Source organism: Balaenoptera acutorostrata, chromosome 2 (genome assembly GCF_949987535.1).
Source record: "Balaenoptera acutorostrata chromosome 2, mBalAcu1.1, whole genome shotgun sequence".
Classification (NCBI taxonomy): Eukaryota; Metazoa; Chordata; class Mammalia; order Artiodactyla; family Balaenopteridae; genus Balaenoptera; species Balaenoptera acutorostrata.
Window position 1 is genome coordinate 104,049,097 of NC_080065.1, and position 144,179 is coordinate 104,193,275.

At 39.5% G+C, this 144,179-nt stretch overlaps 1 protein-coding gene and 4 pseudogenes across 1 annotated transcript; 1 reads left to right on the plus strand and 4 right to left on the minus strand.

The window, feature by feature from the left end:
- Positions 1-12,494: 12,494 nt before the first annotated feature.
- On the minus strand, positions 12,495-16,913 carry LOC130707063 (protein FAM170A-like; annotated as a pseudogene).
- A 523-nt stretch (positions 16,914-17,436) lies between these two features.
- On the minus strand, positions 17,437-81,311 carry LOC130707054 (peroxisomal multifunctional enzyme type 2-like). Its single transcript, XM_057539724.1, has 19 exons — positions 81,203-81,311; positions 79,211-79,270; positions 77,910-77,931; positions 77,763-77,809; positions 76,162-76,246; positions 74,884-75,071; positions 68,350-68,441; positions 65,712-65,736; positions 63,997-64,125; positions 60,666-60,769; positions 58,987-59,223; positions 56,435-56,486; positions 50,238-50,309; positions 46,234-46,337; positions 41,860-41,925; positions 33,787-33,856; positions 32,979-33,085; positions 30,693-30,779; positions 17,437-18,003 (listed from the first exon to the last, which is right to left on the minus strand). Exons 1-19 carry the CDS (start codon positions 81,285-81,287, stop codon positions 17,977-17,979), a joined length of 1,659 nt encoding a protein of 552 aa, XP_057395707.1. The 5' UTR covers positions 81,288-81,311; the 3' UTR covers positions 17,437-17,976.
- Positions 81,312-91,014: 9,703 nt separating this feature from the next.
- On the plus strand, positions 91,015-91,343 carry LOC130707056 (transcription and mRNA export factor ENY2-like; annotated as a pseudogene).
- A 35,598-nt stretch (positions 91,344-126,941) lies between these two features.
- Positions 126,942-127,380, minus strand: LOC130707148 (60S ribosomal protein L32-like; annotated as a pseudogene).
- A 10,930-nt stretch (positions 127,381-138,310) lies between these two features.
- LOC130707061 (protein FAM170A-like) overlaps positions 138,311-144,179 on the minus strand; it is a 6,557-nt pseudogene continuing 688 nt past the window's right edge.

The window sequence follows — 144,179 nt, forward strand, 5'->3', positions numbered from 1 at the left end:
GTGGGGATTTCTGGGTAATAGAAATGTTCTTCATCAGACTGCTGGTTAATAGGTGTGTTTCCTTTGTGAGAAAATTCTAGCACTGTAGCCTTATGATTTTTCTATATGTATGTTATACTTCAATAAGTTTACTGAGAAGAGGAGGAGGAGGGGGAAGTAGAGGAGGAGGAGGAGAGAATGGAATAAAATAAAGGACAGAAGGAAATGAATGAAAATTTAAAACAAATAAGGAAACACAATATTAAGAGCTTGAAAAGATGTTCAACGTCATTAGTTAAAATCACAATGAGCTATCACTACATACCTATTAGAACAACTACAATTAAAAATAGTGATTATGACAAATGCTGACAAGGATGTGGAGAAACTTGATCTCTCATACATTGCCAGTGTGAATGTAAAACGGCATAACCACTCTGGAAAATGTTTTTTGCAGTATTTAGGATATGATTCAACAATCACAAGCTAGGGCATTTATCTCAGAGAAACAAAAACTCATTGCACACAAAAACATGTGTACAAATATTCATAGAAACTCTATTTATAGGAAAATATTGGAAACAACTCAAATGTCAATCAATGGGTGAATGGTTGAATAAACTCTAATACATCCATATAATGGAATACTACTCAGTAATAAAAAGGAATGAATTACTGATACATGCAGCATGCCCATGGATCTCAAGGGCGTTATGCTTAGTGAAAAAGAAGTCAATCTCAAATAGCTACATACTGTGTGATTCTGTTTACAAAACATTCTCAAAGATATAAAACTGTAGAGGTGGAGAACAGATGATTGGTTACTAGGGATGGGAGGGGAATGGAGTGGGAATGGGTGTGAGTACAGAGAGTCAGGTAGCATGAGAGAGTTCTTTTGTAGTGATGAGACAGTTCTGTATCTTGATCATGGTGGTGGTAACACGAATCTATACATGGGATAAAATTACATAGAACTCACAATCCTGCAGCCTGTGTAACTAAAACCACATTCACAGAAAGATAGATGAGATGAAAAGGCAGAGGGCTATGTACGAGATGAAGGAACAAGATAAAACCCCAGAAAAACAACTAAATGAAGTGGAGATAGGCAACAATCAAGAAAAAGAATTCAGAAAAATGATAGTGAAGATGATCCAGGACCTCGGAAAAAGAATGGAGGCAAAGATCGAGAAGATGCAAGAAATGTTTAACAAAGACCTAGAAGAATTAAAGAACAAACAAACAGAGATGAACAATACAATAACTGAAATGAAAACTACACTAGAAGGAATCAATAGCAGAATAACTGAGGCAGAAGAACGGATAAGTGACCTGGAAGACAGAATGGTGGAATTCACTGCTGCGGAACAGAATAAAGAAAAAAGAAGGAAAAGAAATGAAGACAGCCTAAGAGACCTCTGGGACAACATTAAACGCAACAACATTCGCATTATAGGGGTCCCAGAAGGAGAAGAGAGAGAGAAAGGACCAGAGAAAATATTTGAAGAGATTATAGTCGAAAACTTCCCTAACATGGGAAAGGAAATAGCCACCCAAGTCCAGGAAGCACAGCGAGTCCCATACAGGATAAACCCAAGGAGAAACACGCCGAGACACATAGTAATCAACTTGGCAAAAATGAAAGACAAAGAAAAATTATTGAAAGCAGCAAGGGAAAAATGACAAATAACATACAAGGGAACTCCCATAAGGTTAACAGCTGATTTCTCAGCAGAAACTCTACAAGCCAGAAGGGAGTGGCATGATATACTTAAAGTGATGAAAGGGAAGAACCTACAACCAAGATTACGCTACCCGACAAGGATCTCATTCAGATTTGATGGAGAAATCAAAAGCTTTACAGACAAGCAACAGCTAAGAGAATTCAGCACCACCAAACCAGCTCTACAACAAATGCTAAAGGAACTGCTCTAAGTGGGAAACACAAGAGAAGAAAAGGACCTACAAAAACAAACCCAAAACAATTAAGAAAATGGTCATAGGAACATACATATCGATAATTACCTTAAACGTGAATGGATTAAATGCTCCAACCAAAAGACACAGGCTGGCTGAATGGATACAAAAACAAGACCCATCTATATGCTGTCTACAAGAGACCCACTTCACACCTAGGGACACATACAGACTGAAAGTGAGGGGATGGAAAAAGATATTCCATGCAAATGGAAATCAAAAGAAAGCTGCAGTAGCTATACTCATATCAGATAAAATAGACTTTAAAATAAAGAAGGTTACAAGAGACAAGGAAGGACACTACATAATGATCAAGGGATCGATCCAAGAAGAAGATATAACAATTATAAATATATATGCACCCAACATAGGAGCACCTCAATACATAAGGCAACTGCTAACAGCTATAAAAGAGGAAATCGACAGTAACACAATAAGAGTGGGGGACTTTAACACCTCACTTACACCAATGGACAGATCATCCATAATGAAAATAAATAAGGAAACAGAAGCTTTAAATGACACAATAGACTAGATAGATTTCATTGATATTTATAGGACATTCCACCCAAAAACAGCAGATGACACTTTCTTCTCAAGTGCGCACGGAACATTCTCCAGGATAGATCACATCTTGGGTCACAAATCAAGCCTCAGTAAATTTAAGAAAATTGAAATCATATCAAGCATCTTTTCTGACCACAACGCTATGAGATTAGAAATGAATTACAGGGAAAAAACCGTAAAAAACACAAACACATGGAGGCTAAACAATACGTTACTAAATAAAAAAGAGATCACTGAAGAAATCAAAGAGGAAATCAAAAAATACCTAGAGACAAATGACAATAAAAACACGACGATCCAAAACCTATGGGATGCAGCAAAGGCAGTTTTAAGAGAGAAGTTTACAGCTATACAAGCCTACATCAAGAAACAAGAAAAATCTCAAGTAAACAATCTAACCTTACACCTAAAGAAACTAGAGAAAGAAGAACAAACAAAACCCAAAGTTAGCAGAAAGAAAGAAATCATAAAGATCAGAGCAGAAATAAATGAAATAGAAACAAAGAAAACAATACCAAAGATCAATAAAACTAAAAGCTGGTTCTTTGAGAAGATAAACAACATTGATAAGCCATTAGCCAGACTCATCAAGAAAAAGAGGGAGAGGACTCAAATCAATAAAATTAGAAATGAAAAAGGAGAAGTTACAACAGACACCACAGAAATACAAAGCATCCTAAGAGACTACTACAAGCAACTCTATGCCAATCAAATGGACAACCTGGAAGAAATGGACAAATTCCTAGAAAGCTATAACCTTCCAAGACTGAACCAGGAAGAAACAGAAAATATGAACAGACCAATCACAAGTAATGAAACTGAAACTGTGATTAAAAATCTTCCAACAAACAAAAGTCCAGGACCAGATGGCTTCACAGGTGAATTCTATCAGACATTTAGAGAAGAGCTAACACCCATCCTTCTCAAACTCTTCCAAAAATTTGCAGAGGAAGGAACACTCCCAAACTCATTCTATGAGGCCACCATCACCCTGATACCAAAACCAGACAAAGATACTACAAAAAAAGAAAATGACAGACCAATATCACTGATGAATATAGATGCAAAAATCCTCAACAAAATACTAGCAAACAGAATCCAACAACACATTAAAAGGATCATACACCACGATCAAGTGGGATTTCTCCCAGGGATGCAGGGATTCTTCAATATATGCAAATCAATCAATGTGACACACCATAGTAACAAATTAAAGAATAAAAACCATATGATCATCTCAATAGATGCAGAAAAAGCTTTGACAAAATTGAACACCCATTTATGAAAAAACTCTCCAGAAAGTGGGCATAGAGGGAACCTACCTCAACATAATAAAGGCCATATACGACAAACCCACGGCAAACATCATTCTCCACGGTGAAAAACTGGAAGCGTTTCCTCTAAGATCAGGAACGAGACGAGGATGTCCACTCTCACCACTATTATTCAACATAGTTTTGGAAGCCCTAGCCACGGCAATCAGAGAAGAAAAAGAAATAAAGGAATACAAATTGGAAAAGAAGAAGTAAAACTGTCACTGTTTGCAGATGACATGATATTATATATGGGGAATCCTAAAGATGCCACCAGAAAACTACGAGAGCTAATCAATGAATTTGGTAAAGTTGCAGGATACAAAATTAATGCACAGAAATCTCTTGCATTCCTATACACTAATGATGAAAAATCTGAAAAAGAAATTATGGAAACACTCCCATTTACCATTGCAACCAAAAGAATAAAATACCTAGGAATAAACCTACCTAGGGAGACAAAAGACCTGTATGCAGAAAAGTATAAGACACTGATGAAAGAAATTAAAGATGATACCAACAGGTGGAGGGATATACCATGTTCTTGGATTGGAAGAATCAATATTGTGAAAATGACTATACTGCCCAAAGCAATCTACAGATTCAATGCAATCCCTATCAAATTACCAATGGCATTTTCTATGGAACTAGAAAAAATCATCTGAAAATTTGTATGGAGACACAAAAGACCCCAAATAGCCAAAGCAGTCTTGAGGGAAAAAAACAGAGCTGTAGGAATCAGACTCCCTGACTTCAGACTATACTACAAAGCTACAGTAATCAAGACAATATGGTACTGGCACAAAAACAGGAACACAGATCAATGGAACAAGATAGAAAGCCCAGAGATAAACCCACGCACCTATGGTCAACTAATCTATAACAAACGAGGCAAAGATATACAATGGAGAAAAGACAGTCTCTTCAATAAGTGGTGCTGGGAAAACTGGACAGCTACATGTAAAAGAATGAAATTACAACACTCCCTAACACCATACACAAAAATGAACTCAAAATGGATTTGAGACCTAAATGTAAGACCGCACACTATAAAACTCTTAGAGGAAAACATAGGAAGAACACTCTTTGACATAAATCACAGCAAGATCTTTTTTGATCCACCTCCTAGAGTAATGGAAATACAAACAAAAATAAACAAATGGGACCTAACGAAACTTCAAAGCTTTTGCACAGCAAAGGAAACCATAAAGAAGACGAAAAGACAACCCTCAGAATGGGAGAAAATATTTGCAAACGAATCAACGGACAAAGGATTAATCTCCAAAATATATAAACAGCCCATGCAGCTCAATATTAAAGAAACAAACAACCCAATCCAAAAATGGGCAGAAGACCTAAATAGACATTTCTCCAAAGAACACATACAGATGGCCAAGAAGCACATGAAAAGATGCTCAACATCACTAATTATTAGAGAAATGCAAATCAAAACTACAGTGAGGTATCACCTCACACCAGTTAGAATGGGCATCATCAGAAAATCTACAAACAACAAACGCTGCAGAGGGTGTGGAGAAAAGGGAACCCTCTTGCACTGTTGGTGGGAATGTAAATTGATACAGCCACTATGGAGAACAATATGGAGGTTCCTTAAAAAACTAAAAATAGAATTACCATATGACCCGGCAATCCCACTACTGGGCATATACCCAGAGAAAAAAAAGACGAATGCACCCCAATGGTCATTGCAGCACTATTTACAATAGCCAGGTCTTGGAAGCAACCCAGATGCCCATCGACAGATGAATGGATAAAGAAGATGTGGCACATATATACAATGGAATATTACTCAGCCATAAACAGAAATGAAATGGAGGTATTTGTAATGAGGTGGATGGAATTAGAGTCTGTCATACAGAGTGAAGTAAGTCAGAAAGAGAAAAACAAATACAGTATGCTAACACATATATACGGAATCTAAGGGGAAAAAAAAAGGCCATGAAGAAGCTAGTGGCAAGACGGGAATAAAGACACAGACCTACTAGAGAATGGACTTGAGGATATGGGGAGCGGGTGGGGTGAGATGTGACAGGGTGCGGGAGTGTCATGGACATATATACACTACCAAATGTAAAATAGATAGCTACTGGGAAGCAGCCGCATAGCACAGGGAGATCAGCTCGGTGCTTTGTGACCACCTAGAGGGGTGGGATGGGGAGGGTGGGAGGGAGGGAGATGCAAGAGGGAAGAGATATGGGAACATATGGTATATGTGTAACTGATTCACTTTGTTATAAAGCAGAAGCTAACACACCATTCTAAGGCAATGATACTTAAATAAAGATTTTTTTAAAAAAAACAAAACAAAACAAAACAAGAAGACGCATGCACCCCAATGTTCATTGCAGCACTATTTACAATAGCCAGGTCATGGAAGCGACCCAGATGCCCATCGACGGACGAATGCATAAAGAAGATGTGGTACATATATACAATGGAATATTACTAACCCATAAAAAGGAACGAAATTGAGTCATTTGTTGAGACGTGGAGGGATCTAGAGACTGTCATACAGAGTGAAGTAAGTCAGAAAGAGAAAAACAAATATCGTATATTAACGCATGTATGTGGAACCTAGAAAAATGGTACAGATGAGCCGGTTTGCAGGGCAGAAGTTGAGACACAGATGTAGAGAACAGACATATGGACACCAAGGGGGGAAAACTGTGGTGGGGTGAGGATGGTGGTGTGCTGAATTGGGCGATTGGGATTGACATGTATACACTGATTTGTATAAAATTGATGACTAATAAGAACCTGCAGTATAAAATACAAACAAAACAACTAATACTAAACTTTCATTGGGTTAACTGTATGGAAGTATGTTAATATAAATGTTTCAGACATTACATGAAATTTCTAAAAATCTTGTATGTTCTGGTATAATGTCATAATTCATAATTCTAGTTATTACTTTAAAACTTATATCTCAGAAAAAACTAAATTTCCTTATCAATTGCACTATTATGAAGTTTCATCAAATCTTTAACCATGGTCCTTTTGAAGTCTTTTGTCAGTTACAGACACTTCTGGGTGTACTCTGATGCTTTTGCAAATATGTTCCTATAAAAGGGTTTCATCTCCAAGGAATTCATAGAAAAGACTCTGACAAGTACAGGTTTCTGATAACTGACTGTACTGCTGAACTGAATGAATAAGCATTTTCAGAACTCTAATGAAAAACTGATGAACTCATAAAAGTGTTAACAAAAGATCAAGATGAAAAAGAAAATTAATTACATGGGACTGAGTGAACTGATGAGGATGATTATAATTTTGGTGATTTTCTGCTTCAAATTAAAAAACAAAAATCCCACAAGGACTCAGAGGCAAAGAATATAGAAATCAATTTTCACTGCAAAGTAAAGGAGCTGTTACAGTGGAGGATTACTGGACTGAATGTCAATATTATGACATAGTATGAGTGTGTTTCGTGTTTGGTAATTGCAATCATTGTTGCTTTTGTTGTGGTCATCCATTTACAATGCTTGGTGTCAGTCTATTTATCTCTTGTCAAAATAAAATACAGTGTGCCTGTGTGAAAAAAAAAAAAAAAAAGAAAGGCAAACTCATAGAAACCGAGAGTAGAAAAGTGGTTGCCAGTGGCTGGTGGTGGGGGAAATAGGGAGAGGTTGGTAAAAGTAAAAGGGTATAAATTTTCAGCTATGAGATGAATAAGGCCTGAGGATCTGATGTAAAACGTGGTGACTCTAGTTAATAGCACTGTATAGTGTAATTGAAATTTGCTGAGAGTAGAGCTTAAATGTTCTCCCACACACAGAAAAGGTAAATACGTGAGGTGATGGATATGGTAATTAACTCACTGGGGGAGTCATTCCACAATGTATATGTATATCAAATCAGCACGTATGCTTTAAGTATCTTACGATTTTATTTGTCAACTAGACCTCCGTAAGGCTGAGGTGGAAAAGAAGAACAGACACACGGGAGGAAGCCACAGGTGAGTGGGGGAGGAGCCTTCCAGGCAGAGTCCAAAGGTGCTCTAGGTAGAGGCCTAGAGGGTTTTGAGATAAGACGTGAGAGATAACGAAGGCATCAGCCATGCAAAGAGCCAGGGCAGAGGGCCCTGGGCAGAGGGAACAGCGTGAGGTGTGTTCAAGGAACAGAGAAGGTCCAACCAGGAGAGCAGCGTGGGCAGCTCTTGGTGGGGATCCTCCTCTGCCCTCTCCCCTTGGGCGGAAAGACTCGCTCCCTCTCCAGAGTGTCCTCACTGACGGAGCTCCAGCCACATTAAATAACAGTTAGTCTAGTAAGAAAGACAGTAGTTTAATATCCCCAGCAACCGCTCAGTGCCTGGAGCTTAGTAGGTGTCTGTAAGATGAGTGTTTGTTGACTGACTGACTGATGGACTGACTGGTAGATGGCAGGATACTTCTATCTGACTACAGACAGCCTACGAGGAATAATGTCTGGCTCTAGCTTTACTCTCTGCTCTTGATATTTTCCCTTGTGAGAGCCTATTCCCCTGAGGCAGAAAGCAGCCAAGACACCAGCATATTCCTCCCTTTGAGCGTCCTGCCCGTGGCTGGAGGAAAGGCAGCAGGTGTACGCACTCCTGTGTGGAGTTTCTCTCCTGCCCAAGCGGCAGTCATGACCCCACCTCAGTCCTGCCCTTGTTCCAGGGTTTTCTGCCTTTTCCGGTCCTACCAGCCCTCAAACCGCCAGCTCCTGCCCCTTCCCTGCCTCTTACTGGTGACCAGCTTTTACTGCACAGAGGAGGCAGAAGCCACTGGAGGGAAGCCCACAGCTCCTCTCCCACCCCCTCCTCTGCGCTCTGCCTCAGTCCCCTCTCCCTCTGGTACCGGAGAGGGACCTCCGGCCCGGGTCCCCATCTCCTCTCTCAGTGCTTAACACACCAGCAACTCTCCCCTCTACACTACAACCTTCCACCGCCACACAAACATGGTCTTATTTCTTCTCTTTAAAAGACAACGACCCTCTCCTAGCCCACTTCCCTCCCAGCTGTTGCCCCATTTCTCCTCCCCTTTGCAGCCCCGTCCTCGAAAAGCTGCGTGTAATTCTGTGAGGGAACGAAACCGCCCGCCTCGGCCCGGCACGACGATGACCACTTGCCTGAGGCGTCTCACAACAGGAGGTCCCGACACGGAACACGGTGCTGCCGAGGAAAACTAACCAGCAGGACTCGGGAGGGGCCAGAAGACGGCGGAGACGACCAACCTCGCAGAGCCCTTCGCACTGGAATCCATCTTGGCTGAGAGATGCGCGCGCCACCCGGAAGGACCCTGAGGCCGACTACAGGCCAAGCGAGGTGATGGGCCGGAGGCAACCCGGAAACTAACCCCGTTACCGTGAAGCCCGAGACTGCGAGGCACGTGGCAGAGCAGTCCGCCTGGGTTCCCTAACCCTGCTGCTCTCCGCCCGGGCGCTCCTTCCCAATAAAGCCTCTTGCTGTGTCAGCAATTAAAAAAAAAAAAAAAAAGTCACAAGACCTATATAAATTATTTAGAGTTAAGCATATGTAAAAGTAAATATAACAAACTGAGTATGACCAATTAAACTCTGCCCAACCCAAGGATTAAAAAAAGACTGTTCTTACTTTATGAGAACAGACCCTCTTCTTAAGTAGCAGATCAGAAAGTGAGAGTGAATCAAAGAAACACAGCATTTGAAAAGTCAGCTAGTCCAAGCCTCTTGATCACGCATACAGAAGCTGAAGCCCACATAGGTTGAGTTACTTGGTAAAGGGCCCAATGTCCTGACTCAAGGACTAGCATTTTTCACTAATTCATAAGACACAATCAAACTCAGTACCTTGGAAAGAGATGGGAAAAAATGAAGAAATCAATCATAGAGTTACTCATCTTTAAGTAGAGAAATAGCCATGACAAAATTACAGGTATTGAGGGAAAATTGAAGTGCAGAGTTTAAAATGTCAATAATCCACAGGGAAACGGGAGACTATTTAAAATATTAATAGTAAATCTCTATCTAAAAGACATTAAAAGATCTCCAATCAAAATATTAATTTTAGAATAGATATGGTATGATACAATTTATAAATCAAAAATACTTAGAAGAAACACAATCTGGTTAACAGGTAAAGTCACAAGGCAATTGCAGGAGAAAAAGAGTATCTTTCTCGAAATGTCCATCAATAGGGGAATAATTATATTATGATTTGTCACTAGAAGTAAATAAATAACATTGGCCTAAAAAATGGGATAGACCTACAGCAAAGATTTATACTAAATCTCTATATTAAAGACATCAAAATATCTCCAATCAAAATGTTAATTTTAGAATAGATATGGTATGATATAATTTATAAATAAAAAATCTCTGTAAAGCTATAAATCACATATAAAGCACCTACATATGTAAATTCATGGACCAAAAGTCTTGAAATCAGACAGCTAGTGATCAATAATCTCTACAAAAGGAAATAGTCTTGACAGTGGGGTTGGGGGGTGATGAAGGGAGAATTTTATTGTACTTTTATACATTGTACTCTTTAACATAATTGTTTTTTTAATTAATTTATTGATTTTTGGCTGCTTTGGGTCTTTGTTGCTGCTAGCGGGCATTCTCTAGTTGCAGTGAGCGGGGGCTACTCTTCACTGTGGTGCACGGGCTTCCCATTGCAGTGGCTTCTCTTGTTGCAGAGCACAAGCTCTAGGCATGCAGGCTTCAGTAGTTGTGGCACGGGGGCTCAGTAGTTTTGGCATGGGGGTTCTAGAGCGCAGGCTCAGTAGCTGTGGTGCACGGGCTTAGTTGCTCTGCGGCATGTGGGATCTTCCCAGACCAGGGCTCGAACCCATGTCCCCTGCATTTGCAGGCAGATTCTTAACCACTGCGCCACCAGGGAAGCCCAATAATTCAGTTTTTTTATAAAGAGAATATTCCTAATATTATTCCTAATTTTTAAAAATATATAGTTGGATAACACTATGAAAAATTAACGGATATATTTTTTATTATTTCTCTTTGCTCCCTGGATTTTTTTCCCCCATCCAGTCAGCTAGGCACTCTGAGTTCACTGCATTAGGAAGGTAAAGACTCAGCAGAAATGAGGGAGAAAAAAAGAAACTTCTCAGCTTTGGAATGTTAAAAACGGAGGCCACAGTAGAACAGGTGAGAATTCTGTGAACAAAATATAAATCTCATCTCAAATGTAAAAAGTATTCTCTGCACTAGGAGGCAGGAGAGGGAGGGAGGGAAGGACTGAAGGAGGGAGATCAGTGTGGCCAGGGACATGGAAACTGTGCTTGAGGACGACATGCCCAGGAAGAGAATCAGAATCTGGAGGAGATCCAGCCTGCACGTGAGCATTGCCTCCAGCCAGCACCCCCATCTCAGACCTCGGGCAATTCACAGAGTGAGTGGGAGTAAGTCAGGAGGGCCACGCACATAGTCTGTGTGGCAAGGGTTGTGGCCATTCCCTATTTGTGAGAAGTCCCCAGCAATTTCCAGGCCTCCTTCTGGAAAATGCTGGTGGACGTCCCTAGTGCTTATGTGAAAGCTTGTTCACGAACCCTGAAAGATACAGATGTAGATGACTGATAGATAGATGCATAGAGAGATAAATGTAATTAAATGAAACATCCAGGAAAGGTTTGGAAAATGCCCTTTATTGCCTATGATATTTAGACTGTCATATGATGTTAGACTGAGTGCTGGGCCCTTCATCCTCCTTCAGACCACTGGCACTCTGTCTGCTACTACTATCCCGAGGGTCCTTTCTTCTCCCTGGAAGGGATAAAACAAATGAGGCAGAACAGGAAGAGACAAGAAGCACTATAAGCTCTGCTGGTCGGGGTTACCCTCCAGCGTTGCCTTAAAGCTCAGAGCCACACACACCACAGTGAGCTTGGCTCCAGATCAACTACCGCACAACGAAGCTTCTGGAACATTACCATATCTCGGGGGACCTCATTTCCACCTGACTCCCTTTCACATTTCCCTTTGTCCCAGAAAGCTAGGTACACTGGTCAGGGTGAGATCTCAGCTCAGGCCACAGGCTCTCAGACCTCAAACTTCTGGTCCTGCGAGGCCCCCTGTCCTCTCTTCAGACCACCCCTGGCTCTCTCTGCCGAGAAGGAGCTGCTGGCAGTACGTCCTCTTAGAGCTGAGGTCCATCATGCAGACCCTGAGAAAACTCCTAGTCAAAACGCTCCACATTCTTGTTTAAGTCAACAGAGGTCAATTCCTTTGGAAGTGCTGGGTGTGTCCCAAGTTGATGCAACTGCAGAGCCATTAGATAAACCAGCACATCTCTGCGGCCCCTTCCCTTACACTCCTCGGGGCCCTCGTGACTTAGGCTCAGAAGACTGTGCCAGCCTCAAGCCTTACCTCTTCCAACAGAAGGCCACACCGTCTTCTAGGATCTTGTCCCATGAATCTCAGTTGCTGTGTGGAAATCAAAAGAGAGAAAAACACTTCTTAGCTAAAGAGAATTTCCTGTGGAAGCTGAAAAGCTCAGGATCAATTCCCACTTACAGTCATGACTTTATTATTACATGACTGGGCCAGAAGCACGGGAGCCGGTTATCTCCCCTTCAGTTCCCCCTGAGGTGCTAAAGCCCCCAACTCTCCCTTATGGAAGCATGAGTCTGGGGTGGAGAGATGGGACTGGCTCGGAGAAGGTACAGCTCCCTCCGCAGCCCCAGCCCCTGCTCACTTCCTCTCCTTCGGAGAATGTAACACGCAGCCTGGACATTGGCTCCACGGTCTCCTCGGGCTGAGGTCTTCCCCCGTGGGCTGCTCCTCCTCATTCTCCTTTGCTCCTTGCTTCTCCTCCTCCTCTCCTCCTCCTCCACCTCCTCCTCGGTGGTGCTCTCGGATTCCACATCGCCCATCATCTGGGCCATGGTGAGATGGAAGACATGGCAGCTGAAGCCCTCCTGGACACCGTACCGCACGTGCTGCCGGAGGATCTCCAAGGTGGGGAACACCCGGCAGCAGGCCATGCACCTGAAGCCGGCCTCCATGGTCACCAGCCAGTCCGGTGTCTTGGCCCTGGGTCTCTCCTGGACTGCAGCTGACCCTGATGGGCTGTATGGCTCTGCCCTTTCCTCACACTCTTTCTCCGCCCCAGTGGGCTCACTGTCAGACAGGCGGTTTCTGGTGGACACAGCAGAGCGGGGAGAACCTACCCGCACATCCTCAGGAAGGGTCACTTCTTCTATCCTCAGCCGCTTTTCTAGCAACCCCAAGGGTTTCTCTGTCTCCCAGGAGACAGCTACACCCTTGATCGTTTTCACCCGCATGTAGTATATTTTCATGCCTCTTTCCTCTTTGTTTGTATACAGAGAGGTCTTACTGAATGAAGGGGATGAGAAGGCGACACACTGTGGTGGGGGAGCGGTCTCCCCTTCTTCCTGAACCCGGGCTAGGGCTGCTCTAGGCCGGGGAGTGTCTCGATGTAATCTCCAGATTCCTGGGAAAGGAAATTAAAAACATAATAACATGCTCGGGCCATGCTGGAAGCTGAGGGAGCAGGTGTGGTAGATGAGAGAGGGACATTTGCATGACGTAGCTGTGTCATGAGCTTGGTGTCTGTTGGCCGTAGGATGGAGTGGTGTATCTGGTGTCATCTGTGGGCTTTTCATCTGCGTGTGGGGGGATACTGGAGCGGTGGCTATATACAGGGGTGTGGAGTATGGTGGTGAGGGCTGTGGTATGTGAGGGATGTGGGAGGATGCGTGTACTACGAGGAGTGTGAGTTTGGGAATATCGGTGGTGCATTACTTGTGGAATGGGGGTGTAGGAGAGGAGCACTGTGGATCACGTGCTTGGGGTTTACGTGTGCACTGAGAATGGCTGTGCCTGGAGAGCGGATGTATGTGTGAGCTGGGTGGACCTCAGCTGGATGGTCCTGCTCTCAGGCTGGAGGTCTATGATGAAGAACTCTGTCCTTCTCAGGAAGCAAAGGCAAAGGCAAACCCTACATTTTCCTCTGAAGATGCTTAATCTGGTCCCTCTGCCCTCCACCTCAAGCCCAGACCTTTCCGGCCCCTGCTCCTTAACTTCCCCACCATGGTGGTACCAGGATTCACACGCCCCCAGACTCAGCTGAGATCCACGCCCTCGTACAGCTCAGCCATCCTGCTCAGGCTCCTCCACAGAGCCCTCAGCCCCTCTGTTGACCCTGGGTTTCCTCTCAGCCTCCCTGGGATCTGTGTGCCTCCTGCCTCCCAGCCAAGCAGCCCCTCACCTGAGGAGCCCCGCGCCCTTACCACCACGGATGAGCTTGCGTGGAGAAGAAGCACAGAAGTATTCAGAGGCAGAGGGGACCTCCCCTGCCCCTGGGCTGCAGCCTTGGGCCACCACAGGAGATCCAAGCTGAGGGGGATCCTCTTGTGACTTCGAGATTCCTGAGGGAGGAATGAAAGGCTCAGGGTGGGTTCCTCAATCCTCTGGCCACAAATATTTACTGACGGTCTGACATGTGTCAGGTGCAGTGAATACACACAGTTGAGAGTGTGGTTCCCAGTGGATACTCCAGTATTTAATTAAAATCAATACTTATTCTGTCAGTGTCTTGTGGGTAATGTGGGCCTAGGTGGTGACTGTGAGTATGTGTGAAGAGTGAGTGATGTCTATCACTTAAGTCTGTGGTAAGTGTGGGGTTGGCGTGGGGAGCACAGTGCAGATGGGTGTATCTGTATCTGTGGCCTCTGTGTGCATGATTTCTGTTCACAAGTCAGGAATTCTGGGACATGTAACTTTTCCTCATCACACGGTGTGGCTTGTATTTATGGTGTGTGTTCATTCATTCATTCACCAAGGTTCAGTAAGCAGCTACTCCTATGTATCCGGCACTCTTCCATTGTTCTAGTCTCTGGTAAGGCTGCACATTCTAGTAGAGGAAGACAAACACTAAACAACAATACAATAAATACATAACACATCAGCTGGCGGTAAGTATATAAGGGTTGCCAGACTTAGCAAACAAAAATACAGGGCACCCGGTTAAATTTCAATTTCAGATAAACCCAGAATAATTTTGTAGTGTAAGTATTCCCATGCAGTATTTGGTCTTACTTATTTTTCGTGTAAGTATGGCCCATACAATATTTGGGACATACTCATACTGAAAAATTACTTGTTGTTTATCTGGAATTCAAATTTAACTGGACAGCCCGTATTTTATCTGGCAACCCTGACATGGGTTAGTGAGACTGTGCTTTACTGTGGTTTGTACAAAGCGGGTCTGGCATCACTAAAGAATGTGTTAGAAGTGTGGTGTGTATGACATGTGACTGGTTCTTACAGAGGTATTTAGAGATAGCTGAAGTTAGCTGTGTTTGCGAGAGTTGAGGAGATACATATATATATAGTGTGTGTGTCATATATATATAGTGTGTGTGTCTATATACATATCTCATCTCCAGCGTTTGGTGTTGGAGGAGAGGATTGTGACACAGGTGGGTTGTATGAGAACGTAGTTCAGGAGTGATGCGTGTATATACCTACATGTGCTGTGTGTGGTTTAATAAGGAAGTTATATGTGGGGTGTGTGATATATTTGCTGTATCAGAGTGTACATGGGTGTATGAGTTACTGCCTCATAAAACACCCCTAACAAGAATTCTGTACACACTCTTACATACACCGAGTGTCACCCAGGTCCAGGCAGGGTGACAAGAACTTTACCATGCAGACTTTATATCTGATGAGCACTCTACCCCCATTCATCCCGCTCTTCTCTCCACTACCACACACACACACACACACTCACACTCACACACACACACACTGGAATATAGAGAAAAATATTCTGAATGGTGAGACAGGGGCAGTCATTGCCTTCCCCAGCCTGTCCCAGCCACTGCCTGAAAATCTGCCTGCTGTCTAGACCTCCACTCCCAGGGCCCATCCTAGTCTCCAGGACCCTAGGCCTGGTAGGAGCTACTGGGCTCTAATCTGGGGCAGAGGCCTCCAGCTGGAAGTCTGGGGTAGGCTCCACTCTGCCCCCACTTCCTCACGTGACCACCCCTCTCCCAGGGCAAGCTACTCGCCTACGTTTAAGGTTTAAGGCACGCAGGCACCAGGTGGCCCGTGGCTCTCAGAGCTCCCCGCAGGACCCTGAGGACATCTCTCACCCCCGCCCATGCGGGCTCAGTCTCTGGAAAGCCCTTCCCTTCCCTTGATCTCCTTTGGGAAATTCTTCCTGTCGAAGGAATAAAACCTCCTTGCCTTCAATGACACCATCCCTAGACAAACAATCTCCTTTCGAACTGCATTCCACTTCTCAAGATACTTTTCAACAAGGCCTTCAACTCATGGGGCTTCTCTTTCCACTTTGGCAAAAGGGGCCAAGCAGCTCATGGGTCTCTCTCAGCATCCTTGCATCCTTCACACCCCCACCTCATGACCCCAGGGGAAGATCAAAGAGAATAAGAGAGAACTCGGGGACTGAGAAAAGCTGCACCTCTAGGTCTGTGCAAGCAGGATGCAGCCTGCTGTGAGTCCGACAAAGCTCCAGGCCCGGCAGCCCCAGGAGAGGGTCCTCAGACCAGCGGAGCTGACCTCCCATCTCCCAGGGGCACCTGGCCGTTCTGTGCCGTCTCACACCACAGGGACCCTCCGCGTGGATACGGCAGCATCAGTGAGACAAGGTCTCTCGCACCCTGTTTCACAGGTGACACGTTCTCAGTACCCCCCTTCCTAGAGAAGGCTCAGTTTGGCAGAAACCCATGTGCCCCAGACAAGTTGCCCCCCACATACCTCCTCCCTTCTCGGCAGTTTCCTGGGACTCTTCACTTTCCAGATGTTTCCTCTTTTGTCGCCGTCTCATCGTACCAACTGGAAGATTCCCTTAGAAGATGCCTCACGTCCAACTCCTCCTCTTCCCTACAGGTTGGCCCTCCTTGGCTTTTGGGAAATCCGTTGAAATGATTCAATACAAATAAAAATAGTCAAGTCTCCTAAATGGCTGAACAACTTGGACCACTTAGTGAACAAGCAGTACTGCCTAGTGCTCACCAGGGCTGTTAAGTTTCAAAGGTTGCCAGGCCTACAGCAGAATTCTCTAACCTCAGTGATGACATCAGAGCATTCTGTGGACCTAGGTTCAACAGTCTCTGCAACAGCACATACCCCATTTTCAAGAACAACTCCTTTTTCCCAGCAGAACCTTTCCCATGAATTCAACTCTCACATCTTTCAAATGTGGCAGGATACTTTGAGATGTTAATCTGTTCCTGTTCATTTTTTTCCTTTTCTTCCTTTATTTCACCCTTTCCCTTCTGCATTCAAGTGGGTAGCAGACCCTATGTTCACTGGCCAGTGGAAGAGCCCAACAGGACATAGCAGAAATAGCATGCTGATCATCTTGGCTTTTATTTCTAAAATCGCAAACTCCATGGAAAAGAGAGGATACTTGAGCAGAAACATAACAGAAGCAGGTTTTTGAAATTAGGTACTGTCTTGTTTCCCTACTGGAGTGTTGAAATGTGCTAATTAAGTCAGAGAGAGATGTCTCTAAATCCCGGAGGAGAAAAGGCCTCTCAAGTGTGGCTGGAGGGGTAAATGGAGCAAAAATTCCAAAAGGAGATGGCTATAGTGTGCATACAAGCAGAATCATGGCAACCTGTCCCACGCATGGCACAGGAGCCACCAAACCTAAAGGAGGCATGGCCCCCGAGCTGATGGGCATCTACACTTACAACTGTGGGCTCCAGTCAACAATGATCATGCTTCCACCCACTCCCTCAAAACCTTGGCCCCGTATGACTTCCAAATAGGGATGGCGGAAATCCAAACAGGACACCAGCAGGATCAAGGCTTAAAATACAAATTACGTGCAGTTATAAAAAAATTTTCGTACTATTTCTTGCACACCTCTGCTTGTGGGCTGTAATTTATACCAGTTATAAGTGGCAATGCATCTGGATCCTCCTGATTCCACTCTAGAATTAGAGACACCTCATTTTGAGGTAGTGGCCAGGATCCAGTGGGAAGATTGGTGCACAGGATGAGGTAGCCTCCCAGAAGTCACTGCTTTCATTAGACATACCACATGGACTGAGGCGGGTCCCAATTTGAAAGGGCACTGCAGAATGACTTAAGGTTTCAGGCAGCGGGAGAGTGAAGAGAGGACAACTTCAGCCTTGTGAGGGTTTGCTGATGAGATTCAATCTTCCTGCTTCTTGGAGAATCCCTAGAAAAGAAGGGGCAAGGAGGAGTTTTTTTCTTAATTTTTTTGTGCTAGAAATTTTCAAACATACACAAAGTAAAGAGAATGATATAAAAGGAATGCAGCACCACTTACCCATCACCCAGTTGCAACAATGATCAAAAGTCTGCCATTCTTCTTCTGCTACACACACACACACAAACACACTCACTCACTCGCACACTTTTAGTTTTTTGTGTATTTATTTTGGTTTAGGAGTTTGGGGAGGGTGGGGGAAGTGCTGTTTTTTATTGTAAATCTCAGACATTATGTCATTTCTCCTTACATGCCACAGTATTTACCTCCAACAGATAAAAACTTGTTTCTAACATAACATCATTATCTCACCCAACAAATTTAATCATCATTTCTTTTACCACAATAACTAAGCCATACTCAATTGCCTCCAAATGTGTTTAAATGTCTTTTTTATACATGATCTATTGAAATCAAGATCTAAAGAAGGTCCACGCCTTGCAATATGTCCATGTGTCTTTTAGTCTACAACAGTTCTCCCTCCCTTTGATTTGGCACCGATTTATTGAAGAAACTAAGTAATTTATCCTGTAGAATTGTCCACAGGAGTCTGTTGATTGTATCCCTGTGATGTCATTTAAGATGTTCCCTATTACCTCTATTTCCTTATAAACAGGTAGTTATAGCTAGAGAATTAATTAGATTTAGATTCGATTTCATGTTACTACAAGATTATTTTATAAGTGATGCTGTGTACCTTCCTATTGCTTTGCAACAGTAAGTACAAAAAGTTGTCCGGTTTTTAATGAAGTTAAGATTGATCAGTGAGCTCACGTACTGTCAGCTTGGTCCCTCCATCCATAATGATGAGGAACCACAATGCTCCTCACCAACCATTCAACAAAGAGTATTAACAACCGGTGATAATCACCACTTCCTTAGGAGCTGAACTTTCATTAGAAGTTCTAATGCCGTCATTCCAAGGAGGATGATTCTTAAGGCATCTTTCTTAGACCCTGAATTTCTGAAAGAAATGAACCTCTCCTCAGAAAAGGAAAGATGATTCCAAACGTACCAGCTCAGGTTCTCCAACCTAGAGCCAATGGGTTCATCACAGCAAGCCCCAGCTAGGTTGGGACATACTTTTGTCATTCCTTCATTTCTCTGTCCATTCTTCATTATAGAAACCGTTATTTAGCCCCTACTATGTGCCAGGCTCTCTAGATTCTGTACTTGAACATTTAAGAACAAAAGAGATGCAAAGAGTTTCTCTCAAGGAGCTTAATTCTAGAGGAGAAGATAGACCATTTTTTTTAAATAAGTAAAATACCTAGTAGGTTAGATATTTGCAAGTACCATGATGAAAAAGAAAACAAGCAACTGGATATGGGACTATAGGAAATAGGGCAATTTCTATGCTGAATGGGAGATCATGGAAGGCTTCACTAAAAGGGCCTCATCTCAGTAGTACCTGAGGGCAATAAGGGAGCTTAGAGCCAAGGTTACATTTTTCAGGCAAAAAGAGACTGGAGTCTGGGTCAGGGGTTGCCTGGCCTGTTTGAATACCAGGAAGAAAGCCAGTGTGGCTGAGGGAGGGAGAGAGTGGTAAGAGGGGAAGTCAGAGGGATAATGAGGAACCAAATTATATAGGGTTTTAGAGGCTACTGCTCAAACTTTGGCTTTTACTCTGAGTGACATGGGAAGCTTGGAGAGTTTTAAATGAGAAATTACATGTTAAAAGATCACTCTAATTGCTTTGTTAAGAACAGACTTTTGGGAGGCAAGGTCAGAATCAGAGAGAACAGTGGGCCTATTGCAATAAACCAGGAATGAGATGAACCATAAAAGGAAAAATAGGTAAACTAGACATTATCAAAACTAAAATCATTTGGTACGTGAAAGATTCTTTTAAGAGTATAAGAAGTCAAGCTAGAGACTGGGAGAAAATATTTACAAACTACATAGCCAACAAAGAAGTAAGTCTATAACATATAAAGAACGCTCAAACTCAACAGTAAGAAAATAAACAATTTGATTAGAAAATGGACAAGAGATATGAAGAAATGCTTCACTGAAAAGGATATACAAATCGCAAATAAGCACATGAAATGATGTTTCATATCACTAGCCATTAGGAAAATGAAAATGAAAACCATAATGAGATATCACCACTCATCTATCAGAATAGCTATGGGATTCAGGTAAAAAATTAGCTTGCTTCTCCAAACAAATTTTTCTTAGCACCTGTCAAGTCACTATGAAAGGTACAGTCAAGAAACATTTTGCTATCCACGGAAGAGCAAGTAAGTTAACACTGGAGAAAACACTTCATAAACCATACAAGCTGCACAAAGGTGAGGCGCAACAGTTACCCTCAGGAGCTGTAACTCTGAATACTTTTAACCTCAAATGGACCATGAACTTCTCTGTTCCAACCTAAGATTCTATAGCCGTTTCTCAGTAACCTCAGGGGATTGGTTCCAGGAGCCCCTGCAGACACCAAAATCCACAGATGCTCAAGTCCCTTATGTACAATGGCATAATATAGTCAGCCCTCCTTATCCACAAGTTTCGCATACGCAGACTTAACCAACCATGGATAGAAATTTTGATTCACATTTGGTTGAATCTAAGGATGTGTATTTACTGAAATAAATCCACCCATAAGTGGACCCACGCAGTTCAAACCCACGTTGTTCAAGAGTCAGCTGTAGTACCAAGTCCAATGTGGAGGGACAGGGGGTTCCCCGTATCACCAAGCCATTATCAGACACCACCTGAGTGTTGTACAAACGCAGCTCAATTCTGACACTATTTACACAAAGATAGCGTCAGATTCCACAGATTAAGGGCTCAGTCCTACAAGACTGCTCCTACCACACACACACACACACACACACACACACACACACTCAGACACCAGTAGCAAATAATGCACGTTTCCATCCTTGCTTCTGACCAACCAGATGTTGCTTTCGGCTTGATTAATCCATTCACACAAAGCGGGTTCACAGAACTCAGAGAAACACTTTACTTACTAGATAACCATTTTACTTACTACATATTACAAGTTTTATATATATATAGACTCAGGAATAGCCAGATGGAAGAGATGCATAAGGTAAGGCATAGGGAAAGTGTCTAAATCTTTCATGGTCTCTGAGCATGCTACTCTCCTCATATCTCCACATGTTCACTGACTCAGAAGCAATCCAAACCCCCTCCTTTTGGGTTTTTATGGAGGCTTATTAACATAAGCATGATTGATTAAATCATTTGCCTTTGGTGAATGATTCAACCTCCAGCCCCTCTGACCTCTTCAGAGGGGTGGGAATGAAAGTTCCAACCCTCTAATCACTTGGTTGGCTCCACTAGCAACCAGCCTCCGTCCTTAGACACCTTTATTGCTCTCAGCACTTAGGAAATTCCAAGGGTTTTAGCAGCTCTGTGCCAGAAACATTGAAGACCAAATATCTATTTCCTATTATATCACACAACTGCCTTCAATTTCTACAGCACTGCCTTCAAGAGGTTGCCCAGTCCATATTTCAGTATTTCCAATGATAGGAAACAATTCCCCTCAAAACAGCTTTGACATTTATGTATAGAACACTTAAACTTTAATTTAGGAAAAAGAAGGATCTTCCATATCCATGGGGCTTTCCCTATGCATCCCAGTGATACTCTTTGAAGACCGTATCAATCAAGAATAAGCTTGACATTTTATTGTCACAAATAATTCCTCCAAATCTCAGGGGTTTAAAACAACAAAGGTTCATTTCCCGCTCCCTGTGCATGGGCTGCACGTGGCTGGCTAGGCGTTCTGCTCTCCGCTCTCCTTATTCCTGCCCCCAGCTTGACGAAGCCACCTCTCTCAGTCATCTTTGTAGAGAGAAAGAATTCTGGAGCCTCACACTGGCAGTGTGAGTTCTGGCCCAAAAGTAACACACATCACTTCCACCCAAAATTGTTGACCACCATCTTATTTTTAGGGAAACCACTGCCCAAAACCGCCTGCCCTGACCAGGCCCGATAGTAACCACTTGCACGAGTTATCTTACAACAGGAGGTCCTGGTAAGGAACGCGGAACTAACAAACTACCACCAACCGGAAGAATTCAGGAAAGGTCAAAAGGAGAGAGGAGACTCCAGTCCATATGCCCTACCAACCTCCCAGAATCCTTCTCGCTGGAACCTATCTTAGCTGAGCAATGTGTGCACCACCAGAAAGGATCCTGAGGCAGAATGATCGGCCAGAGACAACCCGGAAACTAACCCCATTACCATAAAACCTGAGACTGTGAGCCACATGGCAGAGCAGTTCTCCTGGGTTCCCTTACCCTGCTGCTCTCCGCCCGGACACCCCTTCCTAATAAAGTCTCTTGCATTGTCAGCACGTGTGTCTCCTCAGAAAATTCATTTCTGAGTGGTAGACAAGAGCCCACTCTTGGGCCCTGGAAGAGGTCCCTCTTCCTGCAACATTATCATGTGTCTCTCCATTTTCTAGACTCCTTAGGCAAAAATCATTGTGAACAATACTACTGAAGAGTACAGAAACCATACAGAAAAATTCTAATCCCTCCCTGTTAAATATGACACTTGACAAAACCATCAAGCTATGCATTCACAAAACTGGGTCTAGAACTCAGATCACTTAGGTCATGATTCAGAACCTTTTCCCACTATGCTATGTTAGGACTTTTATACCAAGACAATGTAGTTGGGTTAATAATGCCTTTACTTCATTTTTTTTTTCATAAATTGATTCAGGAGGGAGGCTTTGGAAGCCCCTAAAACACTTGCCTTAAACTGAAAAGCAACTGGAAAATAATCCCACTGCCTTTTGAAATGTTTGACCTAGTAAAGATGAGATGTCTGGGAGGCTTTTATGTTCTGAATATAGGGAATAAAAAGGAAACAATCTTCCTAAGACTTTAAGAAACAGGCGGAAAAACTCTTGACTCCCACTTTGCTATTTTGATTAGCTTGTTGACACTTCAGTTCTTTGAGTAATAGCAGTGGCAACAGCTAGAGTTTAGCCAAGATAAAAGTATATATAATAGTGTGGCAGCCCCTGCAGAACCACATACCACTGTAAATGCTTTAGCTCAATCCTATTTGCTCATAGGTCTGTGCAAAGTAACAAATGGTTCTGAAACACTTATTCCAAATAGCTTCCTTATTATTACTTTAAAGATAACTTGGCTGCCAAATACTTGCTCCCTGGTGAAAAAGAATGCATATATGGGAGGAGGATTTATGTATCAAGATATGCTGCTTATTTTGCTCCCGCTGATACAATGCACATCTAATGAATTAGAGATAATCTTCCTCTCTTCCCCAAATTGTAGACAAATGAGTATGTCGTTCCTCCCTCCCTTCAATTCATCCTGGTCATAGTTATTTTCTTTAAGAATATTATTCCCCTGCTCAAATCTTAAATGGCTTCTCAATGCGAGAAGAATAAAACCTAAAATATTCAACCGAACATTCACAGCCCTAGGATTGAAGACCCTGCTGAGTTTTCCAGACTAAGCATAACACTCACCTTCTCGCCTCCACTCAACTAGGCCAGACTTCCCTCCCTCCATCAGAGGACAGGCGCTTACTCAAGTCATTTCTTTCAAAAGTATAATTTTTCAAAGTTCAATTAAAATCCCACTTTCTACAGGAAGCCCTTCCAGATATCCCAGTGAGAATGGACCCAGCATTTTCCCAGCATGCTAGTTGTACCTCTGTGATAACTCTTTTCCCATTCTCCACTCGGGCAGACTCTTCATGAATGTGTCTGATTTCCCCCACAACATAGAGTAGGATCCCTTGTAAAGTAGAGGCCAAGATTCCTTATCTCTGGATTTTCCACATCTCCTTGCACTGAGTATGATCCCTAGCAGGACCCTGTGGGGTTCCTGGGCACAAAAGCCTATATCGGTGTCCCCCATTTCTTGATTACAGGAAATAGGCTTCGTTCAGCCTCCATGACCTTCCCTGAGTTCCAACGAGAAGGTTCAAATAGTTGCTGATTAGGGAAGGGAGGGGATGCAGACAAGGGAGGAATAGTCAAAAGAAACAATACTGCAGCCTTGGGGCAGGGTCCTGGTTCCCCCTCAAGGGATACAGATAACAATATCTTTGAGCTGTTTTGCAGATACTGAAAGCCCCACCAGGGGGGAGAAGTCAACGGTGTGCTACCCACAAACACACAAACCCCAGAACCAGTTGGAACCGTAAGGTTGATGATGCTGACTCCCACTTACCTCACCACCAACCAATCAGAGGAATGTCCATGAGCTGATCACACCCTCCTCTCTGAACGATTACTATAAAACTCCTCACAACCCTCTCCGGGTCAGGGACACAGAGTTTTGAGGGCAATTGCCTGCTCTAGCCCCCTTTGCCTGGCAAAGCAATAAAGCTATTCTTTTCTACTTCACCCAAAACTCTGTCTTGAGATTTAATTCGGTGTTAGGGTACAGATGCCGGATTCGGCTTCAAGTATGAGCTCCCCTACTTGCTCCCCTAACCCGCAAAAAAACAAAAGCTTAAATAAATTACCAAAGTACTCGATCTTCTTCCTCCCTAGGCCAAACAATGTCCTGACCAGTGGCCTCTCTTCTTTTTCCCCATACCAGCATAGAAATGCCATCTCTGCATTTATGTTTGCCTGTCACCATGTTCATGTAACTGAACAAAAGTGACAGCCCTGTTCATCCCATGTCCTGTGTAATCCACCCAACTCCCTTCATCTCCATCTAAAACTGTTTTTTACACTGCCTAAAATTTAACCATAGAGAAGTAGTACTTTGAATATTTACCCCTCAAAGATTTTTATTAAAATACAAGGAACCTCATGAGAAGTGGTGCCTTAATTTAAACCATCATCAGCCATTGTTTTAGCAAGGACTAGGGGAAAACAGGCTGAGGATTGGGCCATTTTTGAATGGGATTGGAAATGTAGAGACAGGAAAAAGAAGAAATGGTATCTGGTCAGGAGGTAGATGTTGGGGAGGTGGTGAAAAAGTACCAAAAATAAATATTCAACTTCCTCATAAATTTGCAACAGACGAAATCTTCCTGAGCTGGTGTCCCTGTGTGAAGCAATGTATTAAGGACATAAGACATACAGATCCACTGCAAATTAAGAATGTTAATAAACTGAGCTGAGACTCAGAGAGTTCAAATAACTAGGGTTGAGAAGAATATTCGAAGTTTATTTTTAAAGGAGCCCAGAGATTGAGGTAAAACCCACAACTGTAAAGAACACCTTTCCATCAGGGACTTAGCTTCTACGTATGAATTGTAAGTAAAGCAAGCAGCCTTAGAAAGCAGAATCAGATGATTACTGGTGCCTAGGAAAACCTCTGGCCTAAAGAAGTAATCTGAAGTTAGCCCCATCTTCCTCTAAACCCATTTGGTAGGGTTTTGAAAATCTCCTGCATGAACCTAATACACTTGACATGAATTCATGGAAGTAAATGAGGTTAACAGGATCTGACCAACATCTTAGTGTCTCTTCCAAAGGATGGGCAGTGTATCCATCATGAGGAAGGGAATATGAAATGCTCACAAATCCCATGATTAAAATGCCTCTTGGTCTATAAATCATGTTTCCCTGCTATTCATAGCTCTGAAAAGGATTAGAGAGAAACCGACTCCTGGGTGTGACAACTGGGGTCACTGAAGATTCGATGTTGCCATGAGCCCACAGAGTCTGCCCTGCAGAAAGCAGTAAAATGATCAAACCCCCACTCCTTCTGCTGGAATATTTACTGTTGACACAAGAATTCAGCTGTAGACTATGAGCAAAAACGATTCACAGGCGAATTCTATCCAACATTTAGAGAAGAGCTAATACCTATCCTTCTCAAACTCTTCCAAAATATAGCAGAGGTAGGAACACTCCCAAACTCATTCTATGAGGCCACCATCACCCTGATACCAAAACCAGACAAAGATGTCACAAAGAAAGAAAACAACAGACCAATATCACTGATGAACACAGATGCAAAAATCCTCAACAAAATACTGGCAAACAGAATCCAGCAGCACATTAAAAGGATAATACACCACGATCGAGTGGGGTTTATCCCAGTAATGCAAGGATTCTTCAATATATGCAAATCAATCAATGTGATAAACCATATTAACAAATTGAAGGAGAAAAACCATATGATCATCTAAATAGATGCAGAAAAAGCTTGTGACAAAATTCAACACCCATTTATGAAAAAAGCTCTCCAGAAACTAGGCATAGAGGGAACTTACCTCAACATAATAAAGGCCATATATGACAAACCCACAGCCAACATCATTCTCAATGGTGGAAAACTGAAACCATTTCCACTAAGATCAGGAACAAGACAAGGTTGCCTTCTCTCACCACTATTTTCCAACATAGTTTTGGAAGTTTTAGCCACAGCAATCAGAGAAGAAAAAGAAATAAAAGGAATCCAAATCGGAAAAGAAGAAGTAAAACTGTCACTGTTTGCAGATGACATGATACTATACACAGAGAATCCCAAAGATGCTACCAGAAAACTACTAGAGCTAATCAAGGAATTTGGTAAAGTAGCAGGATATAAAATTAATGCACAGAAATCTCTTGCATTCCTATACACTAATGATGAAAAAGCTGAAAGAGAAATTAAGGAAACACTCCCATCTACCATTACAACAAAAAGAATAAAATACCTAGGAATAAACCTACCTAAGGAGACACAAGACCTGCATGCAGAAAACTACAGTATACTGATGAAAGAAATTAAAGATAATACAAACAGATGGAGAGATATAACATGTTCTTGGATTGGATGAATCAATACTGGGAAAATGACTATACTACCCAAAGCAATCTACAGATTCAGTGCAATCCCTATCAAACTGCCAATGGCATTTTTCACAGAACTAGAACAAAAAATTTCACAATTTATATGGAAACACAAAAGACCCTGAATAGCCAAGGCAATCTTGAGAAAGAAAAACGGAGCTGGAGGAACAAGGCTCCCTGACTTCAGACTATACTACAAAGCTACAGTAATCAAGACAGTATGGTACTGGCACAAAAACAGAAATATAGATCAATGGAACAGGATAGAAAGCCCAGAGACAAACCCACACACATATGGTCACCTTATCGTTGATAAAGGAGGCAAGAATATACAATGGAGAAAAGACAGCCTCTTCAATAAGTGGTGCTGGGAAAACTGGACAGCTACATGTAAAAGAAGGAAATTAGAACACTCCCTAACACCATACACAAAAAGAAACTCAAAATGGATTAAAGACCTAAATGTAAGGCCAGACACTATACAACTCTTAGAGGCAAACATAGGCAGACCACTCTATGACATAAATCACAGCAAGATCCTTTTTGACCTACCTCCTAGAGTAATGGAAATAAAAACAGGAATAAACAAATGGGACCTAATGAAACTTAAAAGCTTTTGCACAGCAAAGGAAACCATAAACAAGACGAAAAGACAAACCTCAGAGTGGGAGAAAATATTTGCAAACAAAGCAACTGATAAAGGATTAATCTCCAAAATGTACAGGCAGCTCCTGCAGCTCAACATCAAAAAAACAAACAACCCAATCCAAAAATGGGCAGAAGACCTAAATAGACATTTCTCTAAATAATATATACAGATTGCCAACAAGCACATGAAAGGATGCTCAACATCACTAATCATTAGAGAAATGCTAATCAAAACTACAATGAGGTATCCCCTCACACTGGTCAGAATGGCTATCATCAAAAAATCTACAAACAATAAATGCTGGAGAGGGTGTGGAGAAAAGGGAACCCTCTTGCCCTGTTGGTGGGAATGTAAATTGATACAGCCACTATGGAGAACAGTATGGAGGTTCCTTAAAAAACTAAAAATAGAACTACCATACGACTCAGCGATCCCACTACTGGGCATATACCCTGAGAAAACCATAATTCAAAAAGAGTCATGTACCACAATGTTCACTGCAGCACTATTTACAATAGCCAGGACGTGGAAGCGACCTAAGTGTCCATCGACAGATGAATGGATAAAGAAGATGTGGCACATATATACAATGGAATATTACTCAGCCATAAAAAGAAATGGAATTGAGTTATTTGTAGTGAGGTGGATGGACCTAGAGACTGTCATACAGAGTGAAGTATGTCAGAGAAAAACAAATACTGTATGCTGATACATATATATGGGATCTAAAAAAAAAAAAATGGTTCTGAAGAATGTAGGGGCAGGACAGGGATAAAGATGCAGATGTAGAGAATGGACTTGAGGACACGGGGAGAGGGAAGGGTAAGCTGGGATGAAGTGAGAGAGTGGCATGGACACATATACACTACCAAATGTGAAATAGATAGCTAGTGGGAAGCAGCCACATAGCACAGGGAGATCAGCTTGGTGCTTTGTGTCCACCTAGAGGGGTGGGATAGGGAGGGTGGGAGGGAGACGCAAGAGGGAGGGTATATGGGGATATATATATATATATATATATATTTTTTTTTTTTAGGATTTTCTTATTTATTTATTTATTTATTTATTTTTGGCTGTGTTGGGTCTTCGGTTCGTGCGAGGGCTTTCTCCAGTTGCGGCAAGCGGGGGCCACTCTTCATCGCGGTGCGGGGACCGCTCTTCATCGCGGTGCGCGGGCCTTTCTCTATCGCGGCCCCTCCCGTCGCGGGGCACAGGCTCCAGACGCGCAGGCTCAGCAATTGTGGCTCACGGGCCCAGCCGCTCCGCGGCATGTGGGATCTTCCCAGACCAGGGCTCGAACCCGTGTCCCCTGCATTAGCAGGCAGATTCTCAACCACTGCGCCACCAGGGAAGCCCGGGGATATATATTTATGTATAGCTGATTCACTTTGTTATACAGCAGAAACTAACACACTATTGTAAAGCAATTATACTCCAATAAAGATGTTAAAAGTAAATAAATAAATAGAATAAACGTAGGTGAAATAATTAGAAAATAAGAGGGTCCCAGAATATGTGGCACCAACATTAATTGTAGGAGGATTTCAGAGAAAGCCAGTATGTGTTTTTATATGGATGAGGGAAAGGGGAGTAGTAAGGGACTGCCTCTGAGGACAAGGTAGAGCTTCCTCTGAAGCCGAAAAGACAAAAGAAATTTGCAAAGTGAAATAGTGTGCATACATGAAGCAGGAAAATGATACTGCAAGCAGCAGGAAGTAATAAGGAGAAGGCAGCCATACAAAGAAGAGTTCTGCAAAGTTATTTATATTTATGAAAGAAATCATGATACAGTAAAAAAAAAAAAAAAAAAAGTTAGGGCCTAGGAAGGAAGCCTTGAGCCAGGCAGGCCTGGGTGTCTATCCCAGCTCCACCACTTTCTATGTGACCATGAGCAAGTTATTTAGGAGACCTGAACCTAGATTTTCCTAAATTAAATGTAGAGCTGTTACGCATAGTAGAAATAATGGGATAGCCTGCTTATAGGTACTCGACAACTTTAAGCTGTTATTATTGTTGGTGGTGGTATTTAAACTGCTCGACACAAACCATCAATGTAGTACAAATGATCAGGCCAAAAAGTGTCACCCTGGTCAACTGTATTAACAAAAATAATCTGTAAAAAACTTATAAAAGGCTGATTGCATGTCCTTTTAGTATTTTACTGGAGCACTGCTAACAGCCTCACCCCAAAATTACTTAACTCTATAGGGAGATATACTCTGTCTTGTTACTTACTATTAATTAAGCCCAGACTCTGTGACATAAGATGTTAATTTGTGTCACATTTTCATTTTATATCTGTCTGAGAGTCATGCCTTTAATTTTCTGAAGATTATATTCTGACAACAACTTGAATGATGGGTTGAGCCAAAAAGATATGGTTGGTTGGGTTTTCAGAAATGCTATGTAGACAGGCACCAATTTAGCTGAGAATAAAAAACAGAAAATAGCTTCTTTTCGGCCAGAACCTCCATCTTCCAGTAATTCGCCAAAATGACCAACACAAAGAGAAAGAGGAGGGGCACCCGCTACATGTTCTCTAGGCCTTTTAGAAAACATGGAGCTGCTCCTTTGGCCACATACATGCAAATCTACAAGAAAGGTGATATTGTAGATATCAAGGGAACGGGCACTGTTCAAAAAGGAATGCCCCACAAATGTTGCCATGGCAAAACTGGGAGAGTCTACAATGTTACCCAGCATGCTGTTGGCATCATTGTAAACATACAAGCTAAGGGCAAGATTCTTGCCAAGAGAATTAATGTGCGTATCGAGCATGTTACGCACTCTAAGAGCTGAGATAGCTTCCTGAAACGAGTGAAGGAAAATGATCAGAAAAAGAAGGAAGCCAAAGAGAAAGGTACTTGGGTTCAGCTGAAGCGCCAGCCTGCTCCCCCAGGGAAGCACACTTCGTGGGAACCAATGGAGAGAAGCCTGAACTGCTGGAGCCCACTCCCTATGAATTCATGGCATGATGGGGGTAAAGAAAATAAAAGACCTGGACTGTAAAAAAAAAAAAAAAAAAAAAAAAAGAAAATAAAAAACAAGGTACGGAGGCATCTTATTTTCAATTAAAAGTTACCACTGATTTTTTAAAAAAAACTTTCTAAGTTTTATCTCATATCCATAATATTAACCAAAAGAATGCTAGGATGGAACATAATTATAGGATACAGTGAAGAGGGTAACGAAACAATGTACCTCTAACTACATTATCCATACCTTGGTTTGGAAATGGATTCTATTTCCTTCCTTCCACATCTCAGTTTGTAGAGTTTGTCCTGGATATACTGGTTTTGCAAAACGAACCTTTCAAAAAAATGTGTTTTAGGGTTAAGAATGTTTTAATATGAAACTTTTCCACTTTGCGGGGGGGTGGTATTTGGGGGGAAGGTTGGAGAGCATAAAAGGAAGAAACAGAGACTGGACTATACTTAAATTCATAAAAATAGTAATATGATAAAATTAGTAGAGATATAGTTAGTAAAAGTTAATTCTTTGGGGCTTCCCTGGTGGCGCAGTGGTTGAGAATCTGCCTGCTAATGCAGGGGACACGGGTTCGAGCCCTGGTCTGGGAAGATCCCACATGCCACGGAGCAGCTGGGCCCGTGAGCCACAATTGCTGAGCCTGCGCGTCTGGAGCCTGTGCCCCGCAACGGGAGGGGCCGCGATGGAGAAAGGCCCGCGCACCGCGATGAAGAGCGGTCCCCGCACCGCGATGAAGAGTGGCCCCCGCTTGCCGCAACTGGAGAAAGCCCTCGCACGAACCGAAGACCCAATACAGACAAAAATAAATTAATTAATTAATTAAAAAGAAAATCCTTAAAAAAAAAAAAAAAAAAAGTTAATTCTTTGTCTTTCAAAATATAGAATCAATAAATAGTTTAATCTTGACAAATCAAAACACAGAAGAATAATCATATTAAGTAGAGTTATATAGGTAACCACCAGAACAACTTAAGAGAAGCAGTTAAAAGTAGCACTAATTGGGGGCTTCCCTGGTGGCGCAGTGGTTGAGAATCTGCCTGCTAATGCAGGAGACACGGGTTCGAGCCCTGGTCTGGGAAGATCCCACATGCCACGGAGCAGCTGGGCCCGTGAGCCACGGCTGCTGAGCCTGCGCGACTGGAGCCTGTGCCCCGCAACGGCAGGGGCCGCGATAGTGAAAGGCCCGCGCACCGCGATGAAGAGCGGTCCCCGCACCGCGATGAAGAGTGGCCCCCACTTGCCGCAACTAGAGAAAGCCCTCGCACGAACCGAAGACCCAGCACAGCCAAAAATAAATAAATAAATAAATAAATAAATAAAATTAAAAAAAAAAAAAAAGTAGCACTAATTAAGTCTGAGGAATAAGACCTGGGGTTGTTGTATAGGACAGAATAATTACATTTTTTATTTCCTAATTTTCTCTACTATTTTATTTGCTCTGTGTATATATTATTGGCTGGTTTTTTAAATAATTATAATAATAACTATAAAATAGTTATAATAATGAGAATAATCAGTGTTATCAAAGGCAAGACATCAGAAAATAAATTTCTACTGCTGCATGGAGCACAAACTGATAAAAGCTTTTGGAGCTATTTGACACTGCCTTAAAGTTTTGTTTTGTTTTGTTTTAAGTGTATGTCTTTCGATTTATGCAAAACTGTGCAGAGTCAGTTTTCTTTGCAATTTATAATGGATGAAAACTTGAAGCTAACTTAAAAGTGCAAAACTAGGGCTTCCCTGGTGGTGCAGTGGTTAAGAATCCGCCTGCCAATGCAGGGGACACGGGTTCGAGCCCTGGTCCAGGAATATCCCACATGCTGTGGAGCAACTAAGCCCGTGTGCCACAACTACTGGGCCTGTGCTCTAGAGCCCACGAGCCACAACTACTGAGCCCGCGTGCTATAACTACTGAAGCCCGCACACCTAGAGCCTGTGCTCCGCAGCAAGAGAAGCCACCGCAATGAGAAGCCCGCACACCACAATGAAGAATAGCCCCCACTCGCCACAACTAGAGAAAGCCTGCGCGCAGCAAGAAAGACTCAATACAGCCAAAAAATAAAGAAATTTACAGTGACCACAAAAAAAAAAGTGCAAAACTAAAATCAATATGCAACCAACATACTGATATAGGTGCATGTTTATTAGAGTTCAAATGCAGCCACTTAACATTTTCAATTAAATTAAGGCAAATTATAAAACAGTAAAACATGAATAAATAAATTTTTAAAGGTAAATCTTGAGTTTGTTAAGGCATATATGCTGATATATGTATGCTCCTAATTAATTTACAAAACAATCAAATCAATCTGTTAAAAGTATAACTGTATATAATATCCTTCATGATGCATGTGTAATAGAGGCATTTATAGCTACAAAAAGAAAACTTGCTGATTGCCAAGTCAATGAAACAATAAAAATAATAACTTCGGTATAGTACCTATTTTTAAATGAAGTCACTAAGACTCCTCTAAAACTAAAAAGGAACAAGTAGTTAAATTATTAATAATTTACACATACCTTAATTGCTTTGAATCTTGACACGTCATTATCTGCAAACTGCTGTAAAACATGCCTGGCAGAAAATCCAAATGTACATAATCCATGTAATATGGGCTTGTCAAAACCTAAAAATGAGAGAGAGAATTTAGTTAGATAAAGGCACATTTCATGTTTAAAAACCAAGAACAGTTCATTCAGGACTTCAAAAATACATTTTTAAACTGCATTAGACTGAATCATACCATCTATTTTAACACATTATTGACCAGGGGGATTTTTGCAGAAACTAACGCCTATGGCGTTAATACATCTCCAGTCAATAATGTGTTAAGAAACATGGAAAATATTTTATAAATAATACTTCCTGGGAAAAAAATTATGAAATAAACAAAAAAAGAAAAAAAAAAGGAAGGAATGTCAGAGATCTGGGGACACAAATAATTATTTTGTTTCGCTTTGGTTGTAACCATGAAATCATCCACAGTGATTTCAATATCCATGTATGTAGATGATCCTTCTTCAACCTTTCAGTTCTTTGCTCTCGCCTCCAATGGCCTTGACCTTCATGATAACTCAGACACCCATCCCCATGGTCCTATCCTAGACCTTGCACTAGCAGGAGCTACCTTCCACCATAATCTGAATTTCACGTACACCATTTTCTGAACACTACTTCCCACCTTTCCATGTCTTTTGCATAAACATATTAGGAGAGGGCTATTTTTAAAATGTTACTCAAACTTCCAGTCATAAGTAGCGACGGCTTTAAGTATTATTTAGATAACTGAGCTAATATTTTCATTGGCTCACATTATTAGCAACTCACCTGCTAAGTTAGCAAAGTCAGGATCAATGTGTAAGGGATTCCAGTCTCCACTGAGGCGGTACAAAGCAGCCTGTGGAGAAAGAATTATAAAAGAAACTAGCACCCAGTGCCTTCTTAGAATACATTAAAATAAAAACAGGAAATATGGCTGATTATTGCATAAGAAATGCATTATAATGTACCTAATAGTAGCTTTGATTAAAAAATAACTATTTCTAACAAAAAAAGATTAAGTGTAAATCAAATGCTTTTTGTAACACCTGCCACTGAGATCATAAGGCGTGAGGACTGTCAAATAATAGGAAGGGGAACCAAGAACTACATCTGGGAACAACACTGGTTACCACTGCCGAAGGAGAAATTCACAAAAAGGAATCCATCAATCTACTCTCGTTAAAACACAATGAAGGGCTTCCCTAGTGGCGCACTGGTTAAGAATCCGCCTGCCAATGCAGGGGACACGGGTTTGATCCTTGGTCCGGGAAGATCTCACATGCCGTGGAGCAACTAAGCCCGTGCGCCACAACTACTGAGCTTGAACTCTAGAGCCCGCGAGCCACAACTACTGAAGCCCAAGCACCCCAACTACTGAAGCCCACATGCCCTAGAGCCCACGCTCCTCAACAAAGGGAAGCCACCACAATGAGAAGTCTGTGCACCACAACGAACAGTAGCCCCCGCTCGCCGCAACTAGAGAAAGCCCGCGCACAGCAACAAAGACCCAATGCAGCCAAAAATTAATTAATTAATTAATTAATTTTTTAAAAATAAAATAAACTTTTTTTTTAAAAAACACAATGAAGATAAGGTGTAAATGTTTATAGCCTCTTCTAACCAAGCAAAATTTATGCCAACTTTCTTAATGGGGTGTTTTAAATTGAAGCCTGTAACCCAATACTAGACATATAAACATCACACACTTCTCACAAACTTTCATTCTACTGGGTATACTAAATCCTGAGATCAGCTCATCCTGCAAAAAAAAGACTAATAACTTGCCATTAAGATTATATTCCTGCTTACTCCAGATCCTCACATCACTTCTGTACTTAGATAAGGCAGAATTAGCAGAAAGATATAGATAACAATAGGAAAAAAGTCACCATACTTCCCAGCATTTAAATTGTGCATTGGTCAATTGAGAGAGTACTTTTCAGTACTGAAGGGAAGAAATTCACAAAAGAGCTAACAGTAAGTATTTAATGTATCTGTGTATTAACTTTGGGTCTGCCTCTAGACATCTCTTTCTTATCAATTGCTAGGTTAAGCTTTCCAAGACTATTAAAATGTGTAGAGACTAGCCATGTCAGCATACCTGACTTTCTTAATGAGTTTTTGTTGTTTTTAATTATTGATTATTTTTTTTAACAAATTTTATTTATATTAAATAACATCTCCTATAACTCATAGGAAAATGTTGTTTACTTTTTAATGTTTTGTACAATTTTAATAAGCTCTTTCTCTTTCCCATCACTCTATATGATAGTTTTCTAAATTATTCACTTTTTTAATGACTCAGTATTTTTTCCCTTTATATGGCTTCTAAAAATAATTAAATAAAATCAACAATTATCAAAAAGATGTGACTTAAGATTCTGTATAAGATGGTAGAGGATTAAATGATAAATTTTAGAAAGCACTTTAAAAAAAATAAAACACTAGGCAAATATACATCATCATGTTGCATACAAATGGTAAAAGAATGACGAATTTCAGGGCCCAAAGCGGAAGGTGTCAAACACATAATAGATCATGGGCTTTGGCACCAGACAGACCTAGGTTCAAATCCAGCTCTGCCATTAGTGGGCAATTTTCTTTATCACCCTAAGCCTCAACCTTCTCATTTAAAAAACTGAGAGGCTAATCAAACTCTTACAGAGCATTATCCTTGATAAATATTCATACCTCAATAAATGTGAACTATTATGATGATTTAAAAGATTTCAGCAACAGTATAAGACAATCAAGTTTTTAAGATTAGTGTCAGTGTTCTTACCCCACAGATATCATTCCTATAAATGAAAAGAAACAACTTTTCTAGAGAAATCATATTAAAGGAATATGAAAATTTTCATATTATTTCAATGACAGCATTGCTTCCAACAGAAGGCAGAATTAGCAAAGACATAAAAGATCTATGATGAGAAATGACTAAAGTCAACTGACTGGATGTTTGACTAAATTCAATCATAATGCAAAATGACCATTCTCCAAACAATAAAGAACACTATCAAGGTTTATTTTCTGAATATCTTGAAGGACTTTCGTATTTCAGAAGAAAAGCAAAAAGCTTCGTGTTTTGGTGTTTCATTTCTGCCTAGATGTAAAAATCACTAAAATTCACACATACAAACTAAGAAAAATAGCTCTATATTGTCTTTCTTGAGTATTAAATGTAAGTGGGAGGATCTTCCATATATAAGTAAATTAGTTCCTAGTTTTATTTATTTAAAGTGTACCATTAGGGACTTCCCTAGTCATCCAGTGGTTAAGAATCCGCCTTCCAGTGCAGGGGACATGGGTTTGATCCCTGGTCAGGGAACTAATACCCCACATGCCAAGGGGCAACTAGGCCCTTGCGCCACAACTACTGAGCGCACACCCTCTAGAGCCCGCGCACCACAACTAGAGAGCCCACGTGCCGTAACTAATGATCCCACACACCCTGGAGCCTGCGCACCAGAACTAGAGGGCCCATGTGCCTCAGTGAAAGAGTCCGCATGCCGCAACGAAGACCCTGTGTGCCACAACTAAGACCCAATGCAGCCAAATAAATAAGTAATTTTTTTTTTAAAGTGTACATTAAGTTAAACCAAATGCTAAATAAAAAAGGTCAGGAATTAGTTCTTCCCAAATCCTCACATCCCCTAAAAAAGCAAACAGATTGACAAGAAAAACAAGTAAAACTACACAGATCCCAGGCCTACAGTGTAATTAGAAGAGAAAAACCACACACTTCAAATTCCTATAAGTAGAAAAAAAAACACCTATATCCAGCAGCACTGTCTTGTGAGCACCCTCTCAAAACTGCTAGAGAGAGTGGTAGGGGTGGGGAGGGGGAGTATAGCAGAAGCTCATGGAAGAGAAAAAAGGAAACAAAGAAAAATCACTTCGAGACACAGACAGTCTACCTCGAGGACAAAAATACTGAGAAGAATCCTGGAACATTAGAATACTGACTACTGAGAAAAGAATTAAAAGTGCACGGGCCTCCAAATGGCAGTCCTAGAAAGGCAATACTTCTGAGGAAGAAGAGGATAAAACAAAGATGTCTCCTTCGAAGACGAATGGTGAAGAAAGAGAAGCAAGAGGGGAAATTTATGATCCTGCAGGATAAAGAGAACTAAAAAAAAATTTAATAAAACACTTCCCCACTATGCCTTACTCCAAAAAGCCATCCATTAAAGAAAAGGCACTTTGCTATACTGACAGATGACAATCTTGAATTTCTTTAAGAAAGAACCTTGTAAACTGTCCCAAACTACTAACTTTACCTACAAAATGCATATAGGTAAGTAATCTTCACCTGTACAAAGCTACAATAAGACTAAAAAAGAAAATAAGAACCAAAACATTATAATAAATAAAATTTTCCCAAACAAAACAACTAGCAAACAGAAGAAAACGATAACACAATACTCAAGCATTTGGGGATAGGAAATAAACATCTGGAATCTGAAATTCAAAAACCAAAAATATAAATGGACAACAAACATGAAGAAATGAAGTAAGAGATGATTAAACTTGGGAAAGAAATAAAAGAAAAATCAAAGTCATACCAGAAATTGAAGACTAAATTATAATGTTCCCAAAGGAGAACATATTCAAACAAAATTTTAATAAGGGGCATAGAAGAAAAAGAAGAAAAAAACCAAGAGAATGGAAATGAGATTAATAAAGAACTACAAAAGGACAGAAAATGGTTGGAAGAAAGATAGAAAAAGATCCAATGTACATAAAGAGTACCTGAAGAAATAAAAATAAAACAATGAATAAGAACTAATATTTAAAATTATAACCCTAGAAAACTTTTTGAAAATAAAAGATCTGAACACACATATTAAAAAGGCCCACCAGGTACATGGGAAAACGGACCTGGAATGAGCAACACTGAGACTTATCCTAGTAAAACTATTAGATTTTTAAAGATGAAGGAAAAAAAAATCCTAAAGCCCTTGAGGATAAAGATCAAGTAACTTAAAGGAAGATAATGACTGGCATCAGACTTCTAAACAGCAATATAGAAAGCCAGGCAACAATGGAACACCATTTTAAGAAACTCAAGATTTCATATCCAGCCAAGCTGTCCTTTGAGTATCCAGGGTATAGAAAAATAGTTTTAAATACATAGGAACCGGACTTCCCTGGTGGCGTAGTGGTTAAGAATCCGCCTGCCAGTGCAAGGGGACATGGGTTCAAGCCCTGGTCCAGGAAGATCCCACATGCCGCAGAGCAACTAAGCCCATGTGCCACAACTACTGAGCCTGTGCTCTAGAGCCCATGAGCCACAACTACTGAGCCCATGTGCCACAACTACTGAAGCCCGCACGCCTAGAGCCCGTGCTCCGAAACAAAGAGAAACCACCACAACGAGAAGCCCGCGCACCACAACGAAGAGTAGCCCCCGATTGCTGCAACTAGAGAAAGCCCGTGCGCAGCGACGACAACCCAGTGCAGCCAAAAATAAATAAATAAATTTATTTAATAAATAAATAAATACATAGGAACCAAAGGAATACTATACACGAGGCCTTCTTGGGGAACCTACCACAGGAGGAGCTTTATCCAACCAGGAGATATGGGAGAACCTTTGGCAAAAGGATTGATATATATTCGATTGCAAATCTAAGACTAAAACAAAGGTGGGGAAGAGGGAAGAATAATATATAAATGTTAAATTGTTCTGAAAAAGTAAAATTAATGCATTCCCCAAAATGGGAACTGTAAGGGAAAGAGAAACAAGAAAATAAAATAGGCTCTTTAATTGTTAGAAACAAGTAGGAAACAAAGCACAGCAATAAAAACTGAGAAAACAAATAGTAATAAATGAGAAAATTGGGCACTATGGGCATATAAAAAGGTATAGGACTTCCACTTTCAGCCTAGATGGAATAAGTGGAATGAACTTACTCTTCCACTGTAAACAATTAGGAAAAAAAAATTTTTTTTAAGTGGGCGAGGGAGATACTGTTCTTAGACATTGGACAGTAGGCAGGACAGGATTATGATTCTTGATAGAAAAGAAACAAACAAGATGGACTCTACAATGGCCACAGCGCTCTGCCTGACAGCACTTTCTAGACTGCAGTGCAAAAAGGGAAACCGAAACATAGCAAAACAGTCTCAAAGAGTTAAAGAGATAAAGATCAGAGTTCTGGGAGAATGGGCAGCTGGAATGCAGACGTACTGAAAGGGAGGAAGCTACACAGGAAAGAGCTCCAGAAATTGAAATAGAAATCCCCTTGAGGGCCACAGAGAAAGGCCCTGGAAGATGAGACACCACCCGGAGAAGAAGCCGGGTGGAGATTAGAGGCACGCCAGCCAACAGGGAGCACTAAGACCCTGCACTTGTGAAAGAGCCATCCGGGACTTTCCTGCCCCACCCAGCCGCCGTCTGAGAACAGCCACATGAGTGACAGCCAACACCCTTTGTAGCACAAGGACCACCCAGGCGACCCAGAGTCACGCAAAATAATAAATCATTGTTTCAAAACAAAATTTTAAAAGTACTTAAAATACACATGGTAATATAATAAAGAATTATATTTTAATGGATAGTATAACCAATATTCCAAAGATTAACTTTATTTAACAATGATGGTAGCTAAGATCCTAATTGTTAGAATAAGTAGTAGGAGATATGTATCTAGGGAAACTAAAGATACTTGTTTTCATTCTCCTCAAATACAAAGCCTGACACCTGTTACCTATTTATTCTTTGGTCTTTCTAGATTATTGGGGAAGAATTTTCTCTTTATTAATTATGAAAAACCATGAAGTATACCTGTAATATCATACCAGTTTGAAGATGAAGAAATTCTCCTAAAGACATGAAAAACAAAATATTCCAGAAGTGATATTGGTAGAGCTATGGTTGCCAGTTTCCCTACTGATTGAAAAGTTACTTATTTAATTTAAATACCTGGCACAAAGTTTATGCTATAACAACATAATCTGTTCCATTTCCACTTCTCCTTAAAGGTCTGTTCGTCCACAATCATCTCCCACCACTCTCCGGTGTGAATGCTCTAATTCTTACTCCCTGTACCTACATCATGCTCTTTTCTGCTACCATTACTAAGTTCTTATCCCCTTCCAGGCCATACTGCAAGCCTTATATTCCTGGCAAGAGAGAAGATCTATACACCATTTTAGTTCAGAAGTCCCATCTTTCCTACCAAACTCTTCTGTATGTCATTCTCTAATGAGTAGCCCATCTCAGAATGTCTACAGCGCTTACTCTATAATTCAAAGCCTTGTATTTAATCATTCGTTGCTTAGAATAGGTGCCCTAGAAATGAAGACATCTACGCCTTATATCTAAGTGTCCTTTCAGTTCCTTGTCAATAGATCACACTTCTTCTACTTGATTTGTATCTCCTATAGCACAGATCCAATTTAAAACAGCCCACAAATCCCCTGAAATTTATGCAAAGTTTTATGCAAAATGTTTTTGAAGAAACAGTCGGTAGTTTTTATCATATTCTCGAGTGACCATATGATACAAATGGTCAGGAACCTCTGTCAAATGATGGGTGCCCATTATTTATACAAAAAAGATTTGTTAACTTATAAACTGTCCTTTGTCACACAGCAAAATACTCAAGTCTGCTAAAAGCTAACAAAAAGTTCTATTCATCTGAAAAAAGAAAACAAGAAAATCTTTCTGCTTACTGTATAAAGAAATTCAAGCCATGGAAACTATTCAGCTTTTCTTATCTACAGCAGATACATTTTATTATTTCAGTAACACAAGAATAATAATGGAGCATTTCTGGGTTTTCTGAACCATGAAACCATGAAGTCTTCTGTTCTTTAGTGTGCTAATAAAATTAATTTCACTATGAAGCTTTAATTAAACATAAATATGAGTGCTCTCTTAAGAAACTGAGCAGAAATAGGGATGAGAAGAACAATTAAAGGCAAAAACTAATCTGAGGTAGAAAGTATTGTTCTATCACCCAATTATATAGTGTATAAAAAAATACAATTAATATGTTCCAAACTTAATTCTTTCTGGCTCATGAAATTATATTCCTATTTGCCAGCATACATAAATCCTGCAGAAGTTCTCATATCAAGTATATCAAAATTAATATCAAAAAATAAGTGAATTTTACAAATAATGTGCTGTCATCACCTGCTCATTCACAGCATAACTTCAGAGCTTTACATATTCTGCTCTATATTTGCATGGTTAGTATTCTGGCCATCTTAGGGAAGAATCGTCAGGTCTCTCAAAAACAAAGTTGCTTTTCTCAACTTTATGGTCACCTTTTGCTTCTTAGATAAATCTTTGCATGCTTACAGAATTTGTTAACTGACAGGGCATTTTAACTCCTCCATCAGAAAACATATTATTTATGCCAAACAAATGAGATTAAATCATCTACTCCTTCTCAGATGCTTTATTGTACCTGTCCACTAAAGTTAGCATAAAATAATCTCTCTCGAAGCAATGTAGCTCAGTTTTCTTTTCCAATAGAAGAAAGGATAACTGAAATTTGCCTTTTATTTTATCCTGCTCTCTAAGGCTTTAATGAAATTCTTCACTACTAAGCTAGGCAGTCTCCTTAAGGCAAGCAGTCCATTGCCAACAAAGCATGATGCTTTTTCAATTGACTAATGAAAAGCCATTTTACATTTTCTTTTGACACCTGGTGGGGAAAAAAACTGCTAAGTAAAAATTCAGAAAGAACGAATTTCAACTACAGAAATATGCCGTTATTTTTATTACGTAGAAGAACACAGCCACTACTTTTGGACTCAACAAAATTACAGGGTATCAGAGTTATAAATCAAAAAGTGTCAGGAGTCAGGTGGCTTTATCACTTTTCAAAAATACATTCTTACCTGATTAAGTGAGGTGGTATCTGTAAGTACAGCATCAGGAGGTCTATTAGGTATGGCTACAGCTACCTGAGATCAAAAAACATTACACGTTAAATTATAACAAAATAATTGTTATTCTCTTTACCCAAACTGATATTTGATAAACAACCATGTTTCAATATACAGTCATCCCTCAGTTTCCAAGGGTGATTGGTTCCAGGACCCCTTCATGGATACCATGATCTGCAGATGCTCAAATCCCTTATATAAAATGGTGTAGTATTTGCATATAATCTATGCACATCCTCCCATATACTTATAATACCTAATACAATGGAAATGCTGTGTAAATAGTTTGGGAACTTTCTGGAATTTTTTTTTTCTGAATATTTTTGATCCACGGTTGGTTCAATCTGCAGATGCCAAACCTGTGGATACAGAACCCACAGATATGGAGGGCTGACTGTAACAAAATCTGCAAGCTGGATAAAAAGTTTATTTTAATATTTTATTTTCAGCACATAATGACATTTAAAATTTCATAACTGCTAGCTTCATCTACATTATGATTTCCCTGAAATGACCTTGTTTAACGAAAGGAATTATATAACCAGATTCATTCTTTAGGCCACAAAGGAGAAAAAGGTAAAGACTCTTTTCCCAATGCAAAAGATGACAATAACTGTAAGAATTAGACCAACAATTCCCATCTATAGTGATTTAATCTTTAAATGCACTTTACAAAGGGTGTGGATCTCTTTGCATTTATTTTCTTTTTAATTTTTATTGGAGTATAGTTGATTTACCATGTTGTGTTAATTTCAGGTGTACAGCAAAGTGAATCAGTTATACATATCTGTATCTATATCTATATCTCCACTCTTTTTTAGATTCTTTTCCCATATAGGTCCTTACAGAGTATTGAGTAGAGTTCCCTGTGCTATACAGTTAAGTCCTTATTAGTTATCTATTTTATATATAGTAGTATGTATATGTCAATCCCAATCTCCCAAATTATCACTCCCCCACCATTTCCCCCCTGGTAACTATAAGTTTGTTTTCTACATCCGTGACTCTATTTCTGTTTTGTAAAGAAGTTCATTTGTATGTTTTTTTTTCAGATTCTGCATATAAGTGATATCATATGATATTTGTCTTTATCTGACTTACTTCACTCAGTATGGCAGTCTCTAGGTCCATCCATGTTCCTGCAAATGGCATTATTTCATTCTTCTTTATGGCTGAGTAATATTCCATTGTATATATGTACCACTTCTTCTTTATCCATTCCTCTTTTTTTTTAAGTGCATAAATCTTTTTATTTATTAATAAATTTATTTATTTACTTTGGCTGTGTTGGATCTTTGTTGCTGTGTGCAAGCTTTCTCTAGTTGCAGTGAGCGGGGGCTCTCTTCATTGCAGTGCGCAGGCTTCTCATTGCGGTGTCTTTTCTTGTTGCGGAGCACAGGCTCTAGGCGCACAGGCTTCAGTAGTTGTAGCACGTGGGCTCAGTAGTTGCGGCTCGTGGGTGCTACAGCACAGACTCAGTAGTTGTGCCGCACGGGCTTAGCTGCTCCACGGCATGTGGGATCTTCCCGGACTGGGACTTGAACCTATGTCCCCTGAACTGGCAGGCAGATTCTTAACCACTGCACCACCAGGGAAGCCCCCATTCCTCTGCTGATGGACATTTAGGTTGCCTCCATGTCCTTGCTATTGTGAACAGTGCTGCTATGAACATTGGGGTGCGTGGTTTTCTCCAGATGTATGCCCAGTAGTGGGATTGCTGGATCATATGCTAACTCTATTTTTCATTTCTTAAGGAACCTCCATACTGTTCTCCGTAGTGGCTGTATCAATTTACATTCCCACCAACAGTGCAAAAGGGTTCCCTTTTCTCCACACCCTCTCCAGCATTTACTGTTTGTAGATTTTGTGATGATGGCCATTCTGACCAGTGTGAGGTGATATCTCATTGTAGTTTTGATTTGCATTTCTCTAATAATTAGTGATGTTGAGCATGTTTTCATGTGCTTTTTGGCCATCTGTATGACTTCTTTGGAGAAACGTCTGTCTAGATCTTCCTCTTTGCATTTATATCCTAATTGGAGCAGTTGAGCTTCTTGGATGTGTAGATCAACGTTTTTCATCAATGCCATTGTTTCTTCAATTATTTTTTCTGCTTCTTTCTCTCTCCTCTCTTTCTGGTATGCCCATTACGTAAAAGCTGGTGTACTTAATGGTATTTCACATTTCTCTGAGCCTCTTCATTCTTCTTCTTCACCTTTTTTCTTTCTGTTCTTCAGACATAGATAGATTGATCGATCTTCAAGCTTTTTGATTTTAATTCTGCCACTTCGAATCTACTGTTGAGACCCTCTAGTAAATTCTTCATTTCAGTTATTGTACTTTCAGTTCCAGAACTACTTCTATTTGGTTCTTTTTTTTATATAATTTCTATTTATTGATTTCTTTCTCTTTTTTTTTTTTTTTTTTTTGAGCCACACCACGCAGCTTGCAGGATCTTAGTTCCCCGACCAGGGACTGAACCCATGCTCCCTGCAGTGGAAGTGCGGAATGCTAACCACTGGACCACCAGGGAATTCCCCAATTTTTCTCTATTTGATGAGACATTGTCCTCATACTTTACTTCTTTACACACTTTACTTCTTTAAGCATGGTTTCCTTTACTTCTTTGACTATATTTACAATAAATGCTTTGAAGTCTTTTCCTATTAAGTCATCTCCAAAGCAATCTCTGTTGCCTGTTCTGTTTTGTTTTGTTTTTTTCCTATCTATGGGTCATACTCTTTTATTTCTTTCAGATCTTGTAATTTTTTGTTGATAACTGGATACTTTAGATAATATATTGCAGCAACTCTGGATACTGAGACCCCTTTCCCCTTCCAGGGCTTGTTGTTATTGTTAACTTGTTCATTTGTTTAGTGACTTGGCTAGACGATTTTAGTTAAGTGTATTTCCCCCACAGTGTGCAGACTCTGATGTTGCTCCTCAGAGGGTACAGCCTTGGGCGAGCACAGTCAGCCTGGGATGACAGTGGTTCTAGCAGGGCTCTCTGTGACCGTCTCTCCCTGATCTCTCTGTTAAACTGTCTGTCCAGCTGTTCGGCTTCACAAATTGCCAGATGACTGACTGCTCTATTATTTTCAACAGTGCCCTGGGGCATAAATTGTTCCACAGTCTGATCCAATTAAAGTCAGGCCTTTTTGGAGGTGTAGTCTTTGAGGCCAGTCTTTGAGGTTTGTTATGATCCCATGACAACTCTTCTTAGCTGTCTCTTTCCATGGTTCTCTCTGGCAAACTTCTAGTTGGACTAGTTTAGTTTACTGCTTTCATGGAGCTACCAGCCTCCTCTTGATTATCACTAAAGTAACCTTGTTTTTGAAACCATCCTTACTTTTGAGCTTCCAAATACTTGGTACCAAAATGAGTCAGTTTCCATGGGAAGGGCTTCAGAGCTCTCTATCATTACAGCCTGCCTTGCCCCCCAGGCAAAACCTCTGCACCACTGCCACGGACATGAGGGCAAGGATAGTGGCCCACTTCTCTCCAAGTGACATCCTCACTTTACAAGAAGAGTCCTAGGCAGAGGTCGGAGCTTCTGGTCTTCTCAGCTTGCCTCTAGCAGCAGGGGATCCCCACGCTATGAGCAGCCTGGGCAAGAGTTATCAGGGCCCTAGTGTTCTCAGCCTGCCACGGTGGAACACAGTCTCCACCCTACAAGTGGGGGCAGGGTGGAGGAAGACAGCACCGTAACTCTCAGCCACTTTTACCTGGAATTGAGCTTCTGCAACACAAGCTGGGGCCAGGGAGCCGGGGTGGGGGTAATAGGAAAAATGAGTGAGCTGCTCCTCCTAGGAAGACATGTGCAGCCCTATTCTGGGAACTGAGGGCAGAGGTAAAAGCTAAGTTAAATTGATGTAAAATCCAACTTACAAAATATTTTTAGGAAAAAAAACATGTCTTTGGATAGAATTTGAGAACTAAAGAGTAACTAGAATTGTTTTATACAAGAGAAATGCTCAAGTCATTTAATGAATGATGATTTGCATTTATACCAGGATCACTTGTATGTGTTAGGTTTTTCTAAAGAGTTTTGGATGCAGGCAAAGTTTGCATAAGAAAGTAAAGATATTCCCATAGTTACCTCAGCTACATTACACTTACGTCAGTCAGACTTTTCTGTATATAACATATGTTATATATTAAAATATACAAATATAAACAGCATTTCAAATCCAAGGAACACATTCTGATTCAAAGAAGTGTGGATTACTGAAATCCTACTCTATGAAATTACATATATGGTAAGTTCAAAATACAGATAAGGATCCTTAACGACACATGTATCTCACTTATGAAGTTATAGCCTACCTTAGCTTTGTCTGACGTCCGTTTTCCACCAAAGCCTCCAGCGCCAACAACAAAGATGGAGAACTGATTATAACATATAAGTTCCCCCCCAGAATAAGAGTAGACTGAAAAGCAAATGAAAAAAAAAAGAGGTTATTACCAAAAGACATAACTAGTTACACAATATGTGATCAACAATCCTTTTAAAAGTTTCAGAAACAAAATCCAATTACTAAAAGGCTTTGCAATTTAAAGACACCCAAGTTTGGGATACAGAGCACTCATTTTAATCATTCACTACCAGTCTCTGGAAGGCAGAGAGAAGAGGATCTTGACAAATCCTTTCTGGACTATGAAACAGCAGTTCATCTCACCTCTTCTTAAAGTGCCCCAACTGCCTTTCATATTTCAATTCTCTCCTTCTCAAACCTTTCAAACAATTCCACTATAAAATGCAGACTAACACACATGAAAAGATGCTCATCATCACTAATTATTAGAGAAATGCAAATCAAAACTACAACGAGGTACCACCTCACACTGGTCAGAATGACCATCATTAAAAAGTCTACAAATAACAAATGCCGGAGAGGGTGTGGAGAAAAGGGAACCCTCCTACACTGTTGGTAGGAATGTAAATTGGTGCAGCCACTATGGAAAACAGTATGGAGGTTCCTCAAAAAACTAAAAATAGAATTGCCATTGGGCGATTGGGATTGACATGTATACACTGATGTGTATAAAATTGATGCCTAATAAGAACCTGCAGTATAAAACAACAAACAAAACAACTAATACTAAACTTTCATTGGGTTATTTGTATGGAAATATGTTAATATAAATGTTTCAGACATTACATGAAATTTCTAAAAATCTTATATTTGTATTTGTATGCAAATATGTATGGAAATATGTTAATATAAAGGTTTCAGACATTATATGAAATTTCTAAAAATCTTATATTTGTATTTGTATGGAAATATGTTAATATAAATGTTTCAGACATTACATGAAATTTCTAAAAATCTTATATGTTCTGGTATAATGTTATAAGTAATAATCCTAGTTACTACTTTAAAATGTATATCTCAGAAATAACTAATTTTCTTGTCAACTGCATTATTATGAACTTTCATCAAATCTTTAACCGTGGTCATTTTTAAGTCTTTTGTCATTTACAGACAGTTCTGGGTGTACTCTGATGCTTTTGCAAATATGTTCCTATAAAAGGCTTTCATGTTCAAGAAATTCATGGAAAAGACTCTGACAAGTACAGGTTTCTGGTGACTGACTGTACTGCTGAACTGAATGAATAAGCATTTTCAGAACTCTAATGAAAAACTGATGAACTCATAAAAGTGCTAACGAAAGATCAAGATGAAAAAAAAGATTAATTACATGAGACTGAGTGAACTGATGAGGATGAGTATAATTTTTGTGACTTTCTGTCTGAATTTAAAAAAAAATCCCACAAGGACTCAGAGGCAAAGAATATACAAATCAATTTTCACTGCAAAGTAAAGGAGCTGTTACAGTGGAGGATTACTGGACTGAATGTCAATATTATGACATAGTATGAGTGTGTTTCATGTTTGGTAATTGCAATCATTGTTGCTTTTGTTGTGGTCATCCATGTACAATGCTTGGTGTCAGTCTACTTATCTCTTGTAAAAATAAAATACAGTGTGTGTGTGTGGAAAAAAAAAAAAAAAGAATTGCCATATGATCCAGCAATCCCACTCCTAGGCATATATCCAGACAAAACTATAATTCAAAAAGATGCATGCACCCCTATGTTCATAGCAACACTATTTACAATACCCAAGACATGGAAACAACCTAAAAGTCCATCAACAGATGAATGGATAAAGAAGATGTGATACACAAACACACACACACTGGAATATTACTCAGCCATAAAAAAGACTGAAATAATGCCATTTGCAGCAACATGGATGCACCTAGAGATTATCATACCAAGAGAAGTCAGAAAGAGACAGACAAATACCATATGATATCACTTACATGTGGAATCTAAAATATGACACAAATGAACATATCTACGAAACAGAAACGGACTCAGAGATATAGAGAACAGACTTGTGGTTGCCTAGGGGAAGGGAAGGTGGTGGAGGGATGGATTGGGAGTTCGGGATTAGCAGATGGAAACTATTATATATAGGATGGATAAACAACAAGGTCCTACTGTATTGCACAGGGAACTATATTCAATATCCTGTGATAAGCCATAATGGAAAAGAATATGAAAAAGAATGTATATATGTATAACTAAATCACTTTGCTGTACAGCAGAATTTAACACAACATTGTAAATCCACTAAAATTCAATAATTCAATAAAATTAAAAAATTAAAATAAAATACAGATAACCACACTCCCAAATTTTCAAACATTCTGCTGAAGTCCTCAATAGAGCCTGGAATGTAAAAGAAGAAATAAGTGAGAATGAAGGTATAAGCTTCAGGAGGGCAGGATCATGGCTTTTTTGCTCACCATCATATTCCCAGCAATTAGAATAGTAATTGGGACAGAAAAGGCACCTAATAAATATGTATTAAATTAATTAGTAAATCAATGAACAAACGATGTGACTGAGCAAGTTAGTGAATAAGTAAGCAAGTAATGAATGAAAGACAGCTGTCCCTCTTTCTACTGACTACTTTCCTGGTGACAGTTTGAGCATCACCTAAATCACCAGCACTATAAAACTAGGAATATGATTTTGAATTGTATAATAAGGAAAAATATAATTATAACAAAAAATAAGGGAAGTCATGGTGATTTGCATTTAAAATAAGACTTTTATCCTTATTACACAGAAAATTGGATATCTAATTTCATCTATATTTTATCTACAAATTCTAATACATTATTACCCATTACCAAGCTATAGCTAAATAAATGGAGTAGATCAAGAAAGAATAGTAAAAATGAAAGCTAAGGTTACTGCAAAACTTTTTTGTGGTAGACATTTGGTAGAATGGTGAGAAGACTTAAAGAAAACCAGGAGAGTTCCAGCCAAATGTTAGCCAATATTTGGAATGGTAAGAAAATACCAAAACCTTAAAAAAGAAAGAAGAGGGGTAAGGAGGAAGAGGGAAAGAGAGAGAACAGACACATGTTCTATGTGTCTATGATGAAATACATAGTTTACTTTGTAAACTATGAGTTAACAAAAACAATGTAGTAGAAAAATATTTAAGAGCATTAAAAATGTTCTCAATATATTATTAAGTAAAAACAAGGCAAGTTCCAAAACAACATATTCAGTATAACCTCCTATGTATTTAGAACAAAAATGATAAAGCCTATATTCCAAATACCAGACAAAAACTTTCCACTGCTATTTCCAAAATTTTTTATAATGTTTACCTATTTCTATTGTGCTTAAACTTTAAAACAAATAAATTCTAAGCAATGTATCTTTGGCTTATGTTTAGTTACTAGTATTTCAACATTTATTAAACTACTATAATCTTTTTTTCCACTGCAAATAAAATGTGGCTATGGTGTTTAAACCCCATTATAAGTTCAATAGGTTTGAATGTGCAAGGTTAAGAACCTAACTACCATTTATAAGAATGATTCAGGGGTCAAATACGTTTGAAGTTCCAAAGAGCTAACACAGAAAAGAGTATCTACAACATAGCCTAATTATCAACTGAGGGCAGTCTATGTATTCATTCCTGCCAAAAAACATACTCTAGGAAGCATAATTCTCCTCTACGTTTGCTATACCAGCCACATTTCTCACCTCTGTGCTTTGGTTATGTTGTTACAAATCTCCTGAAATGTCCCACTCTCTGGACCTCTACCCCAATCTACTCCACCCCCTCCTCCCTTATTTTCTAAAAAAGCTTATGAATTTTTAGAACACTAATCTTGCTTTCTCACAATTGGAAGATAAATAGAAACTTATTAATCAACTTCTGTGATAAAGTATTATGTTACATACAAAGCCTATGAATCTAACAATATTATTATAAGAACTAGAAATGAGTTACCATCCATAAGAATTATTAAACTGGATCCTTTATCCAGGACGTCAGCAACAATTGCTTCACATTTTAATTTTCCTAAAAATGGAAAGTAAATAAATAAATAATACATAAATAAATAAGGAGACTGTTTTAAAGACCATAAGTTATATGAAGACATGAGAGAAATTAACATAACTTCCACTGTAAGTTCAGCAAAGCTAAAAAATCATGATTTAGAATAATTTTCAATATAATGTTGAATCATAAACATTAAAAGCAATCAGAATACCTGAGTCACCAAATTTGAAACATCAATAATTCTGATAAATTAGGTTGTAAAAAGTAACAATTTTCAATCATTCAATGAACACTTGTTAAGCATACAGCCAACACCATCTACCCCATTCCTTCTCAAATCTCTATGGGCTTCAGTTAGACAGTGTTTCTTTCTAACTACTCTGTTCTTTTAGGGACTGTTCCATTATTTAACTGGTAATGTCTTGATGGATTAACAATTATTTGGGAGTGAACTCATAATCTTTTTCTCCAACCTGTTTTTCTCTTTTGTTCCCTATACGAATGAATGGTACTATCCACCCAACTGCCAAGCCAGAAACTTCAGCATGACCCTTGTCTCATAAAATAGTGTCTAAGTATGTGGCAAGACTTGAGTATGCAGAGACTGGGAGGAGCTAAATTATATGAAAAGTTTCTGACTTCGTCCTGAAGTCTATGATCAGCCATCTGGGGTTTTTAACAGGGAAGTGACAAATACACTTGCATTTTGGAAATAATATTCTGGCTGCAGTAAGATGAGCAGACCTGAAGGGAGCAAGAATGGAGGCAGAGGGCTTCCCTGGTGGCGCAGTGGTTGAGAATCTGCCTGCTAATGCAGGGGACACGGGTTCGAGCCCTGGTCTGGGAAGATCCCACATGCCGCGGAGCAACTAGGCCAGTGAGCCACAACTACTGAGCCTGCACGTCTGGAGCCTGTGCTCCACAAGAGGCCGCGATAGTGAGAGGCCCGCACACCGCAATGAAGGGTGGCCCCCGCTTGCCGCAACTAGAGAAAGCCCTTGCACAGAAACGAAGACCCAACACAGCCAAAAATAAATAAATAAATAAACTCCAATCTCTTTAAAAAAAGAATGGAGGAAGAGAGAACACTTAGAAAGTGAGAGATGATGGTGGTCGAAGTGAGGGGGACAGAAATAGGATTCTAAATGTATTGAAGGGAGAGAATCAAAGAACTTGGTACCTGCCTGCGTGTGAAAGATGGTAAAAGAAACGCTAAGGATAACTAGATTGCTGTCACTTTCACCTCCTAAATCTCTCTCTGCTTCTCCCACTTCTCTCCATCTCTCCACCACCACCTTAGCCTAAGCTACCATCATTTCATTTGAACTACCACAACAGACTTCTAACTAGGTACCTGCACGTCCACTCTGACCAACTTTAAAACATGCTCTCCTATTACGTCTGAAGTTATTTTTTCCCAAAGTCAACCTGATTACCAACCTGATTATGCCAAATCCTTCTATTTTAAGTTCTAATGGTATCACGTATGTTTCATCTGTAATGTTTATCACATATAGTTGCAAGTGTACATTTATTTGTGTGGCTTTTTGATTACTGGCTGCCCTCCCCACCAACTAGGTTATATGCTCCATGAGGGCAGAGTCCAGATTTGTTTCCATTCTCCATTTATTCACAACCCTAGCAGAAAGCCTAGAAGTTAGGAAGTAATCAAAAAATAATTGTCAAATTGCTGATGATCTCCTCAGGTGATCAACTCCACATCCAATCAAACACCAAGCCTACTCCCTACATATCTCTATAATTTCTCCACATATATCCATCCTCATGCTCACAATCCTATTCAATCAACCATGGTCTCTAACCTAGATTATTACAACAGTCTCTTAGAAAATCTCCTTCTCTCTATCTCATTCCCTTAAAATCCAAGCATTACAAACATGAGCCAAAGTTGATGCTTTCTAAAATCCACTTTTGATCATATAATTCTCTCCTTTCGGTCCTTCAGTGGTTATCTATTGTCTTTAAAATAAAAGCCAAACTTCTTCACTTGACCACACACTGCACACTGCCTCAGGTTAAAAAAAAGGGCTGTGTGAAAACTTAGGCTGTGACACTAAACTGAAGACTCAAACTGAGATGGTGGAGCAGGAGGACACGGAACTCACCTCCCCACCAACAAACACATCAAAAATACATCTACATGTGGAACAATTCTCACCGAAAACTAAGTGCAGACTAACAGAAAGACCTGTACAACCAAGACTATAAGAAAGACCCACCGGTAATTGGGTAGAAAGGGAAGAAAAGCGATCAGGTCAGGACCTGTGTCCCTGAGAGGGGACTCAGAGGAAAAAGGAGATTACACAGGAAGAGACCTTCCCTGGGGAGTGAGCAGTTCAAGCCACGTATTGGGTGCCCCAGCCCTGGTGTCCAACAAGGGGAACACGAGTCCCCTTGGCTGGTTGGAGGGCCAGTGGGATTAACAGGAGGGCTGTGGGAAGCCTGGACTCCGGGAGCAGGTGAACACTTACGTGCCCCCGAGGCAGGGCAGAGAGGGCAGACTGAAACCACTTGGGTAGCTGACTGGTTTCCTACGACTGCCCTGGTCCCCAGCCTGAGCTGAGAGAACACACCAGCACCATGAGCCTCGTGTCGCAGCTTCACACTCTGGGCTGCCATGATTCAGGAAAAGGCTCAGCCATGAGACACTGAGGAGGTTCAAACCCTACGTGGCAACTGAGCAGCGAGGGGGCAGCCACTACTGGTGGCTGCACAGGGGCCCCAGATCTTTGACGGTGGCCATGCCAAACGAAACCCATGCTCCGGGAATATTACTCAGCCATAAAAAGAAACGAAATGGAGTTATTTGTAGTGAGGTGGATGGAGTTAGAGTCTGTCATACAGAGTGAAGTAAGTCAGAAAGAGAAAAACAAATACAGTATGCTAACACATATATATGGAATCTAAGGGGGAAAAAAAAGGGTCATGAAGAACCTAGTGGCAAGAGGGGAATAAAGACACAGACCTACTAAAGAATGGACTTGAGGATATGGGGAGGGCGAAGGGTAAGATGTGACAAAGTGAGAGAGTGGCATGGACATATATACACTACCAAACGTAAAATACATAGCTAGTGGAAGTAACCGCATAGCACAGGGAGATAAGCTCTGTGTTTTGTGACCACCTAGAGGGGTGGGATAGGGAGGGTGGGAGGGAGGGAGATGCAAGAGGGAAGAGATATGGGAACATATGTATATGTATAACTGATTCACTTTGTTATAAAGCAGAAACTAACACACCATTGTAAAGCAATTATACTCCAATAAAGATGTTAAAACAAACAAACAAACAAAACAAAACCATGCTCCGACCGTCACTGATTACCCACACCCGCCCCTCTTGCTCCACCACTGCTCCCCTCTGGAGTAAGGGTGCCAATGCTGGGAGGGGGAGGAAGCACACACTTAAAGGAAACTTAGCCAGCTCAGACCCGACCCTCCGGGCTTCTGCTCCAGCAACTTGGGACCTGCCCCCGCACCAAATAGTGGGGTAACAGCCACTAAGCAGAGGGGAAGCTCTACCTAACATCTGGCTTGGCCCTACCCCTCCATCTCCAGCTCCACCCCCTACCAAAATGACAGCTGCCAGCACACCTTGAGAAAAGACATAAGTTGTGCTCACATCAAATCCAGCTCTCCCATCAATGCCACTGGGCACATGCAGACTGTATAGGGACATGCCCACAAAAGAACACCCCTTCAAGACCACCATAGGTAACTATTTCACCAAATTTCAATAGATAAAGAAATAGATAAGCAAAATGAAAAGACAGAGGAATCTGTTTCCACTGAAAGAGCAAGAGAAAACTCCTGAAAAAAACAACTAATGAAATAGAAACAAACAATTTACCAGATAAAGAATTCAAAGCATTAGTAATAAGAATGCTAACTGAATTATGGAAAAGAATAGCTGAATACAGTGAGAGTTTTAACAAGGAGCTAGAAAATTCTAAAAAGAACCAATCAGAACTGAAGAATACAACAACTGAAAAGAAAAACACACTAAAAGGAATTAACAGCACACTAGGTGATACAGAAGAACACATAAGTGATCTGGAAGATAGAAAATGGAAATCACCCAATCAGAACAGCAAAAAGAAAAAAGATGAGAACATTTTAAAGGATCTTTGGGGTAACATCATGCATACCAACTTTCCATTATAGGGGTCCCAGAAGGAGAAGAAAGGGAGACGGGGGTAAAAGTATATTTAATGAAAATTATGGCTGAAAATTTCCCAAGTCTGAAGAAGGAAACAGCCAGGTACAGGAAACACAGAGGGTCCCAAACAAGATGAATCCAAACAGACCCGCACCAAGACATATCATAATTAAAATGGCAAAACTTAAAGAGAGAATTCTAGAGGCAGCAAAAGAAAAACAAAGAGCATATACAAGGGAATGCCCATAAGGCTATCAGCTGATTGTTCTGCAGAAACTTTGCAGGCCAGAAGGGAGTGGCATGGTATATTTAAAGTGCTGAAAGGGAAAAACCTACAACTTAGGATACTCTGCCCAGCAAGATTATCCTTCAGAATTGAAGGGGAGATAAAGAACTTCTTGGATAAGCATCAATACTAAAGCAACCCTAAAAGAAATGTTAAAGGGTCTTCTCTAAGTGGAAAAGAAAAAGCTGTAACAAGAATTAAGTATCTATAGAAAAGAAAAAATCCCATTAGTAAAGGCAAATATATAGGGAAGGCTGAGGCTCAACCACTTAAATAAGCTAGTACAACGACTAAAACAAAAAAAATTGTAAAATCAAGTATAACTACAATAATCAGTAAAGGGATAAACATGAAGATGTAAACTATGACATGAAAAACACAAAGTATGGGGGCTTCCCTGGTGGCGCAGTGGTTGAGAATCTGCCTGCCAATGCAGGGGACACGGGTTCGAGCCCTGGTCTGGGAAGATCCCACATGCCGCGGAGCAGCTGGGCCCGTGAGCCACAATTACTGAGCCTGCGCGTCTGGAGCCTGTGCTCCGCAACAAGAGAGGCCGCGATAGTGAGAGGCCTGCGCACCGCGATGAAGAGTGGCCCCCGCTTGCCACAACTAGAGAAAGCCCTTGCACAGAAACGAAGACCCAACACAGCGATAAGAATTAATTAATTAAAAAAAAAAAAAAAACACAAAGTACGGGGGAAGCGAGTAAAAAATGTAGAGCTTTTAAAATGTGTTTGAACTTAAGGGACTACCTGGTTTAAAACAAATAAACACAGTCATAGATCAACATCTATGAGCCCCATGGTAACCACAAATCAAAAATCTACAACAGATACCCAAAAACAAAAGAGAAAGGAACACAAGCAAAAGAAAAGCATGAAACCACAAAGGAAAAAACTAAAAGAAGAAAAAAAAAAAACAGGGAAGAACTACAAAAACAACCAGAAACAAGTAACACTAACACTGAAACAGAACTATTCAGCATTAAGCAATAAGAATTTTTTTTAATTAAAATCTCAAAAAAAATTAAAGTATAATTCTAGCTATTTGCTGACCTCTACATTATATAATGTGAAATGAAAAAGACTTTTTTTTTATTTTACCACCTTACATGGTCAGTATATAATTAATATTCTGACATCAGAGTAGCAACATAAAACAAACATATCAAAGTAAAGTGAAAAGATAACGAGAAGATTTACTGAACAAGTAAGATATTATTGAGAAAAATAAACTGATTATTAAGACAGCCTTGGTTTTACTTACTCTAAAAGAAAATAGAAAAAAGTTAATTACAAGACATTCTGTATCTTTTAACATTGTTTGCCTTATGAAAATCAGTACCAACACAAATACCTGAGAAAAGAATGAAGAATCATATTCATGGGAATCATAACTGATTATACACAATCACTAAGTTTAGGACACACACAGAATATGCTCCTTTCAATTGTTGACCAGATGTTTAGTATTTTGAAATAATTTATTAAATAAGACTATTCAAATAGGACAAAGTTTAAGGCAACCAAAATAGGTACTAGTTAACATCAATCTACTCTAATGGCTGACATGCACATAAATAACTTATAATATTGTTTATTTAGGTTGCTCTATGCCAGTTTAACACATTGACACAGTTTGGAAGGTTAGTCAGAAAATAAAACCATCAAGAACTCACCTGCTCTGGGAAGTGGTTTATATAACTCCAAGTACTGCTCCCCATGAAGAACCTACGTTAGGGTAAGCAAAATTTTATTAGTAGACTTTCTTTTTCCACAGCTTCTTCTGTGGATACCGCTAATCACAAGTGGCATTTCACTGTCCACACGTTCACGCGACTACTTCCCCCAAACTATCTGTCTCAATTTGGCTCCCACTTCTTAATTATATGATTCAGAAATAATCAGTCCCCCAATCTAAAGACTGTCAGCTCTCTAGAATAGAAAAGATACATTTGTGTTCTTTCTTGACATTCATAAATTTTTGTTGACTGATAACTGTGGATTATTTGCCAATGGAGACACTAAACTAGGCGCATTTCCAGTGCTCGTCACTGCGCCTGGAACATAGCAGGTATCCAATAAATATCTATTGAATAAAAATGAACAAATAGGTCAGTACTAGTAAAGTAATTTCAGGTCACACCTGCCAAATACAAATGACACAACCAAAACATTAATATAAATCTTACAACCACAGTCAAGTAAAAGCACTGCCAATGTCAACATTTCCTTAGTGTAAGAGTAAATACTAAAGACCCCGTGCAACATCAGAGCCACTTAACTTCAATGTATCAAAGCAAGAATATAAAAATATATGTAGGAATACAATAGGACAGTAAAAACAAAACCTGACCCATATATCCAAATGACCACACTCAACTGCTATGGGACAGTTTAATTCCCAGTCTTCCTCAGAACCCAGAAGGGAAAAAGAAAAGGGGTGAGGGTAGTGATGGGAGGACAAATGAAGGACTGCCTCACTATCATACGACCTGGAAGCTCAAGGTTAGGAAGACTGGGATTCAAATCCCAAGACGGCTATCATTCCCAGTGACAGATTTTGAACACTATTCATGATTTCCAACTCCTTCCAACTCTGAGGAAGAATTCTGAAACATTTACTTTAATTGTTTGTACTGACATTACCCAAACAGAAGAACTGTATGCAACAAATACCATGGGAGAGTGACTAAAACAACAAACTGCCTGGCATCTATTTCTTGCCTCCCTCCCAACTTCATCGAATACTTTAATAAAATAACCGTAGATTCTCATAGACTCAGAGCAGCAATGAGCTAATCGATCCTCCAGTAAATGGGTTCTCCAATCAGTCAAAATCACAGAAATCAGTTCAAAAGTCTACGATTCAACAGTTATCAACTGGACTCATGGCCTGACCCTCACTTCAAGAAATAAAATAACCCCAAAGCCTTCTCACAATTGTTTGCTCCTCCCTTCTTGAAACCATTTATTCACTTTGCTTTTCAAATACCACACTCTCCTGATACACCTCATACCTCACCAGCCACTCTTTCCCAGTCTCTCTTGCTCACTCCTCCTCATCTCTTCCACCTCTCACCTCTCACCAAACTCAGGCTTTTCTCTACTTACATTCACACATGGGTGATTTCACCCAGCCTCATGTCTTTAAATCTCACTTAAATGCTACCAATCCCAGTAGGGCCTCCCCCGCAAACTCTAAACTCACATATTTAACTGCCCACTGTATATCTCCACTTGAATGTAGAATAGGCATCTCAAATCTGTACAAAACCAACTCCTGATCATCCCCACCTTAAAGTAACTGTATAGATCTATTTTATTATACATAGTAATATATCATACATGTTACTACTACTATACATGTTAAATACATTGTACATAATTAATTCTAAATATATGGGTATATATGCATATATATCATCCCAGTTAACCAGACCAAAAACCTTCTTCCTTGACTCCTCTTTCTGTCCATGCATATCCAGACTAGTGCTGGAATTACCATAATCAACTCCAAACTGGTTTCCCTGCTTCCATGCTTGGCTCCCATAAATCTATTCTCCACAGAGGAGCAAAAATGAGCCTGTGAGTGAACATAGCCAGATCATACCACTCCTCAGTTCAAAGCACTACAAATGGCCTCCCATGTTAATCAGAGTATGAGGTAAAATTCTTATGATGACTACAAGGCCCTCTTCTCCTACCACTGCCCCCTTGCTCATTCTATAGCTGTATCAACCCCCTTGCTGTTCCAAAAACAAGGTAAGTATGCACCTGCCTCGGGGCCTTTTACACCTGTTCTCTCTGCTTCAAATATTCTTCACTCTTGCTCCTTCATCACTATCGTCAGGTAAGGATTATCATACCCACTTTACACATAAGGAAACTGAAGCTTAGAGAAGTTATTTACCCTTGGTCAAATAGCATGTAATGGCAGAGAGAGAATTAGTAACATTATGCCAGGGTTATGGACTGTACATAATTATTGTTGTCTTCTTTTTGCTTGCCTTTTCAACTAACTCTCTACCCTTTTTTTCTTTTTAAGAAAAATCAAAAGACATGCTAAACCTTTATCCTTGAATCAACCACTATAAACTATTGTATTAAGACACCATACACACACACACACACACACACACACACACACACACACACAGCATGTGACATTTACCAATCATATTTAAAGAAAGAGAAGAAGAGCAAAATAAAGGTTTCTTATTATGCATACCTTTGCCAAGTTGACTGAGAGCCCAGGAATCTCTGCTAATCCTCCACCCATTATAGATTTCTGAGCTAGAATAACTCCGAAGGTAGGCAAACAGGAGAAATCAGAACTCCCTTCATAAATAAATTTCAAATCTTTCGGTTCCTTGATAGATGCTCCCACTCCAAGGGCATACATAATAGTGTCCAGTTCCGTATAAGAAGAAGAAAATGGAGGAAGTTTATGGCCAATAGCTCCAGCCTATGGAACAATTGCAGAAAGTTATTTTTTTCACTGATATTCTTGTCAAATCTTTAAATTTCTGACTTTTCAAAACTATTAACTGCTACATACTTAGCTTTGTGAATAGAATATCATTTTAGTAAATATGATAGGGTATAATAATTGTTTCACTACATTTTTTAAATAAAATCAATTATAATGTATGGAAAAAGACCTCATTTACAAATAAGTACTTTTTTCTTGCCTGCTTCTTGCTAACAGATAGTACATCTCATTTTCAACTTTCCTGTCTCTGATGATGGAAAAGCCTAGTAATACAGTGACTGTTAGCTACTCAAAATTACAAAAAATAAAAAACTTATTATAAACAGGGATAATGAATGGCTCTATAAGATCTATTTTATAAAAGTCAGTATAAACAGATGAGCAAAACACTGCTTAATGCTTGTAAATCAGACTCCCTCATAATGGTTTTGGTTATAATTAGATTTTACTGTAAGCTCCTACCCAGGACTGTCCTTTATCTAATTGGATATTGTATTTTTCTATTTAGTGATGACATGCCTAGCTAATTTGTGAAGCATATGTTAGGTTCTAAAAGAATCATGTCCAATTTTTGATCACTTTCATTCTAAAGCAAGAGTCAGCAAACAACAGCTGAGAATTAAGAATGGTTTTTACATTTTTTTAAGAGTGGTCTAAAAAAAGAAAAAGAAGATAATGTGTCAGAAACAGTACGTGGTCCATAAAGCCTAAAATATTTACCATCTGGCCCTTTACCAAAAAAGTTTGCCAACCCCTGCTCTAAAGTAAAATCACATTTATAAACTGATCATATTCTCAGGGTTACAATTAGATTGTTTATTTCATCACTATGTCTCCCCTGAGTCACAAAACACCACAACTGAATATGTCAAATGACTTATTTCTTATTATTTATGCACTATAATTTTTTTTTAAAAAAAGAAGTACTGGCGATAGTTAATCAGCAAACTTCACAAGAGCTATAACCACAGCTCTATTAGAATTTCTGACACAATGGGAGACTTTTTACTTGCAGCCATGTTGAAATATTTCCAAAATACAACCTACCAATGCTTTTCCTTAAAAGAAATGACTCAAAAGAGGCACTAAGTTAAATATCCTTTTCTAAAGAGTTAGAAAGTGACTGAAGGACGATTATCAAAAATGCTCCAAAAAACAAAAAAAACACTTGTTTATTACACTGAAGAAGAGAAAGTAAAAGTTACATTTAATATTTTAGCTTTATGTTCATTCAAATTTTATAAACATTCAGTACATGTTCTATAAAATTTTATGGTCACTCACCTTTCCTATTTAACAATAAATTAATAGCTTGGAAAAGCATTTTTTGCATAAAAGAAAAGAAAAAAGAAAAAAGGAAAGAAAAGAAAAAGTCTCCAGAGAAGGCAAAGCATTAGGCTTTCTCTTCCACTTACAAATCCTGATGTAGCTGTTGATGTCACATTACTGGTGTGATTTGCCGAAACTCCTCCATCTGAATCTATTTTATTTAGAGCTTCAATTATACCGCCAATTGATTCTAAAAAAGGAATAAATAACAATAATAATGCTTTTTTCCATCAACAGACGAATGGATAAAGATGTGCTACATATATACAACAGAATATTACTCAGCCATAAAAAAAGAATGAAATAATGCCATTTGCAGTGACATGGATGGACCTAGAGATTGTCATACTGAGTGAAGTTAAGTCAGAAGGAGAAAGACAAATATCTATGATATCACTTATATGTAGAATCTAAAAAAATGGTACAAATGAACTTATTTACATAACAGAAACAGAGTTATAGATGTAGAAAACATACTTATGGTTACCAAGTGAGAGGGAGACAGGGAGGGATAAATTGGGAGACTGGGATTGACATATACACACTACTATATATAAAATAGATAACTAATAAGAACCTACTGTATAGCACAGGGAACTCTACTCAATACTCTATAATGACCTATATGGGAAAAGAATCTAAAAAACAGTGGATATACGTATACGTATAATGGATTCACTTTGCTATACAGCAGGAACTAACACAACATTGTAAATCAACTATACTCCAATAAAAATTAATTAAAAGAAAAATCAGTCCCACTATGGTGTGGGAAGAGCATTTGCATATGTGAAATATCTAGCCAGTTATTTTACAGTGCTATTGAAATAGTGACCTACAGGACAAACTTCCAGATTTTTCCTATATAGTTGAACTATATTTCATTTCTACTGAAAAAAATTTTAAATCATGAATGATTCAAGTCCATCAACTTCAGGATAAGTAAGGATGAACGAATTGAATTTTCTCTTTAGGATCACTGGAATTTAAATAAGACAGAGTGCTTTGGTAAACCTATTACATAAAGATCATAAAAGCATCATCTTTCAAATATCCTAAAGAGCTAATATTCTCCTGGTGAAATCCAAATAAATGTAAGGTATTTCCAAAAAAAAAAAAAAAAAGAAAGCTTTTGTTACAGACGTGACTAAGAAAAGCTACAATGCTTTAGACGATCATTCCTATAACATCCAGCAAGCCTGCTGCAGAACCTTCGCGGGCATTCATGAACTGACTGCATGATGTCAGGCTATTGCAGGAAAAAATCATGAAAGGCTCTGAATAGACCAAAGATAACAGGGTGTTTCCAACATACTCTCCCCACGTTATGATTCCAAAGAGGCTCTGAGCTTTGCAAAGTCTTTGAGTGATTTTACAACTCTGTAAAGTCAGATCCTTGTCCACAGATGTGCAATTTCCATCTGGTGGAGGGACAACTAATTTTCCTTCTCTCCCCACCATCACCCCTCCTCCAGGATGTAACAATGTCAAGATTACCCCCCAGGTCTCTGTACAGGTAACTGCTCAGAAAATATTACTGAAAATTCTTCCAGAGAAAACCACCGTTATGACCAGTGACTACGGACAGAATTCAGAAGCTGCTATTCTGGGGTCTAAAAGGTTAATAAAGGAGATTCACGGAGTATCCACATATGCCATAAGGTTCCAAAAGCTCTGGGACCTTTCTAACAAACCTTAGATATACGGGCCTCCTTCTAAACTCAGACAAAAACTATAACTAAACTACAGAATGTGAGATGACCAGGGCTCTCTGCCATTCCTGGTGACACTAGGTAGGTTTCTTGCCTACCAATCCTCCTCTTACCACCCCATTTAGGCTGCTGCCTAGATGGGAGGCTATTTAACTGAAAGTAACCTCGGTACAGGCTGGCGGTACTGTACTCAAAGACAGACCACCGGAGTTAACTCTTGGCTCAAACACTGAGAAAGCTTGGGCCAGTTACTCAGCTTTTCTGGGATTTAGTTCCATCATCTGTAAAATGAGAATGATAAAATGGGTGCTTGGAAAGTCGTGATTCTACAGAAAGTGTAAGATTTTTTTTCTAACTGTACTTCAAATACTAGGGGTATCTTTTCATTTATAACTATATAATTCATTCTTAGCTTTTTCTTTATATTAGTCTAATACTTTTAAGGTAATGAAATGGAATTCTGACCTCAGAGAAGAGTTTTTAAGATATTTCTTCCTTTTTCCTTTTCCTAATTTTCATTGATAGGTGACTGCTATTCGGAGACTAAATTTATCTCAAATACCTAAAAAAAGAATACAGAAAATGCTACCGCTAATGACATAACAATCATGTTATCCTCTGATTGAGAAAAGTACAATGAAAATTTCAGTGAGTGTACCAGCAGACAGGAAAGTAACATTGGGATTAAACAAAAAAAAAAAGAACAGTCATTTTTCAGATATATTCTTCTATCAAACATTAAATATAATACTAGGAAGGGAAAAAAAAAAGATTTTTCTGTAAAATAATCCTGATTCATGATCCTTCCCAGAAAGGTCCTTTAAATTTCATATACTATATACATATGTGAGTTATACTAGAAAAAATAATGTGACTTTTATTGGCCATCTCTTCCTGTGGCATATCATAGATGATTCAATAATTCAAGGTAACAAGCATTTACTAAATCCTTTCTATGAGTTCAGCACTATACTAGCACCAAATACAAAAGGACATACAAGATACATTCTCTGCCTCCAAAGGAACTTATTATGCAGCTAAGAAACCACACACTTATGAAACAAAAGCAGTGGAAAGCAGTCATGATTAGACGCTCAAGTTGTAAGAGTTCAGCTAAGAAAGAGATCAATGAAGCCCAGAATATCTGGGGAGGTTTTGTTGAACATCTGGGGCTTGAGTTTTTCTAAAGAAGCACCGAGATTAGCAGAGGTGATAAAAGGAATAAGAGGCATCTTAGAAAGGCAGAGAAACAGTAGCAAAAACAAAGTGCTAAAACAAAGCAAAATCTATTCACTAGAGAGAAAAGACCTAAGCCTAAATAATATAAGACTTAAATAAACTTTTGGGGAAATAAAGAAAAATCAGGTCAGATAAGGAGCATGTGATTAGATAAGGCAAGACTTTGAAACCAACCACCAGATGGGGAAAAGATGCATTGAGCACAAATGGGTAAACACCTCCTACCATCCTCTCAATCACACATATACCAAAAAATCAGGATCATAAGAAAACTGAAAAACTGACAGTGGGAGTAACATACATACCTTAAATTGGAGAGTTCTAATACCTACTGGAGCAGAAAATGTGCTGTAGATGATTTGAGCATCTAAGTTATCACAATTAAGAAGACAATTCCATAAGAGAAGAGAATGCTTTGTTGCCTCTGATTCCCCAACCAGGACCGAACTGACTTGGGACTCTTTACCTTGAATTCTCTGAGGCTTGGTGGCATTATCAAAGTCACAGATCTTCGTCCAGTTAGCCTTCACCGCCTCAGGAGTCATTGGCTGAGTCCTCTGTCTTACAATGGCTCCAAGGGTCCGCTCCCATCGTACTGGTTATAGAAACAAAACTAAGATACTGAACACATAGTTTAAGAGGGAGACAGAAAGCAGAATTCATGAGTCCCCTGAATTTTTTTTTTTTTAACTTCAAGAAAAATGGAATTTGGAAAAAAGATTCTAACTTCTAAAGATTTTTACTACAAATTTTTTTTAAAAGAATAACAAACCCATTAGGATGTCAAATTTCTTTTTCTAATATTTGAAGCTGAAGGGAAAACCTCTCCCTCCTCTGACTATGCCAGATACTACTAAAGGTAGGATGAAATGCTGAATCAGAAAGTTAAATTATATATAATCACACCAAAAGACTGTCTTCATCACCACAGATCACTTAGATAATACACTTTAAGGTAACAGAACAGAATAGAGCTTTGTTGAATAGCAAACTGAAAACTAGTGGTGATAACAGGCCAAAGACTCCAGATAATCAAATTAATATATCAGACAACCCCACATAGTTCTCCCGTTTCCTCCCTTTGCTCTTCCTCCTTGTCCATGGGAAGTCAACTAGATTGCCCAGATTCACAAAAATCACCATTGCTGCGTAAGTTCCATGAAGATAATTTTTAACATTGTGTCTTTTTTAAAAAGCCTGAGGAATAAACAGAACCTTATTTAAACAGAATGGTCAGACTTTGATGATTACTAAATTGAAGATTTGTCCTGGGGAATGACAGAAGCTTCTAGAGGTTTCTTATTGATAAAGTCCCATATACAGCTTTTATTGCAACAACTGATCTTCCTTTCTTAAAAGATGTCATAAAACACTTAAAAATGTTTGAATAAGTTACTTCATAACTTAGAGAACAGTCATTAATAATATTCTACAATATGTTGTAACAATGTCATCCAGTAATGGCAGCCTTTTAAATAATTCAATTAATTTTGATACCAGCATCCAACTGAAAACTTGAATTGGGATATTGGAATGTTCACAATTTTTTTTAAACACCATAAAGTAATTATCCAATTTGGAGCTCACAAGGTTTAAGAACTGGGGTAAAAGAGGACTTAAGCCAGATGAATTTACTGTTGGGCTGAAGGAGAATAATTTCTATAGATCAGCTGCAATTTCTCTTCTAGAAAGCTGTCCAGTGTGATTCCCCACTGTCTCCTTCTGATGTCTCATGCTCCAAGGAAGAAAAGAATCACTGAGAGAATTGGAGAACTTGCCTAGGACAGAGCTCTCCCCATCTTCAAAAAACACCCTCCCTCCCACTCACTACTCTGCTGAACAAGCATGTGGGGTGCCGGAGACATGGGAAGACAAACATCAATATAAAGAGAGACTGTACTGCCTGAAGAAACAGCCAGTTCTGAATAGGACAGGACAAATATTGAATAAGCACTGCTAATAGGAAAAAAACTGAAAAGATCCTTGAAAATACCACAGGCCTGCAGGACAACTTCCATGTTTTAGAAGACCTGTTGCTATAACAATGTTTGAGTTTGATTATGCGTGCACTAAATCCAATGGTTCGGCATTTGACAAGGTCTTTACCCAGCTCTACCTGGATATGCAGGTTTAAAGATATGGAAATAATGTATGGCAAACCAAAAACCAAAAGGGACTTACATTTTCCAATCCATCCTGCTCCAACCTACCAAAAAGAGGAGGAAGAAGTTATACCATCTAATGTGAAATTACTAATAGAATTTTTATGAAATTAACAAAACAGGCAGCTATCTTTTTACGAGTATCAGAATGCTAGATGACAATGGATGAAAATAATGCAGCTCTACAAAACTCCGTTGGCCGGCATGACTTTGCACTATTCATGTTATCAGAGTAGAAAAATAAAGCAACACGATATAGCAGAAATGCATGTAGTAGAAAAGCATGCCTTTGCACAGAAACCAAGGTGCGATACCAGTTCTTCTACAGACTAGCTGTCTGATTCCTGGTCAAATAATTTGACTTCCCTAAACTCAAGATTCCCCTTATATAAAATCAGGATAATAATACACTCTTCATGAAGTAACCATGAAGGTTAAACAATATAAATACCAAATTTGCCCAGCACATCACTTGAAATACATGTCCTTCTAGAAAGACTTAATGAATCAAAAAAAATAAAAAGCAAAGAAAAATAAAGCCAGGATTTGACTTAATGAACTACATATACTCATTTTAATGAAACACCTTTATATAGAAATATGGCAAATGACCAAATACATTAATCACCGTACAGAAAGATGGTATTTTTTCTAGAAGCCATTCAAGGAAATCCTCAGAAGAAAATGTCTGATGTAAGAAAATCTGTTTGTCATATCTTCAAACACCACAACTACAGTGTTCCACATGCATATAACAGAAGAAACTGTACCAGCAGACAGCACACTTCTCAGTGGCTCTACGCTCAAGGGTATGGCTTTTTAAAAATCACTCATTCCTTTACGTATATTAACAGGATGATCGGCCTTGATGCTGTCAGAGTAGTTAAAGTGGCAGTGGTACTGGTAACAGGCAAGAAAAATATCATCTTTTATCATATTTGGGGAGTGAAGCAACAAGCTGCAAACTCCTCGCAGGTGCTAGAAACGACAGCTCCAGTCGATCCAAAAAATCTCTATCTGCCACTCTAGATATCTATCAAAACTTGGCAAACAAAGTGTCAATTTACATTCAAGGTTTAAGTCAGGATATTACACACCGCTCTTACTGTATTTTGCACTCAATCTCACACAGCAAATGTCCCTTACTAAAACTGTTCACAGTATAGTAAAATAAAAGAACAACATACAAAACTTCATCTACAGCATTATCCTAGTTATCTGTGCATGTCTGGGTATGTGTGTAAATTGTATACCTAAAATAAAAAGACTACTCGTGTAAAATGCACATCTAATAAAAGACTGGAAAAGAATATCCATAAAAATATTAACAGGAGTTATCTCTCGATAGTGGTAATGTGGGTGATTTTTATTTTCCTCTATAAACTCCCCTATATATTTGAAGTTTTCTACAAAAAGCATATATTATTTTTGGTCACAGAATTAATAACAAATATAAATGTAAAAGACAAAGAATTTTTGTTTAATTCCTTAATGAGATAAAAGACAGGCAGACCAAATTTGGAGCTCCACATGGCTTGATATTATTAAATTTCTCTTCTCTAAATCTAGAGTTGTAAAGTTCTTTCCACCTCTAATTTTCCACAATTCACAATCAACGACTGTGATTAAGAAAGCAGAGGTGCCTATCTCTGCATAGACATGTGTAGATTGTTTTTCATTTACTAAACAGCTTTTTATTCAAATAAATCAGGCTAATATATCATTCACTTCAAACTGAGCCAGGTAATTTTGCTACCAAGAAATATCTTTGGATGTCATGTATTCTGCATGCAACAGGTTTATTATTATATTACCACAGAGAATCAAATAAAGGGGGGTGGTCTAAACTATAACAGTTTATGCTAGAAAAGAAAAAAGAGATCAAACTCAAATGAGGGCCAAAAAATATATAAAACAGCATAAGGAAATCTAAAGGGACTTTGATTATAGAGTGAAAACTGAACCTCACTGGATGGTAGGATTATGTGTGGTTTTTATTTTTATAGCAAACATGTAAAGCTTTGCGATAGGGAAACATAGCAAAGTTTATTTTTAAAGTTAATACAAATAGTAAGTTGTGTTTACTGATCTATCATACCCAGACTGAATTCCTGCTATACTGATATAATAGTTAAAATTGAGGGGTGACTGCTAGGTATGCTAAGAGTTTAAAAATATGATCTCCAGTTCTCACAACAAAACCCCAAGAAAACTAAAACTCAGGGAGGTTAATCTGTACAATATTCCAGCGAGCCAGCAATTACCAGAGCAAGAAATCAAAACCTGGCCTGGCTGACTTTAAACCACCACCTCTGTCCCTTCACTTTACTACTCAGCATCTCTAACCAAATGAGACTTTCTGTATCTGACTAAACACATCAAACCAGCCAGTCACATTTTCATTTGACAAGAATATCAGAAATGAAGAACTAGGGAAGAACAATTTACAAAGTTGCTGTTACTTTCTCAAAAAAGGACATTAGTCATACTTGTTCCTTAACTGTAACACATACATAATATTAAAAAATATACAAGTGATACCAACTGATACAGATTTTTACAAATGTGAACAATTGGAAAATACTAATTTTTGAATCATTTTTTATATTTAATTACACAAATATTGCTTTGGGAGAAAGTGCAAAGGTGCAGAATACCTCAAACAAGCCACCATTTTCCTCACAACTCTCATGGCAAAGCCAAAGGACCAGGGGTGCCACGTAATCTGGCTTCAGAGCTTCCAGAAGATCTGAAATAAATAGCCAAAAAAAAAAAAAAAAAAACTATCAATAAGAATATATACATATTCAATCAATCATTTTACTTTCTGAAAATTCCTCACTTATAAAATTATAGGTTCAGAGACTTTTTAAATAAATAAGAAAAAAATTAGATATACATAAATAATTAGTATTAACATCCAAGGCTTTTAGAAGAATCTTTTCATCCCAATGGATATATTCAGGCTTCTAACATAGAAGGCATCAGATATACCTTTCCAAGATGGGTAACGTACTGTTTAGAAGACAAGTTAAAGCTGCCTTGGCAAAGACTGGTGAGCAAAGGCATACATAGCATAATGAACTTAGGTATCATTCTTTCCCAAAACTATTTTGCTCTCCCAGAAGCTAGAAAACTACAAAACAGCCTTGACAACTGTAATGGCAGTAAGATGATGGAAAATGGACCTTGCAACCGTGACTGATGAGTCACAAAGTGTAAGAAATATTTTCCTGTTGCATACCTTCTGTGAGCAACTTAACAGAGCAGAAAGGTACTACACAAGGAGCATGAACACCTAGATTTTACTGCTGGCCCTGCCATGTAGGCAATTTAGGGCATTGAGCACAGCGCTCAACTCTCTTGGACGTGTGTCTGCATCTGTAAGATGGTAATTAAAATGCGTTACCTGCCTATTCTACTAAGTTGTTGCAAGGCTCAAATGAGACACGATTTGTAAATACATCTTATAATCTTTAAAGAATCAAATAAATGTAAATTTTAACTGTGAAGGGACAAAATACAGTTTTATATTTTAAAGTGACAAAGATGACATTTACAGTCCCTGTAAATTAAAGAGCAGCTCTAAGAACCTTTCACTTTACAGTATTCCTGACCCCAGAAACTGTGAGATAATATATACTTGTTGTTTTAATCCACAAAATTTGAAGTAATCTATTACACAGCAGTAAATAACTAATACAGCTTGGGAAGTTAGTTCATGGGTATTCATCCTAAGATTATGTTTCATTTCATGTAAGAAACATGTAAGTCACATACATGACTTTCCATTTTTCAAATATATTTCAAAGGGGGAAATGAAATTGCAAATGTCTCCGCACATTACTCATAACACCTGGTTCTTTAACAAATAATTCCTTTGACAGCCTGTAAGTTAATATTTCAGAGGAAAAGAGGAAAAACGCTGAGGCAAAATAAATTTTCGGCTTTTTCTGAACTATAAAAAAGTAATAAATACCAAAATTTAAAATAACAGGAATTCAGAATCTGAAGGGCTTTTAAAAATGATCTGTAACAACTCTCTTCCTTTACAGAAGAGAAAGCAGGTCCAGAAACATTAAATTATTTGTCTAAAGTAGATCTTATTCTCCAAACATCTTTCACTAGGGTTTGGTGGGCATAAAAGATACTACATTAAACAGTGACCTAACATCTCTAGAGGTCAAAATTAATGGAAGCTACATTCCCAAAGGAAAGCAAATTTAAAAGCTAAAGTTTTCAATATTTTCTTGGAAACTTGCTGCTTCCTCAAGAAAGTCTACAGCCAATGGCAAAAAGTGACTAAGGTAGGAGTCTAGCACAGAAATGATAAGCATAAAATTCTAAATAGTGGTTATCTCTTGGCATGAAGCAGAGGAACAGAATAGAAGGTATAAAGTTAGATGCAAGTAATGTTCCAATTCTTGGGTTGAGCAGTGAGTTCATGACTATGCATTACATTTTGATGCTTTACTTCTTGCCAGTAACCTACACTGTTGTGCATATATGTAGCATTATACTTAAATAATCCAGTTCTTTAACAAGAATTCCTTCAATAAGACATGAGAGTATAAAGAGTTTTTAAAATAAGGGACGTTTTTAAATGGCCCTGTTGACAAAAGAAAAGGGAAAAAAAATTAGATCTCAGGTACAAATAGCTATTCTACACTAAAGCAAACTGGTTAGGCACAGCTCTTAGGAAAAGCTAGCAAGTACATACTTGGTATTACAAATCCCAAGTTCTAAAATGAATGTTAGCTCAAACGTGGGAAGTAAAATGGTACTGTGAATAAGCATTTGTATGCCATGAAGCAGCTAATTCTAAAGTAATTTCACTCATCAATTGTTTTGTACTGTTTCACAGAAACTAATTTTGAAGTATTATAGATATTTTCTTTTTAGAAATATGTTAAAACCAGGAGTATCAAAAACCATAGTTTTCCACCAGTCAAGTATTCTATTTCTTATATAACTAAATAAATAAGCATTGGCTCTCAATCATACATGCAAATTTTTAAATTTAAAACTTTATATTTCATGTTTTCAAAGAACAAAGTTGGAAGACTCACATTACCTGATTTCAAGACTTACTATAAAAGTATAGTAATCAAAACATCATGGTATTGGTAAAAGGACAGGCCCACAGATCAATACAACAGAACAGACAATCCAGAAATAGACCCACACATACCTACGTGGTCAACTGATTTTCCACAAAAGTGCAAAGGCAATCCAAATCAAGAATGAGAAATAGTCTTCAGGACAAATGAACTCGCAGTTTCTTCAACAAATAATTGGCACTTTTTCAAAAAGGAGAATGAACTATCATATGTTAAATAAAACTTAAGAGATACAGTAACAAAACGACTGTGAACCTTGTTTAGATCATTGTGGAATAAATTAACTCTAAAACGATATTTTTTAGATAACGAGGAAGTTTTCATATAAATTTGGTATTAGACAATGGTAATGAATTATTTTATTTGGTGTGATGTTGGCATTGTGGTTATAATGTCCATATCTGTTAGAGACACATTTCCAAGTATTTATTAGGTGAAATGCAACATCTAAGATTTGCTTTGAAATGTTACAGAGAAAAAGGGAGAGGGTAACAAAATAAATAAATCAATAAGATAAAATCATTTTGAAATATGCCCAGAGCATTCTGTTCTCCTTAACAAAGGCCTATCCTCAAGGGAAGCTACCAGAGCCTTATTTGACCTAAGGGAAGAGCAATTAGACTAGTGGAACCCCTCTAGCCTTCCTGTCTCAAATAAGGGGAGAAAAAAAAAAGGCTAAAAAACTCTACTGAAGCTCAGAGTCCAGAGACTTTGACCTGCTAAAAAACTTGATTTAATCATAAGATTATAGAACACTTCCCCTCGCCATAATTTACAGCCACTTCAACAGGCCTCCAGTATAACAACAGTGGAGTACAACTGAGAGAGCTGCAAACACAAAGAGTACCTAGGGAAACCCAAAGACAACAGGGGACACAAAAACAACGACAAAGAGGAAACTGTAGCCTCTGACACCAACAGCTACAGCAACCAATAAACGCAACCTAACTCCTAGCCAGATAAACATGAAACCTCACAATAAAGCTCTGTATATCACACTTTCTACTACCCCAATACATCATGTTCAGTTTTCAACAAAAATTTCAAGGCATGCTAAAAGACAAGAAAAGTACAGGCTGAGGAGACAAAACAAGCCTCAGAACCAGCTTGAAATATAGCAGAGATTTTGGAATTTTCAAACTAGGAGTTTAAAATAACTGTGATTAACATGCTAAGGGCTCTAATGGAGAAAAGTGGACAACTTACAAGAACAGATGACTACTGTAAGCAGACAGAAGGAAATGCTAAAAAATTCAAAAGGAAATGCTAAAAAACAAAAACAATATAACATTTTGAAATGAAAAAAGAAAAATCAGTAAGCTTGATTTGAATATATGTTAATAGAAACTTCCCAAAGTGAAATGAAATGCAAAGAGAAAAAAGGACAAAAAGATAAGAGGGAATAGAATATCCAAGAACTGTGGTATAATTACAAAAGATACATTGAGACTTCCCTGGTGGCGCAGCGGTTAAGACTCCACGCTCCCAATGCAGGAGGCCCGGGTTCAATCCCTGGCCAGGGAACTAGATCCCACAACTAAGAGTTTGCATGCCACAACTAAGGAGCCCACGTGCTGCAACTAAGGAGCTTGCGAGCCACAACTAAGGAGCCTGTGAGCTGCAACTAAAGAGGCCCACCTGCTGCAACTAAGACCCGGCCCAACCAAATAAATTAATCGATTAATTAATTAAAATAAAAACATAGAACAGGCACATAATGGGAATACCAGAAGTAGAAGAAAAAAAGAAAACAACAGAAGAAATTTTTTTTTTTAATTTTTTTTTTTTTTTTTTTTTTTTAATTTATGGCTGTGTTGGGTCTTCATTTCTGTGCGAGGGCTTTCTCCAGTTGAGGCAAGTGGGGGCCACTCTTCATCGCGGTGCGCGGGCCTCTCACTATCGCGGCCCCTCCCATTGCAGAGCACAGGCTCCAGACGCACAGGCTCAGCAATTGTGGCTCACGGGCTTAGTCGCTCCGCGGCATGTGGGATCTTCCCAGACCAGGGCTCGAACCCGTGTCTCCTGCATTGGCAGGCAGATTCTCAACCACTGCGCCACCAGGGAAGCCCAGAAGAAGAAATATTTTAAGCAGTGATGGCTGAGAATTTTCCAAAGTTAATCACAGATACCAACCGCAGATCCAGGAAGCTCAGAAGACATCAAGTAGAATATTGCCAAAAATCTACACCTATTATTATGCATACTATATTCAAACTGTGGAAAAAACAAGGAGAAAACCTTGGAGGAACACAGAGGGGAAAAAATACCTTATGCATAAAGAAACAAGGAAAGAATTATGTCAGACTTTCCTTCAGAAACCATGTAAGCAAAAGAAGAGTGGAGTGAAAGATTTCAGGTGTTGAAAGAAAAAAATTACCAACCCAGAATTCTGTACCCGGTGAAATTATCCTTCAAAAGTGAAAGAGACTAAAGAGAATAAAAAAACAAGCTAAAGACTGGGAAAAAATATTTGCAAAACACATATCTGATAAAGAACTTGTTTCCAAAATATTCATGGAACTCTTAAAACTCAACAACAAGAAAACAAAGAACCCCCCCCCAAAAAAAAGAAGAAGAAAACAAAGAACCCAATTTAAAAATGAGCAAAAAATAAGAACAGACACATCACCAAGGAAGACAAATAAATGGCAAATAAGCACAGGAAAAAAATGCACAACATCATAAGTCATTAGGGAACTGCAAATTAAAACAATGAAATACCCTATACACCTATTAAAAGAACTAAAATGCAAAAGACTAACAATAATAAATGCTGGCAAAGATGTGGAGCAACCAGAACTCTCACTCACTGCTAGTAGGATTGAAAAACGATACAGCCATTTTTGAAGACAGTTTGGAAATTTTTACAAAGCTAAAGACACTCTTACCATACAATCCAGCAATTATCCTCTTTAATATTTACCCAAATGAGTTGAAAACTTACGTCCACACAAAAACCTGCACATGAATGTTTATAGCAGCTTCACTCACAACTGTCAAAAACTGGAAACAATCAAAATGTTCCACGATAGGTGAATGAAAAAACAAATTGTGGCACCTACATACCATGTAATATTATGTAGGGATAAAAAGAAATGAGCTTCAATCCTCCCAGACATTTGGGAAAAAGAGGAGAGGATGAAGAGATGGAACACAGGGGATTTTTAGAGTGAAACCATTCTGTATGATCTAGAATCGTGGGTACGTAACATCATGCATTTGTGAAAACGCATAAACTCATACAACCTAAAGAGTGAGCCCTAAAGTAAACTATTAACTATAGTTAATGATAATCAATCAGGGACTTCTCTGGTGGTCCAGTGATAAAGAATCTGCCTTCCAATGCAGGGATGCGGGTTCGATCCCTGGTCAGGGAACTACGATCCCACATGCCGAGGGTCAACTAAGCCCGGGTGCCACAACGACCGAGCTCACGTGCCTCAACAAGAGAGCCAGCGTGTCACAAAATATAGAGCCCACGCACCCTGAAGCCCATGCGCCGCAACTAGAGAGAGAAAACCCACGTGCCACAACTTGAGAAAAGCCCACGCACCACAACGAAAGATCCCACATGCCTCAACGACCCGATGCAGCCAAATAAATAAATAAATAAATAAATAAAAATTGATCAATACTGGTTCATCAATTGTAATAAATGTAGCACACTGATGTAAAACTGTGTGGGAGGAAGAGTATATGGGCACTCTCTTTACTACCTGCTCAATTCTTCTATAAACCTAAAATTGCCCTAAAAAACATAATCTATTAATTGTTTTAAATAATTATTATTATAAACCAGTAAGAATGGTATTACCTCATTCTGTAAAGAAAAAATGTATGTATGTCTACCTACACAAAGAGAAAAAGTTTAGCTCAGTGTGGCAGAATTATGGGTCACATTTTGTTTGTTTGTGCTTTCCTCAATTTTCTATAATGAACATAAACTACACATTATGCTTTTTTAAATTGTAAGGAAATTATTTTAGCTACTCAAAAAATTAAACACTTTTACAAAGCTCACGCCACACAGGTATGTGAGGAACAGCATTAAAAAAAAACTAAACTACTTACCATCAGGCAAAATGTTCTGGGTCAACCGTGATCCAGCAGTAGGGGCAATAGTGTTACAATGAATGTTGCTTTTCTCGCCTTCAACTGCAAGACAATTTGAAAGGCCCAGAAGACCCAGCTTTGCAGCACAATAATTTGCCTGGCCAAAGTTGCCATATATTCCTGAAGCCGATGAAGTCATGATGATCCTAAAAGGAAAATCAATCTCTCAACATCATCTTTTCTATATTTTGATACTGTTGCAACTCTAAGCATTTTTTTTTCTTTTTCATTACTATTATACCTGTCAAAAGCAACTCTGTATACTGCCATTAGGTTCTTAAAGTCATGATTCATATATCTAAATTAATATAAATAATAAAAGTAATCTCTCAAAATTCAACTGTGAGATTTTATTGTTTTAGAAAGAATCCCTGGTCAGGATCAAATGAATTCAAGTGTAAGAATGTATATTCATTATGTACTGAAAACAATAAGTATTTATAAACATAAAATAAACTGCCAATTTACAAGTTAAAATTTTAGTAAGAAATATTAGATCATGAAGTTCTAATTCTTTAGTCCTCAGAACTTTGCTCCTTTCCCTTTCTGGATAATATTAAATGCCTCATATTAAATAATACCATCTCATAATCTGACCTAATCTCACTTACTCTACTTAGTAGAACAAGTAAATCCTATCATTGACTTTCAGAAACTACTAGTATCAAGATATACTAGAACTCTCCAATAAGAACAGATATCACACGCAATTTACTTCTAGTAGATGTGTGTGAACCCTGAGTTAACAGGAATAACTTTTATGTTAGAGAGCATGGGGCCACTTACTAGGTCTGCCACGTCTGAGTCACACAGACGCAACTATAAGAGTCTTACCGTTCCTAGTTTACAAAGACTAACTCATGTCTGACCAGTGTCAGCCAGTAGAAAACAGCCACTCATCTCTCCCCAGTTGGTCACTGGGCACAAAAAATGATATTTTGGTTAGAGAATAAAGTACTGCTGAATCCTCAATGTTTGTACTGCTAAAATATCAGAGAATAGCAGGAGAATCATTAATAATGAAAAGTAGGAGGTGAAAAGAAATACTAAGTTGTCCACCTCGCTAATCTATGACTGACACCAATGTAATGGGGAGGCATCTTCCAAAACTACGTTTAAAAAGCCTGTGCATATCTGAAGGTGTATTTTTCAACGTCAAAGCAATTCTTTTCCTCTGGACATAAGAACCCACACACGGCATCTCCAAACCCCCTTGACAGCCACATACAACTCTACCTTCCAAATTTCTGTTTCTTCATGTGATCCCACGCTGCCCGGGTCACCAGGAATGAGCCCCGCAAATGAACTCTCTGGATGATATCTAAAACAAGAAATTTTTATCATGAATATTGTCAAATTTAGACAGACCTATCTCAGAATCAACATAAGCAAAGACTTACTTATACAAAGATGTTCATTTTATACCTAGCATTCAAAATCAGCTATTGTCACATTGCACTCTGAGTAATCATTTCTGCTTTAGTTCCAGTTACATAACCAATCAATAATTCATACCTATTTTGCCTATAATTTATGATTAGATTATTATCTAATATATCTAACTTTATCATAAATATAATGCCACCTAAATACGATGCCTATGCATATCTAAGTGCAATGCCATCTTTAATTTTTGCCTATTTTATATAAAAATTCATAATACAAATAACCAAGAATTTTACATATATAATTGGGACTCAACACAAACGTTAGTTAAAGCATAATCAAAAACCACTCAGTTCTTCATCAAGAAATGTTTATAAAATGTTCAGTATATCCCTAAATCCCTATTTTTAACAGGATTTGCAAATGAGTTAGAGAGAGCTGGGGGTCGGGGCGTGGAGGTGTAGGAAAGAGGGGGAGGGAAAGAGGGAAAAAGAGAGACAGAGAAGCCTGCTTTCTGAAATGTCAATCTAATGAACAGACAACTTGGAGGATGATGCAGATAAACAAACAATTCCAGATTTAATCTTACTCTGATGAAACCAGAAGAGGACACACTCCAGCCCCATCAGAGCTCAAAGCAAAGCACCGACTTAAGTCCCCTCTGCCAACAAATTCTATCTTTCTCAGCTCCTTTTTTTCTCCAGTTATTACAAGGGAATTGGAAGCTAAAAGCCGTCTTTGCTTAATTCTAAGTCAGAAAGATATCTTGCTTCTTCCAAAAGAACTTCTGGCAATATTTCCCAGAAACACACTCTATAAACAATGATGTAATTCATCTCAGTTACCATGCCTGCCACCGTCTCAGCCACCAATGCTTGTTTTAGTTCTGATAGCCAATGAAAGTAAGGGCAAAAAAGAGCAAACAGGATAAAAAAATTTTATAACTGTGACTGTTCATCATCTAAACTCAATCTTTCCAACATGACATTCCTAATGGAAATTTTTCCTACTTATTAGAAGTTTCAAAATTATATCTAGGTTTTTCCCACCCAGTTCTCAGATCTCCATCGTTTTTAGTTTTTGTTTTTTAGCATTTCCTTTTGATTTTTTTAGCATTTCCTTCTGTCTGCTTACAGTAGTCATAGCCTACTCTTGCTCTTGAAATAAGAATCACACAGCCAGACAAGCATGCAAAAGGCTGTTAGAAACAACTAATACTGCAAGAAAACGCTGACAATCTCTCAAAGAGAAAAAGGGAAACGAACGAAAGTCACAAAAGCCTTTTCTTCCAACTGTTCATTTTCAGTTGTAAAGCTTACTCATCATCGGTTATATTAGCAGAAGCAAAAATAGGTAGAAGCAAGTTTTTCCTTAAGTGTGTAAATGTATCAAATATTAGAAGGCTAAATGGATAAGTATGTTCCAGAGAACGTATATTTAAAATAACTTACCCCAGTCTTCATCACTTATTCTACCAAAGGAACGGTCCCTCAAAATTCTAAAAAATTGATATTATATATGTTGAGAAGAGAAAGTCAACACTTAAAAAAAGTTTGCATGTACATTACTTTATTGGAAATTTAAAAAGAAATACTCACCCAGCATTGTTGATCACAACATCTACAATATAAAAATATTCAAGTCACAAATATAAAAGCAAGCATATTAATTTGCCTTTGCTTACAACACATTTCTTTCAAAAGCGTTCCCTGCCTCCCTCCTGCCCATGGAAAAGTAGATATAATAGGTAACAAGTGCTAGCAGAACAAAATTTTATACCTATAGTAAAAAAAAATCTGATTCACAAAAGCACAATAAGTACCCCATTATATCAGTGCTTTCCTCTCAAGTCTACATACCTAAATGTTTCCACCTCTACCTCCTGCCAAATTTCTGTGAGCTTATTTACAGAATTAGCAGTCACACAACTCTTAGGTTCTTAGAATTCAGTGGTAATCGTAAACCATCCCTCAATTAACTTCAAAATTCACTGGGAAAGTTAAAAGTTTAAAAGATTTTTCCTTGCCACTCAAAAGTCAAAAGCCCAGAAAGGAAACCATTAGAGTTAGAAACTGATGGCCTGTCTTCATACATAATTGCATTCTCACTATAAAATAGAAGGGATTGTTTCTTAAGGTTCAACCACCATCTTGTGGCTATTTTCACCTTATGACTTCAGAACTTTGTGGTCTCTATCCCTGTGTCAGACACTATGTGAACATGTCTCTCACAAACTCAACCAAATATAGCTAGAAAAATATATATGCTAGACCAAAAAAAGGGGGGGGGGAAACATATTCAAACTACAAAAATTAACATTTTTCAGATTATAAACATGTTGGGCTTATCTGCAGTAGTTTCCCTCTAGTAATTCAATAACCTTTTACTAACAATGTATGGGACTAAGTCAGGAAAATTAAACAATATATTTGAAATGCTTGAAATGCTTCTTAAAAATGAAGATTTTTATTTTATATAATTCATCTTAATTAATTTGCAAGATACTGAATCATTTTCATCTGAATCATTATAATTATCTAAAATATTCCACTGGGTCCTCTATTGCCAAAATACTGATTTATTTTTTATTTTCTAAATATATTTGGGGTATGATTAAATTATTATAAAAAGGAAACTTAGAGAATACTTACAAGTTTTTTTAAAGGCTCTTAAAGTACAAAAAAATATAAAACAAACTCAACACATACATGCATAAAAACTGTCACCTCAAGCCCTTTGTGGAATAAGATTAGGGTATGTAAAAAAATTAAAATTTAAAACAAATCTAAAAATTTGATTACCAAAAAAGAGTTTTTAATAAACAAAAGTGAAATAAAAAATATTTCATTAGAAAGGTAGAAGCTGCTCTGTTAGTACCATAAATGCAAAGAAACATTACCTATTCTTCCAAAAGCATCCAGTGCTGTCTTCACAACCTTCTCTCCTGCTTCCACTGAATCTGAGGGAAAGGGAAATTAGGACAAAACTTCAGTAATATCCCTTACAAACGACTTCTAAATTCTGTGGCTCAGAGCACATGACAGATACTATTCATTCAACAGAACTCATTTCCAAGGAAAATACATTTATATTGCAGGCACGTAACAAACTAAAATATAAATGATAACATGTTACAAAAGAAATTTAGTCCCTAAGGCAATCCTTTAACCTACCCAAAAAAAAAAAAAAAAAAGAGAGGGGGTAAATGAGAAGTACTTGACAAATAATATCCAAGACACCATGGTCGAACAGAACTTTCTGTGAAGATGGAAATGCTCTATTTCTGCACTAACATGGTAACCACAAACCACATGTGGCTCCTGAAATGTGGCGAGTACGACAAATGGAATAATCTATTTTATTTCATTTCTGTTGAATTTTAAATAGCCACATAAGCACTTCCCCTTAAGGATGCAAATGAGACTTTGAGAGGGAGGGAAGGAGAAGCGTGTTTAATTTGAAAAAGCATGTTCAATTCTGTATCACTACATTTGGAAAACAAACCTACTGTTTTTGTATTACTAACTAAAAAAGTAAAGCTCAATGAAATATTATGGATTTGTTATTTTCTGCTAATCAGCCCAGGAGAAGGGCTCATATCCCCAGAGCTGTGCGTCAAATGGTCAGCTGTCAACTCAACATCACCATTGCCTCTTTCTACTTCCTCTGCAATCACAGGCGGAGCCAGGTCCCTTCCCTAGGACCCATAAGCTCCTGAGTTAGATCTGCCAAAAGGAGATACTCGCTTAAAGGGAGGAAAAGTAGGAAGAGACTGTAAACGCAGGCAATCTTGTGAGCAGGCTGCAGATGTGAGACTGACAGCACATCTAGGTGAGCTCTTGAAAACCACCTGCCACAGGCTGAGATGGTCATCGACAGTTTCCCTGACATGCACCTGCCCAGACCTTCCAATGGTAAGTCTCTAATTCTTTGTATAAAACCCTTCACACTTGGAAAACCGAGAGGGGCTTCTGTTTTCTTGACTGAATCCTGATTGATACAGGTGGAATATCAAAACTGAGGGGCAGGGAAGAGAGTCTGAAATCTTTATCTTTACAAAATAGGTTTTAAAACCCCAGAAATTTTTTTAAGTTGAAAACATTTTTCTAGACTCTCAATGTGGAAATAAGATACTCAAATGTCTGTCTCATTATTCCCTTGAACTCTCAAAACAAATCATATCCTATTTCCTTTCCTCTAAAATTTCAGAATAAAGTCACTGGCAATCTAATTTTCTCCCTGGTCCATAAAAACAATCTAATTTGCAGAAAAGTCAGTAAGCACTAGCTTTTTAAAGTAAATCTACTCAAGAGGATTCCTTACAAATACTATTAGAATCCATACATCAAACATAAAGGTTGTATTTGCTGTCTTTATTTCTAATGCCTAACTTTGACTCTTACGTTTTCATAGAGATAAGAAAGTTGCATACAGCAATGATCACCTGTGCAGAATGTAATATGAAGGCTGGGTGCAGAAAGGGGGCACTTCACTTCTTACACTATATTACTTTAAGAAAGGTTTTTTAAAAGCAATTTTAAAACGAAGAATTTAATGTTACTCTGTAGAAATACATAAGACCTTTTAGCTAAGGCAGGTCTTTTAAGAAAAGAGCATATTCATATTCACATCTACAGTAATGTACTGATTATATCATGCGCTCATTATTAAAAATATTAAATAGACAACTGAATAAAAGTTAGACTCATGAAATAATCTACATCAAAAGTTTAAAAAATACGTCACTAAACATCTTTGGCAGACTTAGGTAAAATCTAATTTCATAATTATACTGGAATGCCAAGATATTTGCTCAATACTTATTAACATGAGAAACAGCATCAGTTGAGGAAATATAAAACAAGCAGTATAGTTCTCTCAAATACTGTACCATAGTTGGCCACTGCTTTTCCGCCTTTCCTTCTTATTTCTTCAACAACCTTATCAGCAGCTAAGGAGCCTTTACCAACTCCCATGAAGTCCCCTCCTAGATCATTCACTGCAATGCAAAAATAAACTAATAAGAATTCAGTTCTAGGGCTTCCCTGGTGGCGCAGTGGTTGAGAGTCTGCCTGCTAATGCAGGGGACACGGGATCGAGCCCTGGTCTGGGAGGATCCCACATGCCGCGGAGCAGCTGGGCCCGTGAGCCACAACTGCTGAGCCTGCGCGTCTGGAGCCTGTGCCCCGCAACGGGAGGGGCCGCGATAGTGAGAGGCCCGCGCACCGCGATGAAGAGCAGTCCCCGCACCGCGATGAAGAGTGGCCCCCACTTGCCGCAACTAGAGAAAGCCCTCGCACGAACCGAGGACCCAACACAGCCAAAATAAATAAATAAATAAATAAATAAAGTAGCTATAAAAAATTAAAAAAAAAAAAAAAGAATTCAGTTCTAGATCTTAAAAATATGAGTTGGAAATGAAATTATATTATTAGTGTATTTCTTCAGTCATCTTCCTAATTCCCTACTACTATATTCCCATCTTACTGAACACACCATGACATACGTACTTTCAAAACATGCCTCTTTGTTTTTAAATATAGATATGAAAAAAATATATATATATATAGATCTGAAGCAGAAAAATATTTAAACACAGGTTCATGTCATGAAATTTTTAACTGTGCAATGCTTCTCCTTTTTTAGAAAGAAAAAGACCATGATTCAACCCACTTTTAGCAAAAAGAAAGAAAAGAAAAAAACCTAAAGATCACTTTTAAGATTAAATACACAGGAAAACAGTATGGACATTCTTCAAAAAATTACAACTAGAACTGCCACACGATCCAGCAATCCCACTTCCAGGTATTTATTCAAAAGAATTGAAATCAGGAACCAAAGAGATAACAGCACTCCAAATGTTCAATGCAGCACTATTCACAATAGCCAAGATGTAGAAATAATCTAAATATCAACTGACAGATAAAAATGGATAAAGAAAATGTGGTACATAAATACAATGTACTATTATTCAGCCTTTAAAAAAAGAAGGAAATTTTGCAATATGTAACGACATGGATGAGCTTTGAAGATAATATGGTAACCCAGTCACAGAAGGCCAAACGCTGCATGATTCCACTTACATCAAAGTACCTAAAATAGTCAAACTCATAGAATCAGAGAGTAGAATGGTGGTTGCAAAGATTAGGGGGAGGAGAAAATGGGGAGTTGCTAATCGGTGGGCATAAAGTTTCAATAATGCAAGATGAATAAGTTCTATAGATCTTATCTGCCATACAACATAGTGCCTGCAGCTCATAATACTGTATTGTACACTTAAAAATTTGTTAAATGCTCATATTAAATGTTCTTACCATAATTAAAAAGAAAGGTTAAATACACAATGTGAAATATCTTCTCCATGTCAAGAAGGCCTTTGTTTACAGGAATGGTGATAAAGAACAAGCACGGGGCTTCCCTGGTGGCGCAGTGCTTGAGAGTCTGCCTGTCGATGCAGGGGACATGGGTTCGAACCCTGGTCCGGGAAGATCCCACATGCCGCGGAGCAACTGGGCCCGTGAGCCACAGCTACTGAGCCTCCGCGTCTGGAGCCTGTGCTCCGCAACGAGAGGCCGTGACAGTGAGAGGCCCGCGCACCGCGATGAAGAGTGGCCCCCGCTCGCCGCAATTGGAGAAAGCCCTCGCACAGAAACGAAGACCCAACACAGCCAAAAATAAATAAATAAATAAATTTATAAAAAAAAAAAAAAAAGAACAAGCACAATATTGAACTCTTGGAGAAGCACACGTGAATTTTTATAAAACATAGTGTGTCATGGTCTACCAAAAAAAGAAATAAAAACTATTTATTGAAAGAGGTCAAAAATTACATACACAACTAATATGTGTTCAGTCACTAATTTATAGGATATACGTAATTTATATGTTTAACAACTGACCACACTTACCACATAACATCTCCCTATATCCAATTATATAGATACAAACATTAATTGCACATTTACTATTTGCAAGGAAATCTACAGAAATCTACAGATGTATAAGAATGGTGCCTATCCTCAGAGTTTATAATCTACTGAAAGTTAAGTATGTGGTAACTACACTAATGCACTAATTGCATCATAAATTTTATAAAAGCCAACATAACTAAATAATATGATAACGAAGGTAATTTATACAATAATTTAATTATTTACAAAATAACATGCAAAAACAAATGAAAAGATATATAGATCAATGCCAAATAACTTGGCAAAAACAGAATTTAAAACAAATACCTGGGACAAAGAATTAATTTGCATTGCAAAGTGATCATTTTTGTAGGGTTATTGCACACTGTGCAGAATATAACAATTTAAAAATTACTAATTAATAAATGGCACAGAGGTATATACTAAAATTTAAAGTCTCTTAATATTACCAAATGGATAATTACCATACCTGGGGAAAAAAGAAAAACCCACAAGATCTTTTTTTCTTTTCAAGAATGGTTCTCTTTTGGTGGGGGCTGGAGTGAGGGCTGCAAGTGGGGTTGGGTGGTAAAGGGAGATACAGGGATGATACCGAGCAAAGCTAGCCTAATGTGCTTTTACTCTTAAAGGAAATGAGTTTTTCAAAATGTGGACTGGGATATATTTTTTCTAACAATATAGTCTTAACAGCCTTACTGCAAATAAAAAATGCCACAAAGACACAAAATAATGGGGAAAAGGCTTACATTATCCCTCAAGAGATTAAAAAAAAAAGTGTTAAGCTTCTCAAGACTAAATTCCTATTAATTATTCATTTCTGTACAATTACTCAAATGACAGGAAACAGTTTTTAAAAATCAAGATTTTAAAACATGCGGCTAACAGTCTATTAAGACCCTTTTTAACTAAGCAAGGGAAAGTTCAAGAGCAAACTGGCAAAGGCCATACTTAAGTAAAGAAAGAATTGTTCAATTGTGAAATGAAACACTACCCCCAAGTGGAAACTGTTCAAAGTGCAACCAAGTGCAAGCAAAGGTGAGAACTGAAGACTGTATAAATAATTATTGAGATCAATGATGTGCAGTGAAACAGTTTCAGAATAGATTTATTCAAGACAAGTCTCTACCTTAGAGAGTACAAACTTAACACTGACCCCACTCAGTTATCCCACTATCACCAGAGCTAAATCACAGGGATTTCAGGCTTAACTAGAAAAGCACTGGTTACACGCTGAAGGGCTTGGATAGCAACAATCTTAACAGATTGTATAGAAAGAGAAATGCATCCACACTATGTGACACTGTTCAGCTTAATTATATGACTAAAATTCTAATCACAATAATATTTTAAAATACCATTACCGCCTTATACTGGTATGTATATACTTTACATTTTCAAAGACCCATCTATGTACATTGCTGCATTTGCTCTCCATACAGCTTTTTAGGAGTCTGGCAGGAACAGTTGTTCCTATTTTCACAGAAGAGCAAAGTTTAGGAAAGGTTATGTAACTTGTTCCAGGCTCCAAAGCTTGTCCAGGCTCCAAGGCTGTATGAAATGGCAAAATTCAGACTAGAACCTGGACCTACCACAATACCACTCTGCTCCTCTAATGCTGTAAACAAGTTTCTTTTATCCTAATTATTTCCACTAAAAAAAAAAAAACAAAAAACACATGTGCTTGGGGAGAATATAGAAGGAACAGTAAATCAGCCACCCCAGTCAAACAAATAGCTTTAAATTAGGGAGTAAAAATGGTTAAGATTATGATAGTTAAGGACAGAGTCTTTTCAGCTAAAACCATCAAAATATCCCCCAAAGTGATATATTTGTAAATCCTCCATATAAAATCCAGTTTATAGCTCTGAAGAGTTTTGTTTTTTTTTTTTAAGATGTAAAATCTTTTTCCTATTTCTGTCATTTTAAATAAATCAATGACTTGGATAGTCTACTAAAGACTACATAAGGTTTTTTACTAAAAATCCACCCCAAGATTTTACTAAATACCTGCAATATGCTAACCACTAGAGCAGGGATATAAGAATCCAGAGAATTCTAAAACACACTTGGAGCCTGTAAAAGTACTCTATTAATAGGTAAATGGATACCTAAATACAAAGTATCAAGTTATCAGCTATCCAAGCCTGAAAACAGAACCATGTTTGTGACAAGGCCTGTTTCCCCATATCCTCCCAACACTGGACATCATCATTCTTTTCAGTATAACAATTAAATGATTACAAGTTGTAGCTCATTATTTAATTTACATTTCTTTGAGCACTAGTAAGGTAACATTATTTTCATGGGCTTATTGGTCATTTATACTTCTTATTGTTTTGCCTGCTTAAATCACGTTTCATTTGGGGTGTTTTTCTTTCTTACAGATGTGTACGTGTCCCTTACTTATAAAAGATTTTAATTCTTTATATGTGCTGCAGATCATAAGTTCCTTTATTGAAATGTTGAAAGAGAAACAGAGGTAACATTGGAGCATTAATATTATTTGATGAGCATTACATACATTGTTTTTCAGTGTTTTGTTACATAAACCAGATTGAGAAATCTGGATTCGTCTTTAGCAATCCTATTTGTGTACAGGACTTTGCTCTCAGAAGTTGGTTTTCTTGTTCTTTCTTGCTATCCTTCAGCCCTGACTATTGGCTCCAAAGACTAGAGCAAGAAACATGCTTTGGGTCTCCTGATATCAGGGCTGCTAAACCAGCTGAGGGAATATACGTCACTTATAGTTTGATAGGAAAAAAAAAAAAAGCAAATCAAATTGATTATCATCTTCCTCAAACTGTCCCACCTTCTCAACATCAGTTTGCTGGGTGAGTTATTTCCCAGGTACTCTTTCCTTTCTCCCATTTCTGAACAGCACATGTCACTGAGTCATCAAGGCTTGACATCAATTTCATTATGATTCTTCAAATGTTCACTCTGTTCCCACTCTGTATCCAGCACTGTGCTAGGTGCTTTAAGCTCTCAAGGTAGACAGTTTGTGCACTGAGGAGTTTCCAGTTCTTTCGAGGAATCGTTTACTGCCATTTCTTTCCTATTCTATAATTTCATGCCCAGATTACTACAGTTGCCTTCCCGGTGGTCTTCTGCCTCCAATCTTAATCTTTCCAGGCAATCAGCAGACTGTTGCTGGGTAATGGCCCAAAGGCAGCCTTTATACTACGTCATCCCCTTGCTCAAAATCTGCAGTGGAACCCTAATTATTCACTGCCTAACTTTCAAGATCCCTTAAAGTCTGCCCTCACTTTACTGTTTCACTTTACTATAAGTAGTTCGTCCTTTTTGCTGTAGCTCAGTGCGGGAAATTGCTTATATAGCAGTTTCTAACTTGCCCCTTAATTATCAAGAGTAATAATGTTATAATGCTTTGTATTTGAAGAGTGCTTTATCACTGTGCTTACACATATTCGTGTTCATATATTTATTCAATCCAAGGGTTTGACACCAGCTGAGTCATATCCACTACCAATGACATATCTATAAACGACTTTTATTTCCAAAGTAAAATGGTGCTTCCAAATTTACAAAATCAAAATAACTTGCATATGTATTGATTCTGTGAGTGACATCCTTTACAATGAGTAATCTGAGAAGCATATAAAAAGATGACATGGGCAATATTATACTACAAGTGTACTTATTTTTTGGAGAGGTTATTTACTTTTTTTTTTTTTTAATGCTTTCAAGAAATTCAAACCCTGCAGATTCAAAAAGTCGTTTTAATCCTTGTCTTACCCCAGAGGTAACTGCTATTAACCATCTCTTGGATGTTCTTCCAGACATTTCTGTTTTCTATGCTTGATGCCTTTCCTCCTATTTTGATAAAGTTTCCGATAGCAAACAATAGCATTAAGAATCATTTCATTGATTTTAGAGCTGTGGGCCCAATGGGGATTTCTTCCTGTATTCTGTTCATGTCCTGACTGCTACCAAAAAGTATTTAAGGTGGCTTAAATGTGCAAGGGCTATTAAAAAACGGAAAAATTAAGAAAACGTTACATCAGAGAAAGAGAAGCCTACTCAAAGCATATGCTAATGGTAGTTACTCTATTTGGGGACAGTGTCAGGTTTACCCTCAAGCTTCTTGACAGCCAAAGAAAAGGCGGAAAACACAGAGCTGTCATACTATTTTCACGTTTGGTAGAAAGATGCAATCGCCCTAGTTCATCAGAGTCTTTTCCAGAATGGCGCTAAATGTATCTAAATATTTGAAGACCTCCAAAATGTTATGACAGTTTAGAAAGCAACGTCTTAAATTAGGGCTCTTTAATTTAAGGGACTTAATCTGTCTCAACAAGAAGGCATCAAAGGTCTCCTTAAAGGGAGAAGAAACTGAAAATGAGAGACTGAGTCCCCTCCAGAGTTCAGATCTGGGACCCTATCTCCTGTTTATATGCACTCACCACCTGGGTAATCTAATCCAGTCTCCTGGCTTTGAATACCACCTAGAAACTGAAAATAGATTTACACAGCTTCAACCTGTCCCCCAACTACAGAGTCCTATGTCCCACTGCCTACCTACTATCCCCATCTGAAAGTCTACTGGGAATGTCCCCTCTCTGCGAATCCGGCCCTCCTCCAGTCTTTCCTATCTCAGTAAACCACCACTTAATCCTTCTCTCTCCCTTTCAACCCACATCAGCAAATAAGCAAATCCTGCCATACCTACCTTCAAAATATATCCAGAATTTAACTTCTTTGCACCACCTCCATCCCTACCACCTGTCTGAATCACCCCCATCTCTTATGTAGATTACTGCAATAACCTGACAGATCTCTCTGCTTCCTCTTCTTTTTTTTAACGAAAAATCACAAGTGTGGACAAGAATTGTTAATAGGATAATAGACCCCAATATGCCCAACGTACTTCTCCACTTCCATGCCTGCTCCCCTAGAACCTATTCCTCACACAGCACTCAGAATGATCCACTTAAACCTTAAATGAGGTCATGTTGCTCCTCCACGCTCTCCAATGGCTTCCCATCTCAATCAGGGTAAAAGCCAGTCCTTACTCTGAACTAAATGGTCCTACATGACCTGACCTCCTGTGATCTCTCATCTCTCACTTTGTTCCTCTAGATGACTTCACTCCAGCCTGGGATGCCCCCTAAGCTCACTTTGACATAATCTTGAGCACAGTGCCCAGCACACTGCCCGGTAGGCAGTCACTATTACTGGCTTTTTACCCCCTTTACAAAAGGTTTTAATTCTTGATGTCATTTAATCCCCATCATAATCCTGGAAGTTATTAGGTAAGGTGGCTACTAACATTCAGAGAGGTCATGTAATTAGACAGCAGAAACAGGATTTATAGCCTGACCTAACTTCAAAGACAATTCACTTTCCCCACTGCAGTTCACCTTCTGGCTGTCAGGATCACACAGCGGTTAAAAACACAGGCTCTGGCATCAGACCACAGGAACTTGTAACTCATCTTTACCAGTTATTATGCAACTGCAGTACAGAAAAGAAATCATGTCGATCTTACTTCAAAAGATTGCAGTTTCAATTACCCAAAAATGCTACTCCTCCAGTTCAAGAATAGAAAGCATTCTGCCTTTCTTACTGTCCAAAAAGAGGTTCTCCTTGCTGGAACACTTCCATCTTCTTTGTGTTCACGCCCTCAAGACAAAACTTAATATTCAGAGAACTCGATACAGCTCCCCTACTGAGGAAATCTCAAACCTATTCCATTCCCAACATTTCCTTCAGATATGTGCGAACATTTCTTGAAAGATGTAACGTGTACGAAACCAAATGTCCCTTGTTGTAATTATCAGCCACAGGCTTAGCAGTTCTTATACCCAGATTTAAATCTCCCATAATGCTTTATATTACGGAATATAAAACATAGCAATCATATTTACATGAAGAGAATATCTTAAGTGATACCCTTAACTTTGGGCTTGGCCAGGTGATTTCCTTTGGCCAATGAAAGGTGAGTAGAAATGACATGCCACTTCTAAACAGAAGCTTTATGAGACACCAAGGGGATCCATTTTTATTTTCCCTCTGCTGGAAGAACAGCCATGATGAAAGTTGCTCCTTCAGCTGGGATCCTGAAATTAGTACGACACATAAAGCAGAGACACAGCTGACCAGAAGCTGAAAGGTCAGATAGGTATGAAATTACCCTTTTTTTTTTTTTATGAATTTATTTATTTTATTTATTTTTATTTTTGGCTGTGTTGGGTCTTCCTTCCTGTGCGTGGGCTTTCTCTAGTTGCGGCGAGCGGGGGCTACTCTTCGTTGAGGTGTGTGGGCTTCTCATTGCAGTGGCTTCTCTTGTTGCGGAGCACGGACTCTAGGCACATGGGCTTCAGTAGTTGTGGCACACGGGCTCAGTAGTTGTGGCTCGTGGGCTCTAGAGCGTAGGCTCAGTAGTTGTGGCACACGGGCTCAGTTGCTCCGTGGCATGTGGGATCTTCCCGGACCAGGGCTCGAACCTATAACCCCTGCATTGGCAGGTGGATTCTTAACCTCTGCACCACCAGGGAAGTCCTGAAATTATCCTTTATTATTATAAACCATTGAGATTTGTCTGTTAACTCAGCATAACCTAGCAAAAGTTGACTTATATGAGAAACAAGGTACTCCATTTCTTAAGGTCTTACTTCTTACTGGCCTCTGAGCTAGTCATAGGATTAACTGATTAGTAATTTTTCCACAAACAAGATACTCTGATGTCATAAATCCTAGGTTTGCTTACTCCTCTTTACTATTTTTTGCTTACTCAGGTAAAAATATGCTGAGCAGAACAAAATTAACACAGGAGAAATGTTAGTGCACATGATACAACCTGGACTCAGGGCATCTGTGTTTTAAAAAAGTTAAAGCAGAGGGTAGTGGTGGTTAGGGAAGAACAAAACCCATTGGTAGCCCAGAAAGTTCACAGCTAGGTCACAGGCTAAAAAGTGGTAGAAAATATCAGTGAAAAGTTCTACATTTTCACAGAAACTAAACTAAACTAAATCTGGCTCTCCAGCCTAGTTTGGTAAATATTTTTCCCAAAACACTAATTTTCTGCCTTTTTGGACTCTCACAAGCACTTGCTGCGATACCATCCCTGAGGCAATGACAAAATAAACAGATACACTGTCCCTGTTTACCTTTTTCTTAGAACTGAAAAACTCCAATCTGAGTTCAACAAATTCAAAGGTAATAAATAAATATAGGAAAACTGATCCACATAAACACATACTGCTGCAAAAGGTTTTACAAAACAAGTTTATAAACTAAGATTATAACTTAGTCACAAAAAAAAAAGCAGAAATTTATTCAACCAATCTCAAAGACACACCAACCACTCCCCAGCCCGCCCCACCCCCAGAAAAGGGCTACAGCAAACAATAAAGGAAGGAATGAACAAAGTCCCTTCTTTACAAAAGGCAACATTCTCGGAACTTTAAGAGATACAAAAGATAAAATGAGATACTGGCACTTACCGAATTGAGTGGAAAAGATGTAAATAAATAAAAAGTTTTAAGTATTAATAAATAAATAACAATATTTTTTTTTAAAGAAAAAAAAAAAGTAACAACATGTGCCTTTAGGCCCTGACATGAAATATTTTGGGGAAAATCTGGCAAAAAAGGCCTGAACTATACATGCCCTGACCAAATACCACAATACAAAATTTGTCCTTGCCCCAAGAAGTAGACTGGATTAACAGACAGTGGCTATGACCTTAAACAAGGAACATCCAAAGTCGCTGTGTCCCTTTCATAAAGATATATGCTAGGTCCGGGCAGCCGAAGAGTGTGGTTAGCAAGATGAACAAAGATGCGCAGATGAGAGCAGCAATTAACCAAAAGTTGATAGAAACTGGAGAAAGAGAAGGCCTCAAAGAGTTGCTGAGAGCTAAATTAATTGAATGTGGCTGGAAGGATCAGTTGAAGGCACACTGTAAAGGTAATTAAAGAAAAAGGACTAGAACAGTTACTGTTGATGACTTGGTGGCTGAAATCACACCAAAAGGCAGAGCCCTGGTACCTGACAGTGTAAAGAAGGAGCTCCTACAAAGAATAAGAACATTCCTTGCTCAGCATGCCAGCCTTTAAGATTGAATTAGATTGTGCTGTTTTGTGGTTTTATTTCTGAAAGTAAAACTTGCCATAAATTAGGAATTGATTTCCCAAAATAAAATCCTTTTTTGTATGATGGTATACAGTTTTCAGTAATGATGTATACAACTGTATTGATATTTTTCCCGAAATGTGTTATTTTATTAAATATCTCATGAATGAAAAAAAAAAAAAGATATATGCTGAGGAAGCAAATTATATTCAATATCCTGCTTAGGTCTTCTTTGTTTAGAAAACATGGCTGCTTCTTCAGTCTTTTATTACACATCTCCGTAAACAAATTGGGATAAATTTGGCTCTCTGTATTCCCTGATAAGATGTAGGAAAACTGGGATTGGGAGGACAATGATGTGGGCCAACAATTTTAGCCCAGGAAAGATATTAATAAATATTGGGCCATACATCTGCCCTATGTACCTACCTGGCACTCATTTAGATATTCCCCACAAAGACTTGGCTGTAGACAAATCCACTCCTAGGTCCATACCAACTGCCAAGTACATCAGGCAAATCACTAAGATTACTAAAACCTCCCACTTTTGGTGTATTCTTCAATACACCATCTTCCAACTGATCCCCCCATAATAAAACTCATGCAAGTGCCCCTTTAATTTAAAAAATTTTTAACTGTTATAAAAGCTTCCATTTGAAAAATTTTTATGAAAGAGATTAAAAAGAAAACACTTTGGATTCCCTGATTCCAAACATTTAGTTATGAAAATGCACTTATTTCTTACCTTATCAATATATTTAGACTTACAAGGATTCATCTTGCACCAGTCTTCTACATCGAAAAATTACAGCCCACAATAGACCAAATTCAAGAATTTCCTTTTATATAATGAATGTCAGCTCATCTTTCTCAGTTCTATTAAGTTGCAAATTCTGTGAAACTAGTTCACTTTAAAAAGTAAGTTACAAAGTTAGCCTCAATGGGGAAAAAAATTTTGCTGGCAGAAGAAAAAATTAGTGATGAAATTTGACCTTGACAAATTATTTCATGTGAATACAAAGGCCTCTGGCTTGTGAAGACTGTATTTTAGTTCCCAGCTACTGAATGAAAAGAAAAATGTATCAACTTACCAACAACTGATGCACCTCTTTCTGCAAAAGCCAGGGCATAGGCTCGGCCCAATCCTATTGAAAAAAAAGAAAAAAATCAGAAGGTTGAGCAAATGTTAGCATAATTTTTCTGGTCCACTCAACTCAATCCCTATTGCAAAGTAACTGGTGAACAATTAATTACATTACAAAGGTAGAGCTTTCATTGGTACTCTCAGCCTCTACTTCACCTACTTCTACTTTCAGGGGTTGGAAAGCTTCAAACTGTATTTTCCACCTATTCTACCAACCATTTCCTATCATTCTACCTAGCTCTAGGATGGATGCTAGATGTGAATTGGGTTCCACCATTAAACACATTTGCATGAAATGTGGAAGGAGGGAATGAGGCAGAAGCCACCTTACTGTGACTTTTGGATGTTACTGTTGGTTAAGAAGCTGATTTCTTGAGGCTTTCTAGGTATTAAGCAGGTATAGTGGCAGCTTCTAGATCCAGCTCCCTAATTTCTGGATGGCGGCTTCCATTCTCTAGATCCCTGGGGCCAGTGGCTATTTGGGCTGTGGCAGTTCCAATGGTAGCCTCAGAGGTAGTGGCTCCCCTAATGGACCAGTTTTATACTGTTCCATAAGGAATTCCAAGAGGAACTGCCTAAAACCCAACTGCTTAAATTAAGTCCTTTCCTGTTTCAAATATCTAGTGGTTTCTATATCCTGCTCTGAACCTTGACTACATAATCACCACACACAGGAAATATTTAATTCAGACTCAAAGGTATGAGGTGTAAATTTATACATCCAAAAATGGATACGTGCCCATATAAATTTTATAGGCAGAGAATATCTCAGGAAGACTATATAAGAGACTGGCAATTAGTGGTTGCCTCTGGGGAACAGAATTGTGTAACTAGCAACAAGGAGTGGAAAGCTTACTTCTGCATTGTTTAAATTATTTTAACATGCACACGTTTTTTTGTTTTTTTGTTTTTTTTCTTTTTGCATGGAAATTTACTGTGCCCAGTTTTACAGAACATCCCTTACAATTGCCCAGGCCCAGGTCCTTCCCCCCAGATAAGCCTTTGATAACATTCTCCATGTCTCCCGTTGTTACTGGTCAGCAGAAGGGTTTCACTTCTTCTGGTGTCAATGTGGATCATCTGAATTTCCCTGAGCAGGTTGGACACCTGAGAGGTGACCAGCACCACCAGCCTCCTGGTGGCCCTGTGGTCCCGCAATGATTGCCCCAGCACCAAGGCCCCCTGGCAGTAGACGTCATTGGTAGCCAGCGTGACAAACGCCTGGTCAGACACCGGCATGGTTTGAGGCCCAGCGCGCCCTGGGCACCGGGCGGCCAAGTGCGCCTCGGTGCGGGGGCGGCCTCGAGCAGGGCCTGGCGGAGGCGTCGTCTCCAGGCGACCCGCGCGGACTTCCAGGCCTGCGGCTCTCCGGCAGCCTCTGCCCGGGCCGGCGCCCCTGCCCTGCGCCCACCACGCGTCCCCGGCGCCCCAGCGCCTCGGCCCGGCCGGCGGGGCTGCGCTCCGGAACCACAGCCCCGCCCCCGCTCTGCCGCCCCGGGCGCCGGTCCACGCGGCCGCCGCAGCCCCGCGCCAGGCCGGCGCCGCCTCGTGCCCCTGACGCCCCGTGCACACGTTTTTTAAAATGTAATTGAGAAATTTAATTGGTAGTTTAAATTTAATTTGAATTAATTGATAAACATGTAAACAAATATTGAGATGGCTAAATTATCAGGCTCTTCTAAAAAGAACTCAAACTATAAAGTTTTCCAAAACTAAAAGATCACCAAATAATTTATTTTAAAATTTAATCCACTCTGAATGGATGAGAGAGAACCCACCCAATATAATAACTCAAGTCTCCTCATATTTTATCAGATCTAGGCTGAAGCACTTGCTCTAAACATGAGGTTTTCAGAGAAATCAAATACTCATAACCAGAACGCAAAAAAAAAAAAAAAAATGGTAACAAAGAAAATCATCAGATGAAAGGAATGGGGTATGTCTCTCGTAGAGATTGATCTAAGTTAATCAGAGAATTATCTCAAAACCAAGCTATACAATTCTCTGAAAAGATATGTCAGTAATCTACTTTTACCATAAAGGCCCATGCAAACTGTACACAAATCTGTATATAAAGTTAAAAGTGACATTCTCCTCCCTGTTTCCCTGTAATACCACTCGTCCATTAACAGGTTCGTTAAGTGTCCTCCAACGTTTTTATATCTGTGCTTACATAAACATTATTTAAATACTTTATGTGTCTTTGTCTCCCCAACTAAACTAGAAGGTCCTTGTAGGTTGAGATTATGTCGTTCTTTTACATTTCCCACAATGCCCAGCACATCTTTACAGTCAAAATGCACAAAAAGGTAAAGCCAAGAGCCTCTATTTTCTCTTAATCCTCTTTTAAATCCTGTCTTAACTTTCTCCCACACCGAAGTTCATTGTCAACCGTCCTCTCTCCCCCATTTCTCTTCTGACCTTAACTTCTTTAGCACTGTCAAATATCAGTTCATTCTTTTCTCACAGTGCTTGTTCAGTGCTCTCTTCAGTGGGTTAGACTTCTCTCTGCTTCAAGCTGACAGAGCCTCTGAGATTAGCTTCCTGGACTATTTCACCTTCTAGCTTTACCAATCAAAGGAAGTCAAATGACTTCGAAACCTCTCCTGACTCCAGAATCTCCAACTACTCACACACTTCTCACTATCTCCAGAGCTACAGCTTGCTATTTTATAACCATCTCAAATTCACAATGGCCAGACTCCCTTCTTCCACGGCCCACCTCCACCACTCTCACAACTACATCCCCAGCAACTACTACAATCAGCTAATAAATACGAATTCCCGTTATACCACCCATCACGGCAAAATTGTTTCCCTTAATCCTAGACAATTCTAAACCTCTCCTTCCAGGTCTCCCATTAAACTATTCAATATTCCAAGCTAAACAACAGCACCTGAATAGTGCAAAGATATTTCTATTCATCTCTAGAACATGCGTGGGTTGGAGTCAGACTAATTCCCAGACACAGGCCTGGCAGGCATTCACGGACACCCTCCTGGGATGTTTAGCAGTGCCTCAATTCTACAGATATGTATCCTTAAATGAGAACCCCAAGACCTCAAGGACAACAGTCTTCATGAGAGGACTGGAATTAGATCTCACTCTCTCTTTCATAATGATGGCCCAGTGTAGACCTAATGACAGTCTCAACTTTACCACAAAATTATATCTGCCCCAGATCAGTATTCAAATCTAATGGCTAGTAATTGTATCATAATCCAGGCTCTTTAAAATACGGATCAGTTCATGAACAGGAGGTGCTAAATTCAGAACTGTCTAGTCACAACCCATTAATACTTCACAAAATCAATTTAGTGGGTTGTAATCTGCATTTACTTAATGAAACAGAATAGAAACGTTCAAAGTGCACTGCATTTACTATGTACCGTGTCATGAGCTTGTTTCAAATATGGTGTGTGTGTGTGTGTGTGCATACCAGGTCCTGGTATAAAATGTATTTCATACTGTGAATCACTCACTGTCAAAAGAGGTTTAAAACATGAGTGCTTTACTTAATTATTTCCATCAAAAGCAAAGTGTAAACAAAATGTTTTCCCAAAAACATAATCATTTTAGAATAAATATAGCTACGGATAGAAAACATTTGGCCACCAATTAATACTAAAGATATTTTCTGAAAGGAAGCATGTGAATCCATTTTATAAATGGAGACGTGAAAATACGTATGAATTAACTGTCAGAATTCCACTGTTTGTGACTTTTAATATATAATTCAAATTAATTCTGCATTAGGTCCATTCTAGGTATAAGGCACTACCAGTGGGTAATCAAAGGCCCATTAGGTCAAGATCCCTGCACTTGGAGATTACAGAGATCATGGACAGGTGGGAAATAGTGTAAAACCTCACTGCAAAGCATCCGTGTGGGTATGAGTGCTTTGTCTTAAATTTTGTCCTTTAAAAATAGGGTTATTTGGGGACTTCCCTGGTGGTGCGGTGGTTAAGAATCCACCTGCCAATGCAGGGGACACGGGTTCGAGCCCTGGTCCGGGAAGATCCCACATGCCGTGGAGCAACTAAACCTGCGCGCCTAGAGCCCGGCTCTGCGACAAGAGAAGCCACCGCAATGAGAGGCCCGCGCACCGCAACAAAGACCTGATGCAGCCATAAATAAATAAATAGAAATAAAAATAGGGTTATTTCACATAACCAATCTCCACTTGGCTTCTGAAATACAGGAAGATCTGGCCCACTTCAGAAAGGCCTCTGCTCTCCAGTTCCTACTGCCCCCACCCCACTCTCATTTTATTCCTCTATCGCCTGCCTGAGTCCTGCAGGCATTGGAGTTTGCAATCCGCTTGATAAACACACAAAGTCCAAAAAGGAGGACTCTTATCAGATGCCTTTTTTTAAAGAAGGTCCTCTCAAGAACTTAAAATCACCTGACAGAGGGAAAGATGATTGACTTTTCAAAGGCAAGGGGCTGACATCTCTACTACTGCGGGGGTGATTCCAGCCACCAGACGGCTTTCCCGCCACGTTTAAAACACTTGACAGAGGCCTAGGGAGTCTATTAACAGGAAGAGTCGCAATCGATACGCACAGACGGGCGTCGGGATGAATTTTACCTAGTTTTGCAACCCGCAGCCGAGCCGGGCCTCTCTCCTCTCAAGACCTGAAGCCTTGAGAAGCTCCCACAGGGTTGGGGGCGGGTGGAGAAGTGGGCTGCACCAGGAGTTTCTGGCTCCCCACTCAAGGCTGGCCAGCCCCTCCTCACCATCCTCAGCCGATTAGGCGCCCGGAGAACAATCGTTGTCCGTCCTCCCACCCTCAACCCCACCGAGTCCAGTCGCTCGCTCCCCAAGCCGCCCCGCCACCGCTGCCCGCAGCCCAGATGCTGAGATCGCAGCTACAGCTGCGTGCGGATCCCGGACCGCTGGAGGACGCCGGCCCTCTAGCCTTCGCGTACTCACCTCCCCCCGCGCCGGTGACCAGTACCACCCGCCCGTCGAACCTCAACGGCGAGGCCATAAGTCCAGCCTGCAGCGACACACATACACTAGCAGAACTACTGGAGTTCAGACTGCGGGACAAGGAGGACAGGAGGACAGGCTGGGGCAGGACGGCAACGACCTGCCAGTTTCTGCGGAGGAGAGAGACGCCCGAGTTTTCCAAGTGCGCCTGCGCAGCGATCCCTTGGAACTCTGGGAAATGTAGTCCAGCATGCCTCCAGTCGCGGCGAGAGCCTGCCCAAGAGGCTTGGCTTGAAAGGGCCAGTTCTGCGGCCGGAAGTAACGGGAGCTGCTGGGACCTGTGTAGTAAAATGATTGACTCCCCTAACTTCATTCATACTTTCATCCATCGTTTTGTCATTCACTCAACAAGCGTTTTCTGGATTTAGGCGAGGATGCAGCCCCTATCCTTAAGTAGCTTTCAGAAATAGCAAGGGGTAAAAAAGATTTCCTAGAATGTAATCGTTGGACCTCTTGGATGGAAACCACCTGGAAAAATGCAGAGTCCTGGGACCCCAGGCTGACCTCCTAAATGGAACTGTTACCAAACTGGTCAACTGGACCCTCACTAAAGTCCTAGCCAGGCGCCGACACCCAGGGAGGTTCTTTTTCCGCTCAGATTCGCACAGCCAATAATGAAACCTATGCTGAGACTGGAACAGCACAAGCTTTCATTAATGGCCAAAGAATGCAGAAGCGCAAATTTAGTTCTCAAATCAACTTCACAACCGAATTGGGACAGAGACACCATATGTTTAGGAGGGCCGAGGTAAAAGGGAGGGAATTGGAAAGAGTGGGAGGCATACTCACGTCTTATCTGAGAACAGGGTTGTGGTTTGGACACAGAACTGATGCAACACTCTTTTTCAGTCCTTGTATGGGCTTTTCCAGTTGTTGTCAAGGCGATCGTCACCTGTCATGGTGCCGGTGGATGGGCCCTTTAGCATGCTAACGTATTACAATGAGCGTATAATGAGGATCAAGGTCTACTGGAAGTCAAATCTTCTGTCATCTTGGGTCTAGTTGTTCTAACCAGTCCTTGCTTTTCTCTTTGCAGCTTCCTCCTGAACTTAGATAAGAACAACTGGTTTCCATTCGAGGGAGGGGCAGGGGTATGATTCTGGGGCAACAGCCTTGGTAACAGAATCTCAGGGGACAAAAAAATGTCAACAGGTGCTCCTAAACGATTTTTGCTTTTGTATGGTGAGTACAGTCAAATGATGTAGGTTTTCTCAATTTTGACACTATTGAAATTTGGGGTCAATAATTTTTTTGTTATGTGGGGTTGTTCAGTGCATTGTAAGATGTCTAGAAACATCCCTGACCTCTACCCACTAGATGCCAGTAGCACCCACCCCCAAGTCACAAAAATCAAAATTGCCTCCAGACATTGCCAAATGTCCTCAGTTGGGGTGGGGTGGGGATAACCCCTGAAAGAGAACAACTAGTTTATACTAAGATAAACTAAGCCTCAGAAGTAACATTTTTGGAAACATAATTTTACTAGAATAAATAAACTTTAATGTTTATTTTCCAAGGTGAAAATAATGCTTTCTAAATAGTTACTAAATAGCTTCAGTGGTGTCCAATTTTCAAGCGTGAAATTTCATTTTGGGTATTGTCATGCACTTTAACACAACTGAATTGAACATATGAATCCTCATGTGGTGTCTCATAAGTCAATATCTTAGGCAAAGAGGAATCTGAAACTTTTTGAATAATGGCTATGCTTGGTTTCCGATTAAGTCTCCATTTGTTCACACTCTCAATATACTATCTCTGTCCAAAAGACATAGTGATGATATGGGCTTCCCTAGTGGCGCAGTGGTTAAGAATCTGCATGCCAATGCAGGGGACACGGGTTCAAGCCCTGGTCCGGGAAGATCCCACAGGATGTGGAGTAACTAGGCCCGTGCGCCACAACTACTGATCCTGCGCTCTAGAGCCCACGAGCCACAACTACTGAGCCCACGTGCCGCAACTACTGAAGCCCTGGCACCTAGAGCCCGTGTTCCACAACAAGAGAAGCCACCACAATGAGAAGCCCGTGCATTGCAACAAAGAGTAACCCCCACTCGCCGCAACTAGAGAAAGCCCACGTGCAGCAATGAAGACCCAACGCAGCCAAAAATAAAATAAATTTTTAAAAATAATAAATTAAAAAAAGACATAGTGATGATAAGTACAAAAAGAGAATTATAAAGCTAGGATCAAACAAAAATCTTTGTATTTCCAGAGAGTAACCCAAAGCAGAGAATGGGGCTATACTCACAGATCTATCCTCACAACTTACTGGAATCCAAGTGCAGAAGCAGGAAAATATACCTGGAAGGTAAAGGTGATAAAGAAGATTGGGGCTCAGCTCTCTGAGAAGTCATCAGTTAGTGTCCTTCTGTTTATAAAAAAAAATTTTTTTTTCCACACACACACACTGTATTTTATTTTTACAAGAGATAAATAGACTGACACCAAGCATTGTACATGGATGACCACAACAAAAGCAACAATGATTGCAATTACCAAACATGAAACACACTCATACTATGTCATAATATTGACATTCAGTCCAGTAATCCTCCACTGTAACAGCTCGTTTACTTTGCAGTGAAAATTTATTTGTATATTCTTTGCCTCTGAGTCCTTGTGGGATTTTTTTTTTAATTCAGACAGATAGTCACAAAAATTATACTCATCCTCATCAGTTCACTCAGTCCCATGTAATTAATTTCTTTTTTATCTTGATCTTTTCTTAGCACTTTTATGAGTTCATCAGTTTTTCATTAGAGTTCTGAAAATGCTTATTCATTCAGTTCAGCAGTACAGTCAGTTACCAGAAACCTGTACTTGTCAGAGTCTTTTCCATGAATTTCTTGAAGATGAAACCCTTTTATAGGAACATATTTGCAAAATCATCAGAGTACACCCAGAACTGTCTGTAAATGACAAAAGACTTCAAAAGGACCATGGTTAAAGATTTGATGAAAGTTCATAATAATGCAGTTGACAAGAAAATTAGTTATTTCTGAGATATACATTTTAAAGTAATAACTAGGATTATTACTTATAACATTATACCAGAACATATAAGATTTTTAGAAGTTTCCTGTAATGTCTGAAACATTTATATTAACATATTTCCATACATATTTCCATACAAATACAAATATAAGATTTTTAGAAATTTCATGTAATGTCTGAAACATTTATATTAACATATTTCCGTACATATTTCCATACAAATACAAGATTTTTAGAAATTTCATGTAATGTCTGAAACATTTATATTAACATATTTCCATACAAATAACCCAATGAAAGTTTAGTATTAGTTGTTTTGTTTGTTTTTTTATACTGCAGGTTCTTATTAGGCATCAGTTTTATACACATCAGTGTATACATGTCAATCCCTATCGCCCAATTCAGCACACCACCATCCCCACCTCACCGCAGTTTTCCCCCCTTGGTGTCCATATGTCCATTCTCTACATCTGTGTCTCAACTTCTGCCCTGCAAACTGGCTCATCTGTACCATTTTTCTAGGTTCCACATACATGCATTAATATACCATATTTGCTTTTCTCTTTCTGACTTACCTCACTCTGTATGACAGTCTCTAGATCCATCCACGTCTCAAGAAATGACTCAATTTCGTTCCTTTTTATGGCTGAGTAATATTCCATTGTATATATGTACCACAACTTCTTTATCCATTTGTCTGTTGATGGGCATTTAGGTTGCTTCCATGACCTGGCTATTGTAAATAGTGCTGCAATGAACATTCGGGTGCATGTGTCTTTTTTTTTTTTTTTAATTTTTTTATGTGGGATCTTCCCGGACCAGGGCTTGAACCCGTGTCCCCTGCATTAGCAGGCGGACCCTTAACCACTGCGCCACCAGGGAAGCCCCGACATGTGTCTTTTTGAATTACGGTTTTCTCTGGGTATATGCCCAGTAGTGGGATTGCTGGGTCATATGGTAATTCTATTTTTAGTTTTTTAAGGAACCTCCATACTGTTCTCCATAGTGTCCTTCTGTTTATAAAAAAAAATTTTTTAATAGCCATCCTGAAACTCTGCCTGGGGTTCAGTTGATATACAGAAAGAAACTTCCTCCATGAATGTCAGACATTCCTTATGAGATCATTTTACTTCTTCCTGAAGTTTATCCTTTAGAAAAGAGCTTCCCAGATGAGGTGTCATGAATGGGTTACAGATGTGCATGAAATATTGATATCCTCAACGCTTAGTGTGGCTGTGGAGAACAGAATGGCTAGAACCCCCTGGCTGATCTCTGGCCTGTGACCATTCTTATCTAGAGCTGACCCTTGAACAACATGAGTTTGAACTGTGCAGGACCACTTATGGGTGAATTTTTTTTCAATAGTAAATGCTACAGTACTACAAGATCTGAGGTTGGTTGAATCCATGGTGTGGCACCATGGATATGAAGGACCAACTATAAATTATATGAGGACTTTCAACTGCACAGAGGGTCAGCGCCCCAACCCCTGTGCTGTTCAAGGGGTTGTTCAACCCCTGTGTTGTTCAGCGCCCCAACCCCTGTGTACTTCTGTCAGAATACTGCAGGAATATTTTATATGTGTGATGCGATTTGAAAATATTTAGGAGTTAAAGTATTAGTACTTCTTATAAGAATCTTCATTAGCTTGCTAGGGCTGCCATAACAAATACCACAGACTACTGGCTTAAAAAACCGAAATTTATTTTCTCACAGTTGGAGAGGTTGGAAGTTTAAGATCAAGGTGTCGATTGGTTTGGTTTCTTTTGAGGCCTCTCCTAATAACTGCAGATGGCTGCCTTTCACTGTGTCTTCACATGGTCTTTTCTTGCAGCAGATACCCTGGTGTCCCTTTGTACATCCAAATTTCCTCTTCTTACATGACACCAGTTAGATTGGATTAGGGCCCACTCTAACAGCCTCATTTTGACTTAATCTTCATTTTAAAGGCCCTATCTCTAAATACACTCACATTTTCTGGTCCTAGGGGTCAGGGTTTCAACAGAAGAATTTTGAGGGAACACAATGCAGCACCAACAGAGATTACTGTTGATAAACTCTTACTATTTTACTTGAAAATATCTTCATTTCACCCTCAGTATTAAATGATAATTCAGTTGGATATAAAACTGTCAATCATAAACTATGATCAAGTGGGATTTATTCCAGGGATGCAAGGATTTTTCAATATCCTCAAATCAATCAATGTGATACAATACATTAACAAATTGGAGAATAAAAACCATATGATCATCTCAGAAAAGCATAAAAGCAGAAAAATCTTTTGATAAAATTCAACATCCATTCATGATAAAAACACTTCAGAAAGGGAGAAAAAAGGGAACACACCTCAACATAATAAAGGTCATATATGACAAACCCACAGCTAACATCATACTCAATGGTGAAAAGCTGAAAGCATTTCCTCTAAGATCAGGAAGAAGACAAGTATGACCATTCTCACCACTTTTACTGAACATAGTTTTGGAAGTCCTAGCCACAGCAATCAGAGAAGAAAAAGAAATAAAAGGAATCCAAATTGGAAAAGAAGAAGTAAAACTGTCACTGTTTGCAGATGGGATGATGCTATACGTAGAACATCCTAAAGACACTGCCAGAAAACTACTAGAGCTCATCAATGAATTTGGTAAAGTTGCTGGACACAAAACAAATACACTGAAATCTGTTGCATTTCTATACACTGACAACAAAATATCAGAAAGAGAAATTAAGGAAACAATCCCATTTACCATCACATCCAAAAGAAATACAGAGGAATAAACCTAAGGAGACAAAAGACCTGTACTCTGAAAACTGTAAGATGCTGATGAAAGAAATTAAAGACCCCACAAACAGATGGAAAGATATACTCTGTTCTTGGATTGGACGAATCAATATTGTTAAAATGACCATACTACCCAAGACAATCTATAGGGTCAATGCAATCCCTATCAAATTACCAATGGCATTTTTTCACAGAACTAGAACAAAACATTTCACAATTTGTACGGAGACACGAAAGACCCCGAAGAGCCAAAACAATCCTGAGAAAGAATGGAGCTGGAGGAATCATCCTCCCTGACCTCAGACCACACTACAAAGCTACAGTAATCAAAACAATAAGGTACTGGCACAAAAGCAGACATAGAGATCAATGGAACAGGATAGAAAGCCCAGAAATAAACCCATGCATTTATGGTCAATTAATCTATGACAAAGGAGGCAAGAATACACATTGGAGAAAAGACAGTCTCTTCAGTCAGTGGTACTGGGAAAACTGGTCATGTAAAAGAATGAAATTAGAACATTCTCTGACACCATATACAAAAATAAACTCAAAATGGATCAAAGACCTAAATGAAAGACTGGATACTATAAAACTCCTAGAGGAAAACATAGGCAGAACACTCTGACATAAATTGCAGCAATACTTTTTTGGATCTATCTCCTAGAATAATGGAAACAAAAACAGAAGTAAACAAATTAAACTTAAAAGTTTTTGCACAACAAAGGAAACCATAAACAAAACGAAAAGACAGCCTACAGACTGGGAGAAAACATTTGCAAAGGATGCTACTGACACAGGATTCATTTCCAAAATATATAAGTAGCTCATACAGCTCAATATCAAAAAAACAAACAACCCAAACAAAAAATGGAAAGAAGACCCAAATAGATATTTCTCCAAAGATGACATACAGATGGCCAACAGGCACGTGAAAAGATGCTCAATATTGATAATTATTAGGGAAATGCAAATCAAAACTGCAATGAGGCATCACCTTACACCGGTCAGAATGGCCATCATTTAAAAGTCTACAAATAATAAATACTGGAGTGGGTGTGGAGAAAAAGGAACCCTCCTACACTGTTGGTGGGAATGTAAACTGGTGCAGCCACTGTGGAAAACAGTAGAGAGATTCCTTAAAAAAATAAAAGTTGAGTTACCATATGATCCTGCAATCCTACTCCTGGGCATATATCTGAAGAAAACTCTAATTCAAAAATATACATGTACCCCAATGTTCACAGCAGGACTATTTACAATAGCTAAGACATGGAAACAACCCAAATGTCCATCAATGGATAACTGGATAAAGAAGGTATGGTATATATATATATACAATGGAATATTACTCAACCAAAAAAGGAATGAAATAATGCCATTTGCAGCAACATGGATGGACCTAGAGAATATCATATTAAGTGAAGTAAGTCAGTCAGAGAAAGACAATTATCATATGATATGACTTATATGTGGAATCTAAAAAAATGATACAAATGAACTTACTTACAAAACAGAAATAGACTCACAGACATAGAAAGCAAACTTATGGTTACCAAACGGCATAGCAGGGGGCATGGGAGGAAGATAAATTAGGAGGTTGGGATTAACATATACACAATACTATATATAAAATAGATACACAATGAGGACCTACTGTATAGCACATGGAACTATATTCAATATCTTGTAACAACCTATAATGGAAAAGAATCTGAAAAAGAATAGATATATATACATATGTACAACTGAATCACTTTGCTGTACATCTGAAACTAACACAACATTGTAAATTAACTATACTTCAATTTTTAAAAATTGTTTAAAAAATGTCAGCTGGTGTTATATAAAGTCTAGCGTATTATATATTATGCTAGATAATATGAATATTATGCATATTATACTATATTAAAAACTTTAAATTATCTTTCACATATACATATATATTTAACATATGCTGAATATACATATTTAAGTATACTCTAGAATATATTATATATAAAATAATATACATATGAATATATATGTGTGCATGTGTGTGTGTGTGTGTGTGTGTGTGTGTGTATATACATATATATATATATATATATATATATATATATATATATATATATATATACACACACATATATATTCCAGCATATAGTTTTAAATGGCCAGGCATTTGAAGAAACAAGACAATGTGAACAAAATCCAGGAGAAAACAAAGGTTATAAAACAGACACCAAGGGCTTCCAGATAATAGAGTTACTGACATAGATTTCAAAATAATTATTCTTATTTCGTTCAAGGTAATAAAAAATGATTGAAAATTTAAGCCATGAATGGAAAATTTTAAATGATCTAATGGATTTTTTAAAATAATAATAAAAATATAATGACTTGATAAAGAATTTCAAAAATGTATTTACTATCAAATTACACATGAGAGAATTAGTGACCTGAGATAGGTCAGATAAAATACGTGAAATAAGCACATGGAAAAAATAAAAACATGAAATACTGGAAAAACTTAAAGGTCAAAGAGATGTGTAAGAATTCCAAAGTAGCGAAGAGAGAACATGAAGAAAAAGCAATATTTGAGTAAATAATGACTGACAATTAACCAAAACTGATGAAAAATATATAAAGCGTCTAATTTTAGAATATTCAGGTAAGATAAATACAAACAAAACTAAACCTGACTACATAATGGTAAAATTACAGAATATTGGAGAAAAGATGAAATCTTCTAGGTAGCCAGAAAGAAAATGTTCAAATGAACAAAAGTTTAATTTACGTTTGGTTTTTTATTTCTCTATTTTTTCCAGTTTTCCAATTATTGAGAAATAATTGACATACATCATAGTATATAACTTTATGGTCTACAGCAGGATGGTTTGATTTTTTGATTTGCATATACTGTGAAGCAATTACCACAATAGGCTCAGCTCACATATAGATAAAATAAAAAGAAAAAATAAGCAAAAAGGAAAAAAATGTTTCTCCTTGTTACGAGAACTCTCAGGGTTTACTCTCTTAACAACTTACCTATACAACACACAGCAGTGCTAGCTGTAGTCATCAAGTTGTACATTACATCCCTAATATTTATTTATCTAATAACTAGAAGTTTGTACCTTTTAACCACCTTCCTCCAGTTGCCCTTCCCCCCACCCTCAGCCTCTGGTAACCACAAGTCTGATCTCTTTTTCTATGAGTTTGACTTTTTTTTTTTAGATTCCACATATAAGTGAGATGACACAGTATTTGTCATTCTCTGTCTGATTTATTTCACTTAGCATAATGCCTTTAAGGTCCATACATTGTCAGAAATAGTAGAATTTCCTCATTTTTCTGACTGAATAATATTCCATTTTGTGTATAGATACAACAACTTCTTTACTTATTTTATCTATCAATGTACACTTAGGTTGTTTCCATCTCTTGGCTATTGTAAATAATGCTGCTATGAATATGGGAGGGCAGATATCTTTTGAGTTAGAGTTTTCATTTTCTTTGTATATATTCCCAGAAGTATTAGAATTGCTGGGTAATATGGTAATCCATTTTTAATTTTTTGAGGATCCTCCATATTGTTTTGCAGTGGCTGTACCAATTTACAATCCCACCAAACCCATTCTCCTCATCCATACCAGCATTTGTTATCTCGTCTTTTTTATAATGGCCATTCTAACAAGTGCGAGGTGATGTCTCATTGCAGTTTTAATGCATTTCCTTAGTTACTAGTAATGTTCAGCATTTTTTTCCATGTGCCTGTTGGTCTTTCTTATATCTTCTTTGAAGAAATGTCTATGCAGGTTCTTTGCCCATTTTTTCATTGTTTGGTTTTTTTGCTGCTGATTTGTGTTAAGTTCTTTATATATTTTGGATATTAATCTCTAATCAGTTATAGGGTTTCATATATTTTTCCCATTCCATAGGTTGTCTTTTCACTTTGTTGATTGTTTCTTTTGCTGTGCAGAAGCTTTTTAGTTTGATGTAGTCCCACTTGTTTATTTTTGATTTTGTTGCTTGTGCTTTAAGTATCATATTCAAAACATTACTACCAAGACCCATGTCAAGGAGCTTTATTCCAGGGATGGGGGGGAGGTGAAGTCAAGATGGCAGAGTAGGAGGATGCAGAGTTCACATCTCCTCACAATTAGGGCACCTACCAGGCTCTGGTGGGGGACCTTGGACACCTAAGGGGACGGGAGGAACCCCTGCACAACCAGGTAGGACGTGGGGGGTTGGGAAGAGGGAAGCAAAAGTGGAGGCAGGATGGGACTGGTGCTCCTGAGGGGCGGCTGGGGGAGGGGAGGTGTTCCAACACCCAGAGGGGCCCACTCACCACTAAGGGATCAGCGGGGACAGGGAGATACCTTCGGGGGATCAGAGGGGAATGTGGCCAGCATTTCCCCCACTTGCTCGGGCCCCAGCAAGCCTGCTGGGGTCCCAGGCCTGAACCTCCACCCTCTGGGGCCCCCTCCAGTCACGCATGTCCTGGGGGCATGGGAGGGAGGGGGGAGCAGAAGTAGAGGCGAGAGAGAACCAGTACCCCAAGGGGCAGCTGGGGGAGGGGAGGGGTTCCCATGCTCGGAGGGGCCCACTCATGGTGAAGGGATCAGTGGGGATGGGGAGAGAACTTTGGGGGATCAGGGAATCAGAGGGGAATGCAGCCAGCATTTTCCTGACCTGCTCGGGCCCCGGCAAGCCTGCTGGGGTCCCGGGCCTGAACCTCCATCCTCCAGGGCCCCCTCCAGCCACACTGAGCCTAGGCCCAGCTGCCCCCGCCTAAGCCCCGCCCCCCCATCTAACCCCCATGGGCCTTTTCCGGCATTTTTTTTTTTTTTTTTTTGCTGTTGTGGTTCTGTTTTGCCTTCTTGTTGTTGTTTCATTTATATTATTATTTTTTCTAATATATTTTTTATTTTTCTAACTTTATTTTATTTTTTATTCTTTGTTACTCTTCTGCTCCTTTTAGTTTGTTGCCTTCTTCTTTTTTTTTTTTTTTTTGCTGCACCGTGCAGCTTGCAGGATCTTGGTTCCCAGGACAAGGGTCAGGCCTGAGATCCTGTGGTGGGAGTGCTGAGTCCAAACAGCTGGACTAACAAAGAACTTCAGACCCCAGGGAATATTAATTGGTGTGAGGACTCCCAGAGGTCCTCATTCTGGCACCAAGACCTGGCTCTACACAACTGTCAGCGTTGCACTGCGAACTCCAGTGTTGGACGCCTCAGGCCAAACAACCAGTAAGACAGGAACACAGCCCCACCCATCAAAAAAAGTGAGATGACAAAAAAATATGTTACAGAAGAAGAAGCAAGGTAAAAACCTAAAAGACCAAATAAATGAAGAGGAAATAGGCAATCTACCTGAAAAAGAATTCAGAGTAATAGTAGTAAAGATGATCCAAAATCTCAGAAATAGAATGGAGGCATGGATTGAGAAAATACAAGAAATGTTTAACAAGGACCTAGAAGAACTAAAGAACAAACAGTGATGAACAACACAATAACTGAAATGAAAAATACACTAGAAGGAATCAATAGCAGAATAACTGAAACAGAAGAATGAATAAGTGAGCTGGAAGATAGAATGGTGGAAATAACTGCTGAGGGGCAAAATAAAGAAAAAAGAATGAAAAGAAATGAGGACAGTCTCAGAGACCTCTGGGACTACATTAAATGAACCAACATTTAAATTATAGGGGTCCCAGAAGAAGAAGAGAAAGAGAAAGGGTCTGAGAAAATATTTGATGAGATTATAGTTGAAAACTTTCCTAACATGGGAAAGGAAATATCCACCCAAGTCCAGGAAGCACAGAGAGTCCCATACAGGATAAACCCAAGGAGAAACACACGAAGACACATATTAATCAAACTAACAAAAATTAAATTCAAAGAAAAAATATTAAATGCAGCAAGGGAAAAGCAACAAATAACCTACAAGGGAATCCCCATAAGGTTATCAGTTGATTTTTCAGCAGAAACTCTGCAGGCCAGAAGGCAGTGGCATGATACATTTAAGGTGATGAAAAGGAAAAGCCAACAACCAAGATTACTCTACCCAGCAAGGATCTCATTCAGATTCAATGGAGAAATCCAAAGCTTTACAGACACGCAAAAGCTAAGAGAATTCAACACAACCAAACTAGCTTTACAACAAATGCTAAAGGAACTTCTCTAGGTGGGAAACACAAGAGAAGAAAAAACCCCACAAAAACAAACCCAAAACAATTAAGAAAATGGTAATAGGAACACATATATCAATAATTACCTTGAGTGCAAATGGATTAAATGCTCCAAACAAAAGACACAGACTGGCTGAATGGATACAAAAACAAGACCTGTATATACGCTGTCTACAAGAGACCCACTTCAGACCCAGAGACACATACAGACTGAAAGTGAGGGGATGGAAAAAGATATTCCATGCAAATGGAAATCAAAAGAAAGCTGGAGTAGCAATGCTCATATCAGATAAAATAGACTTTAAAATAAAGACTATTACAAGAGACAAAGAAGGATACTACATAATGATCAAGGGATCAATCCAAGAGGAAGAAATAATAATTGTAAATATTTATGCAGCCAACATAGAAGTACCTCAATACATAAGGCAAATGCTAACAGCCATAAAGGCAGAAATCAACAGTAACACAATAATAGCTGGGGGGGATCTTCCCTGGTGGTCCAGTGGTTAAGAATCTGCCTTCCAATGCAGGGGACGCAGGTTCGATCCCTGGTCAGGGAACTAAGATCCCACGTGTTGTGGGGCAACTAAGCCCATGTGCCGCAACTACAGAGCCCATACACTCTGGAGCCCATGTGCCACAACTAGAGAGACTGCGTGCCACAACTACTGAGCCCACATGCTCTGGAGCCCTGCACCACAACTAGAGAGAAGCCCGTGCACCACAACAAAGATCCCGCATGCCACAACTAAGACCCAATGCAGCTGAAAATAAATAAATAAATATTTTAAAAATAATAATAATAATAGTGGGGGACTTTAACACGCCACTTACACCAATGGACAGATCATCCAGACAGAAAATATATAAGGAAACACAAGCTTTAAATGACACAATAGACCAGATAGATTTAATTGATGTTTATAGGACATTCCACCCAGAAGTGGCAGAATACACTTTCTTCTCAAGTGCACAGGGAACATTCTCCAGGACAGATCACATCTTGGGTCACAAATCAAGGCTCAGTAAATTTAAGAAAATTGAAATCGTATCAAGCATCTTTTCTGACCACAACGCTATGAGATTAGAAATCAATTACAGGAAAAAAACTGTAAAAAACACAAACACATGATAGCTGAACAGCATGTTACTAAATAACCAAGAGATCCCTGAAGAAATCAAAGAGGAAATCAAAAAATACCTAGAAACAAATGACAACAAAAACACGATGACCAAAAACCTATGGGACTCAGCACAAGCAGTTCTAAAAGGGAAGTTTATAGCAATTCAATCTCACCTCAAGAAACTAGAAAAATCTCAAATAAACAATCTAACCTTACACCTAAAGCAACTAGAGAAAGAAGAACAAAAAAAAAAAAGCCCCAAAATTAGTAGGAGGAAAGAAATCATACAGATCAGAGCAGAAATAAACTAAATAGAAATTAAGAAAACAATAGCAATAAATAAATAAGGTCAGTAAAACTAAGAGCTGGTTCTTTGAGAAAATAAACAAAATTGATAAACCTTTAGCCAGACTCATCAAGAAAAAAAGAGAGAGGACTCAAATCAATAAAATTAGAAATGAAAAAGGAAAAATTACAACTGACACCACAGAAATACAAAGGATCAAAAGAGACTACCACAAGCAACTCTATGCCAATAAAATTGACAACCTGGAAGAAATGGACAAATTCTTGGAAAGGTACAACTTTCCAAGACTGAACCAGGAAGAATTAGAAAATATAAACAGACAAATCACAATTAATGACATTGAAACTGTAATTAAAAATCTTCCAACAAACAAAAGTTCAGGACCAGATGGCTTCACAGGTGAATTCTATCAAACATTTAGAGAAGAGCTAACTCCTATCCTTCGCAAACTCTTCCAAAAAATTGCAGAGGGAGGAACACTCCCAAACTCATTCTACGAGGCCACCATCACCCTGATACCAAAACCAGACAAAGATATCACCAAAAAAGGAAATTATAGGTCAATATCAATGATGGACATAGACACAAAAACATTACAATTTGCATTTCTCTAATCATTAGTGTCAATGTTTTTCAAGTTGCCTAGGGCAAACAGGAATTCACTGAAGGGCAGAAAACTCATGTCAGTTTGCCATTCTGTGTTTTTTTTTATATGTTGATCTTGCTGTTCCCTGAACATATTGTTCCAGAAGGCAATATTAAAGAACAATCTCATAGGAGGTTGTAGCACTATATTTTCTTCATCGTGAATATGCTTTCAGGGTTCACACAGATGCAGGTTTTTTTGTTTAAACAGAAAAGAAGGAAATAATTAGTCCTTCCTAGATGCAGAATATAGGGATTTTGATCTGAAAAGAGTGTGAAGAAGTTATGGGGTATCACCTCACACTGGTCAGAATGGCCATTGTCAAAAAATCTATAAACAATGAATGCTGGAGAGGATGTGGAGAAAAGGGAACCTTCTTGCACTGTTGGTGGGAATGTAAATTGGTACAGCCACTATGGAGAACAGTATGGAATTTCCTCAAAAAACTAAAAACAGAATTACCATATGACCCAGCAATCCCACTACTGGGCATATACCCAAGGAAAACCATAATTCAAAAAGACACATGAACCCCAATGCTCACTGCAGCACTATTTACAATAGCCAGGTCATGGAAGCCACCTAAATGTCCATCAACAGAGGAATGGGCTAAAGAAGATGTGGTACATATATACATTGGAATATTACTCAGCCATAAAAAGGAATGAAATAGTGCCATTTGCAGAGACGTGGATAGACCTAGAGTCCGTCATACAGAGTGGGGTAAGTCAGAAAGAGAAAAATATCATATAATATCTCTTATATGAAGAATCTAGAAAAGTGGTACAGATGAACTTATTTGCAAAGCAGAAATAGAGACAGAGATGTGGAGAACAAACTTATGGATACCAAGGGGTTTGGGGGGGGTGGGATGAACTGGAGATTAGGACTGACATATATACACTACTGTGTACAAAATAGATAACTAATGAGAGCCTACTGTATAGCACTATAGCACTAGGGAACTCTACTCAGTGCTCTGTGGTGACCTAAACAGGAAGGAAATCTTAAAAAGAGGGGATATATGTATACGCATAACTGATTCACTTTGCTGTACAGCAGAAACTAACACAACATTGTAAAGCAAATATACTCCAATAAGAATTCATTTTAAAAAATAACACTTTTTTAAAAAAGAAAAACATTAAGAAAAGAAATAAGGAAAAGAGACTCTGCCAACCAAATGTAAATTGGAAGAAAATCACAACGTGCTGGAGCTAAAAGCAATCTTAGCAGTTGAAATACATGGCATTAATGTCCTCAATTCTTTACCCTGCCCTTATCCACATCCTTCACATACCACCTGGCAGTACCTTCTCCCAGGAAAGAGACAGAAGATACTTCCCTACCCCTTGCTTTCGGGTTTGCCACATGATCTGCCTGGGTTAATGGACTGTTAACAGAAAACTGTTTGTGCTATTGTGCCTGCTCTCTTTCACATCTGTCAGAGCAGGAGAGTAAGCCTGGGCTAGCTGAGGAGGAGGATTAGAGACCTAGAGGGCTGAGCCAGCCAGGGATGTACCCAGCCTAGAACAGGGGACCCTCAGGTGACCTATGGATTTGTGATCTAGGTAAATGCATGTTGCTGTGGGATACTGAGACTATGTGGTGGATCGTGCCATATATTAGTTGATGCCACACCCAACAGCGTCAACTCCTTCAATTTATAGAGGAGAAAACCAGACCCCCAAAGTGGAAGCAGATGGATAGTAGTGGCAGGGCTGGAAGTTAGGCCCTGAAACAGAACCTTGACTATCTGAATATTTACTCCAGGCTCAGATATGCACTGGCCACATGGACATTGGAAAGCCAATTAGTTTCTCTGAATCTCAGTCTTTTGTTTGAAAATGAAGGTAACATGTACCCTAAATAAAAACTAGAAATTGTCTGGTCTAAATAAGGTATTCGATGTGAAGACACTTTGTGAAAAAGGGATAAAGACGCTCAAGTGGTTAGTGTTTAATGGATGCCAAGTGCGTGATGAAACTTTTGCTTACTTGATATTATTTTATCTCATTTAATCTTTTAAATACCTACCTATTAATAAGGTAGGTGTGCACTCATTTGTTGAAAATCAGGTGATTACCATGTGCTTACAGAGCCAGGTCCTGTGTACATGTAACGAATAAACAAATTCATGCTGAGGGAACTTAAGTAACTTACCCAAGTAACTTAACCTCAAAGAACCTGGCATGTTTTTATTGATCAGTAGGGAGCCTGATGATTGTAGCTCAGGAAAACTGTTAACTATTGCAAAATGACTTTCTGCTACTCGTCACCCAGAAACATGCTACAAAGTTATTCAAATTAGAGTGTCTGCTTTTAGAGCTTTGATCTGAGAATTTTATTAGAAACATCTGTTTTTACTATCCAAATGTCATGATATATATGCCATGCCACCTACCATTAACAGTCACTGGGGTCTCTAATCACAACATTCCATCTGCTCTGGAAGATGACTACCCCTCTCTCTGGGGCACTCCCAAGGGCATAAGGTGCATTTCAAATGTGCCACATGGCCTATATTTTGATTCAAACTACACCCAACATACCTTTAAAACTCAACAATATGTATCTTAGGTTTAACTTCTCGGCATGAGAAGGACTGACTCTCTTTTAAGGTATCCCATAACACTTTTCAAAATTAAATACATCAATATAGGCCCCTGCAAATGTGGGGGGAAAAACATAAGAGAAAAACAGATTTGATTTGCACCAACAAATATTATTTGGGAAAACAGGAGGTCAGTGCCCTAAATTACTGGGAATGCTTATTAGCAATAGAGAATCTTGCCCTGAGTGAGACTTAAGAAAAGCCACAAAAAGAATGAAAATTGTGTAAAGGCAAATAAACTTCTTTTCTCAGCTTCAAGAGTACTGAGCTCAAACTCCATTCCTGGCTTCCTAATTGCAATGTAGTTTAACATAGGAGAATGTTCTCTGAGGTGAAATCTCATGTAATTTCTTAGGGTCTTCAGGGATTTTAGTTAATCCAGATTAAAGTAAATCGATCAGAATATGAAAGGGTTAAGAAAATATGCTTTTATTCCACCTCAAAATCTCTTTCCCAATAAAACATATTTGATATAGATTCTACTAGCAGGTCTTAAAATTTACAATATTCCAAAGAAAATGAGGGATGATGCTGGAGGAGGGCAGTGGAACCCCGCCAGCATTTGAGAGGACTTCCCTCTGGGCAAGGTTTCATTCTGATTATTTTCATTGCACTGAGTCACAAATTTCAGGACACAAAGAAATGAAGGGGCAAGGAGTAAGGGCTTCCTCTTCAACTTCCTGCAAAGCTTTAGTTTTGAATAGAAACACCTTGAAGTCATTATTGCTGAACAAAAATGTGTTGCGGACAAGAAGTCTGCAAACATTTCATATTCTTTTCCTTGTTGAAATATTTATAATGGGTATTGTGGAAAGAAGCACACATTTGGAAAGAATCTCTTTGAAAACTTGCTTAATTGTGATAGCTAAATAGCTTCATAGTAAATAACTAGTTTAATAGTAAATCTATTATGTCTATAAAACCACATAAATATAATAGTATATATAATGATATATAATAGTGTAATATTAGTGTGTGTGTGTATATATATAGTATATAGGGACAGTATTCCTGTTCAGAAAGGGAATTTTAACTTAAAAGGTCTTCATTAACAGGCAAAATGCATGGAATTTTCAGCAGGCAAATATTAATACACATTGTGAAAGACAACTGTGACTTTGTGGTAGTATCCTACTTGCATTTTGTAAACTCTATGAAGTGCTTGCTTATCCCCTGCCTGCATTTCAAGCAACACTTACCAGTGACTGTACCAGATTTAAATCATAATTTACAGTCACCAATACAAAAGTGCTCCTGAAAAAAAATTATTCTAGTTTTTAGCATTACTGAGGTATAATTGAGAAATAAAACTAAGATATTTCAAGTGTACAATGGGATGATTTGATAAAAAATATTTATTTTAAATGGAACTCATCTATGGGTAGGAAAGTGAGTTTTGTATTTGTTATGTTTAATCTCTGCCCAAATCAACTTCCCTTTTATTTGAGGTTAAGGAACATAAAAAGTAGAGCTTGGGCTTTTATATCTTTTAAGTGGGTTTCTGCTTAAAGATACTAAAAGACAGCATCTACACTAAAATGCCTTCTGCAGTCAGCATGGTATTTATGTGGTGGCACAATATTTTGAAATATCAGCAGAAGTTCTCCTCTTTTAGTCTTTTTTTTTTTTTTTTGGTAAGACCGTGGCCTTTTCACCATTCACGCACCTAAACTGTGAGACATTCATAAAGAAAATAATTTTATAGCAAAAAGAAGCCATTTGGGATTCTAAAGGCAAAATCCTGAGTCTGAATAGATTTGAAGACAGAGAGTTAGAGATAGACTTCCTACCATGACACCATGACAGCCAAAGATTCTCCTGATTTGATGGTGGCAGGCAGGGGACAGGAAGGGCAGTAAAGAGCCCAAATGGAGAGGAAATAGGAAGTAGAACTTACAGTTCCCTAAGAAAGGTGAGTCCTGTTCCCTGGCCACAGTAAGCTGAATAATTGAAAACCAGATTGTTTGAGGATGGTGATAGATGCACCTGGAGATCATTAAATCTATTTCTAGTTACCATTAAAGGCAGGTGGGAAGGCAGCAAAGTATTCTAAGGAGCCTCTATTCCCGAGGCCAGCATGATATTGAGATCTACTTAGGTGAAACCTGAAGAAAGAAGCACACTAAGGCTTGGCTGTTAGCCTGCGCTGCTCCAGAAATAGTTCTCAGCTACAGAGACCACAGCAAATAAAAAAGGAGAGGACACAGGGTAGAAAGTGAAAGGTTTTCAGTTCTTCTTAAGGTTCTTGGCAACTGGTCTGCAATCCACAGAGACCCACCTTGGTGTGGGGTGGGTGGAGGGATAATTTAATGAGAAAGGGAGAAGCAGGCATGAATCCTCAAATAGTAAAGGAGATATTTGCATTTTAAAGTGATCGGTAGGGCAGCAAGCACAGAGCTGAAATAGGTGGAAGCACTCTAGGCTGGTGTGTGTTATGCCTCCCTTGAGGGTGACTTGGAGGCTCAAAAGAGCCTGACAACCAGGAATGTGTTGCTTACTTATGCTAATTATGAGCAAGAGCTCAGAGTTCACTGCCCCAGAGAAGCTGCTGAATAAATACAATTCATTGCCTCTCATAAAGCACAGCTGTGTGAAATACCCTGCAGAACCAGATAGAAGTTTGGGGAACTAAAAGGGAACAACTTTCTATTTTTCAATCTGGTCTTTGAAAATAGTTTTTATATTTAAAAAAGAATCCACTAAGTACTTTTCAAATGATGCCAATAAAATTTACCTGGGATTCTCTGTAAATATCAGACAACCTGTCCTTTTTTTTTTTTATCATAGAGACAAAATAAGCCAGACTATCTAATAAATGGTCAAAGAATTTGACAGCTCAGAGGCACTTCATGTTAGGAGCATGAAATATTGTACATGCTTTAAGAGGGGTGTGAATAGAGATTGATATTGCAAAAAAAAAAATGGAATTGTCAGTGTCAAAAAACTGGGACAGTGTCAAAGAAAAACTGCATTGATGGGGTTAAATAGGCAAGGAAGACTTCATTCAAGACTATTGCTTAGGGACTTGCCTGGTGGTGCAGTGGTTAAGAATCCACCTGCCAATGCAGGGGACACAGGTTCGAGCCCTGGTCCGGGAAGATCCCACATGCCGCGGAGCAACTAAGCCTGTGCGCCACAATTACTGAGCCTATGCTCTAGAGCGCATGAGCCACAACTAGTGAGCCCACGTGCCACAACTACTGAAGCCCAAGCACCTAGAGCCCGTGCTCCGCAACAAGAGAAGCCACCACAGTGAGAAGCCCACGCACCACAGTGAAGAGTAGCCCCCGCTCGCCACAACTAGAGAAAGCCCGTGTGCAGCAATGAAGACCCAATGCAGCCAAAACTAAAAATTAATTAAAAAAAAAAAAAAGACTATTGCTTAGGGGTCAAGACTACTGCAATCACGGAGAGAAATTGAACTCAACTCCGGAAACAAAAGGCAGGAGAGAACATTAAGGCCACCTTGATCAGAAGGTAGAGTTGAGTTTGGAGAGAATTCGGAAATATGTTCCCCTCCTAGCAGAAGCACAGTCATAGGGAAATGGGAACTCGGGACTTGTAGTGTCCTATTCTGTTATTTGGGAAAAGAAAAAAGAGGATTTTCTCTGTCTCTGCCTGGACTCTTGGCAGTGGTGTGCTAGTAAAGGGTTAACAATTTTTTTTCTCCCTCCAGAAGAAAACAGAGCCTTTTTTTGTAGTGTTTGTTAATTTCCACGCTATAAATTTTCCCAAGATGACCTATTTCAAGCTATCAATTTAATGACACTGCAATGTGAATTTGGGAAGAAAGGCTCACAATCAGGTCTTCAGAGGTAGAATCAGCCAACTCAACCACATCACACTGCTTTTTAGCCATACACACTGGCAAAAAACGAGAAGCAACTGGAAATAATAATAATATATTCTAAGGATCCAACTCCTCATTAATGAGGTTTTACACACGTACATAAAGAGAAGACGTTTAGGGTAGGAATAGCTTAAGAATTATAACACAGACATTAATTTATAACGCCTTACAAATTGCAGCTGATTTAATTCCCATTACTGAATTCTGATGAGAAAACCGAGGGTCTCAGCTTCACATAACTAGTAAATGGCCAAGCTGGGAATGGACCAGAGGACTAACTGCTTCCCAAACCCTCTCTCTCCATGAGCTCAACTCTGAACAACATTCACAAATCCTTTTCTCAAGACCTACATCCTCAAAAATATGTCTTACCTAGAGCCCACAATTCTTACAGGTAGATATATCCTTTAAGGATAAACACAACCCAGGATGCTAAAAATATGAAAATTTGTCTGTGAGGGACATCCTTATTCCATGAGCATCCCTTGCACATAAGTGGGACATATTCTGACGTGATCCAATGGAAGAAGAAAGGAGTAACTTTTTGATTTGGAAGGAGACAGTTACAGAAACTTCAGTAGTTTGAAGCCCTGTTGTGATAGATGGGAAAGCAAATGTTAAGTCTAAAATGAGAAGAGAGGCAAAAATAAAAGCCCCTGGAAACAATAATCGGCTGACTTATTCATCTTTGTATCCCTCCGGGTCAGAATGTGGCTGAACTCAGAGCAGGTGCTGGCTACTCGTTTGAAGAAAGGAGAGAGAATTGGAGGGAAAGCCAGATGGAAGGAAAGGTAGAAAGACACAAAGAAAAAAGGGAAGGAGAAAATTCAGGAGGGAGCGAGGGGGACCTGGTGGGTGTACTTTTAAAAATGTGAAGAGTGTCCAAAACTGGAGTAGAAAGGCTGTCGTCACAGCTGGGAAACGTGGCCTGACTTTGACATTCACCTGAGCACTGGTTTCTGCAGGCCCACAATTGACTAAATGTTATTTGTAATCTTCACCTTGCCCACCTTGTCACAACGTGGAACTCTCTTGGTCACACCCATTTATAGGACATAGTTATTAAATATTGTGCAAGACAAAGTGGGTTCTCATGTTATGTCTTTATATTTGTCTATTTAATAATAATTAAAATGAAGTCAATAAAATATGTACATATTTTTATTTTAAATTGCATAGACAATGTACATGTGTTTTTTTTATTTTTCTATGAAAAATAAGGGCAATTGTCTTATTTAAAGCACATAGCAATGAGGAGTGAAATAAAAATGCTATAAAATACTCTCTTTTTATTCAGTTAAGTAAATGAACTTTCTACCTGGAAGATGATACTCTCCTTGGCATCACTGTCATAGATTAATGGCAGATTTTTGGATGCAACCATTGATAAAAGATTTTTTCTGGCTTTTAATAAAGTACTGTTCCATGAAGGATATTATAGTCTCCCAACATGGTTCTTTTGTAGAGTGGTTCAGTTTTTTTCCACTTGCATAATTTTCATTTGTTATCAGACAATAAAACATTTTGCTCAGAATATTTCTCCCCTCATCTTGCTTAATTGCAAATAAAATTAATGGGGATAGTATTGGGGGGCAGGGAAGAGAACCAGAATGTGAATACTCATATCATAATTCCTGTTACACACATACATCTTGAATGTGATTATCTAAACTGACTGAGACAGTCATCCCTGAAGGGGTCTTGCATGTCATAGATGTTGAACGTGGATTTGTGGGGAAAAAACATGAACAGAAAATAGTTCTGTCTAGGAAGAGTTCTCCATTCACTAGACACCTCTGCCCTTCCCAAGTTATCGGCGCTACGTCACACTGTGTAGTCAGCCACGAGCATAGTCAACTATCAGAACTGGAAAAGAAACATTAATGAGCCAAATTCCTTTAGACTCACAGATGTTTGTTGCATACATTCTAGAATGGCAGTATTTTTTCCTCTTTTAACTGAATCTCCTAGGATGATAGAGTTAGTGCAAAGCTAGAGAAAAAAAAGAGCATTATTAAATTCACTCAGTAAACACTTTTCAATACCTACGATGTGCTGACACTAAATCACTAAAAATCCTTTTGAGAAGTAGGTAAAGAAGGATGCACCAGGCACTAGTCAGCCATTAGAGATGCTAGACAGGCAACGACGACTATCATACAGTATTGATAAGTACCAAGATGGGGATAAATGTTTGGGTACTAGCTATCGGCGCAACACAGCATGACAGTGCATGCAGGGATAGGGGACAACTTTGGAAGTTTTTTGGATTTACTGATGCTGAGCTGAGTGAGTAGCAGTGAGCCCCTCAAAGGGAAGAGGGAAAGGGTGCTCCAGGCAGTGGTGGTTTAAACTAGTTATAAAGGAAACAGGCTGTAAAGTTATAAAGGGCAAAGGAGGATCAGAGTCTGAACTCCCTGGTTTAATAACTATTGGGTCTGGGCAGATGACTTTTCTTCTACGCATCTATCTACTCATAGGGAGCCTTAGAGAGAATGAGAGAGTAAAAAAGAAAAACAAAACAAAAAAGAGTACTTGGGGACTGCCCTTGTGGCACAATGGTTAAGAATCCGCCTGCCAGTGCAGGGGACATGGGTTTGATACCTGGTCTGGGAAGATACCACATGCCACGGAGCAACTAAGCCTGTGTGCCACAACTACTGAGCCTGCACTCTAGAGCCCACGTGCCACAACTGCTGAGCCCATGCACCACAACTACTGAAGACTACGCACCTACAACCCGTGCTCTGCAACAAGAGAAGCCACCACAATGAAAAGCCCGCACACCACAATGAACAGTAGCCCCCGCTCTCCGCAACTAGAGAAAGCCCGCGCGCAGCAACGAAGACCCAACACAACCAAAAGTAAATAAATAAAATAAATAAACTTATTTTTTAAAAAGCACTTGGCAGCATGTAATTACTTAATAAATTGTATTTTATCTGCAAAATTTTGGTGATGCATTCAGGTAACTGTATTTCTATAAATCTGGAGTGAAAAATTATCAACTTAGATAATGATCATTGAGGCAGAAAAGAGAGTTGAGGGTTAAAGGACTTTCTGCTAGAAATTACTAGTTGTTGCAGGTTGTAATTTCCAGAAGCAGATACCATGTAGAGTATGCGGTACAAGATGTTCATAAAGGATCAAAACCTATGAAAGAAATGGTGAAACAGGATAGAGAAGAGGAAGAAGTCAACTGTGAAGCAAGCACAAGGAAGCCCTGGCCACCCCAGCAGGGAGTCCTCGAGTGAGCAGCGCCTCTCGGAGTTATATGCATGGGCCAAAACGGCCATGTCTTTATCCCTCTGCCTCACTCAGTTACAAGTGCGCTACCCCAGGAAAGTCGTGACCTCAGACAAGGCAGCTCTCAGCCACTGAGACAGACAAGTTCTCTGAAATTGGGCAGCAAGCCCTTCCTTGAAGGGGGATCCGGGAGGCACATCTCTGGATCTATTACAATAGTGTTCCCTAGAAGTATGTCCTCCTCCCCTTCCGGGTGAATGCCAGATGGTGCTTCTCAGCCCCTTACAGATGGGCTGGGCACCCCACTCTTTGTGGACAATGGAGACCCTACTTGGGAGTCTTCTGTTTCTCTCCTCCTGCACCAAGGGGACTGCATGTTCCATACGGCAGAGCTGAAGGACAGAGAGCCTCCCTCCACCTGCACTGAAGAACAACTACATGGACATGATCCTGAAGAGTTCAACCTTCAGACGTAATGCAATGAGGAACTGTGATAAGCTCTTAAGGAAGATGGTGACATGATTAGATCTGCCTTTAGAAAGATCAGTTTGGGGCTTCCCTGGTGGCGCAGTGGTTGAGAGTCTGCCTGCCACTGCAGGGGACACGGGTTCGAGCCCTGGTCTGGGAAGATCCCACATGCCGCGGAGCAACTGGGCCCGTGAGCCACAGTTACTGAGCCTGCGCGTCTGGAGCCTGTGCTCCGCAACAAGAGAGGCCGTGATAGTGAGAGGCCCGCGCACCGCGATGAAGAGTGGCCCCCACTTGCCGCAACTAGAGAAAGCCCTCGCACAGAAACGAAGACCCAACACAGTCAAAAATAAAAATAAATAAATAAATTTAAAAAAAAAGTTTAAAAAAGACAGATCAGTTTGGCTACAATATGCAAAAATTTTGAAAATCGATGAGGCTGGAGGCAGACAACTCATTAGCTACCACTTTTTGAGACAAACAGGACGACAAGGGAAAAGGATTTACAGTCAAGGAAAGAAAGTAAAGCTACAGCTAAGGGGTTAACTGTACTATTTGATGACAGATTGGATGGAGGTCAGAATACATAGTCTGGGGTGTGAGGCTGGGGTCTTCTATTGTGTTTCCCAGAAGAGCGGCTTGATAGGACAACAATAGCAGCTAATATTTACTAAATGCATTTGGGCACCAGCCACTCTCCTCATCACTGCGCATGCATTGCCCTCTCTTCTCAGCGGTCACAGTTATCCTTTCTGCTCTGCTGGCAGAAAGCCAGCTCTATTTAGGAACTAGTTTTTTGTGTATCTTTAAGGGGCTTCCCTACCCCCAGGGGTAGATGCTCATCAGTCTATGCCAGCCATTATAATTTCATTTCCCTTATCAGTGATTTGTTACACATGGTCAAGTATTAGAAAAACAAGACAAAGAGGAAAGTCTAGTGAGAGGCCTCTGGGATTGTTTTCCTCATAATTAAAAAAGGAGAAATAAAATAGGGACTTGCTTGTTCCTGCCTTTGACACTGCCACGTGAGGCCTCTATGTTAAGACCTACTTGTATTCTTTTTGTGCCCAAAAGGGGAAAGTCAAGAGACTCCCAGAGAGAGTGACCAGGAGCCCTCACATCATGGAGCTGAGGAGGTAACCAACTCTGATAGCGCCGACCTTGGGACTTCCTGTTATGCGAGGTAGCGAATTATTCTCGCTGTTGAAGCCACTTTTCATTTATTCAGCGACTTGCACCTAAAGGATCCTCGCTGATACACCTGTTTTAGTGTTATTATCTATGTTTGAAGGAGGTAGGAGAAGGAGTGAGGGGATAGCCCAAGATCCGCAGATCTACCAGCAGGAGTAGGAGATCCTCTCACGACCTTGGTGGTCACCCCCGTGGAAGTACTAGCAGCTTAAATGCCAGTATTTGGGAAAATAATCTGCTTTTTTCACTTTCTTTTTTCCTGAGACCCGACCTCAGGCTTTCACAGTCTCAAGTTTTCTTCTCATTTGTAAGACATCCTTTGTTTCTGGGGATTTTAAAGTCACAGCTTTTTTCCTCACTTCTTGCTCTGGCCCTTAAGTATTTCATTAGCTCCATTCACCACATTAGATGAAGAGTGTCTTTAGCTCCGAATGATTATTAGTGGCTGTTCAAGAACTGACAATAAAAAGTCAACATTTCGGACTTCCCTGGTGGCCCAGTGGTTGAGTCCGCCTGCCAATGCAAGGGACACAGGTTCAATCCCTGGTCCGGGAAGATGCCCCATGTCTCAGAGCAACTAAGCCCATGCGCCATAACTACTGAGCCTGCTCTCTAGAGCCCACGAGCCACAACTCCTGAGCCCATGTGCTGCAACTACTGAGGGCTGTGCACTTAGAACCTGTGCTCCGCAACAAGAGAAGCCACCACAATGAGAAGCCCGCGCACTGCAACAAAGAGTAGCCCCCGCTTGCCACAACTAGAAAAAGCCTGCACACAGCAACCAAGACCCAAAGCAACCAAAAAAGAAAAAAAAAAAAAATTCAACCTTTCACTAGTGACTGGCGTGCAATGGTGTATAATTTTGTGACACCTAACAGGGTTCTATGCTCTGTAGATCACAGGACTGGGAATGGCTGTTACTATGGCTGCAGATTTTTCAAGGACGGTATTCTTTTGAACAGAAGACCCTGCAAACAAATTCTCAGATTCTGTCTTTTGTTTCCAGTCTCATTTGTGGCTCAGGTGAAACTATTTTTTCCATCAGGATAAAACTGTTTAGAAGTTTTTTTCCTTCAATAAATACAACCTTAAATAGTATAACCTTTAGAAAATGCTCTCTTTTCATTTTAACTTTAGAGTAGTTATCTAATGAAGGCAAGATATTCCTGAAGGATAGGCAAAACTGGGAAAATTGTGTGTTCCAAACCAAAAAAGAAATCACAGAATGTTAACCAAATCTTAACTTGAACCAAATCTTATTTTGCTAAGTCTTCTTTTTTAGTTCTAAATTGAGTATTAAAGCATAGAGCGCAATGACATCAATACAGTCTCTTAGCATAATGCTATGTATCCCAAAATGAAGCATGGTATTAAATACGAATTCCTCCACTTGGGGTTTGCATCCCATGTTTTCTCAAAGACTTTCCTCAAACACCCCCTCTCCTGCTTCAACCAATTCTCAGTTCTTGATGGAATATTACCATCAGCATACAAACAAGCACTAATACTGGTTTTTTTCAAATCAAATCAAATAAAACCTCCCATGACTTTGACCTGAATCATCTTCCCACCACTCTTCCATTCCTTCCCAATTCATTGTACGTTTTCTTGACAAATATAGAGTCATGTCAATATGATCTTCTACATCCAGTCCAATCAAGTTTCCACCCCTTCTATTCCAGAAAAAGATCTTGTCAGGGTCACACACACACAAATTTATCCAGTGGTCACCGTTCTTTCCTTAACCAGACCTTTCCATTGCTTTCAACATAACTGCTCACTTTTCTTCACAAAACTCTCTCATCTCTTAATGTCTAGGACCCCATGTGCTTGTAACTGAGTGCCTGCATTGTTAGCTGCTTCATCACAGTCTCCTTCGCTGGTCCTTTTCTCCTCCTCCACCACTAAATGTCCTGGGCTCTCTAGGTGACATTTTTTCAAGCCTATGGCTTTAAATAGAACTTGTCCGCTATCACTTCCACATCTGTACCTTAAGATTCAAACATGCCCTAGAACTCCAGAATCATATACCCAACACCCTGCTGGATATTTGTCCACAGGTTTTTTAAAAAGCATTTTAAAATTAACACAGCCAAAATAGTACTCTTGATTCTCCATAGAACTCAATTACCAAACTCTTTTCTCACATTAACTGTTCTGAATAAATAACACTATCCAATTTTTTAAGCCAAACTTTCAGGGATTTTTCCTTATTTCTCACTGTCCATCAGAATCCCCACTCCCAAATGTACACATATAAATTATCCACGTATCATGTAAAATTTGCCTTCAAAACATATCCTAAATTTATCTTCTTGTTTTCCATTTCTACTGTTTAAACCATCATTGCTCAGATTATTCACAGCACTTTAGCTAGTCTCCCTGCTTCCATTCTTCTCCCTACACAATAGTTTTCTGTTTGTTTTTCCTTATTAACTTTATTGAAGTGTGACTTACATGCAATAAAAAAGCACCTATTTTAAGTTTGCAGTTTGATGAGCTTGTCAAATGTATACACCCATATGATCATCAACCCCATCAGGATACAGAATATTTCCATCACCCCCCAAATTTTCCTTGTATCCATTTGCATTTTACCCACCCTCACCTCTGGCCTAGGCAACAACTGATATGTTATCAGTTGTTGCCTAGGCCAGAGATTACTATAGATTAGGTTTACCTCTTCTGTAATAGTATATACATGGGTTCATATGGTATGTGTTCTTTTGTGTCCTAGGTAGCTCAGCACATTTTTTGAGATTCGTCAATGCTGTGTGTCTAGTAGTTTGTTTCTTTTTATGGTTTGGCTATACCACAATTTGTTTAAGAAAATATCAAAGAAAATCTTTGTGATCTTAGAGGATGAAACTACTAAATAGGCTATAATAAAAAATTAACACCATCAGTTCATCATGATGAACTGCCCAAAATTAATGTATTAAATAACTTAGAGCCCAGGGAGATGATGCTAGGAAATCTACCAAATAAACCATCTAGTCTAAAAATCATATAATCATGAGGAAGTATACTTATAAGCCCATTCTTCAATGGGGAAGTACTAAGGTTCAGTAATTAAACATAAGAAGTACATAAATAGTGAGTTTGGGGGAAAAGAGATTGTTTTCTGGGATATTCACACATAGGTGACAAGCTAAAAATGGCATAAAGTCCATTGAAATTGGTTACATAAAATTACAAGGTATCTGAGGCATCTGCATTCGAGACAATATTCTCCTCCAGTTAAGGTATGGAAAATTAGACATAGGGCATTTCCAAGTAATGTAGTCAATACTACTGTAGTATTAAGTGGACAGGAAGTCCTGCTTTTAAACTGAAATTGTTCCTATTAGCTTTAATAACTGATGTGAGCACTTTTAAAGTCTGGATAGCCATTAAGGATTCATTTCCACAATATGCCTCCATTTAATGTGAAATCAGATGGAAGGTGTCCCAAACAACAGTTCAGTTTCTTTTTTTTCAGTTATTCACTAATTAATTTTATTTTTTGTTCCACCTGTTGAATGTGCTCTTTAAAAAGACTTTGTATGTTCCATTGTTCAGTGAATTATTCTATAAATTTCAGGTATGTCCTGCTGGTTGATATTTTATTCACATCTTTTATATCCTTAGTAATTTTCTGCAGAAATTTCAACTATAATGTGGATTTGTCTCATTTTGTTTGCAGATTTTTTGCAGTTTTTGCTTCATAGATTTATGAATCTCTGGTACTAGGTTCACAGGGATTCAGAATTGAGACTTTTATTTTTATGAAATTCCCCTTCTCATCTTTGTCAATATTCCTGGTTGTGAGGACTTCTCTGTATATTTTCCCATTCTCTTACTGTTGGACTATCTGTAACTCCATATTTAAAATGCACTTCCTCCAGATGATATAAAATTGGATTTAGCTCTTAAATCCAGTGTAATATTCTTTGGCTTTTTTTAAGAAAGTTTAGAGCATTTATAATTAATCTAATGATTTACATGGTTGTTTCTAAGTGTACCATCCAGCTATTTGTTTTCAATTTGTCCCATACGTATACTTTTTTGAGTTTTATGGTTTTATTAACACGAATACAATGTGCACACAAGCTGCCTCTTCATTTTCTTCGCTGTGCAGCCTGGCATTGGGATTGGTACTGACAGCCAGCTAGGCTGCTCTTTCCACAATGGCTCTGTGGTTCTTAGAGGAGACGATGTGAGAAATCACAGCCCAGTAATATATGTTCCAGATCAGCAGCATTTCAAGCTCCTTGACATTGTGGACAGAAACTTTCAGAAGTCACTGGTCAGCAAGTGCTTTGTTTTCTTGTTGTTCCAGTAACCAAAGTTGGACATCAAAATCTGGCCCCTGAATCTCCTGCACACCCTATTGTCATGACCCTGGGCTTCTGCCAGTTCTTAATTATGACATATCGGTCTGACTGGTGCTGGATGGATTTGTTGGTTCTCTTTTTGAACTTTGGCTTCATGAGAGGTCTGAGGGTGGCCATGATGCTGAGGAGGACGTGTCCCGTATATTTTTTGTTCTCCGTCCCTGCATTTTTTATGACTATTTAAATATTTTCAATATTCAATTTTTCTTTACCATGGTCTTACTAGCTATAACTTTTACGTTTATGCAGTAGGAGCTCTAGGGTTTGCAATACGCATCTTATCACAGTCTTTCTTCAAGTAATATTATGCCTCTTGAGTTTTAATGTAAGAAATGTATAACAGTATATTTCTATTATGCCCTCCTCTTATTTATACTTTTATTGTCAAATAATCTACATCTTCATATGTCATAAACCCCACAAATATATTATTTTATAATTTAAACAATAAAATACACTTTAAAGAAATTTAAAAATGAAGGAATTTTTAAAAAATTTACCTACATAGTGACTATTCACAGTATTTTTTATTTCTTAGTAAAACTCTGGTTTACTCTTTCTTCAGCCTGAAGAAATTTACTATAAATTTTCTTCTTGTGCAGATCTTTGGGTGATGAGTTCTCCAAGGTTTTCTTTTCCTGAACATATTTTTATTTTAGCTTCATTTCTGAAGAATATTTTTTCTGGATATAGAATTTTAGGTTGACAGACCTTTTTTCAACATTTTAAAGATGTTGTTCCAAAATATTCTGGTTTGCATTGTTTCCGATAAAAAGTCAACAACTTTCTTATGGTTATTCCCCTGCATTTAATCTCTCTTTTCTCTGACTGCTTTTAAAATTTTCTCTTTAACAATGATTTTATAAAATTTGAATTATGTGCCTTTGCTTTTCTTTTTCTTGATTAGAATTTTTTGAGCTTCTAGGACATGCAGCCTTATAATTTTGAACAAATTTGGAAAATATTAGCCATTATTTATTCAATTCCTGTAAACCTCCTTCCTGGAACTCTAATAACACTATTGTTAGAGTTCTTAGTACCATCCCATATTTCACCAAAGCTAAATATATCTGTATGGATAATTTCTATTGTTATGTCTTTAAGCTCACTGATATGTTTTCTGTGGTGTTTAATCTGCACATAACGTATTTTGGGTTCTAGACATTCTATTTTGTTCCTTTTAATATATGGAATTTCTTCCTCACTATGTTCATGTTTACATCAACCCTTGAATGATCTGGACATTTCCCTTTTCCCAGTGCTGAGGCACCTGAATTAAAGTTCAGGGGTCACCTAGGTAAAGTACAGGGGAATTACTGTTATACATTTGTCACAGTGAAAAATGATCTTTCATCATAGGCCTCTCTTCCAGTCAATGGGTTCATGGTCTGAGAATCAGATCACATCTGGAATCTAGGGGGAAAAAATTGTGGGCAGCTTTTTAATGGGCAGCTTCCCTCTGCCTCCTTATCATTTATTTTTATTTATTTTGATTGTACATATTATGCAAAATGCTTGCTTGCTGCATATTCAGATTTCTGTAAGGACTAACATATCCTGTTAACCATTTCTATATCTCACTGTGAGTCAAGCTTCCTCATCTGCCACACAGATCTTGTTGCTCGTTGTGATCATTGCACTTACCTTGCTTTTCATTGCTAAGCACTACCATCTCCGCTTTGTTATTTTGAGATGCAATCAAATTAATTGCTATCAGGATTCCCAGTCCTAAAACAGCATCTTTTACTGTCATTCATAGCCTAGAGAGAACAGCCATCCCTGAGCTCCTAAACAATTTTTGTTCCCCTTTCACCAGTTACTTGCTTAGTACTGTCACCTGGCATGTCCTCTAGGCCTTCGCATGAACTACTGTCAGCTGTTTATCCAGCTTTATGTAATATATCCTACCTACCTCTCTTTCGGAATCCTTTTTCCATCATCAGCCCTGATAACTCCGACATTCCTACCTAATTTATTTTGTGTCACTATTTTTTTTTTACATGTTTCTAATAGCTATCCTAGGAGAGAATAGCATGATCTCCCACTGTAGATGCCAGAGTGTTAAATTCTATTTCACAGGACTATCTCCCATATTGATAAACTCCCCCATCCCCAACTTTCTTTTTTGTTCTGTTCCCCCTCATTCAGCATCCTCAACATATACAATCCTGTGCATCTACTCTTGTCTCCTCATGCTATATTGGTACATATTAGCCAAATCCTGCAGCAACGGCAGCACATAGTTTTCCTCATTCCTTAGCAAGCCTAATAGTTCTCCATATGGATGTTCTGGGATTTGTGCTGGTACTATCTTAGATCGGGTTTCCTGAAAACGGGGCTTCTTAATGGGAAAGTTAATGGACAATGCTCTTAGGAAGTTCACCTGGAAGAATGTGAGAAAGGCAGAATCTGGCAGAAGGAGAAGCTGAATCACAATGTACAGTTGACCCTCGAACAATGAGAGAGTTGTTGAACAACCCTCCACACAGTTGAAGATCTGAGTATAACTTATAATTGGCCCTCCTTCTATGTGGTTCCTCCTTATACACAGTTCTGCATCCATGGATTCAGCAACTGCAGATCGTATAGTACTGTAGTACAGTAATGACCTATTTCTGGATCTCAGTGCTGGTTACACAGTATGTTTAGTGTAAGAAAATCCACTGAGTTTTAAATTAACAATAGATGGAAATTAATGCAGCATATTGTAATTCAGTGAGTTTTTTTTATGGGTTAGAGGTTTAGAAAACAGTTTTTAAAAATCTTTATTAAAAGATACTTTTCAGAGCCAATTATTTTCAGAAAAAAAAGTTTTCTTAAATGAAAATAAAGATGAAAAGACAAAACTTGAAATACTCTAAAAAATTTCCCCAGAGTTGGATTTTTTCAGTTTATATAATGCAATCTGCTTAAGCTGATCTATTCTAAACAGTCTTTCACCACTGTGACAGTCCAAAGTTAACAACTTTTATTTATATATGTAAGGTCCTTCCAGGGTACATTTGAATCATCAAAGACAGACAAAGATGTGTTTAATTTCATTGAAGTCTATTTGGTTAAATTTTCTCTCTTTGAACATCAGTAGAGCCATGTGTGATATCTAATGGAAAATATTTCAGATTATTTGCTTAAGCAGATGGTCATGTGTGAGTCTATCGTCTATTATTTATATTTTAAAGTCATTTAATTTTAGAACTATATAATTTTGTTCTCTATTTTCTTCCTTCCTTCTTAGGTGTACACCTAATACATAGATGGATTACAAAAGTATAGGAACTAGAATGTTTATAACATCACTGTTTATAATAGGCCAAAACTGCCAACTACACTATTAATGCTTATCAGCACTAGAAGGGATAAATAAACTGTGGTATATGTCCATAATCGTAGTATGTAACAATGAGAATAAAAATCAAAATCCACGTACAACAATATAAATGAAACTCACAGACATATCAATTGAAAGAAGTTCAATTCTTCATGAAATACTCATGAATTCAAAGTTCAATTATTCATGGCTGAATAATATTCTGATGTGTGTGTGTGTGTATCAAAACTTGTTTATCCATTTAGCTGTCAACACTTAGGTTGTTTCCATGTCTTGATTATGAAGTAATGCTGCAATGACCATGACACTGCAGATGTCTCTTCAACATAATGATTTTGTTCTCTTTGGATATACACCCAGAAATGGAATGGCTGGATCATATGGCAGTTCTATTTTTAATTACTTGAGGAACCTCCAAACTGTTTTTCATAGTGACTCTATTAAAACACTTCCTGATGTGAAATTCCTATACACTAGCAATGAAAGATCAGAAAGAGAAATTAAGGAAACAATCCCATTTACCATTGCGACAAAAAGAATAAGATACCCAGGAATAAATACCTAAGGAGGCAAAAGACCTGTACTCAGAAAACTATAAGATACTGATGAAAGAAATCAAAAATGACACAAACAGAAGGAGAGATATACCATGTTCTTGGATTGGAAGAATCAATATTGTGATAATAACTATACTACTAAAAGCAATCTACAGATTCAATGCAATCCCTATCAAATTACCAGTGGCATTTTTCACAGAATTAGAACAAAAAATTTTACAATTTGTATGGAAACACAAAAGACCCTGAATAGCCAAAGCAATCTTGAAAAAGAAGAAACGGAGCTGGAGGAATCAGACTCCCTGACTTCAGACTATACTACAAAGCTACAGTAATCAAGAGAATATGGTACTGGCACAAAAAGAGAAACATAGATCAATGGAACAAGATAGAAAGCCCAGAAATAAACCCACACACCTATGGTCAACTAATCTATGACAAAGGAGGCAAAGATATACAATGGAGAAAAGACAGTGTCTTCAATAAGTGGTGCTGGGAAAACTGGACAGCTACATGTAAAAGAATGAAATTACAACACTCCCTAACACCATACACAAAAATGAACTCAAAATGGATTCGAGACCTAAATGTAAGACCGCACACTATAAAACTCTTAGAGGAAAACATAGGAAGAACACTCTTTGACATAAATCACAGCAAGATCTTTTTTGATCCACCTCCTACAGTAATGGAAATACAAACAAAAATAAACAAATGGGACCTAACGAAACTTCAAAGCTTTTGCACAGCAAAGGAAACCATAAACAAGACGAAAAGACAACCCTCAGAATGGGAGAAAATATTTGCAAACGAATCAACGGACAAAGGATTAATCTCCAAAATATATAAACAGCTCATGCAGCTCAATATTAAAGAAACAAACAACCCAATCCAAAAATGGGCAGAAGACCTAAATAGACATTTCTCCAAAGAACACATACAGATGGCCAAGAAGCACATGAAAAGATGCTCAACATCACTAATTATTAGAGAAATGCAAATCAAAACTACAATGAGGTATCACCTCACACCAGTTAGAATGGGCATCATCAGAAAATCTACAAACAACAAACGCTGGAGAGGGTGTGGAGAAAAGGGAACCCTCTTGCACTGTTGGTGGGAATGTAAATTGATACAGCCACTATGGAGAACAATATGGAGGTTCCTTAAAAAACTAAAAATAGAATTACCATATGACCCGGCAATCCCACTACTGGGCATATACCCAGAGAAAACCGTAATTCAAAAAGACGCATGCACCCCAATGGTCATTGCAGCACTATTTACAATAGCCAGGTCATGGAAGCAACCCAGATGCCCATCGACAGATGAATGGATAAAGAAGATGTGGCACATATATACAATGGAATATTACTCAGCCATAAAAAGAAATGAAATGGAGGTATTTGTAATGAGGTGAATGGAGTTAGAGTCTGTCATACAGAGTGAAGTAAGTCAGAAAGAGAAAAACAAATACAGTATGCTAACACATATATATGGAATCTAAGGAAAAAAAAAAAAAGGCCATGAAGAAGCTAGTGGCAAGACAGGAATAAAGACACAGACCTACTAGAGAATGGACTTGAGGATATGGGGAGCGGGTGGGTGAGATGTGACAGGGTGCGGGAGTGTCATGGACATATATACACTACCAAATGTAAAATAGATAGCTAGTGGGAAGCAGCCACATAGCACAGGGAGATCAGCTCGGTGCTTTGTGACCACCTAGAGGGGTGGGATGGGGAGGGTGGGAGGGAGGGAGATGCAAGAGGGAAGAGATATGGGAACATATTGTATATGTATAACTGATTTACTTGGTTATAAAGCAGAAGCTAACACACCATTGTAAGGCAATTATACTTCAATAAAGATGTTAAAAAAAAAACAAACCAAAAACACGCATGCACCCCAATGTTCATTGCAGCACTCTTTACAATAGCCAGGTCATGGAAGCAACCCAGATGCCCATCGACGGACGAATGCATAAAGAAGATGTGGTACATATATACAATGGAATATTACTCACCCATAAAAAGGAACGAAATTGAGTCATTTGTTGAGACGTGGAGGGATCTAGAGACTGTCATACAGAGTGAAGTAAGTCAGAAAGAGAAAAACAAATATCGTATATTAACGCATGTATGTGGAACCTAGAAAAATGGTACAGATGAGCCGGTTTGCAGGGCAGAAGTTGAGACACAGATGTAGAGAACAGACATATGGACACCAAGGGGGGAAAACTGTGGTGGGGTGGGGATGGTGGTGTGCTGAATTGGGCGATTGGGATTGACATGTATACACTGATTTGTATAAAATTGATGACTAATAAGAACCTGCAGTATAAAAAAACAAACAAAACAACTAATACTAAACTTTCATTGGGTTAACTGTATGGAAGTATGTTAATATAAATGTTTCAGACATTACATGAAATTTCTAAAAATCTTGTATGTTCTGGTATAATGTCATAATTCATAATTCTAGTTATTACTTTAAAACTTATATCTCAGAAAAAACTAAATTTCCTTATCAATTGCACTATTATGAAGTTTCATCAAATCTTTAACCATGGTCCTTTTGAAGTCTTTTGTCAGTTACAGACACTTCTGGGTGTACTCTGATGCTTTTGCAAATATGTTCCTATAAAAGGGTTTCATCTCCAAGGAATTCATAGAAAAGACTCTGACAAGTACAGGTTTCTGATAACTGACTGTACTGCTGAACTGAATGAATAAGCATTTTCAGAACTCTAATGAAAAACTGATGAACTCATAAAAGTGTTAACAAAAGATCAAGATGAAAAAGAAAATTAATTACATGGGACTGAGTGAACTGATGAGGATGATTATAATTTTAGTGATTTTCTGCTTCAAATTAAAAAAAAAATCCCCACAAGGACTCAGAGGCAAAGAATATAGAAATCAATTTTCACTGCAAAGTAAAGGAGCTGTTACAGTGGAGGATTACTGGACTGAATGTCAATATTATGACATAGTATGAGTGTGTTTCATGTTTGGTAATTGCAATCATTGTTGCTTTTGTTGTGGTCATCCATTTACAATGCTTGGTGTCAGTCTATTTATCTCTTGTCAAAATAAAATACAGTGTGCCTGTGTGAAAAAAAAAAAAAAAAGAGAGGCGAACTCATAGAAACCGAGAGTAGAAAAGTGGTTGCCAGTGGCTGGTGGTGGGGGAAATAGGGAGAGGTTGGTAAAAGTAAAAGGGTATAAATTTTCAGCTATGAGATGAATAAGGCCTGAGGATCTGATGTAAAACGTGGTGACTCTAGTTAATAGCACTGTATAGTGTAATTGAAATTTGCTGAGAGTAGAGCTTAAATGTTCTCCCACACACAGAAAAGGTAAATATGTGAGGTGATGGATATGGTAATTAACTCACTGGGGGAATCATTCCACAATGTATATGTATATCAAATCAGCACGTATGCTTTAAGTATCTTACGATTTTATTTGTCAACTAGACCTCCTTAAGGCTGAGGTGGAAAAAAAGAACAGACACACGGGAGGAAGCCACAGGTGAGTGGGGGAGGAGCCTTCCAGGCAGAGTCCAAAGGTGCTCTAGGTAGAGGCCTAGAGGGTTTTGAGATAAGACTTGAGAGATAACGAAGGCATCAGCCATGCAAAGAGCCAGGGCAGAGGGCCCTGGGCAGAGGGAACAGCGTGAGGTGTGTTCAAGGAACAGAGAGGGTCCAACCAGGAGAGCAGCGTGGGCAGCTCTTGGTGGGGATCCTCCTCTGCCCTCTCCCCTTGGGCGGAAAGACTCGCTCCCTCTCCAGAGTGTCCTCACTGACGGAGCTCCAGCCACATTAAATAACAGTTAGTCTAGTAAGAAAGACAGTAGTTTAATATCCCCAGCAACCGCTCAGTGCCTGGAGCTTAGCAGGTGTCTGTAAGATGAGTGTTTGTTGACTGACTGACTGATGGACTGACTGGTAGATGGCAGGATACTTCTATCTGACTACAGACAGCCTACGAGGAATAATGTCTGGCTCTAGCTTTACTCTCTGCTCTTGATATTTTCCCTTGTGAGAGCCTATTCCCCTGAGGCAGAAAGCAGCCAAGACACCAGCATATTCCTCCCTTTGAGCGTCCTGCCCGTGGCTGGAGGAAAGGCAGCAGGTGTACGCACTCCTGTGTGGAGTTTCTCTCCTGCCCAAGCGGCAGTCATGACCCCACCTCAGTCCTGCCCTTGTTCCAGGGTTTTCTGCCTTTTCCGGTCCTACCAGCCCTCAAACCGCCAGCTCCTGCCCCTTCCCTGCCTCTTACTGGTGACCAGCTTTTACTGCACAGGGGAGGCAGAAGCCACTGGAGGGAAGCCCACAGCCCCTCTCCCGCCCCCTCCTCTGCGCTCTGCCTCAGTCCCCTCTCCCTCTGGTACCGGAGAGGGACCTCCGGCCCGGGTCCCCATCTCCTCTCTCAGTGCTTAACACACCAGCAACTCTCCCCTCTCCACTGCAACCTTCCACCGCCACACAAACATGGTCTTATTTCTTCTCTTTAAAGGACAACGACCCTCTCCTAGCCCACTTCCCTCCCAGCTGTTGCCCCATTTCTCCTCCCCTTTGCAGCCCCGTCCTCGAAAAGCTGCGTGTAATTCTGTGAGAGAACGAAACCGCCCGCCTCGGCCCGGCACGACGATGACCACTTGCCTGAGGCGTCTCACAACAGGAGGTCCCGACACGGAACACGGTGCTGCCGAGGAAAACTAACCAGCAGGACTCGGGAGGGGCCAGAAGACGGCGGAGACGACCAACCTCGCAGAGCCCTTCGCACTGGAATCCATCTTGGCTGAGAGATGCGCGCGCCACCCGGAAGGACCCTGAGGCCGACTACAGGCCAAGCGAGGTGATGGGCCGGAGGCAACCCGGAAACTAACCCCGTTACCGTGAAGCCCGAGACTGCGAGGCACGTGGCAGAGCAGTCCGCCTGGGTTCCCTAACCCTGCTGCTCTCCGCCCGGGCGCTCCTTCCCAATAAAGCCTCTTGCTGTGTCAGCAATTAAAAAAAAAAAAAAAAAAAGTCACAAGACCTATATAAATTATTTAGAGTTAAGCATATGTAAAAGTAAATATAACAAACTGAGTATGACCAATTAAACTCTGCCCAACCCAAGGATTAAAAAAAGACTGTTCTTACTTTATGAGAACAGACCCTCTTCTTAAGTAGCAGATCAGAAAGTGAGAGTGAATCAAAGAAACACAGCATTTGAAAAGTCAGCTAGTCCAAGCCTCTTGATCACGCATACAGAAGCTGAAGCCCACATAGGTTGAGTTACTTGGTAAAGGGCCCAATGTCCTGACTCAAGGACTAGCATTTTTCACTAATTCATAAGACACAATCAAACTCAGTACCTTGGAAAGAGATGGGAAAAAATGAAGAAATCAATCATAGAGTTACTCATCTTTAAGTAGAGAAATAGCCATGACAAAATTACAGGTATTGAGGGAAAATTGAAGTGCAGAGTTTAAAATGTCAATAATCCACAGGGAAACGGGAGACTATTTAAAATATTAATATTAAATCCCTATCTAAAAGACATTAAAAGATCTCCAATCAAAATGTTAATTTTAGAATAGATATGGTATGATACAATTTATAAATCAAAAATACTTAGAAGAAACACAATCTGGTTAACAGGTTAAGTCACAAGGCAATTGCAGGAGAAAAAGAGTATCTTTCTCGAAATGTCCATCAATAGGGGAATAATTATATTATGATTTGTCACTAGAAGTAAATAAATAACATTGGCCTAAAAAATGGGATAGACCTACAGCAAAGATTTATACTAAATCTCTATATTAAAGACATCAAAATATCTCCAATCAAAATGTTAATTTTAGAATGGATATGGTATAATTTATAAATAAAAAATCTCTGTAAAGCTATAAATCACATATAAAGCACCTACATATGTAAATTCATGGACCAAAAGTCTTGAAATCAGACAGCTAGTGATCAATAATCTCTACAAAAGGAAATAGTCTTGACAGTGGGGTTGGGGGGTTATGAAGGGAGAATTTTATTGTACTTTTATACATTGTACCCTTTAACATAATTGTTTTTTTAATTAATTTATTGATTTTTGGCTGCTTTGGGTCTTTGTTGCTGCTAGCGGGCATTCTCTAGTTGCAGTGAGCGGGGGCTACTCTTCACTGTGGTGCACGGGCTTCCCATTGCAGTGGCTTCTCTTGTTGCAGAGCACAAGCTCTAGGCATGCAGGCTTCAGTAGTTATGGCACGGGGGCTCAGTAGTTTTGGCATGGGGGCTCTAGAGCGCAGGCTCAGTAGCTGTGGTGCACGGGCTTAGTTGCTCTGCGGCATGTGGGATCTTCCCAGACCAGGGCTCGAACCCATGTCCCCTGCATTTGCAGGCAGATTCTTAACCACTGCGCCACCAGGGAAGCCCAATAATTCAGTTTTTTTATAAAGAGAACATTCCTAATATTATTCCTAATTTTTAAAAATATATAGTTGGATAACACTATGAAAAATTAACTGATATATTTTTTATTATTTCTCTTTGCTCCCTGGATTTTTTTCCCCCATCCAGTCAGCTAGGCACTCTGAGTTCACTGCATTAGGAAGGTAAAGACTCAGCAGAAATGAGGGAGAAAAAAAGAAACTTCTCAGCTTTGGAATGTTAAAAACGGAGGCCACAGTAGAACAGGTGAGAATTCTGTGAACAAAATATAAATCTCATCTCAAATGTAAAAAGTATTCTCTGCACTAGGAGGCAGGAGAGGGAGGGAGGGAAGGACTGAAGGAGGGAGATCAGTGTGGCCAGGGACATGGAAACTGTGCTTGAGGACGACATGCCCAGGAAGAGAATCAGAATCTGGAGGAGATCCAGCCTGCACGTGATCATTGCCTCCAGCCAGCACCCCCATCTCAGGCCTCGGGCAATTCACAGAGTGAGTGGGAGTAAGTCAGGAGGGCCACGCACATAGTCTGTGTGGCAAGGGTTGTGGCCATTCCCTATTTGTGAGAAGTCCCCAGCAGTTTTCAGGCCTCCTTCTGGAAAATGCTGGTGGACGTCCCTAGTGCTTATGTGAAAGCTTGTTCACGAACCCTGAAAGATACAGATGTAGATGACTGATAGATAGATGCATAGAGAGATAAATGTAATTAAATGAAACATCCAGGAAAGGTTTGGAAAATGCCCTTTATTGCCTATGATATTTAGACTGTCATATGATGTTAGACTGAGTGCTGGGCCCTTCATCCTCCTTCAGACCACTGGCACTCTGTCTGCTACTACTATCCCGAGGGTCCTTTCTTCTCCCTGGAAGGGATAAAACAAATGAGGCAGAACAGGAAGAGACAAGAAGCACTATAAGCTCTGCTGGTCGGGGTTACCCTCCAGCGTTGCCTTAAAGCTCAGAGCCACACACACCACAGTGAGCTTGGCTCCAGATCAACTACCGCACAACGAAGCTTCTGGAACATTTCCATATCTCGGGGGACCTCATTTCCACCTGACTCCCTTTCACATTTCCCTTTGTCCCAGAAGGCTAGGTACACTGGTCAGGGTGAGATCTCAGCTCAGGCCACAGGCTCTCAGACCTCAAACTTCTGGTCCTGCGGGGCCCCCTGTCCTCTCTTCAGACCACCCCTGGCTCTCTCTGCCGAGAAGGAGCTGCTGGCAGTACGTCCTCTTAAGAGCTGAGGTCCATCATGCAGACCCTGAGAAAACTCCTAGTCAAAACGCTCCACATTCTTGTTTAAGTCAACAGAGGTCAATTCCTTTGGAAGTGCTGGGTGTGTCCCAAGTTGATGCAACTGCAGAGCCATTAGATAAACCAGCACATCTCTGCGGCTCCTTCCCTTACACTCCTCGGGGCCCTCGTGACATAGGCTCAGAAGACTGTGCCAGCCTCAAGCCTTACCTCTTCCAACAGAAGGCCACACCGTCTTCTAGGATCTTGTCCCATGAATCTCAGTTGCTGTGTGGAAATCAAAAGAGAGAAAAACACTTCTTCGCTAAAGAGAATTTCCTGTGGAAGCTGAAAAGCTCAGGATCAATTCCCACTTACAGTCATGACTTTATTATTACATGACTGGGCCAGAAGCACGGGAGCCGGTTATCTCCCCTTCAGTTCCCCCTGAGGTGCTAAAGCCCCCAACTCTCCCTTATGGAAGCATGAGTCTGGGGTGGAGAGATGGGACTGGCTCGGAGAAGGTACAGCTCCCTCCGCAGCCCCAGCCCCTGCTCACTTCCTCTCCTTCGGAGAATGTAACACGCAGCCTGGACATTGGCTCCACGGTCTCCTCGGGCTGAGGTCTTCCCCCGTGGGCTGCTCCTCCTCATTCTCCTTTGCTCCTTGCTTCTCCTCCTCCTCTCCTCCTCCTCCACCTCCTCCTCGGTGGTGCTCTCGGATTCCACATCGCCCATCATCTGGGCCATGGTGAGATGAAAGACATGGCAGCTGAAGCCCTCCTGGACGCCGTACCGCACGTGCTGCCGGAGGATCTCCAAGGTGGGGAACACCCGGCAGCAGGCCATGCACCTGAAGCCGGCCTCCATGGTCACCAGCCAGTCCGGTGTCTTGGCCCTGGGTCTCTCCTGGACTGCAGCTGACCCTGATGGGCTGTATGGCTCTGCCCTTTCCTCACACTCTTTCTCCGCCCCAGTGGGCTCACTGTCAGACAGGCGGTTTCTGGTGGACACAGCAGAGCGGGGAGAACCTACCCGCACATCCTCAGGAAGGGTCACTTCTTCTATCCTCAGCCGCTTTTCTAGCAACCCCAAGGGTTTCTCTGTCTCCCAGGAGACAGCTACACCCTTGATCGTTTTCACCCGCATGTAGTATATTTTCATGCCTCTTTCCTCTTTGTTTGTATACAGAGAGGTCTTACTGAATGTAGGGGATGAGAAGGCGACACACTGTGGTGGGGGAGCGGTCTCCCCTTGTTCCTGAACCCGGGCTAGGGCTGCTCTAGGCCGGGGAGTGTCTCGATGTAATCTCCAGATTCCTGGGAAAGGAAATTAAAAACATAATAACATGCGCGGGCCATGCTGGAAGCTGAGGGAGCAGGTGTGGTAGATGAGAGAGGGACATTTGCATGACGTAGCTGTGTCATGAGCTTGGTGTCTGTTGGCCGTAGGATGGAGTGGTGTATCTGGTGTCATCTGTGGGCTTTTCATCTGCGTGTGGGGGGATACTGGGGCGGTGTCTGTATACAGGGGTGTGGAGTATGGTGGTGAGGGCTGTGGTATGTGAGGGATGTGGGAGGATGCGTGTACTACGAGGAGTGTGAGTTTGGGAATATCGGTGGTGCATTACTTGTGGAATGGGGGTGTAGGAGAGGAGCACTGTGGATCACGTGCTTGGGGTTTACGTGTGCACTGAGAATGGCTGTGCCTGGAGAGCGGATGTATGTGTGAGCTGGGTGGACCTCAGCTGGATGGTCCTGCTCTCAGGCTGGAGGTCTATGATGAAGAACTCTGTCCTTCTCAGGAAGCAAAGGCAAAGGCAAACCCTACATTTTCCTCTGAAGATGCTTAATCTGGTCCCTCTGCCCTCCACCTCAAGCCCAGACCTTTCCGGCCCCTGCTCCTTAACTTCCCCACCATGGTGGTACCAGGATTCACACGCCCCCAGACTCAGCTGAGATCCACGCCCTCGTACAGCTCAGCCATCCTGCTCAGGCTCCTCCACAGAGCCCTCAGCGCCTCTGATGACCCTGGGTTTCCTCTCAGCCTCCCTGGGATCTGTGTGCCTCCTGCCTCCCAGCCAAGCAGCCCCTCACCTGAGGAGCTCCGCGCCCTTACCACCACGGATGAGCTTGCGTGGAGAAGAAGCACAGAAGTATTCAGAGGCAGAGGGGACCTCCCCTGCCCCTGGGCTGCAGCCTTGGGCCACCACAGGGGATCCAAGCCGAGCGGGATCCTCTTGTGACTTCGAGATTCCTGAGGGAGGAATGAAAGGCTCAGGGTGGGTTCCTCAATCCTCTGGCCACAAATATTTACTGACGGTCTGACATGTGTCAGGTGCAGTGAATACACACAGTTGAGAGTGTGGCTCCCAGTGGATACTCCAGTATTTAATTAAAATCAATACTTATTCTGTCAGTGTCTTGTGGGTAATGTGGGCCTAGGTGGTGACTGTGAGTATGTGTGAAGAGTGAGTGATGTCTATCACTTAAGTCTGTGGTAAGTGTGGGGTTGGCGTGGGGAGCACAGTGCAGATGTGTGTATCTGTATCTGTGGCCTCTGTGTGCATGATTTCTGTTCACAAGTCAGGAATTCTGGGACATGTAACTTTTCCTCATCACACGGTGTGGCTTGTATTTATGGTGTGTGTTCATTCATTCATTCACCAAGGTTCAGTAAGCAGCTACTCCTATGTATCCGGCACTCTTCCATTGTTCTAGTCTCTGGTAAGGCTGCACATTCTAGTAGAGGAAGACAAACACTAAACAACAATACAATCAATATATAACACATCAGCTGGCGGTAAGTATATAAGGGTTGCCAGACTTAGCAAACAAAAATACAGGGCACCCGGTTAAATTTCAATTTCAGATAAACCCAGAATAATTTTGTAGTGTAAGTATTCCCATGCAGTATTTGGTCTTACTTATTTTTCGTGTAAGTATGGCCCATACAATATTTGGGACATACTCATACTGAAAAATTACTTGTTGTTTATCTGGAATTCAAATTTAACTGGACAGCCCATATTTTATCTGGCAACCCTGACATGGGTTAGTGAGACTGTGCTTTACTGTGGTTTGTACAAAGCGGGTCTGGCATCACTAAAGAATGTGTTAGAAGTGTGGTGTGTATGACATGTGACTGGTTCTTACAGAGGTATTTAGAGATAGCTGAAGTTAGCTGTGTTTGCGAGAGTTGAGGAGATACATATATATATAGTGTGTGTGTCATATATATATAGTGTGTGTGTCTATATACATATCTCATCTCCAGCGTTTGGTGTTGGAGGAGAGGATTGTGACACAGGTGGGTTGTATGAGAACGTAGTACAGGAGTGATGCGTGTATATACCTACATGTGCTGTGTGTGGTTTAATAAGGAAGTTATATGTGGGGTGTGTGATATATGTGCTGTATCAGAGTGTGTACATGGGTGTATGAGTTACTGCCTCATAAAACACCCCTAACAAGAATTCTGTACACACTCTTACATACACCGAGTGTCACCCAGGTCCAGGCAGGGTGACAAGAACTTTACCATGCAGACTTTATATCTGATGAGCACTCTACCCCCATTCATCCCGCTCTTCTCTCCACTACCACACACACACACACACACACACACTCACACTCACACACACACACACTGGAACATAGAGAAAAATATTCTGAATGGTGAGACAGGGGCAGTCATTGCCTTCCCCAGCCTGTCCCAGCCACTGCCTGAAAATCTGCCTGCTGTCTAGACCTCCACTCCCAGGGCCCATCCTAGTCTCCAGGACCCTAGGCCTGGTAGGAGCTACTGGGCTCTAATCTGGGGCAGAGGCCTCCAGCTGGAAGTCTGGGGTAGGCTCCACTCTGCCCCACTTCCTCACGTGACCACCCCTCTCCCAGGGCAAGCTACTCGCCTACGTTTAAGGCACGCAGGCACCAGGTGGCCCGTGGCTCTCAGAGCTCCCCGCAGGACCCTGAGGACATCTCTCACCCCCGCCCATGCGGGCTCAGTCTCTGGAAAGCCCTTCCCTTCCCTTGATCTCCTTTGAGAAATTCTTCCTGTCGAAGGAATAAAACCTCCTTGCTTTCAATGACACCATCCCTAGACAAACAATCTCCTTTCGAACTGCATTCCACTTCTCAAGATACTTTTCAACAAGGCCTTCAACTCATGGGGCTTCTCTTTCCACTTTGGGAAAAGGGGCCAAGCAGCTCATGGGTCTCTCTCAGCATCCTTGCATCCTTCACACCCCCCACCTCGTGACCCCAGGGGAAGATCAAAGAGAATAAGAGAGAACTCGGGGACTGAGAAAAGCTGCACCTCTAGGTCTGTGCAAGCAGGATGCAGCCTGCTGTGAGTCCGACAAAGCTCCAGGCCCGGCAGCCCCAGGAGAGGGTCCTCAGACCAGCGGAGCTGACCTCCCATCTCCCAGGGGCACCTGGCCGTTCTGTGCCGTCTCACACCACAGGGACCCTCTGCGTGGATACGGCAGCATCAGTGAGACAAGGTCTCTCGCACCCTGCTTCACAGGTGACACGTTCTCAGTACCCCCCTTCCTAGCGAAGGCTCAGTTTGGCAGAAACCCATGTTCCCCCCACAAGTTGCCCCCCACATACCTCCTCCCTTCTCGGCAGTTTCCTGGGACTCTTCACTTTCCAGATGTTTCCTCTTTTGTCGCCGTCTCATCGTACCAACTGGAAGATTCCCTTAGAAGATGCCTCACGTCCAACTCCTCCTCTTCCCTACAGGTTGGCCCTTCTTGGCTTTTGGGAAATCCGTTGAAATGATTCAATACAAATAAAAATAGTCAAGTCTCCTAAATGGCTGAACAACTTGGACCACTTAGTGAACAAGCAGTACTGCTTAGTGCTCACCAGGGCTGTTAAGTTTCAAAGGTTGCCAGGCCTACAGCAGAATTCTCTAACCTCAGTGATGACATCAGAGCATTCTGTGGACCTAGGTTCAACAGTCTCTGCAACAGCACAGACCCCATTTTCAAGAACAGCTCCTTTTTCCCAGCAGAACCTTTCCCATGAATTCAACTCTCACATCTTTCAAATGTGGCAGGATACTTTGAGATGTTAATCTGTTCCTGTTCATTTTTTTCCTTTTCTTCCTTTATTTCACGTTTTCCCTTCTGCATTCAAGTGGGTAGCAGACCCTATGTTCACTGGCCAGTGGAAGAGCCCGGCAGGGCATAGCAGAAATAGCATGCTGATCATCTTGGCTTTTATTTCTAAAATCCCAAACTCCATGGAAAAGAGAGGATACTTGAGCAGAAACATAACAGAAGCAGGTTTTTGAAATTAGGTACTGTCTTGTTTCCCTACTGGAGTGTTGAAATGTGCTAATTAAGTCAGAG

Bases quoted from the DNA above. Each gene is read 5' to 3' on its own strand.
- LOC130707054 (XM_057539724.1), bottom strand. From the start codon at position 81,287: ATGGGAGTTGGTAAAGGCTCCTTAGCTGCTGATAAGGTTGTTGAAGAA. The intron at 79,271-81,202 runs GTACAGTATTTG...CCTTTCCCTCAG, and splicing joins AAAAGCAGTGGCCAACTATG to ATTCAGTGGAAGCAGGAGAG. The intron at 65,737-68,349 runs GTATTCTGCACC...TCTTTTTGGTAG, and splicing joins AAAATGGTGGCTTGTTTGAG to GTTGGAGCAGGATGGATTGG.